This window comes from Macaca nemestrina, chromosome 4 (assembly GCF_043159975.1).
Source record: "Macaca nemestrina isolate mMacNem1 chromosome 4, mMacNem.hap1, whole genome shotgun sequence".
In the NCBI taxonomy this organism is placed as follows: domain Eukaryota; kingdom Metazoa; phylum Chordata; class Mammalia; order Primates; family Cercopithecidae; genus Macaca; species Macaca nemestrina.
The window spans coordinates 44296399-44440577 of record NC_092128.1 but is presented as its reverse complement, the minus strand read 5'-3'; the positions used below and the strand labels follow the sequence as shown (position 1 = coordinate 44440577).

The following is a 144179-nucleotide window of genomic DNA, read 5'->3' as shown; positions in this document are numbered from 1 at the left end:
CTTTGGCTCTTTTAGGTCTTATGTGATTCCATACAAATTTCAGGATTGGTTTCTTCTCTTTCTGTGAAGAATGTCATTGGTATTTTGATATAGATTGCATCAAATTTGTAGATTGGGTAGTACGAACATTTTAACAATGTTAAATGTTGATTCTTCCAATCTATAAACATGAAATACCTTTCCATTTTTTTGTGTTCTCTTCAAATTCTTTCATCAGTGTTTTACAGTTTTCATTGTGAAGATCTTTCACTTCTTCAGTTAATTCCTAGGTATTTAATTTAATTTGTGGCTACTGTAAATGGGATTACTTTTCTGATTTGTTTTTCAGAGTGTTCGCTGTTGTCATACGGAAATGCTACTGATTTTCACAGGTTGATTTTGTATTCTGCAACTTTACTAACGCTGTTTCTCAGTTCTAATAACTTTTTAGTGGAGTCTTTAGGTTTCTCCAAATATAAGATCATATCATCTGCAAACATGGATGGATAATTTAACTTCTTCCTTTTCAATTTGGATGCCCTTTATTTCTTCTCTTGTCTGATTGCTCTAACTAAGCCTTTCAGTACTATATTGAATAACAGTGGTGTCAGTGGATATCCTCGTTATGTTCCAAATCTTAGAGGAAAAGCTTTCAGTTTTTCTCCATTCACTATGATACTAGAGGTGGGTCTGTCATATATGGCTTTCATTTTGTTGATGTATGTTCCTTCTATACCCATTTTTTTTAGGATGGTTATCATGAAGGGATGATGAGCTTTATCAAATGTGTTTCCAGCATCAATTGAAATAATCATATAGTTTTTGTACTTAATTCTGTTGATATGATGTATCACATTGATTGATTTGCATATGATGAACCATCTTTGCATCCCTGGAATAAATCTAACTTGGTCACGATGAAAGATCTTTTTAATGTATTGTTGAATTTGGTTTGCTAGCATTGTGTTGAGGATTTTTGCATCAATATTCATCATAGATATTGGCCTGTAGTTTTATTTTTTGATGTGCCTTTGTCTGGTTTTGATATCAGGGTGACATTGGCCTTATAGAATGAGTTTGGAAGTATTCCCTCACCCTCCTTTTTTCAGAACAGTTGAGTATGATTAGTATTAGTCCTTTAAATGTTTGATAGAACTCAGCAGTGAATCCATTGGGTCCCAGGCTTTTCTCTACTAGTAAACCTTTTATTACAGCTTCAATCTTGGTCATTGTTACTGGTCCATTGAGGTTTTATATTTCTTCAAGGTTCAGTCTTGGTAGGTTTTATATGTCTAGGAATTTATCCATTAAAAAAAAATTCCAGTTTATTGGCATACAGTTGCTCATAGTTGCCACTAATGATCCTTTGAATTTCTGCAGTATCAGTTGTAATGTCTCCTTTTTCATCTCTGATTTTATTTATTTGGGTCTTCTCTCCTTTTTTCTTAGTCTGGATAAAGGTGTGTGAATTTTGTTTATCTTTAAAAAAAAACAATTTTTGTTTCATTGATCTTTTGTATTGTTATCTTCATTTCAAATTCATTTATTTCTGCTCTGATCTTTATTGTTTATTTTCTCCTACTAATTTTGGGTTTGGTTTTCTCTTGCTTTCCTATTACTTTAAGATGCATCATTAGATTATTTATCAGAAGCTTTTCTTCTTTTCTGACATAAGCACTTGCAGCTATACATTTCCCTCTTCATATGGTTTTCCCTGTATCCAACAGGTTTTCGTATGTTGTGTTCCCATTATGATTTTTTTCAAGAAATTTTTCAATGTCCTTCTTTATTTTTTCCTTGATCCATTAGTCATTCAGGAGCATATTGTTTAATTTCCTTGTGTTTTTATGGTTTCCAAAATTCTTCTTGTTATTGACTTGTAGTTTTAGTCTATTGTGGTCAGAGAAGATGGTGTTATTTCAACTATTTTGAATATTTGTTTTGTTTTGTTTTGTTTTGTTTTTTGAGATGGAGTCTCATTCTGTTGCCCAGGCTGGAGTGCAGTGGCACAATCTCGACTCACTGCAAACTCCGCCTCCCAGGTTCACGCCATTCTCCTGCCTCAGCCTCCCAAGTAGCTGGGACTACAGGCGCCCGCCACCACGCCCCAGCTAATTTTTTGTATTTTTTGTGGAGACGGTGTTTCACCGTGTTAGCCAGGATGATCTCGATCTCCTGACCTTGTGATCCACCCGCCTCAGCCTCCCAAAGTGCTGGGATTACAGGCATGAGCCACCGTGCCCGGCCTATTTTGAATATTTTAGGACTTGTTTTGTGACCTAACATATACTTTATTCATGAGAATGAACCATGTACTGAGGAGAAAAATGTGTATTCTGTAGCCATTGGATGAGATGTTCTATAAACATCTATTAGGTCCATCTGTTCCTTAGTACAGATTAATGTTTCTTTGTTGATTTTCTGTTTGGGAGATCTGTCCAATGCTGAAAGTGGGGTGTTGAAGTATGCAGCTATTATTGTATTGGTGTCTATCTTCCTGTTTAGGAGAGATAACATTTGCTTTGTGTATCTGGGTGTGCCAGTGTTGGGTGCGTATATATTTAAAATTGCTATATCTTCTTGCTGAATTGACCCCTTTATCATTATATAATGATATTCTTGGTCTCTTTTTATAGTTTTTGTCTTAAAATCTATTTTGTTTCATTTAAGTATAGCTACTTCTGCTCTGTTTTGGTTTCCATTTATGTGGAATATTTTCTTCCAGCTTGTTATTTTTGGTCTATGTGTGTCCTTAAAGGTGAAGTGTGTTTCTTGTAGGCAACAAATCACTGGGTCCTGTTTTTTTTTTTTTTTTTTTTTTTTTTAATCCATTCAACCACTCCATGTCTTTTAATTGGAGAGTTTAGTCCATTTACATTCAAGGTAAGTAGGGACTTCTGTCATTTTGTTATTTGTTTTCTGGTGGTTTTGCAGTCTTCTCTTCCTTCTTTCCTGTCCTCTTTTTTAGTGAGGGTGGTTTTCTCTGGTAGTAGGCTTTAATTTCTTGATTTTGAGTACCCGTTGTATATTTTTCAATTTGAGGTCACCATGAGGCTTGCAAATACTATCTTATAATCCATTATTTTAAACTGATAACACTGGTTGCATAAACAAACATGCAAAGAGAACTAATATAAACTCTATACTTTAACTCAGTCCCCACCCCACTTTTTAACTTTTTTTTGTCTCTCTTTATGTCTTATTGTACTGTCTATGTCATGACAAGTTGTTGTAGTTGTTATTTTTGATTGGATCATCATTTAGCCTTTGTACTTAAGTCAAGTAAAGTTTCTGCACCACAATTACATTGTTATACTATTCTGTGTTTTTCTGTGTGCTTACTATTACCAATGAGTTTTATACCTTTAGATTATTTCTTCTTGCTCACTAAGATCCTTTTCTTTCAGGCTGAAGAACTCCCTTTAACATTTCTTGCAGGACAGGTCTGGTGTTGATAAAATCCCTCAGCTTTTGTTTATCTGGAAAGTTTTTTATTTCTTCTTCAAGTTTAATGGATTTCACTAGATATATTATTCTAGGGTAGAAGTGTGGTTTTTTGTTTTTTTGTTTTTTTTGTTTTTCCAGCACTTTAAATATGTCCTGTCACTCTCTCCTGGCCTGTAAAGCTTCCACTGACAAGTCTGCTGCCAGACATACTGGTGCTCCACTGTATGTTACTTGTTTCTTTTCTCTTGCTGCTTTTAGCATCCTTTCTTTATCCTTGATCTTTGGGAGTTTGATTCATAAATGCCTTGAGGTAGACTTCTCTGGGTAAAATCTACTTGCTGTTCTATAGGCTTCTTGTACTTGAATGTCTTTCTCTAGGTTTGGGAATTTATTTCTTATTAGCCCTTTGAATATACTTTCCACCCTTATCTCTTCCTCTACTTCCCTTTTAAATCCAATAACTTTTATATTTGCCCTTTTTAGGCTATTTTTGAGATCTTGAGTTGTGCTTCATGTTTTTAAATTCTTTTTTCTTTTGTCTTCTCTGACTGTGTATTTTCAAATAGCCTGTCTTCAGGTTCACTAATTCTTTCTTCTCTAATTGGTTCTGCTATTAAGAGACTCCAACTCATTGTTTAGCATGTCAATTGCATTTTTTCAACTCTGTAATTTCTGCTTGATTCTTTTGAATTAATTCAGTCTCTTTGTTAAATTTATCTGACACAATTCTGAATTCCTTCTCTGTATTATCTTGAATTTTTTTGAGTTTCTTCAAAACAACTATTTTGAATTCTCTGTCTGAAATGTCACATATCTGTTTGTCCAGGATTGGTCCTTGGTGCTTTATTCAGTTCATTTGGTGAGGTCATGTTTTCCTGGGTGTTGCTGATGCTTATAGATGTTTTTCAGTGTCTGGGCATTGAAGAGTTAGCTATTTCTTGTAGTCTTCACAGTTTGGACTTGTTTGTGCCTGTCCTTTTTAGGAAGGCTTTCCACATAGACAAATCCAAGCCTAATAACGCTATGGTTTTTGCAGACTTGAAGAGGTACTGCTTTGGTGGTCTTGGATAAGACCTGGAAGAAGTGTCTGGATTACTAGGTAGAGACTCTTATTCTTTTCTCTTACTTTTTCCCAAACATATGGAGTCTCTTTCTCTGTGATGAGCCACCTGGAACTGAGGGTGTGGTGATGCAAGCACCCCTGTGGCCATCACCACTGGGACTGCTCTGGGTCAGACCTGAAGCAGTACAGTACTGGGCCCTGCCCAAGGCCCTTTCCTTTATAATGGCGAGATCCCCTAGTCCTGAGTCTGTCCAGAGATACTGTCTGAGAGCCAGGAATTGGAGTCAAAAACTTTAGCAATTTACCTGATGTTCTATTCTACTGTAGCTAAGCTGGCACTCAAACCATAATGCAAAGCCCTTCCCACTCTTTCCTCCCCTTTCCATGAGCAGAAGAGTCTCTCCCTGTGGCCACCTCCACCACCATCAATCCACAAGGGGTTCTGCCAGGCCACTGTCAATGTTTGCTTAAAGCTCAAGGGCTCTTCCATCAGCTTGGATTGAATGCTGCCAGGCCTGGGCCTCACTCTTCAGGGCAGTGGGCTCCACCCTGGCCCAGGGCAGGCCCTGAAATACTGTCTGAGATCCTAGGCTTGGATTCAGGGACCCCAAGAGCCTGCTTATAACTCTACCTCACTGTGGCCTAGCTGGTACATGATTTATGCTTTTGGTGATGGTGCTTTTTTGTGTATAGACAGCAGTTAAAAGTTGGTGTTCCAGTGGCAGGGGTGGGGATAGGTGGTGGGTGGTGGGGGAGGAGGCGAACAGTGCTCTGTCCCGGGTTTCTTATTTGTTGTAAAAGTCATATAAAAGCCTAGCTGAATGTCTCATCCTGGTGTTTCTGTCTCTGTTCCTGCTTCAAAAAAAATTCTGTAAACAGTAGTCGGTTCAAGGAACCTACCACCATCTGAAATATCTTACAGTAATTTAAGAGGTCTTTTCTCCTCATATTAACCACATTCATTTTAGACAGCACTCATTTTAGTGGCTGGTAACTAATCAATTGAAATATGTGATGGAACAAGCAATAGTGTTTTCTCCAGTTGTTTAGGAATTAAATTTAACAAATCGTATTTATACAGATTGTAATAAAATGGAAGAATAGTTGTTTCCTTATAAAATATGGAATAATTATTTTATAGTATTAGGTAAGAAAAAAAGACTTACGATCACATCTTCCCTATTCTCTTTAGTATTTAAATTTGTTCCCAACATAGAACTCCTTAGCCATCCCACTTCAGCATTTCTGTAAAAGATGACCAATCACTTTCTCATATTTGTGAATTGTGTTTGCTAAGTCTTTATGGTCAGTCTAAAACTTCTTTCACCTACAATACAGAAAAGCAGTTGGAATTCTGTCTCTTTATTTAATTTGGTAAGCTTCTTAAAAAATCTTTAAATGGGCCACGCGTGGTGGCTCATGCCTGTAATCCCAGTGCTTTGGGAGGCCGAGGCAGGCGGATCATGAGGTCAGGAGATCGAGACCATCCTGGCTAACATGGTGAAACCCTGTCTCTAATAAAAAATACAAAAAATTAGCTGGCCATGGTAGCAGGCACCTATAGTCTCAGCTACTTGGCAGGCTGAGGCAGGAGAATGGCATGAACCCGGGAGGTGGAGCTTGGAGCTTGCAGTGAGCCTAGATTGCGCTACTGCACTCCAGCCTGAGTGACAGAGTGAGACTTTGTCTCAAAAAAAAAAAAAAAAAAAAAAAAATTTAACTGACTATCGTTTTCAGAATTTTCATTAATCTAAAAAATCTCAAACTATTATGTCTTAGTTAATATAGTTTATTGCAACTTGGTACCACCCTTATATGTTTTAGTTTATAAATGTAATTTTTATTTAGTAAATCACTTACATATATTGCCTTTTGATGTATAAACTGACTTACAGTTTTGAGAATATTAAAAATTGGTGCATTTTAACTTCAAAAAAGAAAATACATAGAAAAGAAAATTAATCACACTGTGATGGTGATTAGGTAAAATATAATCTATGCCTCAGGAAAAAAAGAACAGAAGAATATGCCAAAATATGAATAGTAGAATATCAGCCTAGTGAAACAATGTATACTGAGGAGCTTTAGTCAAAGACAGTGATTACTAAACCTATTCTTTCATTAGGATTACCTAAAACGTTGTTAAAAGACAATTTGCTCAGACTCCATCTTATATCCGTTGAATTAGAATCCCTGTGGGCATGGTTTTGTATTTGGAACCAGCTGGTTTGAAGAGCAAAATATCTACTTGTTTCTTTAGAACGCTCTAATTTGTAGAATTACCTTATAGGAACCAAATTTAATGTGTCCTTCACTTTTATTGAGAATGGCTATAAGAAATGGCAACCTATAGAACATTTCTGCATAATTCACAAAATTATCACTAAGAATAACATCAATGATATTTATTTTCCTGATGAATGGGGTGAGGATTTATATGCTCTAGACATTTGTTCCACGCCCAGCTTAAAAGGTAAAGGTCAACGTGGATGAAGGTCATCAAACTTAGACTTTTGACATTCTTATTTCAAATGAGATTTCTGTGTGTTCTAAAAGGGTTAATTCGTTATATATAAGTAGTCTAAATATATCAAAATTTTGTAATCCTGGTTTATCTTCTGGTATTTCATTATATTAGAGACTAAAACTCTGATGTGTCCTATACCTTTCTCGACTTTGAATGACCTTGGCTAGTGACCTTTTATTTGGGAGGCCGAGACGGGCAGATCACGAGGTCAGGAGATCAAGACCATCCTGGCTAACACGGTGAAACCCCGTCTCTACTAAAAATACAAAAAATTAGCCGGGTGCAGTGGCGGGCGCCTGAAGTCCCAGCTACGCGGGAGGCTGAGGCATGAGAATGGCGTGAATCTGGGAAGTGGAGCTTGCAGTGAGCCGAGATCGCACCACTGCACTCCAGCCTGGGCGACAGAGCGAGACTCCATCTCAAAAAATAAATAAATAAATAAAAGATTTAATATATTGCAAAAACAAACAAGAAACACAGGGTAAAACAGAAAAATTCTTTTGTTCCCAGCTCCTTTTTTCCATTTACTTCTCCTGAGATAACATCAGAAGCACTGTTAATAGATTAGATGTGTTTCAACCATTACATTTTTAATGAATTTATTTTTCCACGTATATGTGTTATTCTGTATCTTGCATCTTTTACCCAGCAATGTGCTGTAGACATTTTTCAAAGTTAATAAAAATTAGATTTACCCCTTCTAGATACTACTAAATTATTTGACCTTAAACATTTGTTAAATTTAATCTAGTTTTATATTTTGTTAATAGGCATATATAAACAATATTTTATTTTCTAGGCTAACTTATTTTTTATTATTTTGTCATATTCTATTCTTTTGGCAAGGTGCTGAGATGACTTCATTGTTGGACTCTTTAGCATTTGAGATACTGGTTGATATAAAATGTACTTTATCTGTATCACATGCCTTTAATAAAATAGTAGGTAATGCTTTTTAATTTTTTGTCAGTTTTTAAGCTGCAAAGTGATTTATGGATTCTGTTTTTCCAATTATATTCAACCTCTCATGCAGAAGCATTGTTCTTTCTCCCTTTAGTGCAATGACACCAGTGTGTATGTTGTGCTTTTTGCAAATGGAGTGTTTCTGGGAAAGGGGTTACAAAAGCAAACAGTTCTTAAATAATAATTGACATATTTATAGAAAGCTAGAAGGCTTTCCAGGAATAACTGCTACAAATGAGACTTTTTTAGGTTGTGTTTGTCTCTAATTATTTTCTCTCACTTCATTTGGATGAACCATGACCAATCTAACTGGATATCGTTTTAATAGCAAAATAAGCATTTAGAATTCAGACAGTGGATATTTTAAAATATATGTCCTGGTGCCGAGTAACCTTCCGTTTAACAAGTACATTGCTATGATATGTGTTCATATCAGAGAACTCAATCAAAATTTGTAATTTCTTCAAACAAGTAACAATTCTAGTGAAGAATAAAAAAGTATTCTCTCTGGCTCTGAAATGGAGTGTTCTATATTAAAAGTGTATAACCTGAGTGCTCATGGCCAGAGAATAAGAATGTACCAAACTGTAACATTATGAGAGGCTGGCTCAGGGAGGTCACCAGCCATAGGGGAAAAAAAAAAAAAAAGGAAGGGAACGATTAACTCTCACTTACAAATTGCAAGCATATCATGCCCGCTGATCTAGATTTAGATCCAGGCTGCAATGTATTTTATGTGAAGAAATTATTAAATTTGCACATTAGCCTACTTTTGAGTCATAATAAGTTTCTTTAGCAAAAAATGTCCTAAGAGTGAGAAAGGGATTCCAGCTTTACCCCAGAGAGCAATGCAGTGATTAATTCTACCACCTGAAGCAAAAGAACTTGGAGCAAAGATCTGCCTTCTACATGACAATCCCAACTGAGAAAAATAGTTTCTTTCCATGTTCTTTAATATGTTTTGTTTCGCACAATATAAAAGTTTTCTAGTCTCCATATTATTGAGCCATTCATGCTACATGAATTATCTTTCATATTTAGAGTACTTTAAAAATCTTAACAAACATCAACCTGAGCCATTCACCTCTCTCTGTATTTAATTCACGATTATTTGGTCTGTTAGAAAGGGTAATTTCTAGTGCTGTTTTGGGTCCTAAGAATGTATGTTTCCCATATGGAAGTTTTATTTTAAGTATCTTACTTCCAAAGCAATATATTCTTGAGTGTATAAGTCAGAACTGCTTTCCTAGTCACTGAACTGAATACTTACACTGAACAAAAGTTAAATGTGCTGTGTACTTCATATTCACAATTTCCTTTCTAAACTTTAAATTAGAGGGACTATAATACTTGGAATTTAGTTTATTATTTGTGAACAAAGCTAGAGATTCTGTTGAGCGTGTGTGTTTGGGGGAGGTGGTGGTGAGGATCAAGAAAACATGTCTAAAATGTTACTATAGTCCTAAACGTTATTTAATAAATTCCTTGAAAGCTAGCTTTTATCCATAGTAATATACTGAGGTTACATTTTCAGAGATTACTATTAAAGATTAAAAGTCAAAGGAAATGATCGTTTTTCTGTCTTCAATCTCCTTGATTTCACAGTAACATATATGACATTTTTGGCATCTGTTTCCTATATCAATCAGAACTTTGGGTCACAGATTATAAAAAGCCCAACTCCAACTTGCTTAAGTGAAAAGTATTGGCTCACAGAACTAGGAAGAAAATGGATATTCCTGGTCACTGAAGCCATGGACTAATGGAACTCTTGTCATCTCCATCTCTCCTTCTGTTTCTTTCTGTGTATTAGGATTTTTTTCTCATACAACAAATAGATACACTTCATTTGGCACAGAATGAACGGTTATTTGGAGCTTGAGTCATTTTTACAGTTTATGAATCATGGAAAAAGAGAATTTATCTTTTCCAGTAACTGTAAATCTCTGGGAATGACTCTAGTTGGGATCAACTTTGTTCCATCATGATTACTCAGGTCAAGGCCATATCCATCCTTGGGACCACATCCATCCCTGGGACCATGAGGCTATGCACAATCATTGGAAACACCAATAGAATCTTGCCAAGTTGGGGACAGGGGGTGTTAATCTCCAAATGATGCAGGAGAGGGAAGAAGAGGAAGGGTTTAAGGATGCATTTTATTTCTCCGGATTGCCCTTTGACATCTCTGCTTTATTTTTCCCAACTACTGCATTGGCTGCTCATCCTCTTCTTATCCCCTGCCTCTCATTTAGACATTCTCTAACATTCTACTCTTTTAGAAATTTACATCTCTTCCAGAAATAGCTCTTCTTAACACACAGTCACAACTAGTGTGTCTATGCAAAAGCATTGTTTCTATCTTTAGATATCAGTTTCATCAATATCTAGTTGTCACACAAGAGCGAAGTATGAGTTACACATTTACCCATTCTCAAGATTATACAGTATAGAAGATACACAAACATACAATGGCCGTAATATGTTTAATTTTGCACTGATTTCTTAAATCTTAGTAGAAAATTGTTAAGAACCACTTTTTGCTCTTTCCCAGCACCCCTGAGACTTAAATATAGAATTGACATTCTTACCGATAAAGTTAACTAAGGAATGTAATTAATAGAAAGTACTGATTTTCACATATCAGGAATATCAAATGCATGTACTTATGCAGAAACATCTGGAAAGCACACATCCTTTGAAAGATAAACCTTTGCAATGTATTATATGTTATGATAGTTTATACAATTTCCTCATGTCCAGAACTCTACTAAATGCACAGACTTGAGTCCCTCTGTCCAACTGTATATGTTAGTCACCTCTTCAGTTCTTTCCTTCCTACACAATATATAACGTACTCTAGAAGCAAACAGAAAATCCCTTTTAAGGCATCACAGCAAAACATAACTGTGAGAAGTTAGCTTATCTGTGTTCTACTACAGGTGTTGCTCACAACATGTCTGCTGGACAATGGACCACCACTGGGGAAGGAAGAATGCGTTCGTGTTGCTTAAAGTAGTCAACTGTACATTGTTCTATCTGTGTCACCCATTATAGGGCAGCAGGAACATAGTGTAGCAAGTACCAAAGAGAGGAAGCAAGGATTATGAGAGTAGAGAAAAAGGAGAGATTATTTTTTGAAGGAACAAAGTAGACAGAAACACAAATTTGGGAAAAAGATATGTGAAATGTTGGATGTTTTCAATTTTAAGTTTAAAAGCATCCATCTAGAAGTTGAAAATTGGAAGCTAGGATTCAGGGCAGAGTTTTCTACTAGAGACTGAAAGGCGGGAGTCATCTAATTACATGAAATTCTACAAATGTTTAGCTGTGTTACTGAGCAAATAATTTCTCACATCCTGATTTCCCTAACTTCATAATGGGGAAGATAATATCTAATTATTAAGATGTTTTGATGAGGATTATGAATCTACATAGGAAAATTTCTTTACCCAGTTCTTATCAACGAGCCAGCCATTGTTATCAGTATCCTAATTGCCATTATAGTGCACTTGGCTCTGTGTCAGGCTCAAAAGGCTGATCTTCTGATAAGAGGAAATGAAGTTGTCAAGAAAGAGAATTTAATAGAAAGGACCACTGTAGGAAACTATCTTGATCACTACATTCACTGGCTATTTATCACCCTGTCCTGACTCTTTCTTCATCCCCCAGGATACCCATTTCTTCACTTTTGTATTTTAAACCCTCTCTATTGGCTAGCACTTCTGAAGTATCTGATATCATTGATATGGCTTTGGTTTATTATTAATAGTATTGTGCATAGCTTACATTTACTAAGTGCTGACCAAATAATCCTTGCCACCAACCTGTAAGGAGAAAATTGAACCAAATTCATAGCAAGTAACTGGCCCATGGTGACACAGAATAAGTGACACAGAAAGAATTTGAATCAAGAAAATCTGAAATTGGTTCCTCCAGTCCTTCCCACCTTCCTAAGCTGCCTTTTCTTTTTTCGAGAGAGAGTCTTGCTCTGTCACCCAGGCTGGAGTGCAATGGCACCATCTCGGCTTACTGCAACATCTGCCTTCCAGGTTCAAGTGATTCTCCTGCCTCAGTCTCCTGAGTAGCTGAGACTATAGGTGCTCACCCTCATGCCTGGCTAAGTTTTGTATTTTTACAAAAATAATGGCCATTCTTCCTTCCATAGGGACGGGGTTACACTATATTGGCCAGGCTGCTCTCCAGCTCCTTACTTTGTGATCCGCCTGCCTAAGCCTCCCAAAGTGCTGGGATTATAAGCGTGAGCCACAGTGCCCAGCCATCTAAGCTTCCTCTTTTCATAAGAAGAGAAACAGTTGTGCCCATTCCCTCTTTGTCCGACTTCTGCCCATCACCTGAAAACTATTTCCAGTCTCAAATTTTTAGGAAAGAGCTTTCTGAACACTATGCTCATTAATAATCTTGTCTTAACCTCAGTGTTCAAATACAACATCTTGCCCAGAGATATATGATTCCAAAAATGGAAACTTCTATGTGAGCTGCAAGGAGTTTTGAAAATAATAAGATAGTCAGAGTTTGGAAAGGCGAAGAGAAGAAATATAACCTATTATGCAGAGGTATGTCACAAGTCCGGGTACAACCCAGGAGTGAATGTGGAGTGCCAGAGGAATGGTGGGGACCACCCCTCCACGCTGGAGAAAACCAGCAAGACAGGAGATTTTGACAGGTTGTAGGTTTTGATCTTTCTTTTCTTTTTCTCTCTTTTCTTTTCTTTTCTTTCTTTCTTTTCTTTCTTTCCTTCTTTCAGAGATTTTGACAGAATGTGGATTTTGTTTCCTTCCTTCCTTCCTTCCTTCCTTCCTTCCTTCCTTCCTTCCTTCCTTCCTTCCTTCCTTCCTTCCTTCCTTCCTTCCTTCCTTCTTTCAGCAGTCTTGCTCTGTCACTCAGGCTGGAGTGCAGTGATGTTAACAGAGTTCACTGTGACCTCAAACCCCTGGGCTCAAGCGATCTACCTGCCTCAGCCTCCTGAGTAGCTAGAACTGGAAGAAGCCACCACCATGCCTGGCTTTTTTTTTTTTTTTTTTTTTTTTCGTAGGCACCAGGCCTTCCTCTGTTGTCTAGGCTGGTCTCAAACTCCTGGCTTCAAGTGATCTTCCCACCACAACCTCTCAAAATGCCAGGATTACAGGCATGAGCCACCATGTCTGGCCTTGACTTTTATCGTGAATGAAGCTGTTAAAAGTAAAATATTAGAAAAGTCACAAATAATAATTCAAAGTTTAAGGAAGAATTAATCCATATTTGGGTAGTATCTATAATTGATTAAAAGAGAAAAACAGAGCCAGAAAAACTAGTGGAGAATCTATCATAGCAATCCAAGTATGGAGTAATGAGGGCTTGAAATGTGGTGTTAGTGGGGAGAATGAAAAAAAAAAACTGTGTTGATTCACAAAGCACTTGGAGGAAGACAGTAAGTAGCTTGATGAGTCATAGGTTAAAGTCAAGATGATTGGGAAATAGTGACTCACATCCACTTAGGTTGGTCAACTCTACGTGCTTCTTTAAAGTGTTTTTCTCTTAGTGGGTTACCAACAAGTGAGGAGCTTTGTACTATGATGTCCCTGTTAACTTTGGTTCTTACTCTGAAATGTAGATTGCCTTTTGTAATATTGTAATGAGAATGGTGACTTTATTAATTTTTGTAATGTCACCATCCTTGTTGTCCAGGTATACAAGCATATTTTTGAGGGTTGACCTCTACGCAATCATGGATTACTTGATTCTGATTTTTTCCAGCCCTTACTACTCTTCCCTGACTATTCACTGAGGGGGAACAAAATAGTAGAAGGAGAATTATGGGGTTTCATGCAATAAGGGATTTCATGTATTTTCAGATGCTTAGTTACATAAGGTATAAGCTCTGTGTTCACAATTCCTAACTTGGGAAAATAAGGACTTTACTTAGACTCAGGCCATCTCCCACTCTTCCCCAGACAGAAGTAATTAATTCTCTTTAATTATTTCTTTTGATTATTTCTTTATTACACATTTTTTCTTAGTTTGATGCATAATTGCGGTCACTACCGTTAAGTTTTGAGTCCTCGGGGAGAGTATTTACACCTGGAAGCCAGACTTTTAGGGCAGCTTCTCAAAAGTTTTTAGAAAGAGATGGAGAAAAGGAAGGAAGAGAAAGAGAAAAAGAACTTGTATGTAGGGAAATGCAGGTATGTGTATATATATATACATATATACATATACATAAATATACACACACATATACATGTGATCAAATAGAAAAGAAAACTTGACTAATAATTAGTATGAATTACACATACTCAGTTAATACACTACAATGTGTATTACCACACAGGGCACCTGTCTGGTAAAAGACTGAGAAATTATCTATTATGAATGTTTTATTTTTAAAGTGTTTGCGTATATCTATGGTATTGACAATGTTAGAGAAATGACAGTCTTTCTGTTGCCTTTTGCTAGCTCCGGACATAAGAAGATTCCTCCTTGAGCAACATAGTGTTGTTTTATCAGAAATGAAGCTGATGATGAAGTGATAAATCATTTTCTGTAGAACTGATGCTTCAGTCAAGAGACACTGACAATGAGTTGGAGCTGAGTTGTTGGGGTGAGTGAACTATAGCATCTTTCTAAAGCACTACAGCCACCCAGTTCTATTTATTTGTGAGTACAGTTGGTCCTTGACATCTAAATGGAATCCGTTCTAGGATCCCTGAGGATACCCAAATCTTGAATGCTCAAGTCCCTTAAATAAAATGGGGTCGTATTTGCAAATAACCTACACATCCTCCTATATACTTTAACTCACCTCTAGATTATTTATAATACCTAACACAATGCAAATGCTGTGTAAATGTTAGCTCTAAAATTTATATAAGTATATTTAATACTTTGATCTGCTGTTGTTTGAGTCCTCAAATGCAGAATGCAGTTATGGAAGGACAGTTATATTCATGAAACAGCTTCATATTTTCTGTGTATATAGATACCATTTGATGTTGCACAGTTTGTCTCTTTTATGCACTCTATTGTGTATTATCTCACTTACTGTTAAATAATTTAAGGCAGAATCATGCCTTATTTGTTTTGAAGTTCCGAGCAGTATTTAGCTGAATCCCTAGACTACAGGAGCTATTTTTATATATTAAGTAAACCGAGTTGAGTTAAATGAACCAATGGTGTATAAATTAAATTTTATATGAAGTATATACATTCCATATATGACCTATCAAAAGTTTGCACATTTTCTGTTTCTTTTCTTCTTTTCATTGCTGTTGATCAACAGGTACTGACTACATTTCTCCAACACTGAGATCAGTGTTAGAAATTTCGAAAAATGACTGAAAAAATATTTTAAAAACTCACCAAAACATGGTAACTACTCTCAAGGAAATAACTTTCTTTTCATTTCTTTTTTAAATTTTACTTTAAATTCTGGGATACATGTGCAGAATGTGCAGGTTTTTTACATAGGTATATGTGTGGTGTGCTGCACCTATCAACCTATCATCTAGGTTTTAAGCCCTGCATGCATTAGCTATTTGTCCTGATGCTCTCCCTCCCCTCACTCCTGCCCCAACAAGCCCTGGTGTGTTGTTCCCCTCTCTGTGTCCATCCGTTTTCACTGTTCATATCCCACTTATGAGTGATAACATGCGGTGTTTGGTTTTCTCTTCCTGTGTTAGTTTGCTGAGGATGATGGCTTCCAGCTTCATTCATGTCCCTGCAAAGGACATGATCTCATGCCTTTTTATGGCTGCATAGTAATGCATGGTGTATATGTGCCACATTTATTTTATCCAGACTATCACTGATGGGCACTTGGGTTAGTTCCAAGTCTTTGCTACTGTAAATAGTGCTGCAATAAACATATGTGTGCATGCGTATTCATAGTAGAATGATTTATAATCCTTTGGGTATATACCCAGTAATGGGATTGCCATGTCAAATGGTATTTCTGGTTCTAGATCCCTGAGGAATCACCACACTGTCTTCCACAATGTTTGAACTAATTTACATTTCCACCAACAGTGTAAAAGCATTTCTATTTTTCCACAGCCTCACCAGCATCTGTTGTTTCCTGACATTTTACTGATTGGCATTCTAACTGGCATGAGATGGGTATCTCATTGTAGTTTTCATTTGCATTTTCAGTGATGTTGAGCTTTTTTCATATGTTTGTTGGTTGCATAAGTGTCTTCTTTTGAAAAGTGTCTGTTTATGTTCTTTGCCCACTTTTTGATTTTTTTTTCTTTTTTCTTGTAAATTTGTTTAAGTTCCTTTTTTTTTTTTTGAGACGGAGTCTGACTCTGTCGCCCAGGCTGGAGTGCAGTGGCCGGATCTCAGCTCACTGCAAGCTCCGCCTCCCGGGTTTATGCCATTCTGCTTCAGCTTCCGGAATAGCTGGGACTACAGGCGCCCGCCACCTCGCCTGGCTACTTTTTTGTATTTTTTAGTAGAGACGGGGTTTCACCATGTTAGCCAGGATGGTCTCCATCTCCTGACCTCGTGATCCACCCGTCTCGGCCTCCCAAAGTGCTGGGACTACAGGCTTGAGCCACCGCGCCCAGCCATTTAAGTTCCTTGTACATTCTGGCTATTAGACCTTTGTCAGATGGGTAGATTGCAAAAATTTTCTCACATTGTGTAGGTTGCCTGTTCGCTCTGATGATAGTGTCTTTTGCTGTGCAGAAGCTCTTAGATCCCATTTGTCAATTTTTGCTTTTGCTGCAATTGCTTTTGGTGATTTCATCTTAAAATCTGTGCCCATACCTATGTCCTGAAAGGTATCACCTAGATTTTCTACTAGGGTTTTTATGGTTTTGGATTTTACATTTAAGTCCTTGATCCAGCTTGAGTTAATTTTTGTATGAAGTGTAAGGGAGGGGTCCAGTTTTAGTTTTCTGCATATGGCTAATCAGTTTTCCCAGCACCATTTATTAAATAGAGAATCCTTTTCCCGTTGCTTGTTTTTGTCAGGTTTGTTGAAAATCAGATGGTTGTAGATGTATGGTGTTATTTCTGAGATCTCTATTCTATTGCGTTAGTCTATATGTCTGTTTTGGTTCCAGTACCATGCTGTTTTGATTACTGCAGCCTTGCAGAATACTTTGAAGTCAGGTAGTGTGATGCCTCCAGCTGTGCAGCTGTGTTTTTTTTTTGTTTGTTTTTTTGGTTTTTTGCTTAGGATTGTCTTGGCTATACAGGCTCTTTTTTGGTTCCATATGAATTTTAAAGTAGTTTTTTTCTAATTCTGTAAAGAAAGTCAATGGTTGCTTGATGAGGATAGCATTGAATCTATAAATTACTTTGGGCAGTATGGCCATTTTCACGATATTGATTCTTCCTCTCCATGAGCATGGAATGCTTTTCCATTTGCTTGTGTCCTCTCTTATTTCCTTTAGTAGTTGTCTGCAGTTCTCCCTGAAGAGGTCCTTCGCATCCCTCTTACAACTTACAAAGTTGTATTCCTAGGTATTTTATTCTCTTTGTAGCAATTGTGAATGGGAGTTCACTCATGATTTGATTCTCTGTTTGTCTATTATTGGTGTATAGGAATGCTTGTGACTTTTGCAAGTTGATTTTGTATCCCGAGACTTCATTGAAGTTGCTTATCAGCTTAAGGAGCTTTTGGGCTGAGATGATGGAGTTTTTAAATATAGAATCATGTTGGCCACAAACAGACAATTTGACTTCCTCTCTTCCTATTTGCATATGCTTTATTTCTTTCTCTTACCTGATTGCCCTGGCCAGAACTTCCAATACTATGTTGAATAGGAATGGTGAGAGAGGGCATCCTTGTCTTGTGCTGGTTTTCCAAGGGAATATTTCCAGCTTTTGCCCATTCAGTATGATGTTGGCTGTGGGTTTGTTATAAGTAGCTCTTATTATTTTGAGATATGTTCCATCAATATCTAGTTTATTGAGAGTTTTTAACATGAAGGGATATTGACTTTATCAAAGGCCTTTTCTGCATCTATTGAAATAATCACGTGGTTTTTGTCTTTGGTTCTGTTTATGTGATGGATTATATTTATTAATTTTCACATGTTGAATCAGCCTCAGATCCCAGGGATGGAGCCAACTTGATTGTGGTGGATAAGCTTTTTGATGTGCTGCTGGATTCGATTTGCCAGTATTTTGTTGAGGATTTTTGCATTGATGTTCATCAGGGATATTGGCCTGAAGTTTTTTCTTTTTGTTGTGTCTCTTCCAGGTTTTGGTATCAAGATGATGCTGGCTTCATAAAATGAGTTAGGGAGGAGTCCCTCCTTCAATTGTTTGGAATAGTTTCAGAAGGAATGGTACCAGCTCCTCTTTGTACCTCTGGTAGAATTTGGTTGTGAATCTGTCTGTTCCTGGGCTTTTTTTTTTTTTTTGGTTGGTAGGCTATTTATTATTGTCTCAATTTTAGAACTTGCTATTGGTCTATTCAGGGATTCAACTCTTCCTGGTTTAGTCTTGGGAGGGTATATGTGTCCAGGAATTTATCCATTTCTTTCATATTTTCTAATTTATTTGTGTAGAGGTTTTTACAGTATTCTCTGATGGTAGTTTATATTTCTGTGGGGTCAGTGGTAATATCCCCTTTATCATTTTTTTTATGTCTATTTGATTCTTCTCTTTTTTATTCTTTATTAGTCTAGCTAGTGGTCTATTTTATTAATTTTTTCAAAAACAATAGCTCCTGGATTCATTGATTCTTTTGAAGGGTTTTTCCTATCTCTACCTCCTTTAGCGCCATTCTAATCTTGTTATTTCTTGTCTTCTGCTAGTTTTTGGATTTGTTTGCTCTTGCTTCTCTAGTTCTTTTAATTGTGATGTTGGAGTGTAGATTTGAGATCTTTTTAGCTTTCTGATGGGTATTTAGTGCTATAAATTTCCTTTTTTTTTTTTTTTTTTTTTTTTTTTTTTTTTTTTTGACAGAGTCTTGCTCTGTCGCCCAGGCTGGAGTGCAGTGGCACAACCTCAGATCACTAAAACCTCTGCCTCCCAGGTTCAAGCGATTCTACTGCCTCGGCCTCCTGAGTAGCTGGGATTATAGGCTCACGCCACCATGCCTGGCTACGTTTTTGTATTTTAGTAGAGATGGAGCTTCACTTTGTTGTCTAGGCTGGTCTCAAACTTCTGAACTCGGGCAATCCGCCCACCTCAGCCTCCCAAAGTGCTGGGATTACAGTCGTGACCCACCGTGTCCAGCTAAATTTCCCTTTTAACACTGCTTTAGCTGTACCCCAGAGATTCTGGTATGTTGTCTCTTTTTTCTCATTGGTTTCAAGGAACGTCTTGATTTCCGTCTTAATTTCATTATTTACCCTAGAGTCATTCAGGAGCAGGCTGTTCAATTTCCACATAGTTGTGTGATTTTGAGTGAGTTTCTTAAAATTGAGTTCTAATTTGATTGCACTGTGGTCTGAGAGACTGTTATTATTTCAGTTCTTTTGTATTTGCTGAGGAGTGTTTTACTTCCAATTATGTGGTCGATTTTAAGGCTATTTTAAGTGCCATGTGGGACTGAGAAGAATATATATTCTGTTGATTTGGGGTGGAGAGCTCTGTAGATATCTGTTAGGTCCACTTGATCCAGAGCTGAGTTCAAGTCCTGAACATCCTTGTTAATTTTCTGTCTCATTGATCTAATATTGACAATGGGGTGTTATGGTCTCCCACTACTATTCTTTGGGAGTTTAAGTCTCTTTGTAGGTCTCTAAGAACTTGTTTTATGAATGTGAGTGCTCCTGTATTTGTTGTATATATATTTAGGATAGCTAGCTCTTCTTGTTGAATTGATCCCTTTTCCATTATGTAATGCCTATTGTCTTTTTTGATCTTTGTTGGTTTAAAGGATGTTATGCCAGAGACTAGGATCACAACCCCCACTTTTGTCTGCTTTCTATTTGTATGGTAAATTTTCCCTTTATTTTGAGCCTGTGTGTGTCTTTGCATGTGAGAGGGGTCTCCTGAATACAGCACACTGACAGGTCTTGTCATTTTATCCAATTTGCCATTCTGTGTCTTTTAATTGGGACCTTTAGCCCATTTACATTTAAGGTTAATATTGTTATGTGTGAATTTGATCCTGTCATCATGATGCTAGCTGGTTATTTTGCCTGTTAGTTGATGCAGTTTCTTCATAGTTTCATTGGTCTTTATAGTTCGGTGTGTTTTTACAGTTGCTGGTACTGGTTTTAAAAAAATAACCTTCATGTCACATAATGTCAACCCTATCTCAATTTTATTTGCCTGGTGGGTTTCTACTTAGAAAGATTATTTGTCTATATCTAGTTTTTCACAGTAATTTCATTCTCTATAAAGAATAGAAATCTGACAATTTTTTTTGTCAGAATCGAAACATTTGCCTCCATCTGTCATTTCTACTTTCATTCTTTACTTAATCTCTGTCTATTTAAAATAAAGATGCAATTAAATTATATCTTTAAACACTAACATGAAAAGTAGAATGAAAAAAATTCAGAAGAAGAGATGGAGGATATGACAATCCCTAATACCTGCCTAAAATGTGAACATCCAAGAATGTTTATTGTGTGGGTTTGCGCCATTTCTGTACCTAACATTATTAACAGTTTGAAGAAACGATTTGGAATATCCACTTTGTCATCAATTAAGAAATATCTCATCACATTTGAGGTTGTATTACTCTATGAATTTTACTATTGTAAAGATGTTAAAAGCTAACAGATTCTGGTCAGATAGTACCATGTTACAGATGAGGTAACACTGGCACAAGCCCCAGTGATAACAAAGATCATTTGCGAGGTGAAAGAAGAACTTTGAACAGAACCCCAAATTCATGACTCTCATCTAGTCTGGGGATCTTTGTATTGTGCTATGCTTCTAAACATGCTATGTAATGTATTTTACTATTTTATTGTATATGCCATGTATCTTTATTGTCACAGCAATTTTAACACAATTGGATAAATACAGCTTTGTCTACCTGCACTAGTTGAGGTTACAAAAAGGAACAACATTTTAAGATAGTCATTTATTTCACTCATTCAGAGACATTCAGAACACCTACTCTGGGCCAGGCACCATGGAAGATACAGAAAGTATCCTGAAATGTAAGACAGACATGGCCCTGACCTCTAAGAGCTGAGAAGCTTGTGCACTGTTTTTACACCCTCCAGCTCCATGGAAATGCATCAAGGATCATGCCTAAAACTGAAGAAGTTTCCACAGACCCATAAAAAAAATTTAAAGTGATTCATTTATTGACATTTATCTGTTTCACACATGGTCTTAGGGAGAATTTCACTTGAAGAAAGAGTTCTAAATCTAGCCCAGTTGAATTGACTAATGCACAGAAAACAAAAAAACTGTATTTGGGATAAAAGGGGAATATATATATCATCATGCATCTGCTATAATAAATATTGTTTTCTCCAAAATGTAAATGTATTGTAAACAAATTTCTTATTTCTTTATCTGTTCCCATTTTCATTGCTTATCCCCACATATATTTTTTATAATTTTAATAATTTTGATACTAACCTGATCATCATGTTGAAAAACAGCTACTTCATTATAAATATGAAGGTTTTGCCTTTAAAAATGTTTATTCTTGGAGTGATGTGATAATTTTATTTTGCAGTTGATACAATATTATATTTACTTACAAAATTAAACATTTGCTATTTGGCATTTTGAATTAATCAAGTGAGTGGAATGAATGACTACTGGCTGGAGCAATATGTTCTAGATTATGACGTGACTTTAGAGCACAGTATTCAGTTGGAGTCTTCTGACTAGATAGCTTAGATTTAATGGTCATGTTATTAATGCTACCTAAATGCAGAGGTCTGTCTCTTTTGTTTTCTGCTATTGCAAAAGTTGATTTCATTGTAGTACTGAGACATAAATATCCTGCTCTTCTAGAGAGCATTTTTTGGCGGCTTAAAGTCACTCAGACTTCAGCCTATGACCCTATAACACTATCCAAGGCACTTAAAAATCACACAAAAATTCATAGCTCTTGTAGCAACCAGTTGAACCTCAAAGATTCCTCAGAAAACAAAGTCATGTTGGGTTCATATTAGGAGTTTAGGTTATTTGGTTGATGTACAACTAGCTAGATATAATAACATAATTTGTCAAATGGCTCCAAATTTCATTTCATTTACAACTTATAGAATTTGGAGACTTTCAGAAGTTTATCAAAACTTTTGCTTGTATTACAGGGCCATTAAAAATAAGAGCTCTGCAATGAACTCATAATGAAAATGTGTTCATTACAACTAAAGTTGCTAATTCTTTTACCTATGTAGACTATATTCTGTTGTTGAGAAGATGAGCAGGAAGCTTCCTGTTAGAAAAAAGAGAGACAAACTTTTATTTGATAATGTAGTCCTCTGGAAACATGGGATTTCTGCAAATATCCACTAAAAATTTAGAAATAACATTTAATGAATGGTAGAATAGTAACATGTTTAAGTAAATAGCTTTTTAATATTATAACTATATTCTTATAAAGATTTTTACTATGCATTCAATATGATGAACTCATAATATGTAAATGTATTCTGCTGTTAATATGTATTCACAGCATATGTGGATAATGGTTCCAAAGGAACTGTTATAAGATATGCTCTGAATATGTATGAATAATAATACACACATGTTATGGGTTCAATATATAGTAATGGTCCAAAGGCAGAATACATGGTTGTTAATTCTCGTTCACTAAAAATACTGAAGCAACAAAAAGAGATACATTATGGTATAAGTCTGAATACATATTGAATATACAGCACAAACTTAGCAAGTCTTCTTGACTTCATCGATACTGCACAGTAATGCGATGAGTAGTATTTTATTACAGATGATTGACTAGTCTATAAACATAGAAGTTATATAGATTGAATAATATAACTCACTTTTTAATAAAATGAAATACTTGAAAAATATGTACACCTGTAATCTATTGATCGATGCATAGGCTTGGTAAGTCTGTTTCTGTTATAGAGGAATAAACCTCTAAGAGACTGATCATTCCAGAGATTATAGCCAAAAATTTTAGAGAAAATACAGAACAACTACCTGAAGGATATGAATAAAAACTATGGACAAAGGCTGAGAGATTTTGGAAGTGAGTCAAAAGTTGAATTAGGAAAAGGGCATGGTATGAGTTCCTGGATTTTACAAACTTTGGACTGAAGGTGGGAAGTTGAAACCCCAAGAAAAAGCTCGTGGTCTTTCTGGACTAAAAAATAAAAACGCAGAGCTCAAGTGGTCACTGCCATAAGAAAACGAGGGATAATCCTGAAAATAAAAGAACCAGAGAAGTGAAAGACCAATTCCTCACAAAACTGATACACCTTGCAGGGGTATTAATTCTGCCTACGTTTCTGAACCATGCATCAGGACCAAAAAAAAAAAAAAAAAAAAAAAAAAAAAAAAAGCTGAACTAAGATTTGGAATGCCACAGGTGAGGCAGTGCTTGCAGTTTCAAAATCAAATCATGTTAATTGCCTACCAAAACAAAAATATCAACACTATTCAAAGGAATATGATAGAATCTAGAGTTTCCACAACATAACATTCACGATATCCCGAATATAATCTAAAATTACTTGACATACAAAGAACCTGGAAACTGTGATATTCTCAAGAGAAAGACAATCAACAGAGACTGTATTAGTTTCCTATTGCTGCATAACATATTATACAAATCTAACAGCGTAAAACAACATATTTTCATTATTTCTTAGTTCCCATGCCCAGGAAACTAGGCACAGCTTAACTAAATCCCTCTGTTCAGAGTTAAAAGTATATAATCAAGGTGTTCAGCTGTGCCAAGTTCTCATCTAGAAGGTTTACTGGGGAAGAACCTGTTTCTCTACTTCCTTCCAATTGTTTGCAGAATTTATCTGTATGACTGTGGGCCTGTTAAGCTGTACTTGTGTTGCTATACCTAAGACTGGGTAATTTATAAAGAAAAGAGGTTTAACTGGCTTACAGTTCTGCAGGCTGTGCAAGAAGCATGGTGCTGGCCTCTGCTTCTAGTGAGGGCCTCAGGAAGCTCCCAATCATGGTAGAAGATAAAGGGGGAGCGGGCATATCACATGGAGGTATCACATGGAGGCATATCAAGAGTGAGAGTGGTGGGGAGGGTGTCACACACTTTTTAATAACCAGATCTTATAAGAACTCACTATCAAAGAACAGTAACAAGATATGAGAGATCTGTCCCATAACCCAAACACCTCCCACCAGGACCCACCTCCAACATTGGCAATTACATTTTAACATGAGATTTGGGGGAACAAATATCCAAACTATATCAGAAGGCTCCAACTTTGTACTAACTATCAACAGGAGGCCACTCTCAATTCCTGGAGGCTTCTAATAGTTCTTGGAGGCCACCTGCCACTCCTCGCCACATGGGCTTATACAGTATAGCTTTTTACTTCATCAAGAATGTATAGAATTATAAGGAGAAATAAATCTATATTCATAGTAGAATATTAGACCTGGTATTTGAATTTACTGTACTTATGAGACATTAAATTAGCCACCTACAGTTTCATGGATGCTGACTGAAAATACAAGGCTCTTGGGTCAGAATAAAAGGTATTATTTTTCATGGCAAGCAGCATAAGCATTAGCATACGTACATTAGTTCTCTTTGCCCCCAAGTCTCATGGGGCAAACAAGATGAGCTCAGATGGGTACATAATGTATCTAAGAAATTCAGACTGGGGAAGCTACTGCTTTTATTACAAGCAGTAAGTGAGTACACAGTTTTTCTGAAGGCTGGGAGATGCCACTTTTTCTCTCAATGCTGTCAGTGACATTAACAACCCCAAGAAATGGCCCAAGTGAAAGAGGGATCAGAGCTTTGCACTATTGGCACACCCAGCAAAACACATAGGAAGGCAAGAAGTCCAAGGAGAACTGTATCTCACAAAAGATATTTTTAGCACCACCTTCTCAGCAATTTATAGAAAAAACTAGACAAAATATCAGTAAACACAAAGAAGATCTGAAAAATATTATAAAATTTGAACCAACTGATATTTACAGTACAAAATATTAAGTATAACATTCATGGTATATTTACTAAGAGAGAGCATTTGCAGGGCAATTAAGCAAATCACAATATATTTAAAAGAAATTAAATTATGCAAGGTATATTCTCTGACCAGAGTAAAATCAAGTTAGAAATTTGTAAAAATAAGATATTTTTGTCAGGGTTCTCTAGAGGGACAGGACTAATAGAATAGATACAGATACGAAAGGGAGTTTATTAAGGAATATTGACTCACATAGTCATAAGGTGAAGTCCCACAATAGGCCATTTGCAAGCTGAGGAGCAAGGAAGACAGTCTGAGTCCCAAAACCTCAAAAGTAGGAAAACCAACAGTGCAGCCTTCAGTCTGTGTCCAAAGGCTTGAGAGCCCCTGGAAAACCACTGGTGTAAGTCCAAGATTCAAAAAGCTGAGGAACTTGGAGACTGATGTTCAAGGCATGAATCATCCAGTGAGGGAGAAAGATTGAGGCCAGAAGACTCAGACAGTCTAGTTCTTCCACGTTCCTCTGTCTGCTTTTATCTTAGCTGTGCTGGCAGCTGATTAGATGGTGCCCATCCAGATTGAGGGTGGGTCTGCCTCTCTCAATCCAGTGACTCAAATGTTAATCCCCTTTGGCAACACCCTCACAGACACACCTAGGAACAATACTTTACATTCTTCAATCTAATGGAGTTAGAACTCAATATTAGCCATCACAGATATCCAGGAAAACCTTAAACATTTGTAAAATAACAACTCACTGATAAATAATTCATGGGTCTTAGAAGACATTGCCATGAAAATTAGATAACATTTTTAACAGTGATATTGAAAATACAATATGTCAAACTTGGTGATACAGAGCTAAAGCAGTATTTAGAGGGAAAGTAATAGCTTTAAATATTTCTATGTGAAAAGAAGAAAGTTCCAAATGAATGATGCACTTTAAGAACCTAGAAAACGTAGAGCAAATTAAATCCATTTTGCATAGAAAAAAAAAAGAAATATATAGAGTAGAAATCAATGATATAGACAAGCAACCAAGAAAATTTTAGAGTTAAAAAGTGGATTATTTGAAAGAACCAATAAAATTGATAAGCTTCTACTAGACAGAATAAGAAAATACAGAAAGAGAGAGTGTGGGTAACATCAAGAACAAATGAAGGATTTTCATGTCATATCCTGTACATATTAAAAGAATGACAGGAGAATGTTAACAATAACATTGTGCCAAAAATTTTAACTTCTTGAAATACAGTTTACCAGAACTGACACCAGACAAAACAGAAAATCTGTGATCTCAGTACAGGCAAAGATTTCTTAGAAAGGACAAAAAAAATACAGTAACAATTCAATAGAGTTGTTGAATAAAATGCAGACTTGGGAAGTAGATTCTTGGTATTATATTTGTTTTCTAACTATAGAGCTTTAAATATATGCATTAGGAAAACACTAGAGAATATCATAGAAAGGTTATGATGATTAAACCCACTGTGGTAGGAAGCTTCTGACATGGTTCCCAGTGATCCCCACCAGTTACTATTTACCCACTCATCGATCTACTCTTCTTTAGGGTATGCTACACATGCTTCAAACCAACAAATATGACAAAAGTGATGAGATATCACTTGAGTCATCAGGTGTCTTCTCCCTTGCTCACACTATTTCTGGCACTCTCTTGCCCACTTTCTCACTTGCTCTGATGAAGCTAGGTGCCACGTTGTGATATTTTATAGAGAGGTACATATAGCAAGAAATGGCATGAGGCCTGTGATCAATAACTTATGAAAAACTGGCACCTTAGTCAAACTATGCATAAGAAACATAATTATGTCAACAGTCTCATAGGTGAGTGTATTAGTAAGGATTCCCTAGAGGGACAGAACTAATAGGATATATATATATATATCCTATTGTTGTATACATGTATATATCCTACTGTTGTGTATATATATATCATATATCATATATATAGGAGTTTATTATTAACTTACACGATCACAAGTTTCCACAATAGGCTGTCTGCAAACTTGAAGAGCAAGGAGAGCCAGTCTGAGTCTCAAAACTGAAGAACTTGGAGTCCGATGTTTGAGGGCAGGAAGCATCCAGCATGGGAGAAAGATATATGCTGGGTGGCTAGGCCAGTCTAACCTTTTCACATTTTTCTGCCAGCTTTATATTCACTGGCAGCTGATTAGATTGTGCCCACAAGATTAAGGGAGGGTCTGCCTTCCCCAGTCCACTGACTCAAATGTTAATCTCCAGTTAATCAACACCCTTACAGACACACCCTAGATCAATACTTTGCATCCTTCAATCCAATCAAGTTGACACTCAGTATTAACCATAACAAGTCCACCCCTTTTCTTTTTCTTTCTTTCTTCCTTTTCTTTTCTTTTTCTTTTTCTTTTTCTTTCTTTTTTGTTTTTTGAGATGGAGTCTCACTCTTGTCATCCAGGTTGGAGTGCCATAGCATGATCTCGGCTCACTGCAACCTCTGCCTCCCAGGTTCAAGCAATTCTCCTGCCTCAGTCCCCTGAGTAGCTAGGATTACAGGCATCAGACACCACACTGAGCTAATTTTTGTATTTTTAGCAGAGACAGGGTTTCCCCACGTTGGCCACACTAGTCTCGAACTCTTGACCTCAGGTGATCCTTCTACCTCGGCCTCCCAAAATGCTGCGATTATAGGCATAAGTCACTGTGCCCAGCCAAGTCCACCCTCTTCAACTTGAACCCATACACAACTCCTTAGATCATACATAATCTTCAAATAAAGACAATAATAAGTTCATAATTATGCCTAACAAAGTACAAGTATCCTTCGTACAACCAGAAATGGACCAATCCCCAACCCAAATGCTATTACATAAAGTTAACAACACTTAAATGCTTTTATGAAGTCAATAAATCTTATGTCACATGATAAAGGAAAAGGAAATGAAATAAAGATGTTTTCTTAGTACAAGTGTATACATGCACAAACATGTTTTTAACAAAAGAAGGTGGAAATACTCATGACAGTTACAGTCCTCGGTTCTGCAGCTGGTCACGTGATCATAGTTGGTATTGATGACTACCTTCTTTTACTACCCATTCGGTATTCCCTTTGCCCTCAACAGGCACCTCAGCAGGTCATGGTTTTTTTCCTGGTGGAGTGACCCAAACCTTCAATCCTGAGGGGTCTGGACCGTCTGTAGTCCTTCCTGGATTGGGCTGTTGTAGTTTCCCATTGACCTTAACCATAGGACATGGTAATACTAAGAGATGCCTTAATGGATCTTCTGTATTCCATGAATACTCTTCCTTACCTTTGTTATGGAGTAGTAGACTGATTTCATCTTGATAGTCCGGGTCAATCACCCCAGCCAACACTGTAACTCCCTTCTCAGTCTGTTGACTTAAACGTAGGAGGAGCCCAAAGTGTCCAGGTGGCAATCTTAACTTCCAGTTTAATGGAATCATTGTTGTATGTCCTGGTGGCAGCATTCCTCCCTCTGGAGCTAAGACCTCTAGGCCAGCAGAACGTAATGTTGTGGGAGCAGGAAGCACACAATTTTGTTAGTAGATCACTAGGGGCGATGGTGAGTGCTGCCACTTCCACTTCCACACCTTGATTCCTGGATCCATTAATCCTGGCTATGAGAGTAACAGTACCATATATTGGACGCTGATTTAGTGCATGCATGGCCTTCTAGATAACTTTGCCCCAGTCCTGCAAAGTATTGTCACCTAGTTGGTATTGTAATTGTGAGTTCAAAAGGCCATTCCACTGTTCTAGCAATCTGGCTGCTTCAGGATCATGGGGAACATGGTAAGACCAGTGAATTCCATAAGCATGAGCCCACTGCTGCACTTCTTTAGTCATAAAATGAGTGCCTTGGTCAGAACCAATGCTGTGTGGAATACCATGATGGTGGATAAGACATTTCGTGAGTCCATGGATGGTAGTCTTGGCAGAAGCATTGTGTTCAGGATAGGCAAACCCACATCTGGAGTAGTAATTGTCTATTCAAGTAAAGACAAACTTCTGCCCTTTCCATGTTAGAAGAGGTCCAATACAATCAACCTGCCACCAGGTAGCTGGCTGATCACCCCGAGGAATGGTGCCATATCGAGGGCTCAGTGTTGGTCTCTGCTGCTGGGAAATTGGACACTCAGCAGTGGCTGAAGCCAGATCAGCTTTGGTGAGTGGAAGCCCATGTTGCTAAGCCCATGTGTAACCTCCATCCCTGCCATCATGACCACTTTTTTCATGGGCCCACTGGGCAATGACAGGGGTGGCTGGGGAAAGAGGGCAACTGATGTCTACAGAACAAGTCATTCTATCCACTTGATTATTAAAATTCTCCTCTGCTGAGGTCACCCGTTGGTGAGCACTCACATAGGATATAAATATCTTCACAGTTTTTGGCCACTCAGAGAGATCCATCCATATATATCTCTTCCCCAAATTTCTTTGTCACCAACTTGCGATTGTGTAAGTTAATACACAAGGCTGTTTTCAAGAAATACATAATACGCAAGATCATTCTAAAGTCTGTTTTCAAGAAATACATAATACACAAAATCATTCTAAAATTCATATGAAAAGTTAGAGCACTTAAAACAGTTAAATCAATTTTGGAAAAAAATACTGGGAGACTTGAACTATATGACTTTAATGCTTACAGTAAAACTAGAGATATGGTGTGGTATTCATGTAATGAATTCCACACGTAATGAATTCATGTAATGAAAAGTAATTGATGGAACAGGCTAGAGTCCAGAAACAGACCCATGGATTTATAGCTGAGGTTTGACAAAACTGGCAAATTCACTGGATGAGGGAAAGAGATGTATTTAACACATTTTGCTGGAACCACTGAATGTCTATATATATAAAAAAAGTTAATCGACACTCCTATCTCAATTAACATGCCCAGAAAGAACAATTGAGATAGATCATAAACCTAAATTTAAAAATCAGAACCATGAAGTTCTCAAAGAAAATTCGCAACCTCAAAGCTGACAAAAATTTCTTGGACAGGCTAAGATAAGCATAAACCGTAACATTAAAAAAGAGATAATTGGACATTATCAAAACTTAACATTTTGGCTCATCAAAAGACTTTGTCAAGAAATCAATAAGGAAGCTACTATCTGGGAAAAATATTCACAGCATATACATCGAAATAAAAGACATATACTATATAATTACAATATTATATCCAATATTTCATATATAATACACACATACATATATGGCAATAAAACTCCAAGCAACTCAACTTAAAAATCAGCAAGATACATATGAATGGTCAATAAACACATGAAAAAGTGCTTAACCTCATTATCTATCAAAGAAATTCAAATTAATACCACAGCGAGACATCACTTTTACCTACTATGATGGCTAAGATAAATAATACTGAAAAGATGCAATGTTACCAAGGATGTCAAGCAACTGGAACTCTCCGAAATTTCTAATGTGGTTATAAAATGGAAAACAACTGACAATTTTTCAAAAAGTTATCTATATGCTTACAAAGAAATCAGCCCCCAGGTACTTACCAAGCACAAATAAAAACATATATTTACACAAAGACTTGTACTCAAATATTTATAGTAGATTTATTCATAATAAGCAAAACTTTAAATAACCCAAATGCCCAACAGCAGATGAATGAATAAACAAATAGTAGTATATCCACTTAAATGAAATAATCTCAGCAATAAAAAACAAAACTACTAATACATGCAGCAACATGAATAAATATAAAAATTATAATGTTAAGCTCAGTGATCCAGACACAAAACACTACACAGTGTGTTTAAATGCATTCATATAAAATCTACTTAAGGCAAGCTAATATATGTTGATAGAAATTAGATAATTTATAGTTAGAGAGTTGATTGGAAAGAAATAGTGACAGACAAAAAAATGCAAGAATAAATTTTCTAGGGTAATGGAAATATTCCATGGCATTTTGGGTGGTGGTTAAATAGATATATACAATTGTTCAAAACTTATCAAACTAAACATTTATGCTCTGTTCATTTTCTTACATATTACTCATATCTCAGTTAAAATGTCAGAATATCTGATGTTTTATGGGGGTTGAAAAATTCACTTATTTATTCATAGGTATGATGGAAAATATTCAAACCCTAGTAAAGTAGGTACACATTTATCATGAAATAGACTGAAAGATAACTCCTGTATTTATTTGGATTTAGAAGTAAAGGAACAATGGTCCTCTGCTTTGGAAATGTCAGCATAAGTGCTGGGCAATAAGACAGTTGCCAAGGCTAAAGCTCTCTCCTTATAGTTCTGAATGGTGTTCTATCGTACACTGCAGATTTAGATAGAGACAAGTGACTAAATGATTATATTGGTTATCTATTGTTGCATTACAAATTACTCCAAAATTTAGTGGCTTAAAACAACACCCATTTGATATTCCATAGATTCAGTGGGTCTGGAATCTAAGCAAGGTTTAGCTAGGTTCTCTACTTCAGGGTTTCTCACAGGCCAAAATCAAGTTGTCAGCAGGCTGTGGTCTCATTTGAAGGCTCAACTATGGAAGGATTTTCTTCTAAACTTACTCATAGGGTTTTCAACAGAATTCACTTCTTCAAGGGCTATTGGCTGAAAGTCACCCTCAGTTCCTTGCTGTAAAGAAGACAGAGAGTAAGTGCCAACATGAGGGGGAGAGAGATAGAGAGAGAGATAGAGAGAGAGCAAGAGAGTGCAAGAGAGCACAAGCATACAAGACGAAACGTTCAGGCTTTTGTAACCTAATCCTAGAAGAAATATTTCATGATTTTGCCTTATTGTACTCATTAGAAGTAAGTCATTGGGTTTAGCTACATAGGAGGTGAGGATCATTAAAGATTGTCTTGGAATGCTACCTGGTAAGATACTTAATAATGTGTCTAGGTAAGGAGATAGTAAGTGTAATATACTGTTTCAAGGAGAATTATATTTTCTGGACTTCAGTATGAGTTATTTTACCTTAATGTTGAGAAATTTGTATGATGCTATAGAGAAAATACAGCAATCTTTAAATATATCTTCATATTACATAGTTGTTTTATATATATATATATCTCAGATAGTTGTATAATACAAACGTTGATATGGGAAGAAAATCTTTCAGAGTCATAAATTACTACATTTCCACTGAAATTTGTAAAATTAAGTACTAAAGGTAATATGACCTCCATAAAGTAATTTAACTTGATTTTTTTTTTTTTTTTTTTTTACTTAAGAAGGAATACAGTGCATTTTATTTATTTAATTTTTAATTTTTGTAGGTACATAGTGGGGGTGTATATTCATGGAGTACATGAAATATTCTGAAACAGGCATACAATGTGTAATAAGCACATCAGGATAAATGGGGCATTCATTATCTCAAGCATTTGTTCTTTCTTTGTGTTATAAACAAATCCAATTTACTTTTAGTTATTTATAAACATGCAATAAATTATTGTTGACTGTAGTCACCTTGCTGTGCAATCAAATACTAGATCTTATTCATTTTATCTATATTTTCATATCTATTAACCATGCCCTATCCCTTCACCCCCACCACTACCCTTCCCAGCCTCTGGTAACCATCCTTCTACTCTCTATCTTCATGAGTTCAATAGTTTTAATTTTTAGCTCCCATAAATAAGTGAGTACATGTGAAGTTTGAGTTTCTGTGCCTGACTTATTTCACTTAACATAATCCCCCAGTTTCATCCATGTTGTTGCAAGTGACTGGATCTCATGTTCCTTATGACTCATTAGTACTCCATTTTGTATATGGAGTACTAAATTATCTTTTATCCATTTGTCTGTTGGACACTTAGGTTGCTTTTAAATCTTGGCTACTGTGAATTAACTATATTTTTTAAGTTGATGGTATCATTTTCAGAAATATAAATTTGTGTATTGTGTATTTTAATAGTTTGTATAGATATAATTTGATTGTATGAAAAATTAATTACTTATTGGCATGATATGTCAATGAAAGAGCTCATCTCAGAACACCGAAAAGAATTATTTAATTTAAAGAAGATTTTTAAAAGGTATTGATTTTAAGGAATTTATTAATTACACTACTATTATTATGCACTTAAAACATGTAGGATAACAAAATAATTTGAAAAATTTTTCTAATTTAAAAAATATATATATTTTACACAATATTTGGAAATTTCCATTTGTCTTCTATTGAAATCATGAAACTACATGTTCATAGATAGGTAAATGTTTTTGTTAATATATTGTATGAGTTAAGCTTTCATATTATCCATAATCCTGAAAGCAAGATTCTTTTAAGTAGAGTTTATCATTTTTTGGAAGAATTTTAAGAAATCAAAAGAATGACATTATATTCACCAAGATGAACAGATGAATTTTCTTCATTTTGTCTCAGTTAAATATGTGCTACTTTTCATATATCTGTTGCTTTGGGTCCAATGCCACTAAGGAAGTATCTCAAACTGCTGGTTGTTTTGCTATAATATTTCAGTTTACCCTTGGATTAAGGTTTAGGATTCTCTAATTAATCAAAAGTCTTGTCTTTCCCTGTTGTCCCATTGTTTATACTGAGTGAGGAGTGGGACTGGGAGAGGGATGTGGCTCCTTGATATAAGAACCATTGAGTCTTGGAAAGCATGACTTTAGCAAAGCTGAAGAAAGAAAGTGATTTATGTTCCTTATGCTGACCTAAAAAGCAGAATCATAATTTGAGTTGAAGAATCCTCAATAGCCTTGTTTTGAAGGTAGTTATGCTTACTTTTGAAAATTACACTTAATTTTTAAAATGCCTTTACAAAAGTGAAATTGAGAAAATCTCAGACCCTCTACAAGGACTGATTTATCAGAAGGCAAAAATCTGGGTGGCTCTAAGAAGTTGCTTCTGTCTGATGTGGAAGGCATCCGCTCCTTTGTATGAAAGAGATTTAGTCTCTGTAACACTGAGCAATCATAGACAATGTCCGTCGGTCAGTATCTAAGAGAAGAGTACTGTGGGTCTGAGTGCATACCAAATGAGATATTCTAAAGTCATTCCAGCAACTGTAAATCAAATGGTTTCATTTTGTAATGGTTAGTTTTAACCTTGCCTTTTTATAATCTTTGGCATTTATGTTTATGTTTTACATGGCTTACATATTTCTTTTGACGTAGTTTAATAATTATACCTTTATAAGCACCACTCTCCTTCTTTTGTTTAAAAAAATTATCTCTTACTCACTAGTGGGCTTTCAAAATACCAGCTTCCTGGTTACTGAGAGACCCAGGAGAGATTTGTCTGTTCTTCAGAAACTAAAAGATAAAAGTATAGGACAAAAAGAGATGGACCAAGGGCCTCTAGCCGAGGTCACAGTTTAACAACACTATGGAACCTATGAAGTGAAGCAACACTATTCTATTATTGGTGGTTCAGTTTATGATGTTAATGCATGTAAGCTTTCTAAGAATACTAGTTTTTTTTTGGTTTGTTTTTTTCTGTCATGTGAATTTTTGCCAGCAACATGCAGCCAAGGGTATCTTGGACATACTTCAAATGGGTTTTTGTCTGATCACTTAGGGGGAAATTGCATGAATGGTCTCATTGTTAGAGAGTAAAGCCCTATAATAGAATTCTGAGATGAACTTAAAACTTCTGGAATGTATAAATGCCTTATTTTGATACGTGTTTTAAGAAATACAACAGAGCAGGCATGAGATTTGTTCTCTGAATGTCTTAGTTCTGTCTTCTCCTGTATCTTTGCATACACTGCATTCTTTTCCCTTCCTTTCCTTCTTTCCATGATTAACTCCCACTCAACCACGATGTCTTCTCCAAACCCATTTTATTTCTCAAATTCCTTTGTCTTCAGGTTGGATTTCGTGCTGTCTCTTCCTTCCTTCCACAGAAACTGACTCCTACCTCATCGTATGAATCTTCCATGAAGATCTTTTTTAAGATGAAAATCTTATTTTAATCTTCTCTTTATATCTTAATCTTCTCTTTACTTGGCCCTTTCCCCTACTCTACTTTTAAGTTCTGGTAGAGCAGGGACTTTGTCTCTTTATGTATGTATGTATGTATGTATGTATGTATGTATGTATGTATGTATGTATGTATGTTTGAGACAGAGTCTCATTCTCACCCAGGTCAGAGTGCGGTGGTGCGATCTCGGCTCACTGCAACCTCTGCCTCCCAGGTTCAAATGATTCTGCTGACTCTGCCTCCTGAGTAGCTGGGATTACAGGCACGTGCCAGCACACCTGGCTAATTTTTGTATTTTTGGTAGAGACGGGGTTTCACCATGTTGGCCAGGCTCGTCTCAAACTCCTGACCCCAAGTGATCCATCCATCTCAGCCTCCCAAAGTGCTGGGATTACAGGCATGAGCTACAGTGCCTGGTCCTTTGTCTCTAATTCTATGTGCCTCCTACACACTCTCATAGCATTTCATCATTTTCATCACTGAACACTATTCGTGCTTATATATTTACATGTATGATTACTTGATTAATGTCTATCTGCCTCATGACTAAACTTTATAGAGCCAGAAAACATCAGCTTTCTTTCCCACTTTATTCCAGTGCTTGCAAAGCAACGAATCTCTGTTGTTGACCAAATGAATTCTGTATTGCTAGGACCTAACAGGAAGTCTGCTGTACAGTATGCACTCAATATATAATATCTGATGAATAATTAGATGTGAATTTCAATTAAAGTCCAAGCTTTTTAACTTATAGAGTGGAGATGACAATACATTAATACCAGTTACATAGAGTTATCCCAAGGATAAAATTGAATGATGTGTGGTTAAAAAAAGTGTACATTTTAAGGGACTTTGTACATGGGAGTGATTACAATGAATGCTAAGAGATGGGCTAGAGCTGCAGAGGTATTGGGACAGACATATGTCAGCCTCAAAAAAAGTTTTTTTTTGATGAAAGGACTGCGTTCCTTCAGGAATTCAAGAGTAAGATGACTTTTCTTCTTGATAGGGAAAGAACAGAAAAATTTGAATACTTAACATTAGCACATTGAGTCTAAATAGTCTCAATTTCACTATTCCTGAAGACAAGTTGTATTGGTTTCCTGTGGCCACTGTACCAAATTACCCCTAAATTTGTAGCTTAAAAGAACAAAAAATTATTCTCACAATCATAGAGACCAGAAGCCTGAAATTGAGGTGTTGTAAGTCCATCCTCCATCTTGAGGTCCTAGGGGAGAATCCACTCCATGACTCTTCTGATTTCTAATGGTGAGACAGCTTCTTCTGCTTGTGGCCATTTAACTTTAACCTCTGTGTCCATCTTTATATCATCTTCTCCTCTATGTCTGTCTTCTCCTCTGTGTGTCCCCTATAAGGATATTTGCCACTGAAATTAGGGCCTACCTGGATTTCCTGAACTCTAGGAAAAAGTCAAGGTTTCCTAAATATCCTTCCACCTCCCATCCTTCTTCTCTCTCCTACTTCGAACAGCACCTGTCTGTCACCCCGGCACCTGCAGCTCTATATTCTTTTCTTGCTACCATAAGTTCTCAACTTTAGACAGTGTGCAAATCTGGGCCAAGTATTATAAGGAATAAATTTGATTTTACATGTTAAATACAAATATATGAATAACTCATGATCTTCTTAATTCTACCAGCAACAGTTATGTCTCTATCTTCATAGACCCTCAAAAATGAACTTAGGCCCACAAGGAGACATGGAGAGGTTATTTATTGCCACACTACTTGTGTGGCAGGGAGTTGAAGTCAACCTAGGCAGCCATCCTTGGGAAAGCAGGAGTATCTCTTCATCTCACAATATTTAACTTAATTACATCTGCAAAGACTCTTTACCCAAACAGGTAACATTCACAGGTTCTGAGGACATGGACATATCTTTTAATAAGCCACCATTCAGCTCACTACCACAGTCTAAACAGGTTGAGTATCCCTTATTCAAAACGTATGGGACCAAAAACAGTTTGAATTTTGGATTTTTTCAGATATTGGAATATTTGCATATACATCATGGATATCTTGGGGCTGGGACCTGAGTTTTAATATGAAATTCATTTATATTTTATAAAGACCTCATACATGTAGCCTGAAGAGAATTTTATGTAATAGTTTTAATAATATATGTGACCTGTCACATGAGGTCAGGTGTGAAATTTTCCACTGTGGTATCATGTCAGTTCTTTGGATTTTGGAGCATTTTAGATTTCAAATTTTTGGATTAGGGATGCTCAACTTGGGGGAGCTTCGGTAAAAAATAAAAACAAAAACAAATACAAACAAACAAACAAACAAAACCTTTGTATGGATTTGCTGTTTCAACCAAAATTTGCTAGTGCTGCTGATCTGAAACAAAGCCAAACAAAGTAGTTGCTTCTACCTAATTTTAGGTATTTTAGGGATATGTGTAAAGTACTCCTCCCCCAATATATATCCCTACAACATCTTCATTTATTCTGATAATTTTATTACATTACCTGATAATCTATCAACACAAATTGATGTAATACTTCTATTATGATGATGATTATTTTTAGCGGTGATAGTGGTAGCAGTAGTAGTAAAAGTTGTCATAATGATGGTCATAGTCATTATTTTGAACCCCTAGAGCACAGTTGAGTTAATCAGCACCTTCGTATATGGTACATTATCTTCACTGGTCTGTGCAAGGCCTCCCTTTTTATACCTATGTTTGTCTGCATGTATTTATTTGCTCTCTCTAATTTCCAGTCTCCACTCTCTTCTTTGTCTCCTCATAGGTTAGCATTCTCAGATGTTTATGCACATCCTTGTTTGTGTGTGTTCTTATAAAATGTGCTCTGTTTTCCCTGCACATATTTTTAGTTATTAATTGGTGCTGAACAAAAATTACATTCTGCTTCTTGCACATTTCACTAAGTATCATTTTTAGATCTACTTTGTTTCTACATGTGTTTATCATCTGTTCCTTCTAATAGCTACACAATACCCCATGCTCTTCATCTACATAATCAACTTCCTGCTTTCCCAAGGATGGCTGCCTAGGTTGACTTCGACTCCCTGCCACACAAGTAGTGTGGCAATAAATAACCTCTCCATGTCTCCTTGTGGGCCTAAGTTCATTTTTGAGGGTCTATGAAGATAGAGACATAACTGTTGCTGGTAGAATTAAGAAGATCATGAGTTATTCATATATTTGTATTTAACATGTAAAATCAAATTTATTCCTTATAATACTTGGCCCAGATTTGCACACTGTCTAAAGTTGAGAACTTATGGTAGCAAGAAAAGAATATAGAGCTGCAGGTGCCGGGGTGACAGACAGGTGCTGTTTGAAGTAGGAGAGAGAAGAAGGATGGGAGGTAGAAGGATATTTAGGAAACCTTGACTTTTTCCTAGAGTTCATTATAGGTCCCATGCTTGGGTGAACAATATACAGTCATGCATAGCTTAATTGATGGGGGTATGTCCTGAGAAATGTGTCACTGGTTGATTTCATTGTTGTGTGAACATTAGAGAGTGTACTTCCACAAACCTAGATGATATAGCCTGCTACACCTTTATGTGGTATGGTATACTCTACTGATCCTAGGCTATACACCTCTATGACAGGCCAGGCATGGTGGCTCACGCCTGTAATCCCAGCACTTTGGGAGGCTGAGGCAAGTGGATCACGAGGTCAGGAGTTCAAGACCAGCTGGCCAAGATGGTAAAATCCCGTCTCTACTAAAAAATACAAAAATTTGCTAGGCGTGGTGGCAGACACCTATAATCTTAGCTACTTGGAAGGTTGAGGCAGGGAATTGCTTGAACCTGGGAGGCAGAGGTTGCAGTGAGCCGAGATCATGCCACTGCACTCCAACCTGGGGGACTGAGCAAGACTCCATATGAAAAGAAAGAAAGAAAGAAAGAAGGAAGGAAAGAAAGAAAGAAAGAAAAAGAAAGAGAGAAAGAAAGAAAGAAAGAAAGAAAGAAAGAAAGAAAGAAAGAAAGAAAGAAAGAAAGAAAGAAAGAAAGAAAAGAAAGAAAGAGAAAGAAAGAGGAGGAAGGAAGGAAGGAAGGAAGGAAGGAAGGAAGGAAGGAAGGAAAAGGGAAGGAAAGAAAAAAAACCTGTACAACATGCTACTCTACTGTGAACTGTGGGCTATTGTAACACAATGGTCAGTATCCATATATCTAAACAACAACAACAAAAAGGTAGAGTAAAAATATGGCATAAAAGATAAAAACTGGTATACCTGCATAAAGCAGTTCTGTTACAATCTTATGGGACCGCTGTCATATATGTCATCCATTGTTGACTGAAACATTGTTATGTTGCTCATGACTGTAGTTTTGTTGCAATCCTGCTTTTTAAATTTAGCATGTATTTCTTAATACAAAACTTGGAGAAATAGGGGCACTGATTCAAATGTCAGAGATGGTATTTTCTTTCTTTACTTGAGAATTTAAATGAGTTTAGGGGTTATAGTAACAAAAGAATCCTCATCTTCTACACCATTTTAAACATTTTTGTCATGATCATCATGCTGACATTATTTTCAACTGCAGTTTCAGCAGATCGGTCATTATTTTCAGGAGCTCCTTGTATTGAAAACTTTTCACAATTTTTATTCTCCTGGTATATCTAGGTTCAGTTTCTAAGTATGAAACAAATGTCTACTTACTGTCTACTGCGTATGTTATGACCATTTTCATTTCTGTCTTCAGTCATGTTGCTTTTATCTGACAAGTGCCACTGTATGCCTTAACATCTCCCTCCCTTCCTTTAAAACACAAGAAGGAAAGTACAGTGACAGCAAGGAGAGACCCTGAAAGCCAGTGCCCCAGGCCAGAGAAGTCAGCCAACTGAAAGGGACACTAACTGAGACCTTGGAGAGGACTAATTCAGCAACAAGAGACTTTATGCCGGGTTCTTCGGTTACCCATTCACAACAGAAAATCTTTGGAACTTAAAAATACAACAACAGGCATGACCTTACTTTGCCATCACTTAGAAATGATGGATTCATTTACATGCATTATCCAGATAGCTGGAGCAAGAAGCCTCGATGACAAGAAATTTAGGCTCCCAAGACTGGCTCTGTAATTAATCCAGGAACTGACCTTTGCCAAGTCATTTAACTTCTCTGGGGCTTTCATATTTCTTTGTCTTTGTAAGTGTTACTTCTATCTGGAATTCCCTAACTTCTTTGACAGGCAACTTACTCATCCACAATACTCAATTTGGTATTATCTTCTTTCTAAAATGTACCCTGACTCTCCCCACCTATGCCTGAGCTGAGTTACGTAGGTGCTACTTCCTTTTTGCTCCTGCAGTATGGTAAGTATTTGGGTGACTGTTCTGCTGCTACATTGCGCCTTCTTCTGCCTCTGGCCTTACAGACCATGAATTCTCAAAAGACTAAAACAGTATTTCTTCTACACTTGAAACTCTAGTGTCTGGCATGTGGTTTGACATATAGTAAACATTCAATATATGTTTGTTGATCCTAGTGAGTAAACTTTATGTCTTTGTATTTTTTTTAATACATCAAATGAAGGAGTTGGGCAAAACTGGTGATTTTTAAACTTTTAAAAAGCAGAAGAACCAGTTGTTTCAGTTAAAATTTAAGAGAAGGACTAATACGTTATGGAGAAAAGGAAGAAAGTGCTCTACTCTAAGAGCAGGCTTCCAGAAACCTGCGCACCTGACCTCCCCTGCACCTGATTGCACCTGACACAGTACTAGGAGGTGGAGCAATGCGATCAAGACAGCTTGGCCTGAAATTATGATTGCTAATTCCCCTTGCAGCTGTAAAATTGTCATTCTGTGGAATTTACTCTTTCAAGTAGCAACCTTTTTTTAAAGGAATTTTTGAACATGTTTGAAAGAGTTTTTCCTGGAATGTAAAAAGATTGACCTGATCCCCTAAAAACAGAATATAGCACTCATATAACTAACTGACTCTTTCCTTAATGACTCAGGCTCTCATTAGGAGCATAGACTATTTCACGAAGCTGAATTCACAAAGGCGTTGTTACAACATGTTTATTTTCCTGTACCTTCGTTGTCTGTCAGCTGTCATCTCTCCTGCTGTCAGTTTTTCTGACCTAATAGCTCCCTTAGCTAATCCCTTCCCCTCCATGTCCCTGCGCCCTAAGTTTTCTTCTTCTAAAACACTGTGAGCTGAAACAACAGAAAATAAAGTTTGATTAGAGGTGTGTATTCACAAAAGAACAAGTAAGATTTGAGAAGGATTATGTCTTTTGTGTTGGCACTTTCTGAACATCGTGAAGGTTATTTTAGGTATTTAGTATGTTGCTGTTATTTCCTGGTTTCTAGGTCATTGGGTTTGGAGATTGCTAAAGTCCTGCTTCTAACATAAATGAGGTAAATATATTTTCCAGAAAAACTACCCTTGATATAATCTGGGAATGACTCTTTAAAGGTAAAATGTTTTTTTTTTAAACAAAGAGGGTATTTGAATGTAAACTCTTAATGTATGTTTGCTTATAAATCATACCCAAGTACTTTTGTACAAATGTGCAATACACTGTATAAAAAGATACTCAAAAATAGAAATTAAAAATTATAACATAAAAACATATATAAATGCTCACTCTAATATTTTCTGCCCACATTTCAGTAGATTGCCTTATGCATCCCTTGGAATGCCCTTACAATTACACACCCCAGTTGTAGACCTTTGGTTTAGATACCTATGTAAGGAGATTAATTTTGACTTTACTAGGCAAATAAGCCTCTGCCCAAGTGAAAACTAATTTAGCTGCTTTTCAAGACATCAAATCAAATTTCTTTATCTCCAGAGCCTAATATGTGGCCTACTATATAGTAGATGCACAATAAATGTTTGATGAATGTTTAATGAATGAATGATGAAGATTAAGTAGTCCATAAGGATGCTTTATAAACTCTTTTAATTAGTTCTTTATTTCATTTGCTTAGCTCATGTCAGACCTCTTTCACAATGTGTTCACATACTATTATATAATCATTAGTGTGCACACCACTAGGCAGGAATGGTTGTAAGGCACACAAGAATTTCAAAGGCAGGGGGATTGATCCAGGGTAGGGCATTGAGTTTCACCAGCAAGCTGATACCCCTGGAGAATTTCCACCCCCCCAGATTAAGATAGCGTAAGACATGGAAAAATCTAGCTTAATAAAGACAACCCAGGGGGATCTGGGGTAGCAAGTGGGGCACTGACAGTAGTAGTACTTAAACAGTAGTGGTTCTCCAAACCAAGTATTATGTCACTGGGAAGGATGTGGAGAAAGTGAGAGAGGCAACTAAGGATACATGTGGATTGAGTTCCAGGGCACTTTTTACTGTGCACAGTTGCCTTTTGCACTCTGATAACCTGCTAGTTAGTGAAGTACCATTTATATGCTTATAATCCAGTCCCATGTCCAGCAGCCTATGTAGGACAGTTCCAATTAGGTGTCTCACACGTGCTGCATCATTTACATGGTTAGCTCAGGAGCTTTCCCCAAAAACTGTCTCTCCTGAATGTTTTCATCTCTGTAGGTCATACCACCGTCATTGACCTAGATGCAGAAAGCTGGCAGTTGCTCTCGATTCCTCTAGCTTCCTCATCCTTTATCCCTATCTACTTGGCTCCATTCCCTCTGCCAGCATCAGCCCTTGCCTCCAGATTGGACTCCCTAGATCCACTCTCAGTCCTCCAAACAATTTTATGCATAATACCGGAGTGGCTTTTATAAATAGTAACTTAGAAAATATGTCTCCCCCTTCTAGAGTCTGAATGTTTGTAGTCCCCCAACATTCATATGTTGAATCCTAATCATCAAGGTGATAGTATTAGAAGGTGGGGCCTTGGGAAACTCTTGTGTGTCTGTTTTTTTTTGAGACAGGATCTTGCTTTGTTGCCAAACTGGAGTGCAGTATCCCATATAGCTCACGGTAACTTCCAACTCTTGGGATTGAGTGATCCTCCCGCTTCAGCCTCTAGAGTGACTGGCTACAGGAGTATGCCACTATGCCCTGCTAATTTTTTAAAAACAATTTTGTAGAGATGGGGTCTTTGTATGTTGCCCAGGCTGGTCCTAGAGTGCTTGCCTCAAAAGATCTCCCTGCCTTAGTGTGAGCCACCACACCTGGCCTCTTGTGTCTTTTTGTTAGGACATTAATTCCATTCATGAGGGCTCCACTCTTATGACCTAGCTACTTCCCAAAGGCCCCACTTACTAACACCGTGACATCAGGGGCTAAGATTTCAGCATATGAATTTTGGGGAAACACAAACTTAGTTCATGACACTGAGTGAAAGAATGAGAGATGAACGTACAGGAGTGCTTGTCAGGAAACAAACTAAGCAATCAGAACAAGCAAGTGCAGCCAGGGATGTGGGAAATGGGAGGTGTAAGGGACACTCAGGAGCCCACACTTAACTCCTGGCATATCAGACACCAGGATAATGGCATTAAGACCACTTCTAGATCCTCCAGAAGGAAGACCTGGGTTACCTAGGGATGCAGGATAGCCTGCAAGAGAGACAGATCTGAGTTCTAATCCTGAAGGTACAATCTTGGCAATTTACTTATAGGGCAGATGGACAGATAAAAGAATTCATTGAGTTCATTTGCGTCAGGTGCATGGCATGACAACCTGGTATTTTGATGTGACCCTTTTGATACAGTCATTATGCCATGCTAAGCTTTACCCCTCAAGGTGCTTCTGTGTAAATAGTAATAATAGTTGATACTTTTGAACACTTTTTCCCTTATTTGACAGTCTTCCAAATTCTATAGGAAAACTACCTGACTTAGTGCTCAAAAAGAAACTCTATGAAGAATTTCATTCTCATATTATGAGGCAAGCACGGTATAGAGTGGGTGACTAACTGTCCGAAGTCACACAGCTGAACGAGGTACAGTATTTGACAACCTTGGTGATTCTACCCTACAGCTTCTCATTTGCTCCTAATGTTATTTTAATTTTGTGTCTTCTCCATTAAAGAGTAAGATTTTAAAATTTAATTTAAGGAATATCTATGGAATCAATCACCACGTGTGCATTATTAAGGACTGTGTGAAATTAAGTGAACAAATATTTATCATTGATTATGACTTTCTAGAAGAAAGCTGTAACTTCTTTATATTATTGCACCTTAACATCTTTGTGAGAGAATTTTAAAAATAGGGCAAGGAATGGTACAGGGATAAAACAGAATTTTCCAGAGCAGGTAAATTTTGAGTGCAGATGATGCTACAGTTGGCTCTGAGACGTCCTAAATGTTTGTTCTCTGGTGGTGATGAAGTCATCTTCAGAATTGATCTGCTTCCATCAGACAAATTCCAAATAGTCCAGGCTCCTAGACAAGTTTTCAAGAGAGTTAATGCACTTGAATTCATACCATTTCGGAAATCTCCACATGAAAAAAAAAAATGTTAGTTATGGGTCGTGGGGCAAAGTGTCATTTGTCTTTTTGGGGAGTATGGTCTGAATGACTGTCATCAGCAACTTTGAAGGCTGTTTTTTTTTTTTTTTTTTTTTTTTTTTCCTGTGGTGGAGTCTTGCTCTTATCGCCCAGGCTGGAGTGCAATGGCACGATTTCAGCTCACTGCAACCTTTGCCTCCTGGGTTCAAGCGATTCTCCTGCTTCAGCCTCCCAGTAGCTAGAATTACCAGTGCCCGCCACAATGCCCAGCTAATTTTTCTATTTTTAGTAGAGATGGGGTTTCATCACGTTGGCCAGGCTGGTCTCGAACTCTTGACCTCAGGTGATCCACCCGCCTCACCCTCCCAAAATGCGGGGATTACAGGCGTGAACCACCGCGCCCGGTGAAGGCTGGCTTTTTTATGATTATTGAAATCAAGTTAGAGTGCACTGTCTCTTCATAGGTAACAAATCATTGTCAACAATTGGAATCAATTCCAATGCGCTTTCTGAAGAAATGAAATTTCTGGGATATTATTAACGATGCACTGTGAATCCAATGTACATTTTCTTCAATTTTGATAACGTTACTGTGATTCCTCGCTTGTCCAAGAGAATCGAAGAATCAGTTCGTTCTAGCTTTCTACAAATGAATTCTGCATTTCACTCAAAATGAAATAAAGAGCAAGATTATCTGAGTATACCATTAAAGTACTATATATCTGTAAATTACTTTACACTTGCTATTCTCAGCTCATCAGATTAAGCTACAATCAGAATGTGTCATTTATAAACGGAAAGTTGATCAGCTTTTTACTTCCGACCACAAGTTTATCTCCCCTCAGATACCACTGATCCATTGAGGCATTCAGCTTGCCATAGGCCAGGCTGGGGCCAGTACCAGGGCATCCACAAGGGTGCCAACCTTGTTTGCCTGGATTCCTCCAGCGGATTCGTGCAGCTGCAACTGGTTTTACCTGATCAGGAATCCTGTTTGACCGAAGAGTAATTTAGAAGCCAGAGATGAAGTGAGTAAACGTTCAACCCACGGGTAAAGGTTTCAAACGCACACTTTGTCTATCCCACCAGAAAAGTTCGATACTGTAATAGTGTTTTCGTTTCTCCTTGTCCCCCCTAAAGGTTTTCCTCAGGATAGTCCCAAAGCCTCCGTCGGTCTGGGGGCAGGAATAAGGAGAAGGGATGAGGTGACTTTTTGGACGGGGTAGGGGGACGTCTAGGCAGCCAGGGACCTGCCCATTCACTCCTCTTTCCCAGCCCCGGGAGGGCGCAGCGCCCGGGTGGGGAGCCCGCGCCAGCCCAGGCCGGCTCTGGCCTCCTGACCCAGACAGCGCAGGGCGCTAGGGATCGCTCGGCCGAGCTCGGGTCGCGCCGCCCTCAGCCTCGGGGCCACCAGCCGAGAGTTCGAGGCCTCCCCGATCCGGATGTGATGAAAAGGAGCAACAGAGGGAGAAGTGTTTCAGGAGTGTAGGAGTGGAAGGGGGGAAAGAGAGGCAGAGAGGGGGAAGGCCCCCTTGCAGGGGAGCCGGCTGGAGTGAGCTGGCTGGAAAGAGGGGGCGGAGTGCGCGGAGTCACAGCCGCCACCGCTGCCGCAGTTGCCGCCACTGCGGCGTCTGGGCTGAGCCTGAGGGAGGCGGGAGGGACGCGCAGGGGCGGCCGCTGCCGTCGTCAGGCCACCGGGGCGAAAATGCGGCCGCTGCCGGAGCCTCGCTAACTTTCCGAGGCGGAAGAGGAGGAGGAGGAGGAAGGGGCTTGGAGCGACTCGGGGGGATGCGGAGGTAGGTGGTCGTCTCTGGGCCGGGAAGAGGAGGGGTTTGATCCTTATCCCCAGGCTTCTCCCAAACCCGATCTCTCTTTCCAGCCCCTCCCCGCTGGGTCCACCTCGGAACCCCGGGACCCCGCCGCTGTCAACTTGCGTTGTAACAGTTTTCCTCGCTAGTTTCAAATCAAAACTTCCCCGGGGTGGAGTTTGAGGGAGGGAAGTGGAGGCGGAGGGAACGTCCCGCAGGGGTGGTGTGCTCTTCTCTAAAAACATTTTTTTTTTTAAATTTTTGTATATTTTTCCGCCAGAAGCAGTCAGTTCCCTGCACCCAGCACCTCACAGCCCTTCCTCCGGGCGCCCTGCGGGGCGGCGAGCTAGGCAGCAGCGGCGCGGCGCGGGCTTGGCGGAGCGGCCCATGTCCGGCGCGGGCGAAACCCTCGCTCCCGGGCCCGCGGGGCCGCAGCGCGCGGCCGAGGCGGGCGGCGGCCGGCTGGGCTCCACAGCCCAGGGTGAGTGCGCGCTTGCCAGTGGCAAGCTTCTTTGTCATTGTTGCCTTTTTCAGTTTGCTCACACGTGTACAGATGGGGGTAGGTGGAGTGCTGTGAGGAGGGGCTCCCGCCTCATAGTTGAGAACTTTTGCACAGTTCGCGTTACTCAGGCAAGTTCTTCAGGATCCTTGCCCTAGATCAACAACCGGGTAAGAGGGCGGGATCCGTTGGTCCCTCCACTCCCCCTTCGTTTGGTTGCGAAGAAACAGGATGACAGCATTGCTTCTTTCTTAAGCATATGCATGTTTGGGCCTAAGACTCAATGTGTAGGTTCTGAAGCGCTTCTCCTCTAGGTCACTTCAGCAGATCCAGGACTGCCCTAGCTCTCTGAACAAGCATGCGCTCACTCCGTTTCATCTTTCTGTTTCTTGTTGGCTCCTCTACGACCCAGTTGATAGTTCTGTTTTCTGTGACCAATGGCTTTGGAATGGCTTATGCATGTTTTCAATAACTGGTTTGTTTTGAAATAAACAAGGTTTATAAGAAACACTTTCCAGGAATGAATTAGCTTCTTTGTGTTCTTCCAAAGTGTAAACACACACAGCCTATAAAATACTCTTGCGTCTGGGGAACTTCCATAACAAGCTTCTAAACGAGTTGAACTTTTCTTCTCTTGAAGGCCATATACTTCAGGTTTCCATTGGTGACAGAGAGGAAAGTTCTTAAACTTCTAATGCATTTTACTCTAAGGATGGTTTTGAGCTACATAATTCTGTCACTGATATATCAGAACTAAGTAATTTTTCCAGTGCTCAAAAACCTACCATATACCCTTGATTTTAGGCATATCTGATAGCTTTATTTCCCACTTCTAGTACTAATGTAGTGAATCTTAGGGAGACTTTTTTAAGGCAGCAAAATTGGGAAAGGAGTTAACTTTCAAGCCATAATAGGTAAAAGCAGAAAATGTCTGTGGTTAAATTAAAATGTTCTGGTACCCAGGGCTGTTAAACTGAATTATATTTATCATTAATTTTTGCCTCTAAATGAGTGACTCCGTTTTCTAAACAGAGAAAATAAAAATGATGAAGTGCAGAAAATCAGAGAACTAGAATGATAAACATATGTTTTCTCAGAAGCAGCCCATGTTCTCCACATTGTATTGTCAGCACAATCATTTTCCTGTCATTAGGCATGCTGTTAGTAGTCATATCGACTCATTGATGGGCTATTTATGCTCACACTTGAGCTGCTAATCACTATTGTTAAACTAGGCTTATGTCAAAAATCAACATCAAACACCCAAGGAAAATAATTTGATTTGGAAATAGCTAATATCTACAATATCCAACTTTAATAGTTTGCATTTTTAAAATCATCTGGGAGAATGTGCAGTGGTACTTGTATCTGTGCATTAGAATGCTGGATTGTGTCATGTGATCTGACCTTAAGAACCAGAGCATCTAGAATGGCCTGAAGTAGCACATTTGTTGGGTACAACACACATTATCAGTGTAGAAACTCTTGGGTTTCTACCTGAAACTCTTGGGTTTTACCTGAAAATTGCCTTAGCTTTAGCAACATAGTTAGACATTTTTAAAAATTATTATTAGTTTAACTTTGATTGAAAACTTTCTTTAAATGAGAATCAATGTAATTTAAACAAAGTTGATTTTTAAAAAGAAAATCTGCAGAATCTTGTTAAAATACTGTATTTTAAACAGGCGATCTCATAAGGTGTATTTAAAGAAAGAAATTCTTGGAGCAAATGGGTAGAGGAAAGCTTCAAGGGAAGCTTGGTTAGGTTGGTTTTATTGATAAAGACATTTGTGAAGAAGCTTTGCTCGAAGGCCACTCTACTCTTAAGCCCTTTCTCAAGTTCTTTTATCCTCTTGCTTCTGTCCTTGGATTCTTTGTCATCCTTTCTGAAGAATAGCTTAATAATTCTTCAGTAGGATATGGCTGCTTAGTTAATAGAAACCCAATTTTTAAATTCTTTATATTAAAGTCAGTAAGAAAGGTGGCATTTTAAATACAAATTAACAGAAAAAAAATTATTTCAGAGCATGAAGGATATGATCAAGTCTATCTCTGCAAAGTTAAATATACATATATAGGTTAATAATGACATTTACAAGCTCTACATTTATTACTGTACTATATTGTGATGAGCTATCCATACTGTTAACCAAAGGCATGGAACATTACAGTTGAAAGTAATTTTAGGGATTCTCTAATCTGAACTCCACATCAAGTCTAAAATTCAGTTCTACATCCTTTTAGGTGTTTTGTTAAAAAAACCTGTAGTGCAGCCCATTCTAGTATTAACATTAAGAATTAGAAAGGTTGTCCATATTAAGCGCATACTCCCCCTCCTTAAAATTTCTGCCTTTTTGCTGTGGTTCTGCAAGCTTTTCTATTGTTTTGAAAGCATTAAAAAGCATTACAAATCTTTCCCATGTGTTTTGAAAATAGTTACAGAGCAGGGACACAAGCTTACATGCTCCAGGCTGTAAGAGAGAACCAGGATAGATGTCAAACAGTATGGAGCAATGGGGAGTTTAGGGAACTGGAGAGCTCATGGACCAGGAAACAACATTCCTCAGTTTTAGCTAATTGTTGCCATGTGGGTTAGTATCTTCAGATATTTCAAGTGATACTGGAAATCCAGATCTGTATGTATTATCTCTCCATTTTTAAGGGTTTGCAACTAATTAAACACAAATTTTGTCCGGGCCAAACTAAACAACCACCACTGTAGGCTGGATGTGGCCTCTGAGCAGCTGATTTGTGATCTCTCTTACAGAAAATAGAAAGTAAACATGCAATTTAAAGCTATATTCTTATTTGTGACTACCTTGTGAAATGTTGATTTACTTTCTCATGCAAAGTACTTGTATACATGTCTTGATAGGTGAAAAGCCATTTGAATTATACTTAATTTTATTTTAAGAGAGAATGGATCTTGTTTATGTGGTCCCTCTAATTGCCATTTGTCCTGTTTTGATTAAGTATTTTAAAATTTGTGTTATAAAACAACATTGAAAATGTAGGTATTTGACCTTTGGTGCAATAGTTACTAGAACTCCTATAATCCAAAGAGCCTTTGAATTAATTGCTTCTTTCATAAGTTTGAGATTTGTAACTAGAGAGGTCTTTAGAAATAATTTAATCCAGCCTGCTCATTTTTTAGATAAGGGAAAGGATGTCCAAAGAATTTAAGTGACTTGCCCAAGGTCTTATATTCAGTCACTAGCAAGAAATCAGGGTGGAAGCACAAATTATAACATAAATTGTATGCCATTGTGATAAATGCAGTTGAAGTAGAGAGTCAGTTCAACCTTTTTATAGGGCTGGATTCATTGACAACAGGCTTGGGATATCATGAATCACTTGAGCTTGTTCCCATCCCTGTATCTTTCCCCCAACCCCCGCCACATTACATTTGCCAAGATGTAGACCGTTGGACTCTGAGTGCTGGAATATACTTTAATGTGATAATGTGTGATTTAATGCACTCTTCTCTCATGGGAGAGTCCTCTGAGACTATTAGGCGGACTTCTCTTAGCAGGATGCAAAATGCCAGTGAAGTTAATTAAAAATAATCTAAAATAGAAGCTGGGGAGAAAATCAAGTTGAAATTACATAAGAAGAGCTTTGACTTAGAAGCTTAGCTGAGTTGTCAGTAGCTTATAGAGGCTAATCAGATTTTCTTTTTGGGAAGCCAGTTTATTTCAATGTACATAATGTATACTTGTACATATCTGTAGTCTTCTATTTTTATCATATTATTTTATCCTTTTGACTAAGGATGGCATTTCACAGAATGTGTCATCTTTGAACAGCTTCTAATCCTGGTTCTCTACTGGGGACAATTTTGTTCTTCAGGAAACATTTGGCAATATCTGGAGGCATGTTTGATGGTCATAATGGGGGTGCTACTAGCATCTAGGAAGTGGAGGTCAGGGGCACTTCTGAACATTCTGTAATGCATAGGATAGGACAGCCTTTACAAGAAAGAATCACCAGTAATGTTGAGATTGAGAAACCCTGCTATCCTTGAGGCAACTGACGTTTTTGGCTTCATCCCAGACTTACAGAATTAGGATCTCTGGATGTAAGAGCCAAGAATTTGCATTTTAATCAAGCTTCAGGTGCTTCTTAACTCCAGTTGAGAACCATTGTTTTATAGGCTTTAATCTCTAAAAAGATGTGTTATATTGAAAGACTTTTAAAAAGTCTTTTTTTTTCTTCTTTTCTTTTTTTTTGGAGGGAAAGGCTTCAGAAAGCTTTTTAAAAGTTCAGCTTTTCAAGTTCCAAAGTTTAAATTGTTATCACTCCATGTAAACTCTCTAATGATCCTCTCCAAGATTTTTATCGTATGCTTCAATTCATCCTCAAAATACTGCTGCATAGTCATCCTCAAAAAAGCTTATTTATTTTCATAATTATATGCAGTATAATACAAATACATTTTGAACATTATAAAAGAAATGCAAAAGTAAAATTTAAAAAGGATAACAGACTAAATACATAGAATTTTAATATTTATTTTACTATCTCAGCAGATATTCTTGCTATCCTATACTTTGGGGACTCCAACATATGGCAAAACAAGGAAAGAAGTCTCCAGTTTTCGCATGAGTTGTGTTCCATTGTAAATTGGACTTTTGGAACCTGGATTCTACTTTCTCATAGAAACAGAGTGATAAATTATATTTAGTTCCCTAATAAAGGTCATAAGATTGTTAGAATTAAGTTTTATTAAATTGTGTGTGCCTATAATAACTCACAGAAAACATACTATTATAAAACTGGCAGCAAATACAAATAACCAAGAATAAAATTAAACTGAATAGAAATTGGTTTAAAACACTTTTTGAATACAGTTGCTTGAGGAAGGACAGGCTTAATCAGAAGAATATAGAAAGACATGTAGATTTGAAAGAGGATTTGGGAACATTTTCAATTTAGAAAATGAGTCTTTTAACTTATACTTCTAATTTTTTATGTCTAAAGGACCTAATGTACATTTTATGATTTTAGTTATACAAGTGGAGGGCTTATCAGCTGGGCATATTCATTTTCCCTTTGTTAAAAAAAGAACTAAATGAGTAAGAGAAGGATGTAACTGGGAAAAAAACTAAAAAGGGAGGAAGGAAGTGGTTAAAGAAGATATATCTGTAAATTTAAGAAAGCATTTGGAGAGGTTGACCTGTTTTAGTTGAGAACTGTGAAAAAAAAAAAAGTTCTAAGGAATAGCATGGTACATGCTGAGCCTGTGGCTGGCATATTAAGGAAATCAGTGCCATAGTAGAGGCAGAAAGAAAGTGTGACGGCAGAACATGGGTAAGAGAAAATGTCTCTAGTAGGGGATTCGGAAAAGCCTCAAGAAAAGTTTTGATTTGAGTTGGACCAGGAAGCATAGCATGGTTGTAGGACTCAGCTCTGTGGAGATACCTGGTAGCAAAGAAGGCTTGGGGGAGATGATTACAGAATATTGGGTACTTCACCAAGACCATTGTATGGGCTGTATGAAGGGGCACAGAACAAGGTAGGCTAAAGTCAGTTCAGGAGGGCCCTGATTCTCTTGCTGAGGAGCTTGCATATGTCTTCTGTAGGAGTTGGTGACCACTGATTTTTCTTAAGAAGAAAAGGACAGGACCCACTGGTGTTTTTAGGAAAACTGTTCTGGTGACAGTTCATAGAATGGTTTTGGGGGAAGAAGCAAGAGTGGAGGCAGTGATTATAATAGGCTGACAAAAGATTAGAGTACTTACGGCAGCATTAGCAGGAGTAAAATTGAGGAAATTGATTTAAGAACAATAGCAAAAGTAGGATAGAGCTTTACTTAGCTGTGAGAATCCCTGAGGGAATAGATTTTTACTTACTCATCTTTGAAACTCCTGAGACCAAGCACAGTGTCCACATTCTGATGAATTGATATGATTGGGTAAAAGATATAGATATAGATGTCTGTCTGTCTGTCTATCTATCTATCTATCTGTCTGTCTGTCTATCTATCTATCTATCTATCTATCTATCTATCTATCTATCTATCTATCTTGAGATGGAGTCTTACCCTGTCGCCCAGGCTGGAGTGTAGTGGCGTGATCTCGGCTCACTGCAACCTCCATCTCCCAGGTTCAAACAATTCTTCTGCCTCGGCCTCCTGGGTAGCTGGGACTACAGGTGTGTGCCACCACACCTGGCTAATTTGTATTTTTTAGTAGAGATGGGTTTCACTATATTGGCCAGGTTGGTCTCAAACTCCTGACCTTGTGATCCTCCTGCCCCAGCCTCCCAAAGTGCTGAATTACAGGCGTGAGCCACAGTTCCTGGCCGGTGGTTGGGCAAAATATTTTATATGGGAGATGGTGGAAAAGTAGAAATTTAAGGTAATTCATAAGTTTGCTTTGGAGCCTGAGTGGAAGCCTAGGAAGAGCTGTTGAGCCTTCTTAGTCACAGGAGCATTGGATATTTGGTGGATACAAAAGATGAAAAGAGTTTTGGTTTGTTTAAGGAGAAACAGGGTGCATGGAAGACTTCTCTTGCTTGGATGGGTGGATTGAGTACACTCACTGTGCACTAATGAGAAGAAAGCCAGAAGATAGAGGGAAATTGAAGAAGAAAGGAGATGGAGGAAGGAGGAAGTGGTGCAGTAGGTATTTGTAAGGGAAAGATAAAAATTCTGGGAAGGAATGGGATGAAGAGACCAGTGTTTGGAAAGTTGGGAATGTTCCTCTTTGAGATGGAGGTGGGAGAAAAGGATAGGTGATAATCTAGACAAAATTTGATATGAAAATAAATATTGAGGGCCTATATCCTGGCAAAGTAAATGGTAACAATTTCTGAGAGCAAAGGAGGTTATGATGAATCAAGAAATTTGAGATGTCTGGAAAAGATTTGGAAGAGGGAAGAATTAAAGAGGTAGTCAATCTGCGGCAAATAAAGTGCCTGCTGGGTAACACAAAGAGATTAACTAGGACTGAATGGCATGAATTCTTAGTGGAAGTGATCAGCATGGTTGATTGTCTTTCTCAGCCAAGGAGCATGCAGGAGCTTGGGAAGGGAAACAGATAGAATGGATTTTGCAGTTAGCACAGGGTTAGAGGTTGGCAGGGTGGGAGTGATGAGAGGACGACAAGGGATGTGTATCACGCATGTGTGGGAAGAGTGTGTTTATGTTAACTCGTCTTGTATTCCAGGCTGGGAAGATAATCCAGAGACCAGAAATGCGATTGACAGACTAAGACTTCTGGCGATAAAAAATTATGGCTGTTGCTTTGTTTGGTCAGTTCACATACAAGGATTTAATATATATGATTGAGTGACCTTTACAGGGCTATGAGGGAAGCTGTGGAATTTTTGGGTGTGTAAAGGCTTTTCCTGTTTCTTTGAACCTCGTTTCCTGGATCTTGTTGAGATGATTTCATGGAAAGAAGACCTAATAACAGTGTACGATTATTTTACTGGATTATATTTCTATAATAATAAAAGGTTTGGGGATAACAAGGAAACTTCAATTGACACAATCTAAAAGTTAGGCCATTTGCAAATACAAAGTTATTTAGAACAACAACACATGAAACAGGTAAAAAAAATTCAACCAGATTATCTTTCTGAGACAATGTAAGTATTCTCTTGTACAAAGGCAGAGGATAAATCAAGTGATTTCTATGTTTCTACTTCTCAAAGTATTCGGTTTTTATTAAGAGAATATATTATGTACTGACTAGATTCTAGATTTTGGACAGTTTAACTACAGTGATTCATTAGAGTAGATCAAAGAAAGATGCTGCAGCCCTTCTGTCTTAAACAGTGCTATGTGTATGCACCAGTGTTTTGGATACTTGATCTCTCTCCCTCCCTCCCCTTTTCCTCCTCCCTCTCCCTCTCTCTTTGTCTTTCCAGTAACTTTACTGAAGTTACTTAAACTTTTAATATCTTCTTTTTACATTAGCCTACATGTCCTGTAGGAGGAAAGCTTTTTAACCTTAAGTTTTTGAAGTCTAGTTATATTTTATAGATTCTTCTTCTAATCACTTAGGGTTTGCTAAGTAGAAACTATGAGAAGAGTTATTTTAACATGAATTTAATTTCGTTTGTGGTTTTTACTTACAGTCTACTTCTGTTTTCAGATTCACACCCACATGATCTCAAGTGAGATGATTCATATGCACGTGCTTTTATGCCCAATTAGTTTCAGGAACAAAGTCTGAAATTAATTTTTATGCTAGCACATATATTTTACTATTGAGAGATTTGAATGGGAAAACCCTGCCCACAAATACTTTTCGGTGTGCCTACAAGGTCCTGTGAAAATTAAGAATGTATAGTTTTGTCCACAAGGAATTTCTCAACAGGATGAGAGAGGATGAGACACAAATGTGTACTAAATTAAATTGCAACCTCTTACTGAAATATCGATTCAAGATTAGAATAACAGCCATGTGACAGATTAATTTATGGCCAGATGCCAACTACTGGTATCATCTCGGAGCAGGTAAATTTAGAGTTTGAGAGAGGATTTCAGGATGGCGAGAAGGAATCAGTTGTGTCTAATTTGGACTGCTAGTGACCATAGTTAAAGAATACACAGTTTGTAGGGTTTTTTGGTGAGAATTATGCTGGGTTGAGCCTTGAAACTAAGGTACCTTGTGGTCGAGCGGGTGACAGGCTCTCTGAAACTAGGTGGCAGAGTATGAAGGAACCAGCTTCCTCTCTTTACTTTTGCCACTCCGAGGCATTGTCCTCCTACTCTTTTTCATGGCGAATCAGCCTGATCTTTCTGGTGTTTGTAAACGTAGACACTGCTTTTGGGTCTCTATAAAAATAGTTCTTATTTCTTTCATTATCCAAGCAATACATAAAATCTGACGGGTTGTACTATTTATTTCTCATGGGGATACAAGAGAAAATTATTAGGCATGAGAAAGTATGGGAGTTTACAACATAAAATATATACAGTGTTCAAATAACTATATCAGTTTTTCATCAATATGCAAAATGGATATAATTTGTACATCAGCTAAGGAGTAACATATTTAATCTTGGTGTTAGGAAAGTATTTTTGATTGGAGGGTAAAGAGACTGAGGCACTGGTAGTGGGTGTGGAAAAGAAAGTATAGATTTGCGAGAAATTGGGGAGTTATTACTAGCAGGATCTGGTAATTGATTATTTTGGAATAGACGACATAAAAAGAAAATAAAGAGTTGAAGGAGATTCTGTGACTACTATTAACTAAGACACAGGCAACAGTTATGGAAACAGGCAGGAAGAGAAGAAAAGTGTTGATGAATTTTGGGAAATTTTGAGTCTGAGTTGCTAAAGATATATTTATGTAGAGTTAAAACTTCAAATCTGTAGCTCAGGATAGGTGTCAGGGCTAGGATAATGGATCTACAAGTTATCTTCCTGAAATTTACTGAAACTGTAGAAGCTGATGAGACTGCAAAGACGGTAGAGCCAGAAGAATATAGGTTGTGGTCTTAGAGGATAATCTAAAGAACTAATTCCTCCACAGGAAGGATGGGGAGGGCCCAGAAATTGAGAGGCTGAGTTAGTGAAGTTTATAAGAAGTTCCCAATTTGGGCCTTTATGAAAATTGACAGAGGACACACCTTCTGATTTCAATTCTATATCTACCATTCTGAAGTCCCAGAAATTAATTTCAATATACTTCAAATTCACTTACAATTATCTTATTTGTGCCTTCACCACTATTAGAAAAACTCTTCCCTGTCCTCTATTTATTTCAAGATCAGACTCAAATCATAACTCTGAAATGCTCTTACAGATTAAACAACCCCCTTTGATTCACTTTTGATTTCCACTAGCCTTCATTCTTGTAATAGTGCCAAGTAAGGGTTCATTGCTTAACTAGAGAGCTTGAGACTAAAAGTGTTCTTGATAAAATAACTCTGTGTAACTGAGAGGTAACAGAAAAGTTTTTAAACTGTGGTGCATATGCAAGTTACCATGCTGAAAGACTAAAGATGGGTGTGAATCTTCCATTCCTTCTTTTTTCTTTTGAGATGCAGTGTCACTCTGTCACCCAGGCTGGAGTGCAATGGCGTGATCTTGGCTCACTGCAACCTCCGCCTCCCAGGTTCAAGCAATTCTCTTTCCTCAGCCTCTTGAGTAGCTGGGATTACAGGCGTGCACCACTGTGCCCAGCTAATTTTTGTATTTTCAGTAGAGACAGTGTTTCACCATGTTAGTCAGGCTGGTCTTGAACTCCTGACCTTGTGATCCTCCCACCTCGGCCTCCCAAAGTGCTGGGATTACAAGCGTGAGCCACTGTGCCCAGCCTCCATTCCTTTTTATAATGGAGTTAATAGACTGCCAATTAAGGGACCTGCTATAGATATGGTGTCTCTGGATTTTGGCAATCAGACAACCTCTTTCATGATAGTTTTCTAGACAAGATTAAGAAGGCTATTGTGCCTATAAGAGTGATTAGAATGTGATGCCTCTGAAAAACCATTGAATGAACTGGGCATATTTAGCACAGAGAAAACAGAGGAACATAAGATACTTTCTAATATGGCACTGTCAAATGGAGAGAAGATTAGACTTTGATTTTTTTACTTTGTTTGATTTTGCAAAAAGCAAAATACGATGAATCAGTGAAAATTTTAGGGAAGTAGATTTTAGCCAAATGTGAGGAAGGTCCGAATAATTTAAACACCAGAAGTGGAGTAAGCTATTTCCTGAGGCCATTTCTCTATCCCTGTAAGTATTCATACCTACAGTCCTTGGCCTATTCTTGAGAATGTTGAATGTCGAATGTTTTCATCTGAATTTATTTTATCAGGTTGTCAGAGGGGCCTCTGAGAGCCCATTTAACTCCAGATTTCATAAGCCCGTCAATGTTTGGCTTTAGTATGAGCATATTGTTTGGCTGAATAAACATAACTGAACCCGTATGTAAGAAGGAAGGAGTTTGCTGTGCCTCAAGGTCAATCATCCTAAAAATTTATTCTTAGGGTAAGGAAAAGTAGGTTTAGATGTAAAAGGTGCAAGAGACTAAGATGACTGAGATGTGTCCTGGGTCCTCATATCAGATTGCTGTTATCCAAGGGATTCTTTTCTTTTCTTTCTTTTTTTTTTTTTCTCAGAGGGAGTCTCCCTCTGTCGCCCAGGCTGGAGTGCAGTGGCGCGATCTCCACTCACTGCAAGCTCCGCCTCCCGGGTTCACACCATTCTCCGGCCTCAGCCTCTCAAGTAGCTGGAACTACAGGCGCCCGCAACCACGCCCGGCTATTTTTTTTGTATTTTTAGTAGAAACGGGGTTTCACCATGTTAGCCAGGGATGGTTTCGTTTTCCTGACCTCGTGATCCACCCGCCTCGGCCTCCTAAAGTGCTGGGATTACAGGCGTGAGTCAACGCGCGCAGTCCCAAGCGCTTATTTTCTTAAGTGGAAAGCGCACAATTCTTCCTTCTCCCTTCATGAATTTAGAGCCCTGATTTATTGAGATGTATGTTAAAAGATTGCTGCACTTTGTACCTATTTCTTTGCATATTTATACTCAATTGGATTTTCATATAATTTTGTAATTTGTTTTCCAATTTTGTTTGTGCATATTCCATTCCTTTTACCTACCCCAAACCTATAAAGTGATTGAGTCAGTATAATTTGCCCGCCATTCTTTTGGGTCTAAACATACCATATGCTTCTAAATACATAAGAAGCCCTTCAAAGGAATATATTTTAGATCTTGCTCAGAAGTCTTATTATTTTTCAAAATACTGATAGCAATGAATTAATTAAATTACATTGATTTAAGCATTTGACTTACTCAACAAACAGTTATAGTGTATGATTATATAACTTCCTTGTGTTTGCAAAATCTTGAAATTTATGCATATGTTCATTCACTCATCTGTTTAAATGCTTTGGTTATCTTAACGTGTATTTTTGGACAATGCGATTTTAATCCATTTTAGAATGTTAGGCAAAGCAGGTTGGTTTTGCAATGTTCCTTAAAGGTCATTAAGCTTGAGGGTTTTTTTTTTTTTTTTTTTTTTTTGGATCAGTGAAGAAGTAAAATTCCAGAGCCTCAGGTCTTCCTGAAAGCTGCCTTATCTTTGGTTTTTTAAAGGTTACAGTTGGGAAACATTTGCAGAATTTCCACATTATTCTGAACTACGGGGAAAATACAGACCTAGTTTTTTTTTTGGTTACTTTTCCCAGAGATTTTAGTCTCAGATTACTTGAAATTTCATAAACTAGAATACATATCGATCATCTGTAATAATGCTGGTGTTTTAATGGAAGAGTAAATATGAAATTGTTTAAAGCAAGTTTGTTATAGATAAGGGAGGTATGAATATAAATTGCATATCAACAATAACAATATATATAATATGCAGATTACAAATGCTCTGTCATAGATTATCATCAAATATTTAATGGAAGTGTATGAGAGCTCACATGCAAAAGTCTCAAAATTTAAACACAAAGAGAGCTAGTTATACTCCTTTTTATAAGAATAGAAGTATATTTTACACTGATTAAGTTTTATGAGGTTTTATAAAAATTCCTGCCAAGGAACATAATTTATATTAGTCTTTCTTGAAGTAAGCAAATAAAGTATGAGTAACAAGTAGAAAATGTATTTTTCTTTTTTGTTTTTTTTTTTTTTTTGGTTTGTGAGTTTACACACACTTCTGCCTGGTTCAGTAGAATATTTGAGGTGGCTTATAGGAATACTTTTTAAAAAGGATTAAAACAGAATAACGGTAAATATAAGTAGACTAGGATACCCAAGCCTGGGGAAATCAGAATGTATAGGTATAGGCTGTGGGGTCAAACACAGTTATTCAATTGTGTATATAGATGTGCGTTCAAAAGAAAACTTTTGGAGGATATACTTTTCATTGTCTATAAGGAAAAAAATAACATACAGCTACTCAAAGGAAACAATACTTTTCCTTGTATTCAGTCTGGAAACATACTTATTGTCTGGTTTTTCATATAGAGATTACTGAATGGATACTGCCCTTACCAGCCTCCTTATGATTTATTTATAGCATGTTTTAAAAAGGTGCTTATTGCAATAACACTTAATGTAATAACAATAGCCAGTGTGAATGAGCTCTTATTCTATATCAGACACTGTGCTTTCCTGGCTTGATTTCATTTATTTCCACATCCACCTTACGAGGTAGAGACTGTTTTTATTCCCATTTAAAGATGAAGAAACTGGCAAAGATTAACTTGTCCAAGATCCACATCATTAGTGGTGGACGCAGGCACCCTGATTTTAGATCCTTTGCTTTTAGTCGCTTCTCTAGTGCAGCGTAAAATTAGGAGAGAGTCCTTCTGTCCCAGAGACACTAATGAGAATCCTTTTATTCATCAGGAAGACTTCAAGTATTTGGACTTTTAAATGGCAATATTGCCCCCATTTTTTTGAAAACTGTGGCATGTACAGAAATTTGAAGCAACATTCTCAGGTTCTTCTGTTACTATAATATTATTTGTTAAAAGCATTCAGTTATGGAGATAATATTATTGCTTGATTATAAATTGTTGGAGAAATATCCCTCTTCAATAGTTTGAACAATTGTCTTATAGAAAAGGTAAAGCTTACTATTTCTACCTACAAAGGGCAGAACTAAGAATAGTTATAAATGACTTAATAGCAGATTTATGTTAAAAAAAAAAAGAATAACTTGTTAATGCACCAATCTGACCAAGAATACAAGGTGTCCCCTTGTGAAGTAGCAATGATTGAAATTTTGGAGAAGGGCTGAATATTACGGTAGACTTTTCTACACTGAGTGGGGTATGAAACTAGCTGAGCTGCAGATCTTTTCCAACTCTGGATTTTATCCTCCTGTTTCCAACTGTATATCTATCTCTGAGATTCTGTTTTCTTATCAGTAAAACTGGGCTAAGTTTTTCTCTTTATTACACTGTTGATGGTTCTGAAGATCAAATAAATATTATGTATTTAAGTCCTTTGAAAACCATTAGTACTATAATTCCAAACACTGATTATTCTTTCAAACAAAGAAAACTTTTTTTTTGAAACTTATGTAACAAACACATATTAGTTGAGTGGCTGTTATGTGGCATATATCATATTTTATATGTTATTTTCTAATTTATTATTAATGTTCTTATATTTTTCTCTTTTGCTAATTACCATCTTATTATTTTATCCTCCAACTGTTGTAGACAAGTAAAACTACCAGGTTTTAAATTTAGATAATGCCAACTAAGTAAAATGTTATAGAATTTTAAATTAAACAGAAATTCTATTTACCTGAATATTTTTCATTCTCCTTCAACAGGAAGAATTGAGATTGGAGAAGATTGTTTCTTACCATTCATGCCCTTCTTTAGAAACAGGAAGATAAAGGGTATTGATTCTGTAAGATAGACAGTCATTTCTGAGTAGGACATATTGTATTTAAATTGATCATTTGGAACCCTTACTTTTTCCATTTACTCTCACTCAATTCATGTTCGTCACTTTCTTTGAGAATTAATTCAAATCCAATGCCCTACAATGGCTTTTCTATGATTTCCTCGACTCCATTTTAAACACTCTTCTGCGTGTGTATGAGCTTTTGGCTCTATTGTTTAGTTCTTGTGCAGAATCAGATTTGCAGAATTTTAGAGCCAGAAAGGCCTCTGCGTTCATCCAGTTCAATGCTCTAATTTCCTGATGAAGAGGATGAAGACAATGAGTCCCAGTCACACAGCTGGTCAGCCTTTGAGCCAGAATTATGTTGGAGCAGTTGTCACTACCTTCTGTTTTGCAGTTGCTTGATTGTTTATGTGTGTGTGTTTGGTCTCCCCAGTGAGAAGATTTGTTGCCAGGGAACTAGCCTTTTTCTTCATCCAGAGAAAAGTAGTTCTTCGTCACTTGTTTGTCCAGAGTAGACATACTAGGATGCTCAGGAGCTAGCCTTTGGAAGTAGATGCCAGTGGTGTTCAACTATCCTTTGATCTAGTACTATTTTTAATGCATCTTCAATTTTTATTTTGAAATCTAAAACGTATTTCTTTTATCCCATTATTAGTAGAATTGATTAGCATGATATATAATTCAGATTTTGCATTCTTTTTTATTTTTTGAGATGGGATTTCAGTCTTGTTGCCCAGGCTGGAGTGCAGTGGCATGATCTTGGCTCACTGCAACCTCTGTCTTCTAGGATTCAAGCGATTCTCCTGCCTCAGCCCCCAAGTAGCTGAGATTACAGGAATGCGCCACCGTGCCCAGCTAATTTTTTGTATTTAGTGGAGACGGGGTTTTACCGTGTTGGTCAGGCTAGTCTCGAACTCCTGACCTCAGGTGATCCACCCTTCTCAGCCTCCCAAAATGCTGGGATTATAGGCGTGAGCCACCATGCCCAGCCAGATTTTGTATTCTTAATAGTTATCCTTACATGGAGACAGAAATAAATACCTCTATATTAATTCAATGATTAGATACAAATCTATTTTCTAGTACTTAGAATACTGTGACAAGGGGATGAGTATCAAAGTCTGTATCTCAATATTTGATATACCTAAGTTTTTTTTCTTGATATAAATAGTTGTGTAGTACAAGATAAGAGTTCACTTAGAATAGTGCCCCTCAAGCCGGGCCATATATCATGATGACATCACTCCCCCAGCCCCACACACACCTGAGTTGAAATCTCTTAGCTTGGGCCTGTGCATGTTTATGTTTCAAGAACTGTACAGCGGTTCTAATCCCAAGCCAAAGTAAAGGACCATTGGCTTAGAAGGACAGCATTGTTGAGATAATGAAGGCCCCCTTTTAAGAGAAAATTGCTTTGGGTGGGGGAGATGTATGCCTGTTGGACATGTAAATAGAAATCTTGTAGAAAGTACAGACTGATTTCATACGTGACCAAAATCACCTGACTACCTATGGGTTATCTTTCAGGCCTACCTACTAGTTGAGTTGCAACTACAAACCTCCATTATACAGAGTGAAATTTATTAAACCAGGGCTGAGTTCTCTGTTTCTCATTTCAGAAATAACACAAAAAATCTACTCTGATAATAGAAATTGGTTACTAGAAACTTCCATTTTGTTATTGTAATGAGTAGTGGCTGACTCAACCAATTGAAAGCTTTAGTAAGGTTGGTTTCATGTTTGGATATCATGGTCGCCATCTTACAATTATCTATCAATAAATCCTGATCTCTCTTCAGAGCATTTCTTCAGTGTTATATGTAACTGCCCACCATTTATGAGACTGCCATATGGGTAGCTCACTGAAATGAGTAAATAGTAAGAATATATTAATAAAATGACATGCATACATTTGAAAGTCACAGAACAGTCAAGTGGTCATAGAAGTTTAATTTGTACAAGTGGACATTTGGCAACAGTCAATTTCAATTATTTTTGTTGGGAACCTTTTCTGAATCTTGCTTTGGGCTGGGTGCTGCAGATCACAGCAAAACCCTGAGACCAGCTTTTGAGCCAAGACATTTAGTTTTCAAGAGAAGTAAAGTTGAATAGACTGAGAATAGTGAATTAATAGTAACTGCATATTATTTACTATTTATTGAATATAATCAGACAGAGAATGATAGTTTTTTTCTTTTTTGACCTGAGATGGACACTGGGAATCACCTAATTCTAGAATTTCACAGATAAGGAAACTTTTAAAAAAATGTGATAAATTGTCCATTAATAACAGTTCAGAGCAGGAAGAACTTTATTTTTTACCTAGAGTGGGTTATATAGTTGCACATCTATGTGTATATGGACCACATGGCATTTTCACTTATTCAATGGAGAATTGAGAGGGTCTGTGTTTAGCACTCGAATATTGGACATGATTCAAATATGAGTTAAGTGTGTCTAGAGGCTTTATTCATACCTATTTTCTTTTAGTCAGCAATGCTTCATAATGCCTTGGTTTCATGAATTAATTTTAATGGAATTAAACTTGAACAGCTCAAAATTATATAATTAATTTCATTCAGCTTCAATTAAAGTTACTAATTGAATCAAGCCTACTAGCATGACACCTGGCGGCAGTCAGCTACATAACAATGGCAGCAAGTATGTAGGACTCTGCCGATGAGCTAGTTCATGTCTACTAGTGAGTTTCTTTTTTTTTTTTTTGAGACGGAGTCTCGCTCTGTCGCCCAGGCTGGAGTGCAGTGGCCGGATCTCAGCTCACTGCAAGCTCCGCCTCCCGGGTTCACGCCATTCTTCTGCCTCAGCCTCCCGAGTAGCTGGGACTACAGGCGCCCACCACCTCGCCCGGCTAGTTTTTTGTATTTTTTTTTTTTTTTTAGTAGAGACGGGGTTTCACCGTGTTAGCCAGGATGGTCTCGATCTCCCGACCTCGTGATCCGCCCGTCTCGGCCTCCCAAAGTGCTGGGATTACAGGCTTGAGCCACCGCGCCCGGCCTACTAGTGAGTTTCTATGAAAAATCTCTTTTATTGATAATCTCAGAATGTCCTTGAGTTGACTGTAGCAGTGGAAAGATTTCTGGAGTTGTTTAAAAAAGTAAAGATTTTAATTGAAACTAACATATCTCATGAAGATTACATTTCTCTATGATAATGCTGAGTAAATGTTACATAAATCTAGAACATATTGGTTTAGTATATTTTCAATTTATATTTTACTGCTATTTGAATATGGTTTTGTTTATAAAAATCCTTGGAATTTAAGACCCCATTTGCTTCAGAGACCTTAGCCTCTGGACTTGGTCCCAAGTGGGTGTCCATCTATTTTTATGTGTTGAAATTTGTTTCATGGCAGAACTTTTTAATTGTTGTGAAATCCCCATGGTACATGAAAAATTTTTGCATGTGCAGAAATTTTTTCCTTCCACTGGAAATGTTAACACGGTTGACTAACAACTTCTGTTTGAATCTCTTTCCTTTCTTTGCTTCCATGGCTTAACATCATGCAGTTTTTCTTACTTCTCTAACTCCTTCCTAATTGTACGGACTCTTCTTGGTACTTGGTACTCTTCTTGATATTTCTTAATATATTCGCTCTTTTAGTGAGTCATTAATTTGAATGGCTTTGGAAATCAAGTTTAGAAAGATGACTATTTCTAGCTATAACCTTTTTTCTGACTTGCAAATTCAAATGTCCAATACTTAATTCATCCACTAGACTGTAAACTCCAAGAAGGCCTGGGCAGCATTTCATAATTCATTGTGTCCTCATCAACTAGCAAAATGCTTAAACATCTACTATGCAAAAATATATATTACTGAAAGCATAAATTGGTTTTCTGATTTTTAGGCTTTCCCAGTCAAATCCAGACTGAGAACTTGGTCATATCCAGCCCCACCTTCCTTGATTATCTCTACAAACCTCTAGTTAGTTTCTCACATTTACTCCCTATTCCATCTTGTTATCCAGTTAATTATACTCTTATCAACTTCAATATGGGCTTTGCGAAGTCTCTCCTTTAGTTTCCCTTACTGTATTCTCCCTCTTAGATGGATCCATACTCCAATGGAATCATCTGAGTTCAACCTCTTCTCCCTCAGTTGAAATAGAATCTTTGATTCTGGTACCCAGGAACATGTTAAGCGGCCTGGCGCAGTGGCTCACATCTGTAATCCCAGCACTTTGGGAGGCCGAGAAGGGCAGATCACGAGGCCAGGAGATCGAGACCATCCTGGCTAACACGGTGAAACTCCGTCCCTACTAAAAATACAAAAAAATTAGCCGGGCATGGTGGCGGGCACCTGTAGTCCCAGCTGCTGGCGAGGCTGAGGCAGGAGAATGGCGTGAACCCGGCAGGCGGAGCTTGCAGTGAGCGGAGATCGTGCCACTGCACTCCAGCCTGGGCGACAGACCGAGACTCTGTCTCAAAACAAAACAAACAAACAAACAAACAAACAAACAAACAAAAAACAGAACAAAAAACTCTCCAAGTGAATTAAAGTGCATCCAGAACTGAGAATCACAAGTGTGCACAAGTTTGTTAATCTTCCTAAGGCGTGGCTCTGATAAGGCATTTCATAAAGCTTCAGTGGCTAGTTTGACTTATTTTTCTTGCTTTTGAATTTCATCCACATTTCTCACCTTAGCATTATAATATTCACACAATGTCTCTAATCAAACCTTCACAGTCTTCTCTCCTAATTTTCTACTCATAGTCCTTCACAGTCCAGAGTTGGAACCTTTGCCCCAATGTCTGCTTTTGGAGTTTGCCTGTGCTGTTCTTCCACCTTTCTCTCATCTGGACTTTTGGAAATCCAAATAATCTTTTAATGACCATCCAACATGTACCCTTTTCTCAGTGCTTTTCTTGATCTCTGAATCCTGATGAGTATTTTTGCTTCCTTTGAACCTCTTTGGTGATCTGGACCTCTCATAGCATGCATTTTACCTTATTGCCAGTTTGCTTTTGGCTTGACTTATGCTTCCCAAAGACTTTACGTTTCCATACATGTTGGTTTTCTCCCTGAGAACCCATAAACCCACCTGCGATTCTCTCCTCCTAAACACCCCCTTCTCGGAGGATGCATTACACAGTCCTTGACTTTTTCTTCACTTTCTACAGAGAGAATGCTATAGTTGCTTTCTATACCTCCTCACTACTCAGTCTCTCCTCATTCAGCTGCGGGCTGACTTTCATCTCTACCACTCATCAGAGCTTCTTCTCTTTCACTCCTTTCCCCGCTGCTCAACCCTCTACATGCATGGACTCACTCACTTTCATCCTTCCTGTAACGTTCCCACATTTCTCTATCATGGCACATCACTTGCTGTATTAAAATTACTTGTTTACTGTAAACTTAACAGATTATTTTTACCATGAACATCTCTGGTTCTTTAATGTCAGGCTGATAGTAGGTGCTCAGTAAATACCTGTTACTGAGTCAATAACATAGACAGCAGTCAATAGAGGTAGACCTGTTCTATATCCTTACATTATGGCAGACTTGGAAGCATTTAGAAAAATGTATATACTAAAAAAAGAGTAAAATATATAAATTCAATTATATTAAATGTATCTTTTTTAATTCAGGAAAATGTGATAAAGACAATACTGAGCAAGATATAACTCAAGCTACCAACAGCCACTTCACACATGGAGAGATGCAAGACCAGTCCATTTGGGGAAATCCTTCAGATGGTGAACTCATCAGAAGTAAGTATTTTTAGAAAAAACTTTGAGTGATTTTGGGATATGACTATCATAATATATTCTTCGTTAAATTGTCCCAGATAATTCTGCTACAAATCCGTAAATCAACAGAGTTTATCTAAAAGTAGTTTCATTCATATTTTAAATTACAGAGCTAAAGCTAGGGTATACATAATGCTATCAGTGTTGTCTTTCTTCAGAAAAGAAGAATTGACCCGTAAATGTTGGACTCTATTCTCAGAGAGATTTAGTCAAAATTCAGTTCCTTTTTGAGTAGCAACTAAGCGAAAGTCAAACAACTCTAAGTATATGCGGATGGAGAAACTAACAAGGGAAAGATGGTGGAGCTAAAAGATTCATGCTACTGTGGTCTCTGTTCTCCTAGCTAACTGACTCTAAATTTTTTTTTTATTAATATTTTATCACTGTTGGTTAAAAATTTTTTGTGATATTCTTCTTCCTAAAATTGCATACAAAAACTTTGGTCTATTTTCATGTTACTCTTTGAATGCCCTGCAATACCATGTCTTTTGGGTGCTGATCAGAATGCTGATTCCATGTGAGGTTCTGCTCTCGAGCTCCTGGAGCTCACGTTCTGGTCACTAAGTTCCCCTAGTTGTGTTCAAGGTGAATTTGCCATACAATGAATTATTGGACATAGCAAACACGTAGGTGTAAATATTGCTGCTAGGCCACACCTGGAAGAGCACAGAGAGTAAATCTTTTGATATTCCCCTTTAGAGTAACCAAAGTACCATGTTTCCTTCTCAGGTTTTCAGAGTGGGTAGAGGAGAATTTACTTCTGGGATCAAATGTTTATTTTATTTTAAAAACTTATTTCTTTAGTTTAAATAACTTCATACTATTGACCCTTTACTGTCTTCCACATTACACTTACTTTGAAACTTAGAACATTTCTTTCCTCTCTAGAATGCCACTACCTGTCTCTAACTGAAAACTAAACAAAATAAATTAGAAAAAAAGAAGGAAGTGTCCAACTTAGGGGAAAATAAACAACAACAATAAAAACACTATTGAAGGAAATTTCCAGGTTTCAAACAAAAACTGTAAAAATGAGTATGTTTTATATTAATTTAAGGACCATTTTGGCTTTTATAGACGTTCGTCTTGGAGAAGGGAGTAGGAAGGAAGGAAATGAGGCTCAGAAATTAGTGAGGAGGAAGATTTATATAGCTTTATCCAAAGAATCAAATATGATTTCAAGTAAACATTTATCTCAAAAACATATATTGATTAGCTTTTATCTGATATTGACTCTGCTATTGTGAAACACATGATTTTGTGGAATAACTGGCCTATTTTATCTCTGATTTCCTAGCAACCAGAGTTAGTGAGCACTAGAAGAAGTTCTAGAGACCATTTTACCTCTATCTGTTGGGAAGCAAAATGGTTTTCTCACTTTGTTTTTTCAGTTGTTACAATTTTAAGTGTGTGCTTCATTTAATTGGTTTATTTCCTTAATCTCTTTTCCTAGGGCACACAATAGGAAAATGTGAGTAAGATTTCTTCGAACAACAACAATAAAATATACAAACACTAGGCCGGGTGCGGTGGCTCACACCTGTAATCCCAGCACTTTGGGAGGCCGAGGCGGGTGGATCATGAGGTCAGGAGATTGAGACCTTCTTGGTGAACACTGTGAAACCCTGTCTCTACTAAAAATACAAAAAAATTAGCTGGGCGTGGTGGTGGGCGCCTATGGTCTCAGCTACTTGGGAGGCGGAGGCAGGAGAATAGCATGAACCTGGGGGTGGCGGGGGGCGGAGTTTGCTGTGAGCCAAGATGGTGACACTGCACTCCAGCCTGGGCAACAGAGCGAACTCTGTCTCAGAAAAAACAAACAAACAAAAAAAACACTATTAAATAAGAATACGGAGAGTCATGCTAATGTGTTAAATGTGTTTATATTATTTGGTTAAGCTCACATTAGTCATAGAATCCATACCATTAAAAAGAATGAATTAAAATGATTTACTCTATGGTTTAATTGGTTAAGTGGGTATCAAATCAAATATATTGTAAATTGCATGAGTTTCTTTATTGAGATAATGATGTACCCTGTCCCATGGGACTTTGGAACATTAGGAAACAACTGTCTAGTTTCTTACTAATATTCACTGAAGGAATGAAGCGATACAGAAATTTAAACCCCCCTCTGAAAGGGCTGCTGGGGAAACTGACAGATAAATGGATACACAAAAGATACCGGCCAAAGATAGCAATGCCACTCCTGCCTGAAACATAAGCTGGCAAGCATTTCCAAATATTGGAGGGTGAAATCTGACTCTGAATTTGATTATAAATTTCAAAAACTCCATTTTTGTTATTTTCCCAGTCATACTTTTCTAGACAAAGTCTACTTTGTTGGATCAACAGAAAAAAATTGATATCTGGATTTGCAGAAGTGGAACATTTTATATCATCTTTAAAACTGACTCAATTCTGGATAGCATTTGAAAGTTTTGTATTGTGGTAGCTTCTGCTATTCCAACTCCTTTGATACTAAACTCTCAGAACTGCCTAACTTTCCTTCTTTGGCCTTCCCCACAGAGTCATTGGCCATCTCTGTGTAATTTAATGTCTGTCTGTCTTAACTCTGAAGTTAGGAAAATGTGTATTTTCCTCTTGCTTAAGCATCTCGCACATTTTGGGGGCCCAGAAACTCTTTTGTAATAACAATAGGCCCTGGAAAAGGAGACTCTAGCTCAGAGCTTCATGGGAGGAGGGGAACATCTGTGTTGAGTCAGGCCCGGGCTGGCTCCCATTCCAGGAGTCCTGTGTGGCTCTCTGAGCACCGTGGAAGAGGCAGACAGCTGGCTCTCACGGAATTGATGTTAGTGTTCCCACTGTAGTGTGAGTTTGGCTGAATAGAGGGATCATCAGAAAAATGAGGCTGGCTGGGTGTGGGAACATTTTCAAATGCACAGCCCACACATTTTCCAAGCTTCCATGGGGCAGCTCAGCTGCACACGCAAGAAGTGAAGGAGAGAGACTCGGTCGAATGTGACTTCTTTTTCTTTATTCTTGAAAGTGGTGAGGGCTTGGCAGCTCGTGTCTCCGTTGTGCCGGGTGGCTGCTGCCTTCTTTGCGGGACACTCAAGGCGTAATTTATAGGGGACTGTTAGCTGTCAGTGTAATAAGGCTGTTTTTACTTTGCTGAGAATAACTGAGCTCTGGAAAGTCAAGGGAGTGGCTGCTTTGGAAATTGTATTCTAATTAAAGGGTGTATTCTCAGGCCTCATAAGGGATATTCAAGCTGAGAATAATTTCCAGATTATTCTGTGAACTTTAACCCTGACCTTAGCAGACTACCTGCTTGAACTCATACTTGGTTCATGCTCTACACAGAAGTCTGTACTTAGTCTGCTTTCCCTGGTCCACCTAGAAAACATTGCAGGTGGCAGGCCTGGGGTACTATGGTTTTTCAGGGTATGGATTTCAAATTGGTTGCCCTTGAATTGCTAACTTATTACAGAGAATACATTATGGAAGTAATAAATAAAAAGAAGAAACTCATGTGGAATCAAACATTTCGAATAAATAGGCCCCACACTATCTGGTCAGAGAATGCACATTGTGGTTCTCTTTCTTACGAAATTTAAATTTAAAAAGACAATTCCAGCCACTTAAATTTGTTTAAAAATTTCTAAACCAAATTAGTAAAGAATTAAAAACAATAAAGGTTTTATGAAAAAAAAGTTTATAATTGGATATTCTTTTTTTATGTTATGACTTTTTATCCTTTTTACAGTTCAAAAGGCTTTTATATTCTTAGAACATATTTTGGTGTATAATTTAATTTCTGAAAGGTGGCTTAAATTTTGGAATTTATAAGAGCACCAACTAAGCCTTTGGCTTTTCCCCTCAGATTAGGATATATGGTATCGTATATAATTTGAAGCTATGCCTTGTTCAAATATAATTATTTGAACAATAAATATAATATAATAGTTTCAAATAGTTTTGAAATATATTTTGAACAATAAATATAATAGTTTCAAATATAATTTGAAACTATTCCTCTGACTTACTAAAATAAATGTTACAGTGAAGCGACACCATCAATTAATATTAATTTTTCTGTTTAACCCATAATATGCATAAACTGATAACAGCAATAGGCAACATTTCATGTTTTAATTAGACAAGAAAAGGAACAGAAGCAACAGAAGCAACATTTCGATCTCAGTCTTTGGGGGGATTTCTAAGGTAGGGAGAAGTGTGTGTGTGTGTGTGTGTGTGTTACTGTGCTTACACTCAGGCATGTGTAATATTTTCCTTTAATTTAGGTCAAATTCTACTATTCTAATTATTTCCAATAGAGAGCTTACATTTTTCTTTGTTCCTCTTTATAAAGTGCCTCAGGTCTCTATCTCAGGTTTTTCTAGGTCTTTCTGAAAATTCTTATTAGTTAACTTTATCCTTGGACATTGCTTTTACATAAACGTCTCCTAATTCTAAATGTCATTACTTAACTCCAGAAATTTTCCTTAGCTTCTCTTCTGAAATAAATTTCCCATTAAATTAAACTATTTTGTTCAGCTAATTCTCTCCTTTGTGATTTTATAGAATTCCCATGATCTGAAGCAAAGTTAGAATGCTCTACTTAAATGGTAATCCCCATTCTATTTAACCCATTTATTCATTTTGAAGAGTTTTTAGCTCTCATAATAGTAAGCACTTAATTGGCAGTAGAATGCAAGCTCTTCTCCATCTCACAGTTGCTCACCCTTATGGAGCTGCTGTATCATGCCTTTTCACTCATCCTGCCACTTGAAACCTTTCTCTTGGCATCATCTGCATTTCCTCTCAACATCAACAGGCTCTGTTATTAGGAGCTCTATTATTTCTTTTCCTAGCCTTTGCCAACTTAATGCGGATCACCCTTTAATGCATACCATTTAATCACTTTAGGGAATGCCTCCTTTATGTAAAATACTGAAAGAAAAGCAGATACTCAGGTGTTCTATTTATATACTTAGAGCATTTTTACTTTGTTGGTAAGGAAAGAGCATTGAGAGGTTTGTATTAAGTTTATTTCACAGCTCTCCTTTGAAGGCACATTTCAGTAAGTGTTACTTTGGATTTCTTTAGAATTCACTTTATATGGAAAAGGCCATCAACCAGCCCTTAGATGACTATGGCCTAGTTAAGACTGGAAGATACAGCTATCGTATTATGTTTCTTGGGTAATCTAGGAGTTTTTCCCTAATATTTTATGCTCATTCATTTTTGGGAGCACATATTGGAAGCAAGTAATTCTGACTTTTGCCTTGCTCAATGTCTTTTCCTCCTCCATTTGGCTCTCAGAAAGATTCTCTGTTTATTCAATATGTTGGACAAACAGTTATGTGACTGTAGTACACATGCTTTGATTATTGTTTTAGAGGAGGATGTTTATGGTCAATTATTCCAAAATCAAACTAATCGTTTGGGTTCAAGGTTGTGTGGATAATCCTAAGTCATTTTTGATGGGCTCCTGTATTTATCTCATTGGTCAATGGCAACCATTAGGCTGTATTCTAGAGTGGAGGTCAAGTTACCTGACACACTTCTTCTCAGGCTGCACTATTCTATGCTCATCTGGCTTCTGCCCAGAAGTTGGGGAAAACCATTTCATTTTGAGCCGATTTTTGTTTTGAGCATTTAATGTTCAGGGGCTGAGAGGTCAATGGAAACTGACTTCCAGGAGTCAGACTGTGGCTGCATCATTACTACTAATGCTAGGCCAGTTACCTACCCTCTGTGAGCTCTAACATCTCATTTTTAAAAGGGAGGTGCTAACACTTTATGCCTCATTGTCATTTTGATGATTATACAAGAAAATGCATATTGTATGCTTCCTTAGCACAGAGCCAAATGAGTAGGCACACGCTGAATTTATTGGTTTTCATTATTATTACCCTTGAGCCCAACTATTAGTTCTAAGGCTTGTTTTGTTTTATTTTTTCATCATGGCTCCATTGGGTTACATGTCCAGACAGGCTGGATCCAAAAGATCATGTCTTTCCAACACCCTTGATATTGTCTACAACAATAACCAGCACATTGATTGCTGCATGGTTTATGCTTAATAAATGCATGATGACTTAAGTGTATTGAATTAATGAGGGGGAGGGAAGAGATGCTTTACCTACCTTGCCTGTATTATTTCAGATGTTAAGGTCCTGAGATGAAGATTCTAAATCACTACAGTATTCCATTTATTCTTTCTAACTCCCTTCTTACTCCCAAGCTGCACATGGTTTATTCATGTCAAGTTTGAAGTATGTATAGATGACTTTTATGATATTAAAGCAATCAAGTTCTAAATTTGGCTATCATTTACTGATAAGTCTACTTTGAAGAGTTTTCAGTGAAGTTCTTATGGTAGTGCTCTGTATAACATTCATTTTCTGAGGAGGTGAATAGGAATGACACTTTCTTTATGGCCTTTTTTGCATCCCATGTTCCTTAGTTTTCATGCCTACTCATAAGAAAAAAAATTCGAGACAACCTTAGTTCCCTCCCTGCCTTTTGTGTCCCTCCCTCCGGCTTGGATGGACTTTCCTTCCATCCTTCATTCTCTCCCTCCCGTTCTTTTGTCTTCCTTTTCTTCCTCTTTTCTTCTTTTCCTCTTTTCTTCTTCTTTCTCATATTATTCTCTGCCTTTCTAACAGATATGTGTAGTCCTACTGCATATGTAGATATTGTTCATCAGTATAAAGGTATATATAATGAAGTCCATTACTATTTAAAGATTGTAATTGGTAATAAATTCGTTCTCATATTTACCTCTACTTCTCTGATTTTGTAAATTGGAATTTTCTCATAGATTTTAATGAGTTGTGAAATAACAAGTTATATACAAATGAATCTGCAGAGTGTAAGAAAGAAAGAGACTGCTTTGCAATTTATGGAAGTAAGAAAAAAGGAAACTGCTTTGCAATTTATGGATGTTTCTATGTACACTTCTCTGTGTTTCCCCCAAACAAAGCTCCTTTTTGTGTTTTTCTAGATGCTTTCCATTATGCTTAAGTGATCGGATTTGTTTTCATGAAGATTGGATAAGAATATTTTTAAAGTGCTTTGTATACCATAAAGCACAATGTGTGTTGTTACTGTTGTCTTATTATCATTAATATCATTATTCTAATCTAGTACTTTACCTTTCACTTTTATTATATTCAATGACATTTGATTTGTAATCTATATCCTGCTTCTTTGGTTAAAGGTTTTTAATCTCTTCCTGTTATTCCTAAATTATTTGGGTCATTATTGGGGGAAATGAGATGGCATTAAAGTGTAAGTGGTGGGCAAGGGCTCAGTGAGGAGGTAGATTTATTCCTCTCCTATTTGAGAGTGTTTCTGAGCCTCAGGAAGGAGCTGAGGCTTGGGAACTGGCTTAGAGATCATCCCAAAAATGCTAACCACTGAAGAAATAAATAACATTTAATGATCAAGACCACAAATGCTGTGGTCTAGATAATTTTAGTTCTCAAACCTCAGACTTCCTGCATCTGAACACTCTGTGAACTTAAAGATAAATTATGTTTTTGCAGATTGTGTTGTTATATTGAAATTTGTGAATTAGGAATTAAAGTATAATTTTAAAAACAAAATTAAAAATTGATTACATGAAGACTGAATGTTAATGGTTTACCAACTGCATTATATTGGAGATACAGTGACGGGTGTGGGTTCTTCATTCAAAGTTTACAGTCTTGTGGGAGAGACAATTTATTGTGATATGATAATGTGTATTATGAGTGCTCCAGTGGGGAAGTGCAGGTTGTGGTAGGTTCTCATGGGATAACACAAACCCTAATGTGGAGAGGGGGCCAGAGAGAGCTTTCTAGTGAAACTGTTGTCTGTGATACCTAAAGGGCGTCCACCAACTGAAGCCGTTCATGGGAGGGGCTGAGGATGGGGTGTTAAAGCCCAAAGCACAGCACACCTACAGTTCTAGAGGTAAGACAGGACATGGCCATTTTCAGGAGAGCTGGGGAAGTTTTGTGTAAACTGGGATGTAAATGTTAGATGAGGCGTGGAGAGAGATGAGAGAGAAAGAATCTGTTAAAGACCTAAGGAAAGATAGAAAGTATTGAAGGGAGTAGTGACCTAATCAACAGTGTGTTTTAGTTTGGCTCTATTTTAGGATGATGACTCTTGAAACACTGAGAAAATAAATAGGAATGGGAAGGACTGAAGGCATTAAGAGATCAACTGGAAGACTGTTGTGTAATCCCTCTGAGAAAGGAAGGTGTCTTGGACTGGGGTAATGACAGGTAGGATTACAAGGAGGAGATGGATTCAGCTTTCCATGGGATGTAGCCAGTGAGACGTATAGGGTGAAAGGAATTACAGGTACTGAGAGTGAGGCCAAGGTTTTAGTTTGGACAAGTGATAGTTGTGATGAAATGACAGTGGGGCAAATGATTTGTGGATATTGTCCAAAGAGGGTGTGAAGTGATGAGCTATGGCTGTAAAATGTGTAGGGAAGGAAAGAAAGACAAGAAGGCCATCACAAATAAGAAAAAACATCAGAGTGGTTAATAGTCCATAAGTTCCCTGTTGTTTCAGAAATAAAACAGGTATAGATATATAGATAAATAGAAAATATGGGAAGAGAAGATGCAGTATGAGAATGAGAAGTATGAATTTAAAATTTCTGAGTTGGAATAGCCTCAGGGAAGGTAAAGGCTCAAAGTATAGTCATAAGGAGGATGGGTGACTGAAATAGTTTCTCCCAAACTAAAAGTGCTATATTCGGAAAAGGCTGCATAAAAGTTGCCATATATAACAGTCGGGGAAGAGGAGATCTAGAGGTTTCTTTTAATCAAATATATCCAATAATAGGTAAAGCTGGGTTTTTACCAATGTTTCTTGAATTTCAGATGCCTCATTGAACCTTAAAGGTTTGGGAAGGGCCAGGCACAGTGGCTCACACCTTAATCCCAGCACTTCAGGAAGCCAAGGCATGAGGATTGCTTGATTTCAGGAGTTTGAGACAAGCCAGGGCAATATAGTGAAATTCTGACTCCATAAAACAAAACAAACACACAAAACAATCATTAGCTAGACATGATGGTGCCTGCCTGTAGTCCCAGTTACTTGGGAGGCTGAGGTGGGAAGATAGCTTGAGCCTAGGAGGTCGAGACTGCAGTGAACTGTGATTGCATCACTGTATTCCAGCATGGGTGACAGAGGGAGACCCTGTCTAAAAAAGGAAAAAAAAAAAAAAAAAAAAAGAAAGGAAAAGAAAAGAAAGACAAATGGTTTAGGAAGAATAGCCAGTTGGTCTGGTCATCTCTGGTTCTTTGCTGCTTTGGCCTAAGGTCAGTCACCTGTTGGGGATGAATGGAATAGTAGTTTGATATTCCCTAAGGTGAGGTCCCTGAAATAACTGGGAAAAAAATACAGATTTTTTTGAACCAGTCTTCATTATTGTAAGATTCTAAAGAGTCTTCTCCATTTGTCTAGTAGATATACAAAATTATAATTAAAAAAAGACATGTGAGTATATGTGTGTGTGTGTACATATAGGCACATATGTATATGAAGGAAAGATTAACATCAAATTATACATGTGTGTTTATTTTTTTCTTAATGCAAAATATAGATCCATTTCCTCACAATAGTTACCTTTAGGGAGTTATATGAAGTTGAGTGAAAGCATATGGGTGAAGAGGACTCCCACTCAATATTCTGTATTCTCTTTTCTGTGTTTTTTCCCCCATGAAGTGAATTATTTTATTATATTAAAACAAAAATATTTTTAAAAGAAAATTATCTCATGATATGGCAAAATATCAGGATGGGGTACCAGCTCTTCAAAGTAGCATTAGAGCCCAGTCACCTGTAGAAGATGCTTCAGGTTATGGGTAGACCAGGACATTCAGCTTCCTTCAGGTTCTGTAGGAGACAGGACCAGCTACATGATTTGGAAGATGGAGGGCAGTGCAGAATGAGAACGCAGGGTCTCTTGTTAAAACATTATTACGAATTTCAAGAGAACAACAGCAAAACATTAAGCCAGGCATGGGAGTCCTTATAAGTACAGGGCTTTCCGCAACTGCATAGTTTCACACCCATGATGCTGGGCCTGGCTGTAGGCATTGAAGGAGTGGGACTCCATTTCTGGTAAACATAAAGTAATATTCTGTATCTATTTGATAATTGTTTTATCAGTAAATTCCAAGAATTCAGGAAAGAAGGAGTTTTTCTAGGCTTGGGCAAATCAGTTGCTATGCTAGTCACAAACATGAGTAACTTGTGTAGCTATGTGAAACAATTGCCATGAGCAAGCTCCGGAAGGCAGTGGTTCTCAGCTCTTAGCTGGCCACAGCCAGCAGAAGGCAGGAAGACCTGCTTCCAGTTTTATCCAAGGCTCAGTACAGCATGTAGCGGTCTATCAGAATGAGAGCGGCTGGTGGAAATCCTTCTCTAGCAAGCTGAGAATCAGTACCTGATTTGCCCTGCTCTTTTTTTTTTTTTTTTTTTTTTTTTTTTTAGCTAGTCTTTAAGGAGTTAGTGACAAATCCATGCTCCACAGTTTTCCACCAAAGGCTGGATTTTTTCCAGGTCCCTGAGTTCTGCAGCAAGATACCCAGAAGTCAAGGGAAATCTCTTCTAAAACACACAGATGCTGTCTTAGAGGGTGAAAATTACATTAAAGTTAACCATAGAAGAGAGTGGGTAGAGAAATTTGTTCTGCTTTGGAACATTCTTTAATTAAGTATATTTTCCATGGTTCATGAGAACTTGTGAGAACTCCTATTAGAAAATTTAAGAGAAAAAAAAGATTCCCACCATCTGAAATTGTCGTGAATAATTGATTCATGCCAGTGTGATCATAATAAGATCATATTTCGGATGCTGCCCATCATTCCCTGTCTATGAAAAAGATATTAATGTATCATTTATGTGTAGGCCTGTCTTTGCAGGTTATCTTCACGATATTCCTTCAGCACTGCAAAGGCGCTGTCATAATTACAAAGGAGACTGATAATGTAGGCAGCAGTGGCAACAACAACACATCCAACGAATGGTGTGATTATTAATAATTACCATTTTCTTCCTATTCTTTGTGAGTTGAGTTCTTATTATTACACTTCTCCCATATTCAGTAGATTTTTAAGTCTTATCAAATGGTTTTGTGTAAAAATATTTACTATTGAACATGGAAGATTAAACACATATTCTTATATATTTAAGTTTTCAGTATTTTAGCCAATTTGTGATAGTTGATTTTTAATCTAGCTTTACATATTTTAAAGAACAAGAACAAGTCATTTAGCATTTTTTATTCAAATACATATAAGTTGTTTTTTGATTTCTAAATAAAAGGTTGTCTTTTAAATTTATTAAATTTCAAAGATTTTACCCCAATGAAATAAAAAAATAGGTATGTATAATGAAATATTTTTTAAAAAGAGGATTGGAATAATACTGATTTTTGCCATAAAGGCTACATGTGTTTGGACTAATTCATAGTAGATTGAACAATTTCAGGCTACAAGAACTTCTGATTATTTCAACATTAAATTTGAAGCTAGTTACCAATCTGGGTCCTGGATAGTTGATGTGAAGGGATGTTGATATTATATTAATTCCCAGGTGTCACAGACAATCAAATAGCAGTACCTTAGTCAATCAGTCATTGTGTGAAATATTCGGATGCTCAGGTGCCTTATATAAAATGGCATGGTATTTGCATATAACTTATGCATATCTTCTAATGTACTTTAAATCATCTCTAGATTACTTATAATACCTAATACAATGTAAATGCTATATAAATAGTTGTTGTACTGTATTGTCTAGGGAATAATTTTTAAAAAACGTTTGCACATGTTCGGGATAGTTACAAACACCTTTCCCCCACTGCTGGATATTTTTGATTTGTGATTGACTGAATCCACAGATTTGGAACCCATAGACACAGGGAGTTGATTTTAGTGTCTTATTTGCCCTTCTAGATCAGGACTTTCCAGTCTCAGACTGATGTAGAGATTTATTTCATTTCTTTGAAATCGCATTGATTCTTGACTTCAAGTCTAACAGCTATACCTATTTCACTCATTCCACCCTACACAACATATTGATATATCTTGAAATTTTTTATTATGGAAATCTGCTCCATTCTAAGGTTTTGAAACCAGAAATTCACATTCTCATTTCTCCCTGTCCTTTTCCTTAATAATAATTGTGCCTAATCTGCTAATTATGTTCTTTCCCTTTGTGGTATCTTACCCCTTCTCAACTTCACCTGACTGTTTTCATGGTCAGCTGGAATCTGCAAATGATCTTTCATGATCTCCCTAAATTCCATAATCTTATGGCATTTCTGCCATGCTTATGCTGAAACTATGGTAACAGACCACTCATCGGTCTTCTCACTTCAGGTTCCGAGCCTGTGGGGCATAGAGGAAGAGTGTTATGTAGTGGAAGGATTAATTATAGAATAAATATGTGTTCTCTAATCTCAATTGAAATGTCTCTGCTTCTCAGTTTTTAGTTGGTTTCCATTTTTGGTTCATTCTTGCCTTTTGATTTTATGACACTTACTGTTCTGTAAGAATTCAGATTGTATTCTAGTCCTCTCATTTCTGGGTCATTGTAGCTTATATTTAAGCATAGCTCTTAGTAGTCAAATCCAGTTCTTGTCTACATGCCTGATACCTTAACCCATCTTGGTCTGTATCCTGGAAGAATTAGTAACTACTACTACAATAGTGGTTGGAGACTGATAGGTCGTGTTTCTCATTTAGTGCAGTGGGCTTTTCTCAGTCCTTATTCTTTCTGTAGCATTTGACAGGCCATGTTTTCTGCTTGAAATTCCCTCCCTATCCTGCCACTCCCCTCACCACTTTCTGCCTCTGTAGTTCATGTTGACTTCCTTTCAGTCTCTCAGATGCCACTGGGTTCCTTTCTGCCTCTTGTCTTTTGCATACCAGATATTCCTTCAGGTTTGTCCCTTCAGAAAGGCCTTCCCAGACCCCCATCTACAATGGCTTTTCCTATTTCTCACAACACCCTTTCCTTTTTAGCTGTTGCCACAATTCGTAATTTATTTGTGCAATTCACATGTCTAATGTCTGCTGGCTCTAAGTTGTACCCCAAGCAATCAGCATAATTCCAGGACGACAGTAAACTTTCATTAAACAAATTTGGATGACTGATTTTAAAAATTAAAATAAATTGATTTTTTTCTCTACTACTTCCTTTCATGAACTTTTGCCGTAGCCAAAATATGTTACTTGCGCCTCTGTCCACTTGTCTAGTATTTTTCTTTTCCCAGGCTTCACTCACGTTACCTGTCTCTCCATGTCTCTTGCCCAACAAGCAAGGCCCGTGTGATTTCCGCCTCACCTGGGACTTGCAGTGTTTAACTGTATCTCTCCTAAAGGACTCATTAATTTCAAAATTGTAATAAAGGTGTTTATGACCCTCTTCTCCATTACTGGACTGAAGGCTCCTTAAGGGTAAGATTGGTGTCTCATTTAGCTCTGTAGCCCCCACATCCCTCAGCCCAGGGCCATGCACATAGTTTTCCCCCAATACATTTATGTTAATTGTTGAATAAATGAAAGTCTTTACCTTTTGACTACATTTAGCGTCTCTGTAGGAGACTGACAGCTTTCAATTAGTTAAGCTATGGTAATTTGTTTAAAATGTGGATTGACTATCTTTGCTTCTCTTAAGGAGCTAATTTTCTCAGTCCACAGTTCATGCATATTAAAGGATGTTTTTATTAGTAATATTAACAATGTTATTACCATAGCTTTTTACAGTTAATGAAGTTTTTCATATATTGATCTAACCTGGCCTATCAGCAGCTCAAGCATATGGGATAAGTGTCATTATTATTTATCGATAAGACTGAGCTCAAAAAAGTCAAGCAACTGGCCTAGGGCCATGCAGCTAATATCTTGTTTTTTCAGCATACAGCTTTAACCCTAGAGTGATTCTCAAATAGACAGTGGGGTAGAGATAAGGGTAGGGGAAGGACTTTATGAGGTATACGGTCCTCTAGAGAGTGTTGGAATCATAGGAGAGGGGACAGTTTTTCCAAGTTATAACCTTATTCCAAGCTCCCAATTCTAGTACACTTACCTAGTTGAAACTTACTGCTCTTTTACCACTAATATTAATAAGACTGCATTCTGCCCTTGTGTTGGCAAGAGCAAAGTTGGAAAAATTGCAGTATACCGTACTCCTTCAGAAAACCATCTTTGTTGTGCTAAATTCAAACCAGTTCTTGGGCTTAATACATAAATATATATATATATATATATATATATATATATATAAATATTTAACATCTTAGAAAGAAGGCTTTTTTATTCTTTAATAGCATTTACTTATTGCCTCCTGGAGAACTTGGTCTCATTCCAATGGACAGGTAGAGAATCTTAGCATACGCCATTTTTAATGTGTGATAAATATGCATTTTCCTTCTGCAGTAAGGCAAAATCTTGTTAACTGAAGCTGATGATATGAGGTGGGGTAGGCATTATGATTCTATAGTCGTATCCTTTTGTGTGAAATAATGGTTCTCAACTCTTTATCTTGGATTAAAATACATACTGATGTGCAGAACCCACCGTAGGCCCATGAACTTAGAATCATTAGGGGTAGGGCTTGGGCATTTGTAAGCCCCCAGGTAATTCTGAAGTGCAGCACAGATCGAGTATTAAGGTTTTTGACTGAAAATATTGCCCTAAAACAAAGCTGGAAAAATAAATTGAATATTAGTCACGTATTTAAATATTTCAAGACCTTGTTTCAGAAAGTGGTTTCTTACAGTTATGACTGATGGCCCACAGGAACTGATAGGTATGGCTCTCTGTTTGGGATAGTCCATGTATTGGCTCCTTGGCTTAACCCTTGGCTCTTTTGGGAAGTTGTTTTTTCAAGAGATGTCAACATTGTTCAGAAGGTGCTTCTTACTTTTAGTTTTACTCTGTAACACTTTTACCTAAGTTTTATAATATTACAAAAGAATGATTATAATTTGCACAAGTAGTCTGGCTAAATGGTACAGTGAAAGGACTTCAAAATCCTTCAGATGTAGTCATAAGAAATTATTTGATTATCTTAGAATTCTTGATATATTAAATTGAAATCAAGGTTTATGTTATATATGAGTGAAGTTTTTAAGGATGAAAACGATTTTGCCTATTTTTTCTGAAGAATTACAGACACCTGCTTCTTTCATCTTCCTTTGACCCTCTGTTCCTGAATTGGAGTAAGCTGTGTTTTTTAGCTAAAAATTTCTGAAATAAGCAGCCTTCCAATGAAGTATTTGTAGATATATTGGAAATAATGTCTCCTTAACTATTATAGCTAGAGTTTGTTCTTGGTGTAAAGCAAAGTCTCTTATAATAGAGATACAGTTTACCTAAGAGTCATATTAATAAGTAAAAAAAAATCAGCTTTTTGAATAATATATGAATTCGTATGGTATCAGTGGTATCTAGGCATTTGGGACAATACATAATTAGTTTCAATTCCCTTTGAGAGGGAGATGTGGATGTTAAAATAAATCGCTGATGAAGCAAATACTTTGGAGAACAGTGTATTTCAAAACTGTGCAATATCAGCTTTTTCTTTCAATGGTATGGAAATATAGCGTAAGACTAAGAAGATTTATTAGGGGCAGCTTTAAGCCATTCTTACTGTATAAAAGTTCATAGTTTGCTCGTTTAGGAGTAGTTACCAAAACAAAGATAATAGCAAATATTTATAGGCCTGCTAGGAAAACATTGCATCTGTACAACTTTTGGGACCATTGTGGTCAATAAGACAATAATAATTATTTGCTTGTGTAAGAATAATCTGTATCACAGTATTTAAGCATTTAATAGGGCTTGGTCATTTAATTATTAAAAGTTACTCTTTTATTAAAAAGTGAGTCATGGACTTACTCCAGAAAAACTAACACTGACAAGGTAGGATTACTTGTTGTGAAATAAATATGTGCTGAGAAAAAGCAGAAGGAACACAGCTTGTAATAAGTTGATTTTATTAAAAGTGAAGAAACTGCCTCTGTGGAAGGAACTATTTAGCTACCAGGAATAAATATCATAAACTAAACTGTTCTTGCAGAGTAGAATTCTAATCACTCTAACGTTGAGGGAGTTCCTTCAATGGCTTTAGTGTTTCTGTGGAAACTAGGATACAACATACACAGTCCATGTAGTATAAGACCACATGCAAGCACAGTTTACCATGTACTCTGGATTTTTTGGAGACGCACAAACAAAATACTCTCTCTTTTTATTTTTTGCACAATTCTATGAAGTCTTTACTCTGAAATTGATGAAGGTTATCACCGTTACCTTAAATATGCTTAAAACTATTTTCCTGGCTGGGCGCGGTGGTTCACACCTGTAATCCCAGCACTTTGGGAGGCAGAGGTATGTGGATCACCTGAGATCAGGAGTTCGAGACCAGCCTGGCTAACATGGCGAAACCCCATCTCTACTAATAATACAAAAATCAGCCGGGCGTGATGGTGCATGCCTGTAATGCCAGCTACTTGGGAGACTGAAGCAGGAAAATTGCTTGAACCCAGGAGGCAGAGGTGGCAGTGAGCTGAGATCACGCCATTGCACTCCAGCCTGGGTGACAAGAGTGAAACTCCATCTCAAGAAAAAAACAATAACAACAAAATAACAAGCAAGCAAACAAACAAAAAAATGATTTTCCCTAAAATATGCAGCCCATTACTTAGCTAAGGATTCACCACTCCTTGTTTGTCATCTTCCTCAGGTTTGCTTATTTTGATAAACACTGGGTTCATGATCAGTTCCTTGTCCTCTTTAAGCCTAGAGGAAATGAGGGTTTTGTTGTAACACTCACTGGGAAGACGTCTTCAATTTTATTTGTTTGTGTTATGACTTCTACAGTGTTAAAGTAAAAATATTTAAATGATACAGTTCACAGAGTACATGTTTAACGTGCAAAAAGTACAAATGTGTGGGAGTGTTCATTTTCTGAATTTAATTTTTCTTTTTACTAAAAATGAACAAACACAAGACCAACTATTACTTATTGAGCCTAAAAAAACAAAATTAGATAACTAAGCTCTCAGAGTCAGAATGTACAGCTCTGGCATGACTGAGTAGGTGTGATCATAGCCTGGTCAGTAATAATGACAGATTTTAGTGTCCATTTTAGTGTATGAGAACTAAATTCCAGTGAATTGAAAAATGGGTGGTTTATAGTCCTAGAATAGTATTTCTCAGAGAGCAAAGAAGACATTAAATCATTTGGGGATGGTTTTATTCTTCTTCCTCTTAATCGAAGGTGTAGTGTCATTTTCACATCTTTTTACATTAGTACAAATGTGAAAATATTTGTGAAAGTTCTCTTGGAAGACAGGCTCATTATCATGTGCATCTCAACTTTTGACAAATCTGCATGATATTGTTTTGGCATACAACATTAAAACCTAGTCTTTTGGAAAATGCCATAAAGAAGTTTCATTATTCAGATAACTTAATTTCAACTTAGAGAGTTTCCAGTCAGTCAGGCCTATTGCATTCCACTCTAGTGTGCCTTGGGAAATAACTGCTGAAATTTCACACACATAATGATTATGTAGGAAGACTTTGGAATAAGTGGAAGCGTCAGTGACTATAGACAGAAACATAGAATGGTGCTTTGAAAAAGAATAATGGAAGGCACACCTGTGGTAAGCTAATTATCTTGACTCCCACATTCTAAATAGACTACTACTACTAATAATAATAATAATGCGACTGGAAGAAAAATGAAAATAAAAGAATGATTAAAAGTACACCTTTCTCATCAGCCACTTCCTATTTAATAGGAGTGAGGTTCCTAGTTAGACATTGTGAAGGTGCAGGCAGCACATAACACCAGTGTATAGTGAAAGACTATGTGCACCTAGAGAAGGTGAAGTGTGAATACTAATCCTCACTAAAACGTATTCACTGTGGGACACTGGGTGAGTCACTTTGTCTTTTAGCTTTAACTTTTGCATCAGTTAAATGTACTTGGAGAAAATCCCTTTCCTCACTACCTCATGGGGTTGGTGAAGGGTCAAATATGAAAATCGAAATGGAAATATTTTGTTAAGTCTCAGAGTCTCTAGATGGATATGAGTTACACAGAGTGATGAGAATAACCAGCACTTGGTTAAAGAAAAAAGTACAGGGCCTTTGTGAGTTATGCCATGGAAAGCATAGAACCTCTTCCTTACTGCATTTTCAGGCTGATCCAGAGATGCTAAGCAGAGAACCAGGGAGAAAAGTAGAGCCTGGCCCCTGGATCCTCTCACTGATTATCCAAGAGTAAGCGGGAAAGAGTCCAGTAGGTGTACCGTGGCCTTTTAAAAATATAGTCTTTAAAAACCCCAGAAACACATATCAATAGGGATTTCTACATATGAGAAAATGAGCTACTGCACTGAATAGACCCCTTTTATTTCAAAGTTAATTTTTACTTTTAAATATAATGAAAGATCTTGATCAGATAGAAAAATATACACAAGAATATTATAAGCACCAATGTCCCAGACACTCAAATTTAATAAGTGTTAACGTTTTGTCAAATTTTCTGGAGTTTTTTTGTTTGCCTCTTAGGAAATAGAACGTATTTTGTTCAACATGCAGATTCAATATGTATATTCTATGGTTTTTGAAATTCCACTTAAATTATAGTAAATTAATAATACATTTTAAAAAGACATACGTTTAAGGAGAGGCACAGACAAGGAAACAATAGTGGGTCAAATATGTCAAGACATTTCTTGAAGACAGCAAGTAGATGGAGAAATAATAACTGATTTTGTAGTTGTGAAAATCTGGAACCTAAATGTCAATATGACACAAAACACAGTACTAGCCCCAAAGTCTCAAGATTTGGAGGACCTAAGGCTCTTGGAAGATGGGATGAAGTTTAGACTTGAGAAGAAGAGTATACAAGATTTGGAATATCAGGTTTCCTCCACATGACCCCTGCCCGCTCTGGGCACTAGGCATAGCAGAGCAAGCTTGGAAGTGTCGTACTAAACACAGGGTGCTCAGTGAAATCGACTATCTAAAGGATGAGACACAATCCTTTTCCCCAACAACACATGAACGCTCCTAACCTCTTTCTCTCTTGATCAGTGATAGCCATGAACCAGAGATTATGAATTAGAGAATGTATTAGTTTTCATATTCTCTTTTATTCCCTAGTTTTTTAACTCGAAGCAAAGAAAGGAAGAGATTTAATCTTACCTCCCTTTGGGCAGGGACACAAATCCAAACCATGTCACTCCTGCAGGTTAATTTCACTGTAACTGAATGTTTCTACTGAAGATATACCTTCTGCCTTCTCTTACTTGTTTCTCTAGAAAAAGAAGAAAATTTTAATAATGATGTTGATAAATATTATTTAGATGGCTTAGATTCTGAATTGCAAGGCATAATGAAGTGGGTCCTTACATTGATTCTTTCCGTATTTTTTTCTTGATATCATGTCATATACACATTGTTTTTCTACATGTTGACAATGTATTAGGGATCTGTACTCTTGTAATTTAAAGATAGGGAAGGTGGTCAAGAGATCAGTGTGTTCAGCCTCTGTGTTTCTCAAATGACGAATTGAAGCAGAGAAGTAAGCAGTTTGCTCAAGAATACTCAGATAGTGGCAGAGCCAGAGCTGTAACTTTTGAAAATGATCTTTGATAATCAATGAGAATATGTAGTAATCACTTGCAATTTGTAAACCATGATATGGGATTTGAAAGGCTATATTAATAGAAAATAATTACTTGAAATTAATGGGAATTTTTAAGTTCCCGGATATATAGACATTTAATTCACTGTCAAGTTGCCCATTTTGTTCTCCCATAAGGTTTTGACTTTATGATAAAAACTGCCCTTGGTCATCATTCTAACCATACCTGCTTCCAGTATTAGAATTATGATTCTCCAGTGAAGTTCGTAAGGCAGGAGACATAAGAATCTCTGGAGGAGGAGTCTGTTTTTTGAACCACACAGGATATTACTAAAGGATGTGTGGTGCTCAGATAAACTCTGTGGAGTTGGAAAAAGGTTGAGAACTACTGCTGGAGAATTATGTGTTTTAATTGAGTAAAGGAACCAGATTTATGAAATTAGACTAAAATATGAAGATAGATACAAATCAGAGTAATAGTCTCCTTTCTAAAATCTGAGTAGATTCATAAGAATGGCAACATGATTCCCTCACAACTATTCATTTCATTATTAAAGAGCATCAAATCATTCATGCTATTCTCTCTAGCCTAAGAACAATTTTCACTCAATTTCAAATAGGCTTGTATATTTCAGAGAAATGAAATGTATGTGTTTCTTTCTTGGAAAGTAATTGAAGTATAAAATTTCTATAAGTGTTTTCTAATATTCCAAATTATGGTTGCATTTTACATTTATATACAGTCGAAGGCCCCTTTATGTAACTTCGAAGAACCTTTTATTGAGAGTGTCTTAGTTTGCAGTAAATATTCAAGCCAACTTCTGGTCAGTTATATTGAGAGTGGTCTTATAAATGAATAATTTATGATGGTAATGGCTTATATGGTAAATAAGCACAATATTTGGAAGACTATTGCCGGGAATGGTTTATGGAAGTACATTCTGTGATTTTTCTAATATGTTTGTTAATGTTTATAATTTGAATTAGGCAATAAATATACAGTCTAGAGGACAGTGTGTGTATTCTCTAGCCACACTGGCTTCCCATCAGGTCAGCAAATGTGCTGAGCCTTGTTCGGCTTCAGGGCTTTGCAGGTTAGTCTGGTCTGAGACCTTTGCAGGTTGTTAGTCTGGTCTGAGACACTGTTGCTCCTTGTCTTTGTGAGGGCCCTTCCCTTTCAGATCTTTGTTGAAATGCCGTTCCTTGCCATCCAAACTAACAAATTTCCCTTGATATTCTCTCTGCCAGTAGTACTTTTATACTAGTTGCTATAATTTCAAATTGTGTATCTATTATCTGTTTGTATGTTTTTGAGGCAAGATGTGTCAGCCTGTCACCCAGGCTGGAGTGCAGTGGTACAATCATTGCTCACTGCAGCCTCAACCTCCTGGGCTCCAGCCGTCTACCAGCCTCAGCCTCCCGAGTAGCTAGGAGTACAGGTACGTGCCGCCATGCCTGGCTAATTTAATTGTTTTTGTAGAGATGGGGTCTTGTTATGTTGCCCAAGCTGGTCTTGAATTCATGGCCTCAACTGATCATCCCACCTTGGCCTTCTAAAGTGCTGGAATTACAGGTGTGAGCCACTGTGCTGGGCTTTGTTTACTTAGATGTTTAGTGTATTTTTTTTTTACCTTTATTTAACTCATCTTAGCACTGTGTCTGGTTCTTACTAGATAAATGTATGGTTAAAGAATGCAGGCCGGGCGCGGTGGCTCAAGCCTGTAATCCCAGCACTTTGGGAGGCCGAGACGGGTGGATCACGAGGTCAGGCGATCGAGACCATCCTGGCTAACACGGTGAAACCCCGTCTCTACTAAGAAATATAAAAAACTAGCCGGGCGAGGTGGCAGGCGCCTGTAGTCCCAGCTACTCGGGAGGCTGAGGCTGGAGAATGGCGTGAACCCGGAAGGCAGAGCTTGCAGTGAGCTGAGATCCGGCCACTGCACTCCAGCCTGGGCTACAGAGCGAGACTCCGTCTCAAAAAAAAAAAAAAAAAAAAAAAAAAAAAAAAAGAATGCATAACATAAATAAAACATAATGCTATATATAATGGGTATTTCCACTTCCTGTTTTTCTTCAAGTGTTGAAATCTTTTTATTGTTTTATTTTTTTATTAGCTTCATGTATTATTCATGGGTTTTTGTCTACTGTTGGAATACAGAGTTATATTTTTCTAACTATTAATGGAATTAATGTGAGGTCTGTGGTGATGAATACGTATGACATTGTCATTTTTCCAACTCATTTGAATTAGAAATAATAATTGGCATTGTGAATTGTGTGCATGGGATGGTTTATCGGGGTTTGAAAGAGGCAGGCACTTCCTACAGCTTTTAAAAATCATCAGGGTTAAGTAGAAGAAGCGTTATATCAGGGAACTACAGGGATAAGGCAATTGCATTATTTTTCTTAATTTGCTTTTCTAGGTAAGCAATATATACTTATTAAGATTTTATTTAAAGAATTGAAATAGGGAGCAAGAACATTATTGTTTCTTTCTATTCTTCCTTGATGCCTGCTTGCTTGCTTTTCTTTTCTTTTCTTTCTTTCTTTCTTTCTTTCTTTCTTTCTTTCTTTCTTTCTTTCTTTCTTTCTTTCTTTCTTTCTTTCTTTCTCTTTCTTTCTTTCTTTCTTTCTTTCTTTCTTTCTTTCTTTCTTTCTTTCTTTCTCTCTCTCTCTCTTTCTTTCTTTCTTTCTCTCTCTCTCTCTTTCTCTTTCTTTCTCTCTCTCTCTTTCTTTCTTTCTTTCTCCCTCTATCTCTCTCCCTTTCTTTCTTTTCTTTTCTTTTTTTCAGAGTCCCACTCTGTCACTCAGGCTGGAGTGCCATGGCACGATCTTGACCCACTGCAACCTCCGCCTCCTAGGTTCAAATGATTCTCCTGCCTCAGCCTCCTGAGTAGCTGGGATTACAGGCACCTGACACCATGCCCAGCTAATTTTTGTATTTTTAGCAGAGACAGGGTTTCCCCATATTGGCCAGGCTGGTCTCGAACTCATGACCTCGTTATCCACTTGCCTAGGCCTCCCAAAGTGCTGGGATTACAGGTGTGAGCCACCACGCCTGGACCCTTGATGTCATTTTTCTATGTGGCCACTGTTCTCAGTGCTGGATCAGAGGAATAGCACTGTATGTGTGTGGACTTCCATGTGTCATTTAATAAATGTTTGTTGAGTGACTATATGAATGAAGGAGTGGAATGTTTCTTGTTATGGAAAAGCATACAGTTTGGTGGAGAGGACAGATCTTTAAACAAATTTTGCTATAGAAGCAGAGGAGAGAGCCACAAGGTTCCCAGGGGAACCACTTAGCAAAGGCAGATAGTAGATGACATTTCACCTAGGTGTTAATGTAAGAGTAAGAAGTAGTGAAGGGCATTCCAAGGAGAGGAGTAGTAGGTGCAAGGCCTAGAGGCATGAAAAGATTATGATATTTGGGAATTAGGAGAAATTCAGTGTAGCTAGGGCATGGGAAAATAAGAGAAAACAATGGCATAGGAGTTTGGAGCAATACTGTGAAGGGTTTGGAAGAGCCTACTGAGTTGTGATTTTATCCTGGCGGTAGGTAAATTCTGGAGCTTTCATCTAGGACATTAGTGTAAACAAGTTTTGCTTTTGGTTTTATTTTTTAGAAATGTATTTTTGGCAGTGAAATGGAAGATGGACTGGAAGAGAAAATCTGGAGGCCGGGAGTTCAGGTTAGGAGACCAAGATAACCTAGATAAGAGATGATGAAGACTTAAATTGATGTTGGCAAGGAAGATGGAGGGGCAAGGATGGATTATGGAACACAATTGACATCTGAGAGATATTTGTGTGCAAGGCACACAGCAAAGGCTACTGATTCAGTTAGTGACAGGTCGTGGGGGATGAGCAGGGATGGGCCAGTTTTGTAATCTGGGAGAGTTTTTGAGATGTATTCCCTCTCTGACCTCTATTAACTAGCACAGAGTCTTCTGGATATTATTAGGTGCTCAATAAAAGTTTGTTGTATGAGAATAAGTAATATTTTCTTTATCTCTCATTTGGTTGTATCTTTCCCTACTTTATTATTTCATTTTTTCTTACATTTTATCCTTGTATTATGACACTATTTCTTAGTTTTGCTTTTGTTTTCCCCTAGAAGAATACTTTGGTTAAAATGTATCACATGCAAAATAGAATAACACACCTCCATACAGTGTTGCTTCAGGTTATAATTTTTCTATATATGTACAGTATGCCAAAAGGATGCTATTTCTAGAGAGAACGTTTAAAACTCAAATTTCTTTAAAGTTACTTTAGTGTTTCACATATTTGCCAGATGTCATTGTCATTGAAGATAAGCATTGATTAAATTTCAGAATTTTATTAATGAAAGCAATCTTTTGAGCAAATTTAGAAAAATAAATTTAAATAAAAAATAAATTTAGAAAATAAATTTAGTTTTAGTAGGGTATATTATTTATTTTTTGGAGCAAAATTAGTTCTTTATAATGTCAACGATAATAGTGTTTTACGTTATCAAAGTAAATTCCCAAAGGTAAAGAATGATTTGTGAGTGCCACTGGGCTTGGCTGTGTTGAAATTGAGCCTGTTGTTACTTCTGATTTATGACTGGGAGAGTCTGTACTCATTGTGCTCACTCTGATATCCTAGTCAGGAAAAAAAAAAAAAAAGAAAAGAAAACACAACCAAACTGGCTGATGTCATTTTAATATGGTTATTTTTTCTATCTTCAAGACAAAATCACCAAGATAACGTTTTTGAAGCACCCACCTGCACTTCAGGCTGTTGAGTCCTAGTGGAAGGCGTCATCTTGGATTTTTACAACCCTCAGTCACATGACTACAGCTCCCACCAACAATATGTCAAAAAGAACAGGTTGTTTGTGTCACTAAACACTATAATAAAAGAATAAAATAATATTTACAGAATAACAGTTCTTTAAAACTAGAGCAATAGTTTGAAATCTGGTTGTGTATCAGGATCACATGAAAGCTTTTTTCAAATATTGTTTCTGGGTTCCATTCCCTGGAAGATTTTGATGTGGCACGGCAGGGTTAGGCCTGTAGAATGTATGTAGAAGTTGTATCTGGGAAGCCTGGTTAGTAGCGATAGGACGATATGGATGAGAGACTATTCTAAGAGACTGTTAATGGACAGAATTTAGCTTCTTAGTGATGTTAAGGGATGAAGGTGCTGATACTCAGTCATTCAAAAAAGCGTATTGGATCTTTTTTTAATAAAAAATTAAGTATACCTACTTAAAGCAAATATGTAAAAAGTTCAAATTTTTAAAATTCTGGTAAATTTCTGGGTGTTATATATTATTCCCAATACTTTTCTGTGTTTAAATTTTTTAAAAAGTGTTGATGCAGTTGAAATTGCTTGTTACTTTCTGAATATTTGCTTCTTTCTTAAGAGATTACAGATTTTGTTTAGATGTACCAAAGTCAGGTGAAAAGATTCTGATTAGTTTCAGCCAGTCACGGTCATCCTGTTTCCCTTGCAAGTGACTGGTTTGGGGGTCAGGCTGTGACTCAGTGCTGACCAATGAGATGTGAGAGGACATCTCCTGGTGGGTTTCTGGAAAAGGGTTTTTAAATATTTTTAGAAAAAGACATTAAGGGAGAATGCCTCCTTTTTTCAAGGCTTGATGTCATTCTTTGATGAAATGCCTGAAGCTGCATCATAGACTCATAACTATGAGGGCAACAGTCAGATGAGAAAGTTGACATGCTGGAGCTTACTGTAAACATATGGAACCTTTGTCTTTCATGATATAAAGCTGTGAAATGAATAATAGTACAGCTGCCCTATTTTTGGATTTTCTGTTATGTGAGATGATAAATAATTGTAAGCTCTATGAGGACCAGGTCTTTACATGTTTATTCTTTGTAACATCCCTTATTCTAGAATGGTGCCTGGCACCATAGTATATAAAACAAATATTATATAATAATGTGTTTAAGTCAGTTTGCAGCCAAAGTTACCTTGAGAGATTTAGTGGGTTTTAATGGCACAATTAGAGGAAAAACATCTGTGTAAATGGTCTCAATCATGTTAATCTTTTATTTCTTTTCTTTTTTTTTTTTTGATGGAGTCTCTTTTTGTTGCCCAGGCTGGAGTGGTGCAATTTCAGCTTACTGTAGCCTAGACTTCCCAGTGTCAAGCAATTCTAACACCTTAGCCTCTCGAGTTGCTGAGACCACAGGCACATGCCACCATGCCCCGTTCTTTTTAAAAAGACAGAGTCTCGCTATGTTGCCCAGGCTGGTGTCAAAGTTGTGGGCTCAAGGGATCCTCCTGCCTCAGCCTCCCAAAGTGCTGGGATTACAGGCGTGAGCCACTGTGCCCAGCCTCAATTGTGTTAATCTCGAAATGTTGTTAATGAGTTTGTCTCTCTGTGCTATTTACAGATGCTTATATGTTAAGTAACATTTTATTCCCAGGAGTTTAAAATTGTCTTGCTACTTTGATGAAGACAAAATCTAAAATTCATACCCCCCAAATCATGCTCTTAAAAATCAAAACATGGGCAAGATTTTAACCTCAGGAGAAAGCAAATGAGAATAATGAGAAAATAGTGTCATTTTTACTTATTCATTTATGTGCTAGAAATTTTCATTATGTTTAAGCTATCTTTCACATATAAAAAAGAATTTAAAATTCGTATATGTGAATCTACTTCTACAAGTTTGGAAACTTTTGTTGCACGATTTATCTGAATATTGTTGTTCGTTTATGTGAGATAAGCAGCTTGTTCATTATTTCTTTATGGAAGAAACTCACCAGGATCTTCTATATGGGTTGGACAAGATAATTAGCACCATCCCAGTTTTTTCCTAAGTCAATTCCTAGAACTTTGCTTGCAGTGCTAAATTACCAAATTATGTCAGACAGAGGGCCATCTATAATGAGAACTGTTATTAGAATTCAAGCACAAAGATTTCCTTTTCTCAGTCTGCATTTTAAGGGAATTTATGGAAGCCCTCCTATTAACAACTATTCACCAATGAACTTTGAGGGCTATGAGCACTACTATTAAAGCTTTGTAAATGTATAACAATAGAATTGATTTTCTTCTGATTTACCTTGTGTAAACCACCAGAAATAAGTTTAATTTTGTAAGCGTTCAGTTAGCAATCTGTATGCTCTTCTACCTAATTCCATATCTCATAACTGGAACTTCATTTGCATTCCCACTGCCCTAATCTCAAGGAGATACCAATTTCACTTGTATATTAAGTTGGGTTTGCTTTTATTACAAGGAGGAAGAAACTTTTAGATACATAATTTGACTTTGACTTTTCTGACGCTGTTTTCAAAAAGGTTACTTAACCAGTATTTTTGATGCATTTCTCTACACATAGTATGATATCTGTAACTGAATCTTTAATTCCCTTGTTACAACAGAGTGAATTTCTTGAATCCTTGCTACAGTTCCACCATCCTTATATTATGCTTTTACAGCAATTCCCTAGACTCAGGAAGGTGAAGGATGAAGTTTATAATGGTATTGAATACCAAACTGTTGCTTGATTTATTCAGGAAGGTTGTTATATGCTGGGATCAAGTGACAGCTTAAAAGCTAGTATAATTCATCATCATCAGTTAATTTTCACTGGGTGTCCACTGGGTGCTGAACATCGTACAAGGCTCTTTATCAGCATATATGTGTCTGATAAGGTTGATGGAATTCTAAGAATATAGGATCTTGTACTTAAGGAACTCTATATAATCAAGGCAAGTCAGCAAATGTCCGGTATTGTCAAACTCTGTGCACAAAATGTATATTACTAAAAATACTTTATTTTTGTGAAGGGTTCATGTCAGTAAATTGAGGTCCCAGACTCAGTATCTATACTGCTATCAGAAGAAAGGGGTGATATTGGATAGACCACGAACAGTTATCTACTATGTCTTGTTTTTGGCTGATCAGCACACACTTATGGGTGTATAAACATGCAGATAATGCCACAATGTTTTTACTTAATGAGATCCAATGATCCCTCACACAAATGTATATGTACCTCTCTCCCTAATGGGAGACAAATCAAAGTCATATCCAGATGAAGCATCTAGAACTAGCGTCATGTTATTCCACAGACCTCTAGGTGATGTTTGTTCCTCCTCTGAAGTAATTCAGAAACCTGACCTACATCAAATTTGGAAGTAGCCCTTCATGATCCTGCAACATATGGCTTAAAACACATCTGGATAGACAGAATGTAGGATAGTCACAGTGTACTCTGAAGTACAGTGCTGGTCTAGGGAATGCACCATATTTCCCTGGTTAGGGTGGTACAGAAGATAATATGGCCAGGGACTATCATAACCATCTTGTTGTTGAGTTTCTTCCCTGACCTTGGTCTGGGTTCTGTCCCAGTGGATTTGTTTACTGCAGGATTATCTATTAAGAAGATTCCCCTTGTTTGGGCTCCTTCATAGCCATCTCTGAGGAGGGGTTCAGGAAGGATTTCCTTGGAGACGCCTTAGCAGTTCTTTCCTTGTTAGCAACAAGGCCTTGGATTCAGATTCCCTTAGGGTGGGACAGTCATAAGCCTTTATTTGCTAGGCTGGGGATGTTTCTAGCAATACAGTGTCTTTATGATTTTTGTTGATTGCTTTATCTATCTTATTTTTTGGAGGTGGCAGTAGAAGATTTCATTTTCTGGTCACTGGCTCCAAATTTGTGTCAAGTAATGATCTTTGACTCTGGTCCCTTGCTTTGCCACTTTAGTTTTTGGGCTCTGGGCTCTCCATATCTCCTTTTGTATCAATTTAATAGCTTCCTGTCACTAGCTCTACTTCTGCAAGTGATGAGGTTTGACCTGCGTTGCTGCGCCTCCCCCAGGATTTACTCCTTGTGAATGAATGATCTGAATGACTTAAAGGCAGTGAGTAGGGGAGGCACTTGGATGAGCCTGGAGTTCAGTCTTCAACAGTTCAATCTCCTCCCTAGTATTTCCAGCACTTCAGTCAGCACCCTAAATTCAAATTGTAACAAGTAATGCGGCTGTTAAATTCAGCTAACATGTATATGATTATCTTAACTTTACTGGTCCCAGATCCCTGGCTACCAAGGCTGTTCCTTGGTTTGTATATGTGTGAATTGCATAAAGGCAAGTGGGGGCTGAACTTCAGTTCTTCCTCTACTCACCAGCGCTTGAACCACAGCAAGCATGACTTTTTGAAATGTGTCTATACAGAGGGGAGGACCTTTTTGAGTTTACACAATAATAAATTTATTTGCACGTTGCTGGCTATGGCTGTATCACCTGTAGGTAAAAAAAAAACAGCTTTTAATAAAGCTGTCTACTTTTTCTAGTTGTTTTTTACTTCAACTAGTTAGAATGTAGTTTATTGTTTTGTTGTAGGAACTTCTCAAGGCCATAAAAAATCTAATATACAAACACGTGGGCAATTTTCTGCAGAATACTGTGAGGATCCAATCTTAGTATACACATTCCAAGAACTGATGAGACTTGTATTAACTAACCAGTTAGCTGCTCTTTAATAGTAACTGCTGCTTTTTCAGGTTAGGATGGAGGGATCTCATTGTTCCCATTCTTGCCTTTACTTAGCTAACTTCACATTTCAACAATCTACTTCTGATACAGGTGTTTACATTAGGTCAGAGTTCTTGGTTTCAAACTTTTTGATATATATCCTTGTTTTGTTAGAAAGCCTGAGTCACATGGAGGAGAGTAAAGGGATCCAAAAGCAGGGCTGGGTCTGGGACCTATATTGGAAAAGTGTTCTGCATCTATCTAAGTTTGTCAATACATTCATTGAGGTGAAACCTGAGAGTGCTGCATGCTTCTTAATGGGAGGTCTTCTTGCATGCTTTGTGGCCTCTGTTGCTTGCTTTTATGCTTTTATCCTCAAATGAATGACAAATTTGGCTTTACATCAGGCTAGCTTTTGTACATCAAAATTTCTAGTTAATTTCTCTGGATAACAAGCATTGGAGAAAAGCTGTATGTGGATAAAATATAGTGGATTTTTTTTTTCTTCATTGGTTTACTATCTGGGGATGTTTTAGTAATACATGCAGATCTTAAAACAAAATGCTGATTATTCTTTTTAAAACTGTTTATATTTGGATTTACTTTTCTCTCATATCGTAAGTTTTCTGAAAAATGAAAGAAAATGTTTGTATATTAACTTGAAAAATGTTTATTTGCAAAAAGGTTTTCTGCTGATTTACAGAGAAAAAAAGCTAATGACACAGAATAAAAAAAAAAGACAAATAGTAATTCAGGAATAAATGGGGAAATTTATGTAGAGGAGGATAAGGAAAGGAAAAAACAAGGGTTAGGAGCTGGAAATCTAGGCCTCCCCGTACATAGGAGGATCTGTCATTTCTCTCATTTGCAAGTGAAGTCCTAATGTGGGGGAGGGAGGGAATGTTGAGGGTAAAGGGTGAAGTAACTTTTGTAAGACAGCAGAAATGGGAAATACTTACTCTAGCATTCAAACCCTGGTTTGTCTTGTTCAAAATCTATAGGCTTACCACTATTGTTGCGAATATCTTGTTTGAGGAAAGTCATTAGCAGTTACACATAAATTACTCCTGATACAAAGGTGATCAACTCATCCCAGATTGTCAGGGACAGACCTGGTTTTGAAACTAAAAATTCTTCATCCCAGGAAGCCCCGCCACACTCCACCACCTCCTTAGTCCTGAGTAAACTGGGATTGTTGGGTCACCCTATCTGATATCCTCCTAGCCATGATTAGGATGGAAATTTAAGAAAATTTTATATACTGGTCTTCAAATGGCAAAGTAAGGTGGGATGGATACTTTTTCTACAAAACTACATGATATCATTATTATACCTCATTAATAATTAGACCTTGCATTGTAAAGATTGTCAACTTTTTCTTTTTCTCTCTCTTCTTCTTTCTTTTTTTTTTTCTTCCTTGAGATAGGATCTCTGTCACTCAGGGTGGAGTGCAGTGGCCTGATCATGGTTCACTATAACCTTGCCCTCCTGGGCTCAAGCCATCCTCCTACCGTAGCCTCCCACGTAGCTGGGATACAGGCGTGTGCCGTCACACCCAGCTAATTTTTTATTTTTTTGTAGAAACAGAGTTTTACTATGTTGTTCTGGCTGGTCTCGAACTCCTGGGCTCAAGTGATCCTCCGACCTCAGCCTCTCAAAGCACTGGGCTCTGCGCCTGGCTCAGATTGTCTACTTTCTAAGATCCACTGTAGCTGTGGATTTAGTAGCATTCTTCCTACTATTATTAAGAGATTGTTTATATGTTGTTAATAGATTGTGTATATTTTTAGCCAATCATCATTTAAGCATTTCTTTCCTGTGAAATTTGGCATATTTTGAGTCATTTGGGCTAAGGGCAGTTTATGTATCATATGTATACACACACACACACACACACACACACACATATATGAATATATGTGTGTGTATATATGTATGTATATATTCATAGTACATAGTTGTTAATAGGCCTTTATAGAAGCCATTAATGTTTTATGGAGTCTCAGCATTAATTCTGTAGCTTAAATAGGATAAAAATTAATTCCTTATGGAACAGTAGGAAATGAGCATTCCAGGTCAGCAAGAAGTGCCCCTCCCTGCTGCCATACAGATTCCTTTTGTTTGGTATCTGGAACATCTCTTAACGTATTTCACTCAGCTGTGGTCAAAACTGGTTTGCTGCCAACTGCAAAACAGAAAGTATAGAGCAGGCACACCCAGGTTTTAAGACCCAGTCCTAAAAGTGGCGGAAATAATTCCTGCTCTCATTCTTTTAGAGAGACCATAGATACATAGCTAAACCTAACTGCAAGGTTAGGGTTGCAGAAAAATGGGACTAACCACCTACTAAGGACAATTGGGAAAATTAATTTGGAGAAGAGTCTCTTACTCCAGGCATTATTTAAATCTAAGTACTCTCTAAATGTTCTTTATGAAATACAGAAAAATTACTGCCTCTCTAAACAACTTCTAAAGTTTTATCCTTTCTTTGGGGGTGGGGGTAGTTGTACTTCCTGTTGTCATCTGGAGATTTATTTTGAATCATTAAAACCGAACTCATGTTAAAAATTCTGTAAGATGTGATGTAATCATAAAACAATTTTCTCCTTTGAGAGTTCCCAGCCAGGTAGTTACAGAATTTGACTGGAATCCTTAAATTGATGAGTGTTCCAAAAAATGTCAGGATTCCAAAGTGTATTTCAGCATGTTAAATATCCACATCAAATAAAGTAAAGATGGAAAATATTATGTCAAAAAAGAGTCCAGAAGCTCAAGAGGTAAATACAAAAACAAAATTAGAAGACCCTTGAAGGGGAAATAAAGAAACAGATACAGAAAGTGCCAGAAACATCTAGACTATGTCAGTGTTGGGATATAGGGTCCATGTAGGGTTTCCATATTGAGGAAGATTTGGATCAAGTTGATGAAAAGAACTGGGCATTAGGATGTTCATTTTAGTTGATTTTAGCCTAAATTCACACTATATTGCAATAAAAATGTAAAATAGTTTTTATCATATTAGTGCATATAGAAGTAACTTTTCATCTTCCTTTTAAAGCTGTTGTATATCTGTGCATATCACATATATTTTATATATATATATATATATATATATATATCTTCTACTATCTGTGTATGTATTTGTCCCATTGTGACTATGGAGTAGCAAAGTCATGGGTACCAGTAAAAGCTTTGTTGCCATCTCTGGGAAAAATCATTTAGATTTACACCAAGTCATTTTCTCCCTCCATATTCTACATTGACCATTTTGTTATTAACAATTTTACATCCTGAGCATTTAATTTTGATTTTTTTTATGTGTACAACAACCATTTAAGCTGAATAGCATGAGAATTCTTTTTAATTTTATTAAATCTGACTTGTGTAAAGAGACCAGTGGCTGAAGATGATTTGCACATACTAATAGATTATACGCTATAGCAAAATGTTGCTTTATATTGCCACTCCAGCAGCTGTGGTTTCCAGTATAGTTATTACTAGCTACAATATCACCAGTTTTTTTTTAAATTATCAAAAGAAGTTCATGCTATTGACTCATTTACTCCCATATTTATTATTCTTATTGAAAATCACTAGACCTAATTTTATTGGTTTCCTTCCTGATTGAAAACATTTGAACCTAGAAAGCGCAGTATTTCTTAAGACATTTGTAACTATTCATCATGGATATTAAAATTACAATCATGCTGTATTGTGTCAGCAATGATTTTTTTAAAAAACATCTTTACACATATGCTAAGCGGATGACCAATGCTATCCAGGTTTGAAGACGCTGAATGTTCTTATAAGTGGTATTTGAAATTTTGATGTGTATTGCATTCATTACTGAATATCAAGAATACTTTTTTTTTTTGCTAGTATTATGGAGTAAATTTAAAATGGGGTCTTTTGTAGAAGTACCCATCCTGTTTAGAATGATATAACAGATGCTGAATGTTCACATATCAAACAAAATGCCAGCTTTCTGTAGAAAAGAGGTGTCAAAAAGTTTCTTTGTACCTTTAACGCATGTGATTATGTAGTACAAAATGCAGAGTTTGTAAAATTTCTTGAATATACAGGCAAAAAAATGAATAATTCAAAACAACTCATAAGTTCTACATTCTATTGTCCCTTTATAACGCAGGCAGAAGATAGCAGTGCGCTCCCAATAGAGCTGAATTTGCACAAGTTACACCTCTGAAAAATGCCAGATGGTCTATGGTCTACTTTTGAGAGCTGTCACATATGTAAAGATTTGAAAAAAGAAAGACAGCTGAATGAGAGCAGTGGATCATTAAAGGGAGAGCGAGGGTCCCTAGGCATCACTTGTGTTTTAAGAAGCATTGTGTCGTTTCCATATTAGCGTGTGTTGTTTTTTTTTTTTTAAAGCCATACACAACTTTGACACAATAAGGAAGGAAATCTGTTTAAAGCCAAGTTGTTGTGGTTTAATCAGTCAGGCGTTTTTGTTCTTTATTTGAAAATAAAATCATGTTTCCTACTTGGTTTTAACTGCAATTTTACCATAAGATTCAAGTCACATCCATAAATAATTATCAATAAAGTTAAATTTAATTTCTGTTGAGATAGCTAATGTATTTAAGGCTTATCCAGTTTTGATTTGACTTACACAATACACACATCTGGCAAAATCATTCAACTAAGAAATATTTTAATGTTAGAAAAACTGGTGTAAAGGGATAATGCTTGGTTATCTGATCATAATCCAAACTATAGTGAAAATAATTAGGTGACAGTGAAACAAAAATAATGTACTGCTGTTTATCTGCCAACAGAAATGGATATCATTTTGAAGATTGAAATATAGATAAATCATTAAGCATACATGAGAATATCACTCCAGCCATACCTAGTAATTTGCAAATAGTCAATTTTGGTAGCAGAGAAAGGTCACATATGTCAATTTTAGAATTTGGTAGCCAGGATACAAGTGTCTTTTACCACTCTTATTTTTATTTATGAAAAATATTTATTGCATAGTAATTCTAAATTTATTTTGAATTATGAAATATGACAGGATGTTTTTGATTGACAAGGAGTCTCTCCAGCTTTAGTCAATGCCATTTCAACTCAATCAAGCTCTCAGATTGCTTGAAATATTCTTTCCAGAGGAAAAAGTGGCCGAAAACATTCCATTTATTTGGTGAGATTACTGGAAAGTGCTCTGAAAATAACACCAAATTAGGTTTAACTGTCTTTTTTGGCATCTTTTAAAGTACATATGCATAACTAGCTTTATGTTCAATAGCAGTCATTAGCATGTCATTCTAGTTGATACAAGAAGTTACAGAAGCAGCAAATTCATCTCTAAATCAAACCATTGCACACCCGTAAGAAATCCTTTTACAGATGCTGTGTAGATTTTAGTTATGAAAAGGGCATATATAACTGCTGAACAGATGTTTACTTTTAGACTATTATTCCTCTTTATCAGTAAAGAACTGAAAAACTATAACAGGATGTCCTATATTAGTTTTTATAAATCAGATATTAATGTTAATAGACTTGGTATGAAAGTATGCATTTAGGTAAAAAAAATCCATCATTTTTCTTAAAATATGCTAGTAAATGAGTAGAATATTTTGACATGTTAAGGTGTTTTTCTTCACAATACATAGGATGTAGGAAAAAGAATTGAAGTAAACAATGGCTTACTAAAGACTTACTCAGAGGCAAACTGTCTTTTTTTTCTGAAAAATGCTTCAAGTCTTATGTAGACCCCAACGATAATAAGTCCTCTTTAGCACATTTATCAACCCAATGTATAACTGTTACATCCTTACATGCAATACTTTTCCAAGTGGAACAGTTCTTCATAGTCTTTTGTAATTTACATTTCATAATTGCTCATAATCATGAACAGAAAAAAAGACTAATTAAAACAGTGAGTTTTAGATTTTTAAATTCCAGGAAAGTATAACAGTACAATTTTCACATGAATGTTTTTTGTTGTTGCTCGTGTTTTTTGCTGAAAAGCTGTGATATATAACTTTGCTTAAAATTTATATAATGAAGGTAAATGATGATTTTAATACTTAATCAATGTAAACAGATAACTTTTGGGGGGCATCAGGGCTTTTAGCTGCAAAAATCTTGGCTAATTTAAATAGAAAATAAATTTATTAGCAGCACATAGATAATCTCAGAGTTATACAGCCAAGGATCATGTCCATCCATTCAGTAGGGCTTTTCTATTGAAAACCCCACTGCTGTAGCACTAGGCCACTCTTTGCTAGGAGGTGGACATCATAAGTTTTCCCTCACTGCTAAAATCAACAAATACCTCTTCACTCCCTGTGTTGAGAGGCTCCACCACCCTGGTGTGGCTAACAGCTTGCATTGATCACTTCCAAATGCAAGCCACATTTCTGTTTGGCAGAATGTAGGTCACATCCTTGTCCTCTAGCTCCAGAGTAGCCTAGGGATGTTGTAGAGGAATTTACGTAACTCCATGTGTGTAACCGGAAATGTTGGACAACACAACACAACAGGTGAATATTCACATTTGTTTTATGATTCATTGTCTAAAAAATCATATTTGTTTGTGGTTATGCTATTAAAACAGTCTCTTCTATTTACTCTTTAAATACAAAGTTTTGTTTTTTCATATATGGGCATTTAATAAATTTGGAATTTACATGTACTAATTATATTAAGCATACGATACCCAAATATTAATTGTATAAATATTAATATTTATATAATTAATTATATTTTATTTATATATTTTATGTTATATAAATATATATAATCAACATAATTACTTAGATTATATTGATTAAAACATTAATATTTATATTGATATAATTATATTAATTTATATAATAATGTAATTATGCATGCTAATTTATTGTACCCAAATATGTAGGTGTGTGCATGTCTACCTTATATTAATATATGAGTCCCATATTTGGGGCTTAATAATTTCATAAGCTTCATTGGCTTGTATGTCTATGCCTGGTCCAATGCGGTACTGCTTTAGGTACTGTGATAGAAATGGCTCATACGTCAAATCCTACAACCCTCTTTTTCTTCTTAAAATTTCCTTGGTCCTTCTTGATTACTCTTCCATATACATTTTTGGATCAGCTTGTCAAGTTCCATAAACAAGCCTGTTGAAAATGTTATGGAAATGGCATTAAATAATAAATTGGGGAGAATTAACATAATTAACATATTTATGTTCTCTCCACCTATTTGGGTTTCTTCTATGCATTTCAGTAGTGTTTTGTAATTTTTGCCATAAAACCTCTGTCCATTTTTTTCTAGTTTAATTCCAAGATACATATAGCGTCTTTTTTTGTTTGTTGGCTTGTTCTTTTCTTTTTTTGTTATTGTGAAGAGTTGTTTTTCTTGTATATTTTTTAATTGGTTTTACTGTCTGCTTACAGGAGCATTGTTGATTTTGTATGGTTGTGTATCAATCTTGCTACATTTTTAGACTTTCAGTATTTATAGTCTTAAACTTAGATTATATGTATACTATATATTTGAATGTTCCCGAGAACATTCAACTCTGTGCACAGCTCAAAAATTTTGTATATTCCTTCTAGAAGTCAGACCTATTACATTTCTTTGTCTTGTTTATTGCTTGTACTATGATCTCCTGCATAATGTTACATAAGTCACGTAAGAATGGGCATTTGATGTACTTCTAAAGTCCTGACATTTAATTTTGGTAGATATGTTTTATTAAAGAAATTATCTTGTATTCCTAACTTTTCATAACTGGTTTATACCAAAATCAAATTAAAGAATAAATATAGAAAAGATTTTTTTCTGCAGGATTCACAATGGGATTTTTTTAAAAAACACCGTATTTTTCTTTGTATTGTTCAGCTTTGAATACCAGAACTTATCATTTCTTTCCTTTTATTTGAAAAGACAATTGAGTAGTTTGTTATTAGTAGTAGTATTGAAATAACACTGTTGTGTCTATGCACAAAGAGGGCTCAGCACATAGAAAACAATCAGCATTCTCTGAATGAGTCTTAAATTACCTTTTCAGATTTCTAACTTAAATTTTCTTTAAAACCTCCCAAAACAGTATTTCTCTGGTCTACTTTTTATATCCTTGCACACACCCACTTTTGATGACCCTGTTCCCATTTTCTGTTTTAGTAAATTATACTTTCTCTATGTCTATGTTAGTATTTTTCTTTCTTTTCTTTGTTGCCTCTTCAGTGTTAATATCATGGGTAAAACCCCAAATCTCTGCTACTGAATGTATTTTCATTATTTTAAAATATTAATTTCTTTTTCTTTAACTGGCTGACTTTTTCCTGTTTTTAATTTAGCCCAACCTCAGCGCTTGCCTCAGCTTCAGACTTCAGCACAGGTGTCGAGTGATGAGGAAATAGGCAAGATAAAGAATGGCCACACAGGTCTGAGCAATGGAAATGGAATTCACCATGGGGCCAAACACGGATCTGCAGATAATCGCAAACTTTCAGCACCTGTTTCGCAAAAAATGCATAGAAAAATTCAGTCCAGCTTGTCTGTAAACAGCGATATCAGTAAGAAGAGCAAAGTAAATGCTGTCTTTTCCCAAAAGACAGGCTCTTCACCTGAAGGTAAGTTTGAGATATATGTAGATTTTATTTGACCAGATGTAAAATAATATTTCCTGGTAATTATTTGATCAAGCAAATATAATTGAAGAATCTTGCTTATCCTTCAGACAAACAGGAATTTTGGTAAAATGCAGATTAACTTCCCCAAAGGAAAGCACAAGATAGAAAAGGAAGCAGTGGCAGCTGACATCCTGCTTTTAGATAATCGTCTTCTAGAGTGAATAGTCATTACTTTAAATATAACTGCTATACTTCTTTTTTTAATGCCACATTTAAAAATATAAATACAACATTTTGATGGCATACATGAGTGTATGTGTGTATTTTTATCTCTCCCTGATGCAATATGTTATTCTATAGTTCAGAGATAAGATTACCTGCTTGTATTTTTGTCTTGCAAATCAGTTCTTAAATAGACAAAGCTAAAATGAGAGAAAGATTAGGTAACTTTCATGCTCTTGCCAGGGAATAGGCCAGGTGATTTCTGTTGCTTGATTGACCAGCATCTTCCAGCCGCCATGTTGGTCAGCACCTCAACCATCTTCATTCCCATCCCATTCCAGCCTCACTGGTCTGGTCTTCAGCTCCTCCTTTAGAGGCACTTGGCTGTGTTCTCTGTCCCCTGAGGAACTAGTTATTACCTCTTCAGTTATATCTCATCCTGCCCTTGGCTGGGTTAAAAACAGGTTAAATACTATGAACCTGAGAAAGTTTTTCTTTATTAAACAAATTGCACATGGTGATAATTAAAACAGACTCCCTTTATATAATTCATTGTATTACATTTAAAAAATAAAAATCTCCTCCTATATTTAAGGATCTGAATTTCTTTCCATGTATCCACGGTCCTCTGGTTTTCCTCCTTTCTCCTTTTAGCAGTTATTGGATGTCTAAAGTCTTGAATCTGTTATATGTATCTGATATACATATATTTCTCCTTATTCCCTTTTCCTTTCTATTTTGCTATGAAATCTTAAGTAAGAGAAATTCTGTGGAATGCCTCTGAAGTTGGTCATGCTTATTCATAGAGACAAATTGAGTTGTAAATAGGAAATTGTATTGAGAATTACCAGTAATGAGTGGGAGAAAGGATATTACATTTTGGCTACAGGTGTCTCAAACTCAACTGAGATAAAGTGTTAGGTTGATCAAATGATATGATAATAAATGGTCTGCATAGTTCCAGGTCAGTGACACTACTTTCCAAACTAATTAGATTGAAAGGGACTTGATTGACACTTTAAAATGAGTTTGACATGTAAGCTGCATGGTCATCTCTGAAGCATAGGTAGGCTGTTAACTAAACTGGCTCTCCAAGGAGTTGGGAAGGCAATGCAATTTTCTTTAGAGGATCTTCGCTTCTAGGTGATTGGGTGAAATAATTGAATGCAATTGAAATCTACTTGTTTTATACATTTGAATTTACTTATTATGTCCCTAACCTCTTATTTTGCATTTGATATTTACTTGTTTTTGTATTAAAGAATGGTAACATTTGCATATCAATCCTAACTTGAAATCGCTTATGGATTGTTTATAAAATTTTTTATTATTGCTTGCCTTTAATACCATGTCTGAATTTATTTGTAATGTAGGAATGCAGCTTCATAAGTAACATATGAAGGAGGAAGAAAATCATCAGTATATGAATGAGATATAGTTTTACTCTTCCTCTTTCTCTCCCTTCTCCTTCCTTCTCCCTCTTCCCTCCCTCTTTTTCTTTTTCTTTCTCTTCTCCTCTCATGCTCACATTCACACTTATGGCCTACCACAGAGCTCTGGATAAGGGAAGTCCCTTGTAATCTGTGTAATCTGCTTTTATCACAAAATATGTTCCAGATTGGATTGGGGAAAAGAGGAACATAAAATACAAATTTAAATGTATAAATATATTTTGCAAAGTCTTATCCATATCTTCATTGTAAGACCGTAGAATTTAGACAAGTGTAGGTTTGTTTTATTGTGATTGCTTGAGTCTAGATTAAAATTCCATTGTCCATATTTTTCTCAAAGTTCTATGTCTTCATGATTTGTCACTATTTAAGGTTGTGCCCTAAAATTTTGTGTTTCTTCTGACTATCAGTTTTGAAGTTATGTTTATTCTCTGGCAATGTGCTGTAATAAAAATCAAAACCAAACCAAAACAAAAAATCCACAGAAGTGGTAGATGGCAAATTAAAAGGAAAAACATTCTCAATTCTGCCACCAGCTTGTTGGGGTACTTGAGTTTCTATGGGCCTGCTTTTTCTGTGAAATGAAAGATTTGGATTAGATAATTTTAAAAATTAAGTTTGGTTCCAAGATTCTATGAGTCTCTTTTTACAGCACTTGCTTTACTCTCAGGATAGATCTCTTGCTATATAGAATATGTGATCTCTTGTTGAGGAAACACCTAAAACCTGATGTGCAGAGTGGGGCAGTGGCAGAAACAGTTGTGGTGAACAGAAATAGCACCTGAATTTCAGGAGGCACATATGTCAGAACAGTAGGCCTTGAATAGGCGGCATGATTTATTGTGCAAATAAAAGTGGATGGAAATGATTTTTTATAAAGCAATAAGAATGAGGAGATTTAGTGGCTAGGTATCTTAGTCTATTTGTGCTGCTGTAACAAAATACCTGAGACTAAAGGTTGGTCAGGTTGGCTCATACCTGTAATCCCAGCACTTTGAAAGGGCCATTGCGGAGGATCGTATGAGACCAGGAGTTCAAGACCAGCCTGGCTACATAGCAAGATCTCATCTCTACAAAAAAGAAAAAAATATATAGCTGGGCACAGTGGCATGCATCTGTGGTCTTAACTACTCAGGAGACTGAAGTGGGAGGATCATTTGAGCCCAGGAGTTTGAGATTACAGTGAACTGTGATTGTGCCACTATATTCCAGCCTGGGTGACAGAGTGAGACCCCGTCTCTAAAGTAAATAAATAAATAAAACACCTGAGACTGTGTATTTGATAAAGATCAGAAGTTTATTTTCTCTCAGTTCTGGAGGCTGGGAAGAGCAAGATCAAGGTGCTGGCAGGTTAGGTTTTCTGGTGATGACCATTCTCTGCTTCTAAGATGATGCCTTGTTGCTACATCCTTGGAAAGGGAGGAGCGCTGTGTTCTCACATGGCAGAAAGCAGAAGGGCAAGAGATCAAAAACTGCATGAAGCCTCTTTATAATGGCCTCAATCTCATTAATGAGGGAGAAGCCCTTATGGCCAAATCACCTCTTAAAGGATTGACCTCTTAATACCATCACACTGGCCATGACGTTTCAACATCTGAGTTTTGGAGAGGTGACATTCAAACCATAGCACAAGGCTTTTCTCAGTTTTATGACTGTTCTGCTTCACATTTTTGTTAAATCGTCATCTTCTATGCCTGTTCTTCCAAGGGCAAATGAGCAAACAAGTAGCAAAATAATATTAACTGAAATTCTCAAAGCAGCTAATCATGCCCACTTCGACAATGTTTTGTTTGTCTGGGTACATGGTGCTTGTGGTTGTGATTTTTGTACTGCATACAAATTATATCAACAACTGGAATAACTTTTTTTTTGGTTCAGATAATGGAATAAAATATTTACAAATTTTCTAGTGTTTGATTAAGAACACTAAGGGCTTATTTTCTAAGCAGGATAGCAAAAACACTGCTAAGACATGATCCATTGCTTATACAGAGGTAAGGTTTGAACCAGCCATAATTGAGTCTGTGGGGGGTTGGCAAGATGTTTTAACATGTCTTTAACTGTGAATGTCCCAATGTCCCAAAGCCTGAGAACAAAGAAGGCTGCACTTCATCAGGTCCTTTTTTTTTTTTTTTTTTTGAGGCGGCGTCTTACTCTGTTGCCCAGGCTGAAGTGCAATGGTGTGATCTCAGCTCACTGAAACCTCTGCCGCCCAGATTCAGGCGATTCTCCTGCCCCAGCCTCCTGAGTAGCTGGAATTACAGGTGCCCACCATCAAGCCTAGCTAACTTTTTTGTATTTTTAGTAGAGATGGGATTTCACCCTGTTGGCCAGGCTGGTCTTGAACTCCTGACCTCAGGTGATCCACCCACCTCAGCCTCCCCATCAGGTACTTTTTAAGCGATGTTGATTCATATTATTAGAGTGCCTTCTATGTGCTACTTGCTTCTCTCACATGAACTTATCTAGTCCTTGCAACAACACTGCAATTCTATGAATTCTATGAAAGTATCTAATTATGAATGAGGAAACCGATGCACAGAGAAGTTAAAGGAAACCACCAAAGGCAACTGGTACATGGTAAAATTGAGACTCAAACTCAAAATTCTGGTTCCACAGTCCATGTTCCTAACCTCTGTGCTATTTTGTGTGACTAAAGTTACAGCTGTGGACCAAGCAGGGATCTTCTTCTTAGTATACATTTGCCTCTTAAAGCCCTTCTTACCACAGTTTTAAAAACAACTCTCACACCTGTGCTGTCTGTTTTCCTTTTCCTACTAGACTGTGAATTCCTGAAAAGGCTGGATTGAATCTGAGTCAATTTTTTTTTTTTTATTGTACAGTGGTGCCCAGCATAAAAGCATCATAGAGTTTCTCATGAGTTAGTAAGTAATACAATACTCTATTCCAAATCATTTTATCCTACCCTTCCTTGAAACCAGCCCTGGAAAATAAAATGTTTGCTCATGGTCACACACACAAAAATGTTCTTTTAAAAAGTTCCATTTTTGCAATGGAGGAAAAAAATCCATGTGGGAAAAAAATTGCACATTTTATTTAAAGGTTATTAAATTTGTAGATTTCTACTTGTTTTATATAATTAAATATTTTCATACATACTTTAATTTTCTGATTGCATCACTCAGGTGGAGAGTTTGAAGACTAAATGTTTAAGATTCTTGACCTTTGAAATAATTATAGTATAATTTAGTATCATATAATATTCAAATTGCCAAGGGTTTTCATTAGACTCAAAGACACTTTTCTTATCATAGGAATGGTAAATCCTAATATGTTTTACATGTGCCAGTTACATCTATATAGTTCTGTAAAAATTAAGTTCTAGCAAAATACTTTTAAAGAGATTTTATGCTTTTTAGGAATTTTTGATAGTTAATTTACACGACATACTTGATATTCTACATTTAGTATGCATAGAGAAATATGTATCCAGTCCTAGTATATCATTGAACCTAAATGCTGAACAAGACAGTGCAGAGCATTATGTGGATGGAAGTAACTACAGTCATCTCATTTTTAATCACATAGAAGCAGTGTGGTGTAGTAATTAGAGGACAGACTCTGAAACTAGCCTGATTGGGATCAAATATTGGCTTTGCTACTCACCAGTGATGTGTCTTTAGGCAAGTTACTTAGCCTCTTTTTGCATCAGTGTCTCATCTCTAAAATGGGGATATTATTAGTACCTGCTTCATAGGATTGTTATGAAGAAGCCTTGAATTGGTACTGCTTAGTGCTTAGAATACAGACCGGCTCAGATGAAGTGTTCAATATGTGTTAGCTGCTGTTATGATCATTAGTATTAAGGTTCATAGAGGGGTCAGGAATGTTAGCTTCTTGGAAAAGTCAATGCCTGGCTGGGGACCTGAAAGACAAGACAAAGATAGTTTAGGGAGTTGAGAATAGAGGGAAGCATTCAAAGCCAAAGGATTTTGTTTTTCTTTTTCTTTTCTTTTCTTTTTTTTTCTTTTTCTTTTGTGTGTGTGTGTGTGTGTGTGTGTGTGTGTGTGTGCGCGCGCGCGTGCGCGCACGCTCCTCTTTTTGTTTGTTTGATAAGTAAGGTTTGTTAGATAAGTAAACATGTGTTATGAGGGTTTGTTGTACAGATTATTCATCCCCCAGGTATTAAGCCTAGTGCCCACTGGTTATTTTTTTCCGACCCTCTTCGTCCTCTCACCACCCCCTTCTCTGAAAGTTCCTAGTGTGTGTTGCTCTCCTCTATGTAAATTCCTGAATTCATGTGTTTTATTCAGAGAACCACAAACAGTTTGCTGTTGCTGAAAAGCTAAATTAGTAGAGAAGATACTAGATGAGTAGGAATGAACCATTCTATGGAGCCTGTGATGCCCCATTCTTCTGCAGCTATTAATACCACACAGATCTGTATGATTTATCTAAAGGACATCATATCCCATATATACTTTTTTGAAAAATTATGTTTTCTTTTCTCTCTGTAATACAAAAATTCCATGGTTGGAATTATATAGAATCAGGGTGCTTTCTCACCTGTAGCCAATACTGCTATGTATTAACGTGCCCTACCATCTGCACCCTGATTATCTTTGCAGTTTTTTTTGTACGTTAATAATGAACTGTTATCAAAAAGGAAATGATTAATTGATTTTAGAGGTGTTGAGCTTGGGATGCTAATGAGCTATACAGGAGACATTTGGACCTATGGAAGGACTGAAACCCAGTTTGTATTTTACAGGCTTTATCTGCTTTCTTTTTTTTAAAGCTATTTTGTGGTTTCTGAGGTCTATGACCTTTCTTTGTTTTCTTTTTAGGCTTCGCTTCTTTGTCTTTTTGATGCATTTTCTCTTGCATTTATAGCAGAGCAGTTTTTCAGAATATACCAGAGGGATAGTGCATACTCCCCACCAGTAGGAGTATAGCCAAGATTCTCCAGGAGACAGTCTGTGTAGGGTACACAGCGTTAAAAAGGGATTAACCAGAACTGGGCAGGACAATTAGAAAAGCTCATAAAGTGATTTCCCCTCCTTCCTTGTGAATCACTGGTAAAATGGTAAAAATATCTTTCCTTGACCTCACTATTTCCCCTTCCTTTCACCGTTTGCAAACTCCAGGTCTAACTCCTTGCACTTGGAATTGTGCCTCCACTGTAATGCATAGACATGTCTGTACACATGGTCAGGTGAAACTGCTGAGTGCCTTTGTTTCTTCTCTCCCCTCAGCCTGGAATGGTCTCATAACTCTTTGCATTCTTGATCTCTACATATTTTTTTCAGAACTCCTCTTAGTCATCATCTCCTGATGCCCCATTTTGGGCAAATTGCCCCTTTTTTTTGGTCTCCACAGCATGCTTGGGGCACAAAATTGTACTGAAGTTGATCTATTAATCTTCCTTTCTGTATTAAAATGTAATCTCATTGAAAGCAAGATTCCATCTTACTTATCTTTTAATGTTTCGCATACAGCCTAGTGCCTGGCTTATACAAGTTCAGTAAAAAGTGAGTTAGGAGTGTCAACTGGAGAACTAGACTTTTTCTTTATCACTCCATAGACATTGTGGTTGAAAGGACAGGAATGGCTGTAATCCTTAAGGGAGAGAATGTGAAGGAATGAAAGGAAGGGCAAATATTTGAGCTAAAAGAAATACAAAAAGAGACCCAGCAGAGGGAGGACTGTAACTCAGAGCTCCTACCTCCCAGCTCATCAACTTTTCTCACTATTCCATATGGGTTTCAAACAACTATATGTTCTTGAATCCTGAAGCTGTGAAAAGAAATTAGAAAGGTAAAATTGAAATTGAGTTGTTTGAGCCGGGTGTGGTGGCTCACACCTGTGATCCCAGCACTTTGGGAGGCTGAGGCAGGTGGATCACCTGAGGTCAAGAGTTCGAGACCAGCTTGGCCAACATGGTAAGATCCTGTCTCTACTAAAAATACAAAAAATAATAATAAAAGGAAAAAGAAAAGAAATTGAGTTGTTTGCTGTTAGTTTCTACAGTATTGTAAAGTCTTATATTCATTTTTTCCCATAAAAAGCTTTTCCGTTTTGCCTGTAATTGTAGAAGTACTACAGTAGTATTTTAGTGCAAAGATAATAATAGGAGCTCATGATATGACCATAAAGTTATAATCAGGGCTTCCAGAAACACATTTTCTGTGACTTTGGCAAGATATGTCACTGCATTCCTCAAAATATTTAATTTGCTTGGATGATGTTTTGTTTTGTTATGTTCTGTTTTCTCAGGCACAGTGCCTTCCATCCCATGTCACAATAATGGTGTGGGCGAAAGGTTTAGAATTCTCCTTTCCAATGAAATATTTGCTAGATCTTTGGAAAATAGGACTTGAAGAAATGTCACTGCTCAGCCAACACATTAAATGGAAAAATAGTAATACAATGAGGAGTGTGTGTGTGGAGAGTAGGCATGATCAAAGTTGACTATATCAAAGTATAAACTATTCTGCACATACAAATCATTAATTTTTGTTTACTTGAAATATTTTAATTAGCTGTTTTTTTTAAAAAAATTAAAGCAATTATCCATCAGAAGTATTTATAAATAGTAAGTGTTTCTGTAGGGTCAAAAGTAAACATTTAAGTACCTTTTCTTTAGAGTTTAGGAAAATAAGTTAACTAGTTTGTTCTCATACCTATGTATTTGGTGAGGAGCAAATAAAAAATTTCAAGGTTCTGAAAAATATATAACTTAATATTGAAACATAGAGATAACTCAAAATATGCCTCAAGCCCCAGAGCTCTTCTTTTGTAATAACCAACAATTTATCGGCCATCTTAAAGAAGAGCTAGAAGCTACCAGCTATGTATGGACTTCACTGTTGGTTTTTTGGGTTTGTAGACAAGCTATCTTAGGTCACTGCTCTAGCAAACTAAATTAGCTCAGCATTCACTCAGGAGATGGGTGGAGAGGAAATAAAACAATGGAGATACAGATAGATTGGCCAGGAAGCTTTGGGGTGTGGGGTAGTTGGATGAGGAGACTATTTAGAAACCAGGCTTCAGAATAATGGAAAGAATTGAATAAATCCTATGACTCTATTAATGCACCAAAGTTTTGTTTTGTTTTGTTTTGTTTTTTAGTACAGTGATGAAATGTTAGGTGATTTTTTTAGGTCAAACATAATATGTAGGTGCAGCAGCCAGGCTGGAGATGGAAGTTTGTTTGTGAGGGATTCAACCCCTAGAGCTGTGTCAAGGGCAGGCAATAGAGGAATTGAAGACTTGCTTTAGAGTTTCAGGATTAAATGAGGTCCAGAGCTAAATCTGGGTAGACTTGAAAGAGCAGTCAGGTATGTATTATTCTGAGCAGGACTGTCATTAACATTTTAGTTCAATTAGTTTGGAAATTGAATAGAGATTAGGAAATTAGGAGGAATAGCTGAATGTAGTTTGGAGATGATCATGAGTTGAGTTTTAGATCTGTTTAGTTGTGTATGATTATACATAATTCAAGAGGATAATTCCAAAATGCACTTGGAAATATACAATTGGAGCTGGAGAGAAGGAATTTAGAGGCAAATATACTTATTTATATTTGTTCTCATAGAGGAGACATTTCACTATAAATCTGGATGAGTTTTTTTAAAGTAGAGATTTCAGAGAAAAGGTCAGATGGCTGAGAACTGAGTGACTCAGCAATCACTGGAGGCCAGCCAGTTTGGTGGGATGGGAGTGTGGGTTCAGCTTGTGTGCTTGGGAGGCAATCCCATGGAAAGTTCAGATTTTTCTCCAGAGGTAATATCAGATAGACAGTAAGTCAGAGTAAGACCATACTGATAAGATAGCTTAGAGGAGAGGTCACAGTGCAAAGAGAAGAGGATGATTATCTGGCTGAGAGGAAACAAGAAATGTGAGAGGAGAGACAGACTGGAGAGAATGATATCACGAGGCAGGGAAAGAATGTTTTAAAAAGAGGAAGAGAACTATATCAAGGTGTACCAGATATTGATGACAGGTTCAGTAAGATGAGCACTGAAATATTTCTGTTGGTTGTCGACTCTTAATAAGAGTCCACAACGTGGACATCATTTAGTGACCTTATTAAGAGTCGTTTTCATGGAGAAGCCACAATGATGTGGGTTGTGGAATATGAAAACAGTTCTAGAAAGGCCAAAATTCAGGGCAGAAGTGCAAGTCCATAAGGGTTGTTTGTTTGGTGTGTATTATTTTGTTTTAAGATAGGAACGATTTCATTATGTTTACATTCAGCTGGAAAAGATCCAGGAGAGAAGAAACATTTGAAATTATGAGAAGGCAATAATGATACCTTCTTGACAAGCCAGCATATAGTGTCTTTAGACTTTAGATCTATAGTTTAATACACTGAACTAAATGAATGCATTTACATTGTCAAAGCAAGAGAATTGAGCAACCAGAGAAGCATTTACCAAATTGTTAACCTCGATGGCTCTGCTGTGTAGGGGTTATGTGGTTGATTAATTTTAGAAGACTTCTGAGTAACCTCTACGGAATGATTTGGTATGCGGACATGTAACCTTTGGTGATTAAAAAGCCTTTCTCAAATCCCTACTCCTACCTCATTCCATGAGCATTCATCGAGTTTGAATGGAGGGGATGGATAGGGCCTTATGATTCTGAGTTCCAAATCTCTGACTTTTGTGTTTTGGATCACAAATTGATGAAAATCAATAGCATCTTATACTTTATGTTCATAAGGCTCTTAATTGAATTTAGTCATAGCTTTTACACATAGTATAGTGTAAGAAGTAAAACAAACATAGTTAAGCAAACAGTTAAAGAGAAGAAAAGATAAGTAAAGAAACCACTGCAAAATCCGTACAAATGGGAAACAGTAGGTTAATTTTAAAATATATTTAAAGTAAATTTATGCTTTAGTATGCCCTACTCATCATTGAATCACTATCACAAACAAAGGCTTGAAAAGGTTAAAGCTTAATCTGTAATAAAAAGGAGTTTTGATTAATTGTGATAATCTTTTACACAATGATTCTGATCATTTTTGATCATACGGGCTTCTTTGAGAATCTGACAAGAGTTATTATTTCCCCCTGCAAAGTTTTAAAGACAGACAACAAGATCCTGTTAGCACTGTGTTATTCTTGAAGGTAACTGAAGAGATTAGATAATTTCAGATCTAAAATCAAACATCTCTAAGAACTGACCAGATTATGAGGTGCCTAATGAGCCATTGTAATGTTTTTAATTTTGAGGTAGGAAAACTGCATAAGGCTATGAGCAGATGGCCGACACGATCTGACTTACCATTTTTAAACATCACTTTGCCTTTTGTGCTGAGAGTGGACTACAGGTACACAAGGTCCAAAAAAGGGAGACCTGCCGTGATACTATTGCTGTGATTCACGTGGGAGGTAATAGGATTGGATCGGGGTGACAGTGATGGAGGTGACGAGATGTTGCATTTGGCTGTATTTTGAAGGCAGAACAAGATTTGCTGAAGAATGAGACTTTGGTGTGAAAGACAGGGATTAAGGATGACTCCAAGTTTATGGGCCTGAGCAGTTGAAAGTATGGAGTGGCCGTTAACTGAGATGAGAAGACTATAGGAAGCATGGGGTTTGGTTCATGGAGGAAGGTCATGTTTGGTTTTGAATACATTGAATTTGAGATACCCATTATCTGTACAAGTGGTGATGTGGACAAGGTGTTTGGATAAGGGAGTCTGGAGTTCAAAGGAAAGGTCTGCAGCTTGAGATATGTTTTGTGAGTTTTCAAGGTACAGAATGTACAGTGGATGAGACCACTGGCAACTGGGGTTCTCAACCCTGGCCTCTGGATATTTGGAGAAAAAGCTTTAGGGCAAAGGGAATAGGAAGTAAAATACAAATCAACAATTATGATTCATTTGCAATGGAGTAGATCCAAGGTGTCAGCATCCTTTAGAAGCTCCCTATATGATTCTAATTTGAATGCAGGATTAAGAACTCTTGCCCAGAACATAGATAAAGTGCAAAGGTACTCCAAAAACTGAGCCCTGGGCCATTATGCAGACAGTAGAAAACAAAGAGAAACCATAAAAAAAGTGAGGATGAGTAACTAGTAATGGAGCAGGGATAAAGAGGGGCAGCTTGGAAACCAAATGAAGGAAGTATTTTAAAACAGATGGAGTGATCATGTTTCAAAAGCAACTGAGAAATCCAGTAAGATGAATGAGAAGTGACTATTGAAATTGTCATGTAGAAGTCATTGGTGACCTTCATACTTTTGGTGTTGTGATGGGGATAGAGTCTGATTGAGATGGATTCCAGAGAAAATAAGAAAAGAAAAATTGAAAATTGCAAATCTGGATTACTCTATCAAGGAGTTTTCCAAAAGGGGAGTAAGTAAAAAGGCTGGGATATAAAAGTGAATTTTTTTAGAAATGGGGTACATGGTTGAGTGCTATTGGTAATGAACTAGTAGAGGAGACACTGACGATGCAGGAGCATGATGTTTTTGAGAAGGTGAGAGGGGAGGAAATTCATTACAAAGTACCCTGTGGTGTTGTAGGGGAGTGTGTGTGTGTGTGTGTGTGTGTGTGTGTGTGTGTGTGTGTGTGTTTATCTCTCTCAGATTTTAAAGAAAGGGTCACCAGGGCAGTGGCTCACATCTGTAATCCTGGCACTTTGGGGGGCCAAGGCGGGAGAATGGCTTGAGGTTAGGAATTCGAGACCAGTCTGGACCTCATCTCTACAGGAAAAAAAAAAAAAAGAAAATTATGCAGACATGGTGCTGCATGCCTGTGGTCCTAGCTACTTTACTTAGGAGGCGGAGACAGGAGCATCCCTTGAATCCAGGAGCCTGAGGCTGTGGTGAGTTATGGTTGTGCCAGTGCACTCCAGGCTGGGCAACAGAGTGGGAAAGCATGACCCTGCATCTAAATAGAAAAAAAAAAAAAAGAAAGAAAGAAAAGAAAGAAAGGAAGGAAGGAAGGAAGGAAGGAAGGAAGGAAGGAAGGAAGGAAGGAAGGAAGGAAGGAAAGAAAGATGGAAGAAAGAAAAGAAAAGAAAAGGAAAGGAAAAGAGAAAAGAAAGGGCCCATGCCTGCAGAGTACTGTTTTTTACAGTGACTCCTTCATTTCTGTGTCTTACACACATGAGGCACTTTCAATTTGTTTAAATGGAGCTCTTTCAAATGACCAGTAGAATATGGCATAGTAGTTTTACAAGTTTTGGAGACTTTCCACCTAAGAAAATATTTTATCATTTGGGATGAGGAAAATACACTAAAAGTTTCCATTTCATTTTAGAACCATTTCAAAAAATTATTTCTTAGTTACAATAATAGCACTAGACACTGCATAATACTACAATTCAGAGGAGGAAGTTTTGGGGAAAAATACAGGTTGTGCCGGATGTTTGAATTTTCTGACAAAAACTGTCTAATGACTCATGAGTGTCTTGTAGTTTATAAAGGGTATTCATAGAGAAAAATAGTATTAGAGTATTATTCATTGAATATAGCTTTCAACTTCAGTTATTTGAGATAACCACCTATAGTAAAACCTTATCTCAGATGCTCATGTTAAATAAAAATATTTTCTTTATATTTTGCATTTTGCTTTAGCCTGAATTTTACTTTAGCTAAAATATTTTACCTTTTAGAAAAATGAGTTGCATTGTTGAGGGTGGAAGAGTGAGTATATTTAAATCAGCTGGACTAAAGAAATATACTGATGGGTAATGCATGCCTTAATTCATGTCCAAATGCCGCATGATCTTTTGGAAATCTGCAGAATGGAGAACATTCTAAATTTCAAGCTTAGATGGATTATATTTATATTCTTTGTCATTAACTGAAACTACTTCTTACGATACTATATTCTGTATTTTTCATTATTGCCTTTGGTGCCTTTATAAATTACCTGTTTTTCCCCCAACGTTTTGTTACTATATTCTTTCCATTTCTTTTTGTGTGCTTCCATCTCTATATATACTTAAAATATCGGTTGTTTGCCTGGCTGAATTGACACCAAAATGTTTAAGAATAGAGTATGCTAATATTGGGGGAAAATTAATTTTGAACATGAAGTTTTTAAAAAAGAAGATTTCGAAGGAATAAGAACAGAAGGGTACCACTCATGTCAAGGGGCGTGACTGTTTTATGCTCTAGTAGGAGGAGCATCTACCTTTGCAGATCAAGCCTGCCACTTCCAGAGTTTTGGTTATCTCATTTTGGTTGTTACTCCAAAGTACACCTTCCATATCTCTGTCTGACTGTCTCTGTTCCCCATGTCTCTTCTTCATCTCTCCTTCCTCTTTTCTCTCATTTCTCTATTTCATACTTTCTCTCCCTCCCCTCCCCTTACCTGTTTCACTTGCAAATTTTACATGATTTCATTCAATTATTAACTACCATTTATGGAAATCCTATGGCAGTGATTAATGACATTTTCCATAATAATATTTTAATTTTTTTTTAGTTTTATTCTTAGCTTATATGTTTGTGAGTTATAAGTACATAGCTTAAAAGAAATAGCTCCAAAAATCTCCATAAACACCCGGAATTTTTCAACAATGATTTTTTTCTTTCCAGATTCAATTAGATTCTCATGGTATTTGAATTGATTATTATTCTTTCAAAATACATACTTATTTAGCTATTTGCTGTTTTTTTAATTACATTCCAAGATGACCCATCCTGACTCCCAAAACTAACTGAAGCAACTTAGAAATACTAAATTCTCTTAGATGCTTTTGCTATTTAAATTACTTACATATAGTGTTAAAACTATTATAGTTTTGAGAATCTTTTATAATTAATAGGTATAATTCTCAACTAATATATTGTAAAATAGTATAGAAGGAACCTCATAGTTTAAAGTTGACATATTTCTTAAAAACTCTTGTAAGGGGAATTTTTAAAAATATGGATGGTTTAAGTTGAATACACCAGGAAGGTATTAGGAAGATTCACTTATGAACCTCCAGCTCCGGGGCCTTAGCACTGGGGGAGGGTCCAATGCTAAGTCTGAGAAAAGATAACCAACTTAATTTCACTAATTTATAAACTTTAAATTAAATTTAGTATTTCTCTCAATTATACCCATAGGCAATAAACTTCAGTGGTATTAATAGTACCTGTGGCTTCGTTGATGACATTTTCATGTATTAAAGTTGTTGCAGAAATCATGAAGTATCATTTATACCAATTGCTACTTTTAAAATAGTACTTATCAGATCACCACTAGAACTTGTTATTAATGTGTTTAGAAAGAAGCACATGTTTATTCTACGTCAACTTTAATATTGTCAACTATAGTCATAGGGCCACATAACATTTCATTCAATTATGAACCGCATATAGCATGGTGGTCCCATAAAATTAGAACACTGTATTTTTACCATACCTTTCTATGTTTACATATACAAATACCATTGTGTTACAGGTACCTACAGTACTCAGTACAGTAACATGCTGAACAACTTTGTAGCCTAGGAATGATAGGCCATACCATATAGCCTAAGTATGTCATTGACTATACCATCCAGATTTGTGTAAGTGCACTCTCTGATGTTCATACAATGATGAAATCACCTAATGATTCCTTCCTCAGAATGTGTCCCTGTATTTAAACATAATTGGTTTCCTTCAAAATCCTATGTATTCTATTTTATGGATTTAAAAATACTTTATCTCCGTGGCACACCACAGAAAACTAAAAATACCTGCTCTTGCCCCTCAGAAGCCAAAGCATTCTTTATAGTAAAAGTAATTTATTTTGTAACATACACATTTTATAAATTTGCATTTCTGTATGTAATTTTCACAATGCAGAGAACACAGATTTTTTTTTTGAACAGCTTCTTTTTGCTTACATTAAATTGAAATGATAATAAAGGACATATTCAATTTCTCACCTTAAAAAACTGTGTTAAATATTAAATCCCTAAGTAACTTGTTTTCATGTTTGCATTTTAATGTGATGCTTTTACCAATGCATAGCCAGCAATGCCAGGATGCAGAAGAACGGAGAAAATGAACTTATTGGGTTTTATATGCCACAATTTAGATAGTCTTAATTTAAATTTCCATAAATAAGTACAAGAGAAAACAGAGGAAGTACTTCGAAGTCAACAACCTGGTGACACATATTTTTCAGGGTTTTCAGGCAAATCTTCCCATGGGATTTTAATTGATATGCAACATAGTGTGGCCTCAGGCCCCCATCCAAACACAGGACTCTGGTAATTTGTACCAGCTTTCCTTCCTCTCGTATACTTGACTGAAGGGAAAAATTGAAGATGGTAGACATCCTCTCAAGTGGATGTAGGAGGCAATTAGAAGAATAAAATTGAATAATTATTAAGTAGTTTGCTCAAGGATATTAATCATTCTGCTCACTTTGAAGGAGAAAAAATATTCATACAAATAAATAGTAGTTGTCTCTTAGAAGACTGAGAAATCCAGGAGTTTGGGGCAAATGTGAAGATAATTGAAAGAAAAGAGCAAAATGGATTAATATACTAGTTTTCCAAAGAAATATTAAACCTGCCCAAATTTCCACTATAACTTCTCTTGGGAAATCAAACTGGAGGAACTGGACCTCTTGGGGAATAATATCACCATAACATAACATAATTTGAAGTTGACACTAGAAGTTGAAGTTTATTTTTTTCCTAATAATTATGCTCAGGGAAGGATGCAGAAATTGCATTTTTGGAATGACAGAAAAGTAGTTATTTTAGAAAGAACATTTTAACATCTATGGTAGATATCTCCTAGGAAATGTGTACTGTGGAGTGACAGGAGAAGCTAAAACCAAAAGCCATCATTACCTTAGGCCATAAAACTGAATTGCATGGAGTCAACAGGTGTTTATTAAGGGTCTGCTGTATGCCCAGGCCAGTGTGCTGGAGTTTGTAGAGAAGTCCTGTTTTGTTTCTTAATCAAGTGCCTTTGGTTTTTTTGTTCCTGTTGCTTTTAAAAATTATACCCTTAGTTAGAAATAAGTATGAAGCTACTGGCTCTTGAACTCTAATTAATCATGAAAAAAAATATATATGTATGTGTATAAATATGTTTAAAACTGGCCTCCCAGCCCGGCACACTGACTTACGCCTGTAACCCCAGCATTTTGGGAGGCCAAGGTGGGCAGATCACCTGAGGTCGGGAGTTCGAGACCAACCTGGCCAACATGGCGAAACCCTGTCTCTACTAAAAATACAAAAATTAACCAGGTGTGGTGGCACATGCCTGTAATCCCAGATACTTGGGAGGCTGAGGCAGGAGAATCGCTTGAGCCCAGGAGGCGGAGGTTGCAGTGAGCCGAGATTGTGCCACTGCACTCCAGCCTGGATGACAGAGCAAGACTCTGTCTCAAAAAAAAAAAAAAAAAACAGAAAAAACTGGCCTCCCATATGTTATTTTTTTTCCCGTTATCCAGCATTGGACTTACTTATGACCCTGTCATTCTGCATACCATCCTTTCAGAACCAAAAATCTGGATTATCTGTCTTTTCAACTCCTGTCTATACTAGGGAGCTAAACATTCCTGAAAAAACCTTGATAACCGTAAAAATCACTATCACTACACATGTGTGGTCTTGGGTCTCAACAGAGCCTCAGAATCCCTCCACAGAACTTCAATATGTCCCACATTCCTGCAACAAATCATTCTCGAGCACTTACTCTGTGGCAGATAAGTGCCACAATCTTCTAGGTACAGTTTGGGGACACAGCAGAGAACTACAAAGACAAGCAGACCTGCCCTCTCCCATTTTCCACAGCGGCCATCTCATTTTGGTGCTGTTTTCTTTAAAGAAGCACTTGGCAACTTTCCCTCCCTCTCCAGGGGGAGAAGAGGCCATCCAGCTTTTCCTCAGGGTCTCTCCACCCTGGGCCCTACCCACAAACTTACCTAATTCTGAGCCTGTTTTTACCTTCCATTCAAAGGAGGAGATACAGCTCTTCCTGTTGTAGTACACACCCCATCACTGCCCATCTTTTCATACACTCACTCCATTGAGTGGCCCTTTCTGCATTCAGTTTGAACTTTCTTCTGGAGAACAGTGAACATATGTAAGTCTTTCCTGTCTAAAAATGTATGTGTAGAGAGTGTGTATAGGTGGGAGTGTATCTCTTCATGGACTCTGCATCCTCAGTTTTCTCCCTCTGTTTACAAATAGATGTCTTGGAAAGATAGCTGCATGTGTGGTCCCTGTTCCCTCACTTTTCAGTACTCTTCACGTCACTGCTATTCATTTCTAGCCCGAACACATCACTATAATTTATCTGGCCAAACACAGTATCTGACACAACCACCTTGAAATATTGTTATCTTTCACTTCCATGGGATCTCCCTTTCCTAGAGTTTCTACTTCCATGTTTACTCCTCTATCTCCTCTGCTAGCTCCTCCCTTCCTTAGATGCTTTTGTTACCTTGAATCCCTCATCACTGAGTACATTCTCCCTGGGCGGCTGAACAAGCCCATTCACTATGACAGTTTCAGCCATGTTTCATCCCCTAGCCCCGGACTAACTACCCTCCAAACTCCAGATCATGGTCTCTGGCTGCCTCTTGAACATTTCCATTTGAGTATCCCCAGACTTAGCAAGTCTCACACTCAATGTATTTTAAACCAAACTCTTTTTCCTCCTGGATTTCTTCCTTAGTAAATGGCTTCAGAAACCAGGGGAGTCAAGCTTCACTCTTCTCATCACTGCTTCATCTGAGGTCTTACCAAGGCATGCTAATCCCACTTTCTTGGTATTTCCTCAGAGTCCTCCTGCCTGACCCCATTGGTACTGTATTATCGCTGCATGCCATTCCTGCTTCCTCATTTCTGACATGGAAAGTTGAAGATGTTTACCTGGTGTCTTTAGATCCAACAAAAATATGGAGCCACTGGCATCTCTAAAACTGTCTGCTTGCCTCTGTGTCTTTGCATAACTTCCCCACTGACTGGAACAATCTTTGCTTTTATTTCATCTAACATAGTCTTCTTCTTTAAGACATAGCCCAGGAATCACCCTTACTTTCTCCTTCTACCCTATGCTCTCTCCTCTCCCCTTTCAGAGGTCCATCTTACAGGTCTGAACTGGATATTGGATATTCCATCCATTTGTGCCTCAGTCTTTCATCTGTAAAATGGGGTTAATAATAGCATTTATCTCATACAATTATTCTAAGAGTTTAGTGAGTAAATATTTATAAACTACTTATAGCAGTGCCTGAAATATAGTAAGCACTATATAAAATGTTGCTAAATAAAAATTTTAAAAATACAATAAAATATGGGAAACTATATATTGGTGATGAGAACAACCTTTGGAATCACATAGATCTAAATTTGAATACCAGAACTCCCCTTAGTAGCTTTGCACCTCAAGCCACTATGTAAGGATTTTGAACCTCAGGTTTCTCACCTATAAAATGAGCCAAATGTTCACCTTATGAGATTGTCTGTGATGCAGAGGTAATGCCTGCGAGGCACTTACTATGTAACGCTCCTTGCTCATTTTTTACTCCAGTTGGGCATGGTGGCTCGCGCCTATACTCCTAGTAGCTCATGCCTGTAATCCCAGCACTTAGGGAGGCAGAGGCAAAAGGATAGCCTGAACCCAAGGAGTTGAAGACCTGTCTGGGCAATGTAGTGAGAAGCTGTTCTCCACAAAGAGAAAAGAAAAAAAGGACCAAAAAACGAAATAAATGTACTCATTACTTACTCCACCAGCACGATGTGTTTGTCCAAATCACAACAGTTATCACACTGTATCGTAACTATATTTTTATTTACCTACACTTTACGTTCCTTAATCTTTGTCTCTGAAGTTTGGGCAGAATCTGACTTGTAGTCAAATGCTCAATGAAGACTTGTTGAATGAACATTTGACTATGAAGGCATTGTCTTCAGGCTCCTGTGCTGGTTAGGAATGAAGACTGTATTTATTCCATTTTTTTTTTCCACTTCCTATAAACTCAGCACTCTTAGAGAGTCTTCTGTGGCTAATTCCATGTGCCTCTAATGTCTTTAATGGACCAGAGTACACAGTTTACACTTTGACCATTAGCCATCATTTATCTGACGCCTACTTTCCAGGCCCACATTCAGTATCTACGACAAGGCAGGCAAGGCCCTGTCTTTGTGGGGTTCTGCACAGTATGGCTATTTGCTCCTGGGGCTTAGCCAACTTACAGTCAACTTGTATTCAGCATTAATTAACTTTCCGTTCTGTTTTGAATATTGCATTAAACCCAGTAATGGTCCTGTTCAAGGCCAAGAAAATGCCCTGTGCTAGATTTAACTATCTGTTGGTTATAGAAAATAGATTATATATTCCTAGAACTTTAGAGCTTGACACAGACTTAGAGAGCATTTTCCCTTCCTTGTATGTGTGTCGACACCAAGTGAAATGACCTGTTCAAGATACTCACTCAGCCAAGTAGTGACAGAGCCAAGACCAAAAAGCTGGTTTTAAGTTTCCAGCATCACAGTCCCTATACATACACTAATACTTGGCTGTCTTTGCCACTTACGAAGATGGAAGGGTGATCATTAATTGAAATACCTTTGTTTTTGTGCCCCCACTATGGTGTGTCCCTGTTGCTAATAGCCTTATTTAAACCAAACAAACAGCAGTAACAACCACAGACACTTACAACCCTTTCTTTTTGTAGTTCTGGAATTAGCTTGCCCAAATGGTAATAGGAGGTAATGAGCTGTGACAGGAATAACTCAGTTAGGGGGTGGCTCAGATGAAATGCAGGGAATTTGGAAGCACCTCAGGAAGAGGGTTTTAATTTTTATCTTATTTTCCCCAGTTTAAAGTAATAATACACCAGGCCACAAAATTTTTATTGCATGAGAAAACTAGGTTTATCTGTTTTCAGCAATTTTAGAGTATACTTGCAAACAACATGTTCATAGATTGTTTTTGGCTCTGGAATTGTTTGTACACTAAATGAAGGCGGAGGTATTTATACCTTATAATTTCAATGTCATGCTGTCCTGTTCATCTGAGGCTTGCAATAGTGCCTTAAAAAAATCAAATGGTATTAGTAGATAACATGGGTGGAGAGGGAGGGATGTGCAAAGAGTAACAATGCCATCGTTGATTCACAAATTAATTCCATAAATAATAGGATTTACCTCCTGTGCACTGCTTTGAAACGTGCTCTGGTGTCTCATTTCGCTGTAACATTTCACTCTGCTTGCTTCGCTTCATCTTGCCTGGCCTGTCTGTTAGACCGCTGTGCTTCTTTGGTTGGGGCCTGTCTCTTCTGTAGGGGCTGGGGAGTGCATCCTGGGTCTTCTCAGGCGAGGCTCCTCCTGCCTGTGTGAGGTCTGCACCTCCTGCTGGGGATGCTGCCCCTGCCTCCAGGGGTCCTACAGGAACAGTCACTGCTGGGGACCTCTCAGCCCTTTGGATTGCAAAAGTGCCCTTTGGACTCTTGCTGAGCCCTGGCTGGTCAAGTGCCTGGAGAATTGTTGTGTATGATCCCAGTCGCGTGAATATTGTCAGCATCAGTCAGCCTTCTTTTAGTGTATTTGTTTCCTCCCATGCTGCCATAAAGACCTTATGTCCTAGGTGGCCTAGCCAACCCTGTGCGTCTCTATAATAGGCTAATATCAGTGATGGAAAACATTGGATATGACCAGGGTGTTATTTTACTCATCATCATCATCATCATCATCATCATCATCATCACGTTTTACAGAATCACCCAGTGGGTACATTATGGTTTAAGTTTTGTTAACAAGACAAAACTGGTTTATTTTCATTTGTAACTTGCACAATGTATATGCCAAGGACAAATGAAAAAGAGATGAAGCTGAAATGTGAACTGTGCAATAAACACAGTTGGGAAAATAAAATTGGAAAATATATTAAGCATTTGGGAGAGATATTTTGGATTATTTTGACCCCAATATGCATTTTCATTAAAACTAGAGGATGTACTTGCATGTATTTTTGTCGTAGCCATAAATGGTATTGTTACCAACTTGAGTGAACTGTTGCACATTGATCCTTTCTAGGAAAATGTGTTTAAGATCTAAGGTATATTTTATTATCCAGAAATTATATTCAACTTTGTTATTATTTAAACTTGTTATATTAGAAGTATTTCAACTGGCCAACTGAAAATAGCCAGCACCGAATAGGTTCCAGTAAAGTATAGTTTTACTGTTTTTGCTTTCTAGTCTCTGGAAAAGATAAATAGATAATAATTGAAATATGGAAAAAATAGGTTATTATTTTTAAATCATCTGCTGTAGCCAAACACAAGGTTACTAAGTCTCTCTGGGTAGGTTGATGCTTCACTCCTCTGCAAATTCCGTTTCTTAGAGTTGCCTTCTTGGTTCATTCTTTCAAGTGTTTGAGCTGTGGTCAGAGTCTTTTACAAACCTCCTTAGGTTAAAATAGAATGGCCCTATGTCAGTGTGGTAACCAGAGTAAATGGAACCTAGGTAGGTGGAGAGGTGTGGTTTTCCTGGAATAAATATTTTGCTATCAACTTCACAGCTGTCACAGTAATAATATTTAGTAAGCACTTGCATGTTAAATCCTTTATTAAGTACTTAATGTGCATTATCTCTTTTAATCTTCATCATAACCCTATGAGGACAGTAATGTTATTACCAGCTCTTAAGCTTGTGATCTTAAAATGTAGAGATTCAGTAAGTGAATGTAAATATTATTTGCACCATTGATATTTTCTAGTCTTTGTTTCCCTCCTTTCTGCCCAAAAACTGACTTTCTAGGTAAAAGAATTTAAATAAGCACTTCCAATAACTAAACTTTTACCTCTCTTCAGATTTCTGTGTTAAGCTTCTAAGAATTAAAATATTTTCTGAGATCTACCTATCTATCTAGTGTATGTGTGTATATACATATTTCCTGGACTTTGTTTTGCTTTTGAGATGGGGTCTCATTCTGACACCAGGCTGGAGTGCAGTGGCATGATTATGACTCACTACAGCCTCGACCTCCTGGGGCTCAGGTGATCTTCCTACCTTAGCACCCCACCCCCCGCCATCCCTACCCGCTCCCCAAAATAGCTGAGACTACAGATACTCGCCACCATACTCAGCTATTTTTTTTTCTTTTTTTTTTGGTAGAAACAGTTTTGTCATGTTGCCCACGGTAGTCAAACTCCTGGGCTCAAGGGATCTGCCCGCCTTGGGATTCTGCCCACCTCGGGATTCCAGGCGTGAACTACCTCCCCCCAGTCTAGCTTCCTAGACTTTGTAAAATGCATCTCTTTAGAAAGGACTACTTAACCAGTGCTAGAGTTAAGTCATGACCAACAATTACTGGATTCGATCTCTCTGAGAGTTTGGAATATTTAAGGAATCAACCACAGATCAGGCAACAAGGTAAACATATAGAAGGAAAAAAATCTGTGCTATCCACTTGCTGTCATTTAAAATACAAAAGCACCTCCCATAGGATGGAGATGGATTCTAGGATTTGCACATGTGGTAGGAAACTAATTGAGGAGTCACTTTGTGGGGTGTGGGAGAGCAGTGCTGTGTTTTTTCCTAGTTTCTTTTTGACTTTGTTGAGAGGAAAGATAATAGTAAAGATTATTGTTCAATTTCCCAAAGTATGGTTTTCTTTGTCCTGCAGTGGAAAACGTAGCTCTTCTCTAACTTTCTTTTTACCTCCTGACCCAGCTCACTTTGTTCCCCACTAGGAAAATGTTGACTGGATTCTGGCTAAGATGTGTGGCCTCTCGGGAGAGTTTTGTGCCAGAGCGTTCTGTGTAGGAGGCTCACTTTAGGCCAGTTTATTCAGGCAGCAGGTCAGGCTAGGGCTGTTGGCCAGAAGTGCTGTGCGTCCTCTGTCTTGGAGACACAGAGCTACTTGGAGCTGAGCTACTGTGTGGTATTAGTAAACATTTCCCACCCCCACACACACTTGAGGAGCAGAACTCCCCAGAGATGTCTGTGTCTGGTCCCTCGCAGCTGGGTTTTTACAGAGGCTAGATGCTCACTTAGCCATCTCGGCTGTGATTCAGGATAACCACAGCCCGCTTCTAGCTTGCTTTTTGATTTTCCTATTGGGAAACAGTCGCAGTAAAGCAGTATCTAGGAAGAGGAAAGCCTTCACCTAGTCAGACTTTTGCACAGAGTCCTGTTATACCACCACTGGGCAGATGATAGTCATAGCAGCTAAAGAATGGGGAACAACTGGGGGTGCTCTGTGGCATTGATCTTAAAGCTACAGAGTCAGGTTTGACCTCAAAGCAATTTCCTAAATTATTAAATACACGTAACTCTTATTGCTCATGTTCTAATCCGCGGTCTTTGTTTAGCATATTATTGGCCTGATAAATGCTAATAAACCATTGTTTCTCAGCATGTAACTTACATGATGGGGATTTGATTAAGAAAGTACTTTCAAGCATCTTATTTCATAGGAAACTTTATTAGAAATGAGATAAGACCCATTCAATCTGTATTCTCTTAAAAATGGGTTGTGGGTTATTCTCCGAATTCTCTGCTGTCTGTCCTTTCCTGTACTCCACTGTAGCTGTTTGGTATCTCTGTTCCAAGAATTCAGAGCACCTGTCATACCACATCTTAAAAGGAGGAAATGAAAGAGATAAAAGAGGCTTGTTTAGAGGAGAGCTGAGTTTATTGTGTAGTTTTCTGGTGACTCAATCAGGGTTCCTTTCACTTTGATAAACTGCATTCTTCATATTTCCTGGTGTAATTTGGCCACATATTGATCAGGTGTCAGTATCATTTGGGATAATTTCATTATCAACTTACTTGTTTTTACAAAAGCTAGTCTTCACTCTCATTTTAAGCAGCACAGAGTTCCTGGGATCAGTCACAGACATTGTCACCAGACTTCTAAGATGCTGTTGAAGTCAGTTCCAATTGTTACTTTAATGCTGTTGAGGAGCTAGGAGCTCTCCAGATAATAGGCCAGCTGCCTGAGCATAACATTGATGACCTTTTGTAGCACTCAAAGATTTTGTTTGGGGTTGTGTCTTCAGTAATTCATCACAGCTTTTGTGGTTTTGTTTTGCTTTTTAAATCAAACATGGTAAAGATTTCCTTTTATGCTCTCCTTTTAGCTACTTGGCTTCTGAAGTGTTACTTTGTTTTCCTAAATTTACAGTAGCTGCCAGTCTTGTGCTGAGTTCTCCTGTAAGTACACTGAATTGTGCAATTCTTGCTTGGCCCAGTTTTGGACAGGCACCTTTCCCAGAACCCAGTGGACTTCTCAGAGGTTAAACAGTCTTGGCAAAAACTGTAAATACTGACTGAATAAAACCATAAAAACTGAAATCTCAAGAACGGGGAAAAAGATGATTCCTGACTGCAAGCCACATGGATGCAGAGGACCCATTTTTTTAAAAAAAAGTTTGTTTCTCTATTCAAGCCTTCTTAAGTTTGATCATTCTTATGATCTTCTCTTTGCCTCAAATAAAACCATCATTATCATGCCTTTTATGATTCTTGATTCCTGTTGGCAGTGGCAGGGATAGAAACTATAACAACTGTTTTTTCTTAATTTATTTTAACCTTTTCATTACCCTGAGTCACAGTCAAACTATGACAGAAATAGAAGGTTACAAATAGAAGGGTTTTTATAAAGAGACCCACCAAAAAAAAAAAAGAAATGATTTTTGGCAAGGAATAACAATCAGATCATTTAAAGATTTGGTAGGATTTAAGGAACCTTTTTTGGCTAATTTTTGTTGTAATTTCTAGATATTTCTCTATTTAAAAAATAAGAATATGAATGTGTTTCTGGTACATCTTGTTTAACATCTCTATGAGCTTGTAAATGCATTTTGGTTTGCGGCTTCTTTAGATGCCTGTTAATAGATATGGTTTTTCAGAGTAACCCAGAGTACTTTTCTAGTAAATTATAAAGGACTTATGTTTTAAAACAATGTCTCCATTTTGTAAGTTTTAATATTTACATGAAGAGCTACTGCATATGGAGCTCTTGATCATGTAGCTACAGTCCTTAAATTTATGTTTTAAATTTATAGATTTGTTTCTTTTGATTGAGACATCATCTCTCTCCACACTGCCTTCTCTCTTATGTCTATTTTAACAATGCAACTGGCAGTTTATTAATTCTTCAACTTAGTGATGACTTTGTTCTTACATATTGAAGGGTAACATTTACTTTCAACTTTTTGTTAAAACTAAAATTCAGAATAATTTTTAAAAAAGAAAAGGAACATGAACCAAGGCTACAAACAGATAGATGAACAAAACAAATCAGCAGAAAATTTTGGATTTGTAACTGATCTTCCTCCAAGGAGCATTATCCAAGTGTCAGAAGTGACCCACTCCTGTAACAGCAGCATAGCTTGCTGACTGAGAGCATGGTCTCAGGAGGTTAACTGTCTGGGTCCTGATCCTATTTCTGCTACTCACTCCCTCTATGACCTTGGGAAAATTTCCTAAATTTTCTGTGAATCAGTCTCTGTGTTGGTAAAATACGCATAATACTGGTATGACTTCTTAGGAGTATTATTAGAATAAAATTAATCAATATTTATAAAGACCTTAAAAGGGAGTTTAGTACAAAGTAAGTTTCCATTTAAAAAAAAAATGAAAAATTGATGAAAACATCTCTACTTTTAAGATAATATGTTTCTCAATTTTGAAAACAGCAAGTAAATACTTCTCCTGCATTAAAGCTAGAGCTCCCATTCTAGTAAAGTAACCACTTACACCAATCAGTTATAGAAAACAGGTTTTGTTGAAGAAGAGAAGTTAGCAAAGGAGTGTTTGATCTATTTAGACCTAAGAACTTAAAAAAAATTCTTTGTCTACTAAAAATAAAATGATATTTTAACAGGCAAATTAATTTGTAAATCTTGTTTACTAAAGTAGGAGTTATAACAGATTCATTTCTTGGCTTAAGACTTTTAAAATCTTCATGACATGTGTCATTATAGTGTAAAATCTGGAAGAAATATTAATTCTCAAATGAATATATCCTATGGGAGGCAACTAGTGGTTTAGTTTGGAATGTCACGCCCATCTCTCTTCATCCTCAAGGCTATTGATCTCACACCAATCACATCCAATCTCTCTCTTCTGATTGCTTATTGGTTTCTTCCCCCTTTCTGTCATTGGCATAGCTGAGTTCCTTGTTTTGAATCAGACACTAAAACTTTTTTGTTTCATTCTGCTATCAAATCTTACTAATACCTCTCCTCCTTTTTGCTGATCAGCTATCAGATTTTTCTCTTTGCCACTTAACTTCCTCAGCCATGTAATCCCATATCCAGTGTTATCAAACAAGATTTAATTTGGCTTTCCCTTCCTCACCTTAAACTCTCTGAGTTCAAAAGTTAACTTATCTCCCTTTTGTTAGTTTATTGTAATTAAGTCACATTCTGATAGAAGACGGTCATATTTAACAAAGGACCAGTATCTTGAATATCTGAAAAACTTTTACAAATTAGTAAGAAAAAGGAGGCAACCCAATATAAAAGTTAGGGAAAAACATGAACATGCCGAACACCCACTTCAAAGAAGAGAAAACATGAATGGCCGATGAACATGAAAAAATGTCCAAACCTATTAGGAAACAAGGAAAGGCAAAATAAAACCACCATGAGATACCATTTCACACACAACTTGCACATGTTAAATTGTGATGGTTTCAAAGATTGGTGAGAATGTGGAGAATGAGCACTCTCATACTTAGTTTGTGGGACTAAATTTTGAAGCAACAATCTTGGGAACAAATTTGGTATTATCTAATAAGATTAAAGATGAGCAAGCCTGTGACCCAACCATCCTACTGCTGGCTACGTAACATGTATGTTAGGAGACCTGGATAAGATTGTTTCAAACAGCAATGTTAAGAACAGCCATGTTAGGAACAGCAACAACACTGGTGATGACCAAAATATCCATAAATAGTAGAATGAGGCTGGGCACAATGGCTCACGCCTGTAATCCCAACACTTTGGGAGGCCAAGGCGGGTGGATCACCTGAGGTCAAGAGTCTGAGATAAGCCTGTCCAACATGGTAAAACCCTGTCTGTACTAAAAATACAAAAAATTAACCAGGCATAGTGGCGGGCACCTGTAGTCCCAGCTACTGGGGAGACTGAGGCAGGAAAATCGCTTGAATCTGGGAGGCAGATGTTGCAATGAGCCAAGATTGTGCCACTGTACTCCAGCCTGGGTGACAGAGTGAGACTCTGTCTCAAAAAAGAAAAATAAAAAATAATAGAATGGATAAATCAATCATTGGCTATTAATTCAGTGGAATACTATGCACCTGGAAAATGAGTGAACTACAGCTACACGAATCAACATAGATAAATCTGAAATGCAGGATGTTGAGCAGAAGATGCTACTCACAGCAATTTGTAAAGTATACTTTCCATTCTGGTATATTTTTTAGGGGTGTGTACACATGTACTGCTGTGAAAAATACAATAAAGAGCAAGGGAAAGATCATTTAATATTTAATATTTAAGACAGTGGTTACTTCTATGGAGAGGAAAATGGATTCAGGAAGGGACTAAAGGAGGCTTCAAAAATATTGTAACCATCTATTTCTAAGACTGGACAAGACATTCTTTCCCCTTTAAAATGGATAGACCCATTATATGTAGTTCTATGTCTGATAAATTTTATGACTAGTATATAAATAATTTACATAATCAATAACTACTCTTAGGCTTTTAAAAACATTCTGTTAAAGGTTCTTCAATGTCAAGTGGGTTTTTGTTGAGTCCCTCTCTCAATCTTGATATTTAAGCATTGCATGGTGGAATAGAAAGTTAAGGTCTTAGTGAGGTATTATTGGAATTAGATAATATGGATATTCACTTGAAGGTACATTGAATAAAACTGGCTTGATGCCAGTTAAACAATATCTTCTAAGTCATAATGAAGCTAGCTGTTTATAACATTTCAAATATTTACAAATCATTATGATAATGTAATTCTGGAAAAACTCAACTGAATTGAGTCATATAAGACAGATGCTGAGATGAAAGTATGGAAATAGTGTTGATAAAGGGAAACCACGGACACTGTCTACAAATCCAGAACGTTGTAAGGTCATGGGCCTTTATTCATGTAGGTTGATTTTAGAGTTCCCCTGAAATGTTTGTTACTACCAGAAATCAATATTAGGGGAAGATGGAGAAACCTGAAAACTCTCACAACTCTGTTTTTGTTTTTCCAGTTGCTGCATGGACCATCATATGTAAAAGTGGGCTTGGCACTAAAAAAAAAAGGAAAGAACAGTGTGTCCTTTTAGCCTTTAATTCTGCAAACACAACTCTGGAAATTCCCTTTTGAGTTCTCTCTGCCCCTTCCTCCTTTTCACCATCTGGCAGGTGGAGTGTATGACTGTGTTTCCACATTTTCTCCTTTCATCCTCTGAATTCTCTACAAAGTTAGAATCTGCAGAGAAACAGAGGGGTGTTCAAGGAGTTAGGGAGTTTATGATGGGATGCTTAGGTATAGGCCTGTAGAGTTAAGAGACTGCCGTAGGTACGCTGGTGTTTGTTTTTCCTTACCGGAAGCATTTGTAGCCGAGGAATCTGTAGTAGAGGAATTCTGTCAATTCACATCTACATGCAGTTATATGGCATTCTATAGAGAAGTGCATGATTTTGTATTATAGCATGGCTGCCATGCAACAAGCTGGTTTTCTTTCCTTCATCTTTGGTTTTTACAGTTTGCTGACACTCCATCAAAGGCACTTAATTTTAATGCCAAATACAGAAACACAAAGGACATGTGACAATGGGAAGAGGGTGGGGTGGTTGTGCCTTATCGCTATTGTAGGAAGTGGAATCTTCTTATTAAAACTTATATTATACAAAATACAAAAACAAAAAACAAGGAACCCACACAAAATAACCCAGAATTAATTCTGGTAAAAATTCACAACTATTTCTGATATGAGGCAATTGTCTTATAACATTGGTTTTAAATGATGTTATTACATGTGTTAAAGTTATCTAGAAATAGAAATTTCCTTCCATTACTCCTTTCACTTGCCCCAGAATTATAAAGAAATGGACATTAGAACATTAGAATGTAAATTTATTAAATTATAATCTGTTTGATTTCTCAACTTTATCAGTTTATGAAGTTTAGTGAACATTGTTGTTTAGAGAGGCATTATTAGAGATGTGTCAGGAGGTAACAGAGATGTTAAAGTTCTTTGCCACCAAAGGAAGTGGGAAAGCAATGTTACTGTGTCATTATTCACATTTGCTAAGGTATAAATTCCTTTGTCAGAAGTAGGCAGAAGAACCCTTCTAGAAACAATAGTTGGACCCAACCAGAGAGTCTCACTGTTTTTATTTAATATTTGTGAAATAAAAGGCCTAAAACCATGATATTGAATCATTTGTATTGGAAAGTGAAGTCTTAATGGATTCTGGTTTAACTATTGAATTAATTTTTCAATAATACATCAAATATTTCATATGTAAATTTGTTCTTTTTCAATTTTAGAGCAGGTGGGGTGGAGCAATTGAAGGAAATTTCTATTTCTGAAGGACTTTAATAACTAAAATGCAATTGTTTTAGCCCAGTGTTATAAAGAGCAATAGCATATAGAAAGGTGGATAAGAAGCATAGAGAAGTGGTATCTAGGACCAAGAGCCATTGCACAGTTTGTGAGAGTAATTAACACATGTGAACACATGTGCATACACACAATACTTTTTTTTTTTTCGAACTAAGTATCTACTTCTAAAGATCACTCATCTAGAGTTTAACTTAAGCTCCTTTTTGAGCTTCCAGCTCACAAAGCAAACTTCATTTGGGTTGTGGATGACTTAACTATTTTGCTCAATTCTTACTGAATCTATTGATAACCATGTTGTGTTCCTCCTTTTTCTCACTACATGGTCTCCTTACCACTGAAAATGAAGATTGTTGCGTCCACTGTATCCTGGCTTGCTTGTTCTGCGAATTCCTGACCCTTTGCAATATTGTCCTGGGACAAGCGTCTTGTGGCATCTGCACCTCAGAAGCCTGCTGCTGTTGCTGTGGAGATGAGATGGGGGATGACTGTAACTGCCCTTGTGATATGGACTGTGGCATCATGGATGCCTGTTGTGAATCATCAGACTGCTTGGAAATCTGTATGGAATGCTGTGGAATTTGTTTTCCTTCATAAATATTTATCTTTTGTTTGTGTTAAAACTGGAGAGTGTTTAAAAATTTACTTTTGGGGGGAAGAAAAGCACATTGTAAGATTCTCATGAAACAACATGGAATTTGCACTGTTAACTCATTATTGTAATAATCTCTGACAGCCTTTTTACTTTAACTGAATCTACATGGTTTAATATGTGAAATTTTAACTACTTTAACTAGTTTTATAAACTTCTTAATATGTTACAATAACTTAGGGACATTTTGACACCCCCCTCCCCAAATGTTAAATGTCTTCTCCTTTTTACTGGTATTTCTGTTTCTTCTAACCATTCTCAGGAGCCCTTTGCTCCAAATATATTATTTTTCAGTGAGTATTTAAACCTGGCAGTTTATTTGATATGTATCTATTCGTGATTAAAAGAAAGCAGTCTTGGCCAGGCATAGTGGCTCACGCCTGTAATCCTGGCACTTTGGGAGGCCAAGGCGTGCAGACTGCCTGAGCTCAGAGTTCGAGACTAGCGAGGGCAACATGGTGAAACCCCGTCTCTACTAAACTACAAAAAATTAGCCGGGTGTGGTGGCAGGTGCCTGTAATCCCAGCTACTTGGGAGGCTGAGGCAGGAGAATTGCTTGAACCAAGAGTTGAAGGTTGCAGTGAGCTGAGATTGTGCCACTGTACTCCAGCCTGGGTGACAGAGCGAGACTTCATCTCTAAATAAATAAATAAATATGTAAATAAATAAACCAGTCTTTATTTTAAAAGAAACTTTAGGAAACAAATCCACATAATAGTTGGGAACCAGTGCTGATCTCTCTCCCTTACCTTCTCCGCTTGTTTAACAGATGCTGAATGCCTACTGTGTAGACTCTCTTCCTCAGACTGTGGAGATAGATACAGTTCCACTCCTGTCCACAGAAACATGAGATTTAGCAGACTAAGGAGGTCTGTAAAGAATGAACCATACCACAAGGCATACTGAAGTGAGGATTATAAGAGACATAAACTCAAAAAGCTGTTGGAATACGCAGAAAATTGCTACCAGAATATTCAGGAAGGCTTCAGGGAGAATGTGGCATTTGAAGACGCTCTTAGAATGAGTGATTCATCTGGTATTTAAATGAATTATTTCAATTTTCGACAAAGTTTTAGATGGACACCCTAAATCGTGCCTGCACTTAACCAGTTAAAAGAACAGTGCTTTCAGCATCCTTTGTTATTAGTTGCAGTAATACAGCTTTTTAAAAAAGCTATAAAGTTTAAATTAATAAAAGTATGCATTTTCTTACACATAATTTAAATGTTATCATACTTTTTTGATGAAAACATAATGCCTTAGTAAAATAGCTCTATATAATAAAGAAGATTGAGTACTCTGACACATTTCATTTAAATTGGGAAATTTTTAATATTAAAATCCCAGTGTTCTGAGTTATTCAAAGGCTCTCATTTATTTGAGAGCTTTAGGTCTTTTTGGGATGAGAGCATTTTAGTTTTTACTTTGGTTTGTTTCTTAAGCATTGCTATTTTTTGTAAACACAGATAAATGGAAATCATTCTTTTCAAAGCAGAAGAAATCTAGACATCCACTACTGTGACCAGATTCCTGTATTACAACTTTATGTTAAATTAAACTAATATGGCAGGTTATAATGATCCTTAAGTGCAAAGAAATCAGTCAATTACAAGACTAATTATATAGTTATTGAGACGTAGAGACTGTGTGGCTTAGATGAAGGGAGAGTAAATTTTCATACCATGCACTCTCCTACTCAGTTTGATCTCTCTAAAATTGTAGTTTGGTTTGATTTAATATACTTCTTTGTAGAAATTTTGAAAGTATGCTTTGGGATTAATAATTATTTTTAATTTTTCTGGCTGAATATCACATTGATAGTAACAACAGAAGCATAATTTTAGGAAGCCTTTCACAAACCTAGCCTTTTAAGAGAGGTTTTTAACCTGAAGCATGAGAATATCACCTGTGGTTTTTCCTTTGAGATGAAACCTAGTTTCTAGTTATATCATTACTTAAAGGGCTTAAAAAAGAAAAAACTTAGCAAACTTTTGAATCTTTCTTTTATTGCTACTTATACGTACATACACACATACAAAACCTTTAAATTTGGGGATCTGAATATAATTCTGGTAAATAACTGTCTTCATTTTTCTCCTCTAAAGAACTTAATTCATTTGTTACATAAAATATAAGGAAATCTTTGTACTATTTTACAGTAGCCACAATCTAAATATTTACATATACCCAAAATTAACTTATGCTCATATGTTAGGATGTGAGAATATCATCTGTTTATAGACACATGAAACCTCCTAATGACCTGGAATTGTTAGAATATTTGGCTTTTTATATGCAGTTTTTCAACCAAGTGATTAGTCTAATATTTAAACATATACTGCCACAATTTGTGATGAAAATATTAGCACATTTGAAATAATGTTTCTCCATAACAGAGAATGTTAATGGATACCAGAATTTTATTTTTGTATTTATGTTCATAGTATGTTTCCTCTTGTCTTCTCCAGACAGTCATTCCATAAAGTATCTTGTATAATTAAAAGGAAGACAGAAAAAGGAAAAGTAGGCAAATGTGAAAATAGTTTCAATATATCTTATGATTTCTTAATGTAAAATGTTTTGTTGAACTGTATGGCTATCATGACTAAGTGCTAGAATTTATAGTTATAGGCAGTGTCCTTTTAAATGTGGAAAGGCTTTTAAAATGTTTTAAAACTGGACTTGTATTATCCTGAATACACTATTTTGAAAATTTTTTAAAATGAGTTCTTTATTTTGCTTTACCATATGTTTATATCTAATTGACATATTGACTAATATTTGAAAGAATTCAACCATAAGTTAAAACCTGTATGTTGTCTTTATCCTGTTTCATCCCTGTCTGAAGATTTCCGAGTCTTCTTATGTAAATCACATGACTCATGTCCATAAATGAACTATGAAAAATATCGATCAGTTTAGGGTGTAAATGATCATTGACATGTGATTTCAAAACATAGTGTTCTTTTAAAAATTTATAATATGTCAAAATACAAGTTTTTTACATCGTTTTAGTAAATTAATTTCATTTATTTACTTTGGAACTATATTTCCACTCAGAAAAACTAAGGTAATTTTACAATATGTGCCGAGATTAAAAACCAATGCAAAAATGCTCGAACATCTATGAAATTGAGTCTTAGATTTAATGAATTTCACTCAAAAATAAATCAGAAGAATTTCCATGTAGGGCATATAGTGGCACAATTTTTGTAAATGCTTTGCAGTTAGCATCTAACTAAAACAGTACAGTATGACTTTATTTAGGAGAAGACTTTTTATTTAGAAAGTTATTTTTTCATTTTTACAGTGTATCAACTGTATCCATTTTCCTCACCTGGGTAGTTAATGTTATCTGAGCAGTTCAAGGAGTAACCAAGGCAACCTTATGTAATAACTTTCCATTCTTTATCCATACAAACTCTGTCAGTGCCCTAGATTCTAATGTTATAAGAGTCAAACATCACTGCCTAACATAAATAAGGCTTGAGCCCAGAGACTCTGTATCTTGCCTTCTTGAATGATACTTAAATGTTTAGATTTACCTAACTGCCTAATTAACCAAGTTATTCAAGACCTTTATGCCCCTTCCAATTACTTGTGATTTGTAGGTCTGTAGGATTGTTATATCTAATCTGACTGGTGACAGAAAATTTCATCAAATACCATAATATCCAGTTTGTTTTCTTTTACACTAATACAGCAGAACATATCATTTTTGTTTTAAACAATGGGTAATATATTAATAGGGTTTGTTCCACACTTACTATTTATAGTTTTTATAATCAAGCATTGGGTATTAAAACAAAATCCTTTCAACCCTTCATCTCCAATATGCCCATACAATAAACTGCGATGAGTGTTTTCTTTGTGCTTGGATTGGTACTAGGCACCTCAAGAAAGTCACATAACCCTTAAGAAGTTTCAACCCAGGGAAGAAGTTTGGCACCTCCCGTGAGAAAACAGTTTCAACAGTGAACCTGCCAGTGTTTACTTCCTTATTTAAGATTGCTTTTAGAGTTTGCTTAAAATGGAAGAAGTTGTGGAGAGGGGATACTATTGTAATGCAGCCCTAACATGGAGGGTGGGTGTTACAAAAGCTATCATTGATGACTAAATCTTCTACATACTTTGCAAAATTCTCGGTGGACCACGACTGCTCCTTTTAAAGCACTATAACTCAAAATATCATATTTATGACCAAATTTTAATGAAGACAATAGACAATCTGGAAATGAAATAAAACCACAGCCGAGCCCCACCTGGAAAGCAGTGTCTCTATGCAAACAGAATCTGCACCACCCATTCTTCACCAAACTGTCACAATAGCATGACACTTTGCACTAGAGCCTCAACTATAACTCTTAAGCAGCCAGATGTCAAGTTAAGTAGCTTCCTGCCTTCTGACTGAACTGTGGCTAGTAGTGCTACTTCCATTGTTTGTTTGTCTATTTATGCGCTCAATTCCTTACCACATCCCATTTAGTGCTCACTGAAAAGGAAGCATTAATTTAGCTGTGAGGTGACCGTGAAGAAATCATTTCAGATAACCATCCTTTGACACATTACCAACATGGGGTATAGATATGTGTGTTAAAGACAAAGTATAGCTCTGCAATTAGGTGTTCACTTCCAGGCAGGTCTTTGTGTGAGGTTTAGTTGAGAATGTAATTATTAGGAAAATGGTGAAAAGCAAATTCAAACAAATTCTAAGTTTAGCTTGAAAAATGGAAAAGGTTCTTAAGTTCTGTGTGATGCATAAAGGGGTAGAAGCAAAGGAATTATGCTCCAAAGCCAAGAAAGAGGGTGTACAAAAGCAGCTGATCCACTTGACATAGTTCATAGCCTTTTGCAAAGGAATAAAAGCCTGTTGAGCAGGGAACCAAAAGATCTCATTATAGGATGAAGCCAAGCCATATTAAAGCTTGTGCACTAGTAACTATGTCTAAAAACAGCCTGCTGTTTTATATTGAACCAATACATTTCTTAACTTGGTAGGTTGCAGTGTAAAGATGTACAGAGCCTGTCTGCTGGATGCTATGCCAATTACAGATGTGGCAGAGTGGTGTCAAACACCTACAAATAGTTAGATCGCAAGCAATCTTAGAGTGAAACAAAAGAAGTTTTAGAATGTCACCTCAAAACCTAGTTCATCGTGTGTGTTTGACTTTTAGAGTCTTGAAATCACCTTTATTATATAATTTCATGTGGACGTCATATGATCCCTCAATCAGAATGCACAATTCTTTCAAGGACATGAATAGTGCCTGAGAGATAAGGAGAATATCTTTTAAAAGTAACATCTTTAGATGACAAGGTGTCTCTGATCAGCTCTGCAGAAACTGTGTTTTATTGGTGCTGAGGTGAAGGAGGAGTAAAATACCCATGAATACATATTATATTAGATTTTGTTAGATCATTCAAAAAGAATAACTGGGCATATTTACACAATTACATTTTAGTAAACTGTTATGCCAGCTTAACTATAATACATATTCTGGTAAAAGTACATTAAATCGCAATCCAAAAGCAATTTAGCTGCTGAGGACATTATTTTTTTATCTAATTATTCACAAATTAATGAATAAAATTAAATTCCAATCACTGAAGAAAATGAAGCAATGGTGAGAATCAGAAGTACAGATTAGTTAAAGCAAAGATATGCAGTGCATAACAGAATTAAAGCATTTCTTTTATTCAAACTCAGTGCTTAAAAAAGAACAAATCCATCATCTTGAAATTTGACTTGTAGCTTGACATTAAAAATAATATGAGTAGAATTTTCAGTGGGGTAAGCACAAAACTAGTTCAAGTTGTGTCACTCTCAATTACTGTACTCAGGTGGTGTACCCATTAAAATTCCCACTTGTGGGTTCCGCTCGCTATGCAAATGGGGTCATTACCTGGAGAATTTAATTGGTTATGACACTGGGAGTAGGACTTTTCCTTTCAAAATAAACCTACTTACACACATTTTCACTAGAAATTTGATTTTTATATTTAGTTTGGATTGTTTTGTTCTATCAATATTTACAACAATTAGACTGCCCTTGCTTACTTATTTTTTACAAATAATTAAAAATGGGTTCAAATTAATATGATATGGTTTATTTGTCTGTAAGGCTAGTTAAAATGAATCTTTTGTAAGTCATATTGCTTATCAAAACATTATTTTAAAAAGCCTTTGTATCTTCCCAACCATCCATCAGATGTGGGTACATTTCCAGCAATGTTTTTCATCATTTAATAGTAGCATGTTCTCTTTTATAGTAGCTCTAAATATTTAATTGGAAAGATTTCTTCTATTTTTCTCCTTTTTTGTCACTTTAAAAAATATGCAGCTAAAGAGTTAACCTACCCTTAGATTATATATAAAATATATAATACGTAATATTGCTGAGGAGCCATGTCTATAACATTTTCAAGGTCTTTATATTCACTGATAGCACCGAATGAGGGCATTATTTTGTCAGAGTCAGTACTAGGGACGCTTCCACTGTGAGCTATGAAACTACTAAATTTAAAGTGAACAAACACCAAAGTGGTGTGAAAAGCACAGGGCTCCATGCAAATTTAATTTATTGTGGCGACTTCAGCTACAGAACGCTAAGTTTATTAGCCACCTAACAAAAATATTGATAATGGCCTGAATTTACAAGGAACACTGAAATTACAGTGTGGTTTAGTGGATATGATATTAAGCTGAACATCCAAGAATTGAGTTCCTAGACACTGACTCTAAGAGCAGTTCCCAGAGTGAACTTGAAGTAGGAAGAGTTCCTGTAACTATTAACGGGATAATCTCAGGGAAGCACTAACAGTTCCTTGAAAGAGAGGGGTTACACAGTCTAAATTTGTATTACTATATCAAGCTGTACAACAAGCCAAGGTTTTATCACCAGTTTATCTGGACCTAAAGGGAATATTTTTCCTTTAATGTAAAAAGGAAATCAGAGAAAAATAATTCCAAGGATATAGAAAAGGAAATACTATAAATTTATAACTGGACCATTGGGCAGGATTTTTAACATCTGTAACTATGGGGAATTTCCCATAGAATATCAAATATGGATCCAAGTCTCTGACGTTCATTTTTCTATGATATTTCTAATTGTGCCCGGAGGATAAGAAAGAGTTGGCGCATCCAATAAATATAATCATTTACATGCACGGAGCTCCCTTTGAAGTTAATAGGACCTATGGAAAGGAGAGTTATGCACCACGAAAACGAAGTTCAACGTGAATCTAGTTCTTTCTTTTTAACATGCAGTGGTATTGCCAATGCATTTGGATTTTCTTGCTGCTTATCTTTCCTTTGTGTGTGATGTTTAAGTTGGAGTTGAGTGAAGTGCTCCATGTGTAGAGGAAAGATAGCCCAAAAAAGAGGATATGGTGATTGGCAGCTTATACTCAGGGAGAGCTTTAGGAGATAGCAAAAGTGATAGGGCTGACATTTGTAGAACTTGTTTAACTTTTCAGAAGAAAACCGTATCCGTTTACTCATTTGATCTTCACAAAACTATGATTCTTTTAGGATAGACGTTATAACTTCCATTTTACAGATGAAAAAACTGGGACGGATTGCTTAAGTTTACTTTTTAAAGTAACATTGTCAGTTACTGATAGACCTAGGAAACCTAATTTCTATTTCTGGATCTTTCCATTAGATGGGTATATTTCTTATGTAATTTTGCATATTACCAAATATAATAAATAGATTCAATCAAAACAGCTTTGCTTGAAGCTAGGATGGAAACATGCGGATCTGAAGTCTTGCCTGTCTTGTTTCTTGTCTCCCATCTTTCCTACCTTGAGTGGGTTTCGTGACTTGGGCTCTAAGGGCGAATAAAATTCATAGCTACTGTACTACTTATCTTTCATGGCATACATTGACCCAAAAGTCAATGAACTCACAATGCGTTACTGTTCTGTGCCTACTTATCAGTGATGTCCATTGTTTTTAGGTAGATGAAGACTCAAGAGTTAGATGTTCTTCATAATATTAGGTGTCAGTCATTTTCCATTTACCACCCTCAGATCAGTTTTTTCCTTCTGCCTGATTTTGTGCCAGGATATCTTGCTTTCTGGTTTCCAGTTGGCTTTGACTGATGGTAGGCACTGGTGGGAAATCAAAAGATGGGAGAGAAGTCAAAGTATCAATTCCCACCCCACCCTTACCCCTGTTCCTTCCAGACAGTGGTTTGATAGTAGGAACCACATTACGGGTTCCTGTGCAACGGCCCCTCTCCCATAGCTACAGCTCTCTCCTGGTACCTCTGCAGGCTCGGAGAAGTAGAGGTTTCCCAATGCTGTTAGTTCCTGGAACTTCAAACTCCTTTGTTGGTCTTCTTACAACCGATTGTTTCTCTGCTAACAGTCCCTTTTATTAATCTCCCTTAAACTAAACCCTATGAGAGAGCCATCTGTTTCCTGCCAGTACTCTGAATAATGAGGTAGTAAGAAAAAGTGAACTTGTTTATGTGCAGACGCACATGTCTGAGTTCAATCTTGTTATCATGTATTTCTAAGATTTAAGAAAATATAAATCCTGGGGTATCTTGGATGTTTGTGTCTATTTAACATTGACAGTTACTCAAATATAATAACACAATAATACAAGAACTACACTAGACACTCCGGAAACTTACTCAACAGTTTTGGTTCAATGCCTACATATCCTCCCTGTTAACTTTCGACACTGTAACAATCTGGGGATGGGGGACGGGGAAAGAAAGAGGGTATCGATACCATGAATGATACAAAGCTTATGGTTGAATTACAAGGCTTTAGGATCCCCAAGGGTGATGAAATTT

General features: G+C 36.9%; 1 protein-coding gene across 1 annotated transcript; it reads left to right on the top strand.

The window, feature by feature from the left end:
* Positions 1-45697: 45697 nt before the first annotated feature.
* LOC105475788 (MyoD family inhibitor domain containing) lies at positions 45698-137001 on the top strand. The gene is made up of 5 exons (XM_011731284.3): positions 45698-46177; positions 46470-46670; positions 66648-66770; positions 104278-104553; positions 135064-137001. Exons 2-5 carry the CDS (start codon positions 46577-46579, stop codon positions 135309-135311), a joined length of 741 nt encoding a protein of 246 aa, XP_011729586.1. The 5' UTR covers positions 45698-46177; positions 46470-46576; the 3' UTR covers positions 135312-137001.
* Positions 137002-144179: the final 7178 nt, after the last annotated feature.

What these genes read in the sequence shown, in the direction of transcription:
- LOC105475788 (XM_011731284.3), top strand. Translation starts at nt 46,577, where the DNA reads ATGTCCGGCGCGGGCGAAACCCTCGCTCCCGGGCCCGCGGGGCCGCAG. An exon ending in AGATGGTGAACTCATCAGAA is followed by an intron (nt 66,771 to 104,277) that starts GTAAGTATTTTT and finishes TTTTTAATTTAG; the next exon opens with CCCAACCTCAGCGCTTGCCT. An exon ending in GACAGGCTCTTCACCTGAAG is followed by an intron (nt 104,554 to 135,063) that starts GTAAGTTTGAGA and finishes CTGAAAATGAAG; the next exon opens with ATTGTTGCGTCCACTGTATC.